The sequence below is a fragment of the Bos indicus x Bos taurus genome, chromosome 11, assembly GCF_003369695.1.
Source record: "Bos indicus x Bos taurus breed Angus x Brahman F1 hybrid chromosome 11, Bos_hybrid_MaternalHap_v2.0, whole genome shotgun sequence".
Taxonomy (NCBI): Eukaryota; Metazoa; Chordata; class Mammalia; order Artiodactyla; family Bovidae; genus Bos; species Bos indicus x Bos taurus.
This window is the reverse complement of record NC_040086.1, coordinates 1525112-1650464: the sequence shown is the minus strand read 5'-3', so window position 1 is coordinate 1650464 and position 125353 is coordinate 1525112. Positions and strand designations below refer to the sequence as shown.

General features: G+C 45.9%; 3 protein-coding genes and 1 non-coding gene across 5 annotated transcripts; 2 read left to right on the top strand and 2 right to left on the bottom strand.

The window, feature by feature from the left end:
- Nucleotides 1-3952: 3952 nt before the first annotated feature.
- On the bottom strand, nucleotides 3953-22494 carry MTLN (mitoregulin). The gene is made up of 3 exons (XM_027554369.1): nucleotides 22409-22494; nucleotides 4652-5083; nucleotides 3953-4056 (listed from the first exon to the last, which is right to left on the bottom strand). The coding sequence occupies exons 1-2, from the start codon at nucleotides 22492-22494 to the stop codon at nucleotides 4789-4791; spliced, it is 381 nt and encodes a 126-aa protein (XP_027410170.1). The 3' UTR covers nucleotides 3953-4056; nucleotides 4652-4788.
- LOC113900903 (two pore calcium channel protein 2-like) lies at nucleotides 22340-77374 on the top strand. The gene is made up of 19 exons (XM_027554532.1): nucleotides 22340-22594; nucleotides 32105-32193; nucleotides 33197-33311; nucleotides 36139-36267; nucleotides 42768-42884; nucleotides 43518-43636; nucleotides 43841-43942; nucleotides 45931-46057; nucleotides 52127-52328; nucleotides 59623-59767; nucleotides 61791-61976; nucleotides 63271-63332; nucleotides 64753-64840; nucleotides 66920-66989; nucleotides 68237-68456; nucleotides 68664-68754; nucleotides 72208-72321; nucleotides 72548-72672; nucleotides 76739-77374. Exons 1-19 carry the CDS (start codon nucleotides 22520-22522, stop codon nucleotides 76867-76869), a joined length of 2307 nt encoding a protein of 768 aa, XP_027410333.1. The 5' UTR covers nucleotides 22340-22519; the 3' UTR covers nucleotides 76870-77374.
- On the top strand, nucleotides 71515-71621 carry LOC113901941. The gene has a single exon (XR_003513601.1). It is a non-coding gene; the product is annotated as a U6 spliceosomal RNA (small nuclear RNA).
- A 2545-nt stretch (nucleotides 77375-79919) lies between the features above and the next one.
- On the bottom strand, nucleotides 79920-113070 carry BUB1 (BUB1 mitotic checkpoint serine/threonine kinase). 2 transcript variants are annotated; one of them, XM_027554530.1, is made up of 25 exons: nucleotides 112959-113070; nucleotides 109493-109552; nucleotides 109276-109414; nucleotides 108004-108200; nucleotides 107012-107055; nucleotides 106243-106343; nucleotides 104760-104812; nucleotides 104484-104668; nucleotides 103130-103281; nucleotides 100678-100934; nucleotides 98617-98675; nucleotides 97043-97171; nucleotides 96840-96944; nucleotides 96025-96124; nucleotides 95056-95137; nucleotides 94254-94428; nucleotides 91214-91301; nucleotides 89558-89793; nucleotides 88044-88187; nucleotides 85323-85438; nucleotides 82799-82960; nucleotides 82471-82628; nucleotides 82193-82367; nucleotides 80884-80990; nucleotides 79920-80537 (listed from the first exon to the last, which is right to left on the bottom strand). In XM_027554530.1, exons 1-25 carry the CDS (start codon nucleotides 112982-112984, stop codon nucleotides 80342-80344), a joined length of 3246 nt encoding a protein of 1081 aa, XP_027410331.1. In that variant the 5' UTR covers nucleotides 112985-113070; the 3' UTR covers nucleotides 79920-80341. The 2 variants fall into 2 exon arrangements, with proteins under 2 accessions (XP_027410331.1, XP_027410332.1); XM_027554531.1 differs by having other exon boundaries at nucleotides 104769-104812.
- Between the last annotated feature and the right edge of the window lie 12283 nt (nucleotides 113071-125353).

The following is a 125353-nucleotide window of genomic DNA, read 5'->3' as shown; positions in this document are numbered from 1 at the left end:
TCCAGATCTTACCCACCCAGGGATCAAACCCAGGTCTCCTGCATTGCAAGCGGACTCTTTGCTGTCTGAGCTACCAGGGTACTTGAAGCTTCTTAATGTCTTAAATGAACAGTACAGATAGTTTTGTTACATGGCTTATACGGGATACGTGCTGCTGCATACTCTCACTTCACAAAGGCAGTATTTAATTCTTTGCTATTTGGTATACTGCTGGAGTATCACTTAATTGCAGTTTTTGCATCCTGAGTTCTATGGTCTAGGGATGTTCATTCTACAGGAAGTCTATAAACCGTGATTATGCGCTGCATTTTACATCTCTCAGGGAGGTTGTAATAACATTCCCCCAAGTGGGACTCATTCCTATAAATCCAATTCCCAAACTCTTCCCACTACACAGAAGCTCACTTTTTAAAAGATGAACCACATTGATACAGGTTTACAAGTTAATCCCACAGGCCAAGAGCCATGCTATTTGCATTCTTTCTTCAACAGAAAAGTGATAAGAACCACCTAATTTTCACGTTGAACACAGCTCCATGTAACATCAACCAGATTTGGATACTGATGGTATCCAACGTCCTAATAGTGTTCCCTTTTTCTCTAGTCCTCACCCACCTCCACTCCTACACTAAAAGTAAACTCTACCCCAACTTCTAACTGTAAAAATTTGTCTTCCTTTTGAACAAATAACGGATTCACACAGCGTCCTGGCATCTTGTCAGGCTTCTTTCACTTAACCTGTTTGTGCAATGCATCTGTATCATCATGTAGGTTGTTCCCTCTCATTGCTCTCTGACATTTCATTGTATGGCATACTCTAGTAGACTCAACTATCCTACTGTTGCTCTGCTTTATTTATAGCTCCTGTCTTTATTTTGAATTAACTTCTTCATGATGGCTCATGATACTTGAAATTCACTTAAATAGCCAGTTTTTCCATTAAAAATCCAACAACTGAGGTAGTGTTATAAAGTATTTTCAGATGGACTGACAAATCAGTACTTCTAATGATCTTGTAAGAGGTAAGAAGAAAGAAAAAAAACTGCACTAAAAACAATCTGTCATTTAGGAAATCCTTATTTTACATACATGTCTCTAAATAAATTAGGACAACTTTCTGTTTTATAGGGAGCTCCATATTTAAAATGAAAAATTACAGGGTCATTTCTGCTTCTGCTAAGTCGCTTCAGTCGTGTCCGACTCTGTGCAACCCCATAGATGGCAGCCCACCAGGCTCCCCCATCCCTGGGATTCTCCAGGCAAGAACAATGGAGTGGGTTGCCATTTCCTTCTCCAATGCATGAAAGTGAAGTGAAGTCGCTCAGTCATGTCCGACTCTTCTCGACCCCATGGACTTCAGCCTACCAGGCTCCTCCATCCATGGGATTTTCCAGGCAAGAGTACTGGAGTGGGGTGCCATCACCTTCTCCGCTTACGTCTACAAGGCTCTTGAAAAGCCAGGTCCTTTGAGATGGTACAATTCTATGTTGGTAAAAATAAACAAATAAACAGCTTACATATGTGTACATGTATGGGGAATGAGGAAGGATGAAAAAAAGTTTATTACTGTTGTTTACCTCCACTGGAAAGATGACAGATTTTATACACTTTTGTACCCTATTCAGAGTGACAAGCATTTCCTATGAGTCTCGGATTGGCATCATCACCACCTGTAAGTCTGTTAGAAACGCCTCTTCTCAGGCCTCAGCCCAGAACTACAAGATCAGAATGTGTACTGTAATAATACTCCATGGCTTATGCACATATTCAAGTTTGAGAAATACCACTTCAGTATTCACCATGCTGTAAGGAATACGATTACTCAGCTATGTTCTTTTTTAACTTACATTGTTTTACTTGTAACCCTCAGCAGTCACTTTAATGCTAGTCATTGCTTCTCCATTGTCATCCCTTAATGCCCTTATGAAAACCAAGAGTAACGTAAGATGAGACAGTTCTGAAGCAGCCAAAACCAAAGCAAACCACAGCCACTGTTTCTCCTGAGAACAATCTATTTCATAAAACTCATTATGATTTTCTTCCATCAGAGTGTTACAGTGAACATCGACCTTGTATGGCTTCCTCATAGGAGCTACTGAAAAAGAATTTAACAGCTTTGGGAGAGGCTTGTAGTGGAGAACTAGTCCACTACGAGTCTCTGAAACTGTTAAAACTTAACATTTTACATCTCTCATGGAGGTTTGTAGTAACATTTCCCCATGTGGGGGTCATTCCTATAAATGCAATTCCCAAACTGTTCCCCCTACACCAATGATCTGAGCTCACTTTTAAAAAGATGAAAAAGAATTTAACAGCTTCAGAGAGACTCATAGTGAAGAACTAGTGGCTAACACGGAGAAGGCAATGGCACCCCACTCCAGTACTCTTGCCTGGAAAATCCCGTGGACGGAGGAGCCTGGTAGGCTGAAGTCCATGGGGTCGCTAAGAGTCAGACACGACTGAGCAACTTCACTTTCTGTTTTTACCCTCATGCATTGGAGAAGGAAATGGCAACTCACTCCAGTGTTCGTGCCTGGAGAATCCCAGGATGGCCTGGTGGGCTGCCGTCTATGGGGTTGCACAGAGTTAGACACGACTGAAGCGACTTAGAAGCAGCAGCAGCGGTGGCTAATGGGAAAAAGCAACATCTCCAAGTAACGTAGTATTTTCAAGGGAAAAAAAAAACAAACACATTTAAGTAGGGCAAGGGGTAGATATAGAGGAGAAACAGTGAGAGGCAATGTCAGAGGTAGCCGTCCACCACAGGGATGGGAACACCTGGGCACGGGGTAAAGCTGCAGCAGGCAGAAAACAAGGGGCAGATGAGGAGCACTGTGGGGCGGCTGAAAAGCCACGTGAGGACAAGGCGAAACTCGGGGCTGAACAGCACAGCCACGGGGACAGACACTGAGGTGAGACAGGAGAGGGAGACCAGTGTGTCCAGGTGCTGCATGTTAAGTACTAGAAAAGGAGTCAACACTGGAAAGACCAGGTGCACCAGGAACCTGGCACAAGAACAGCTCCAGAGAGAATCAGTCATAACCCTGATGCTTAACTGGGCACATGCTAATAGCCTGGAGGCACCACCAGTTTCCAGCTGGCGCTAATGGTAAAGAACCCGCCTGCCAGTGCAGGAGACGTCAGAGAGCTGGGTTCTATCCTTGGGTCGGGAAGATCCCCTGGAGGAGGAAATGGCAACCCACTCCAGTGTTTTTGCCTGGAGAATCCCATGGACAGAAGACCCTAGTGGGCTACAGTCCATAGGGTCGCAAAGAGTCAGACACGACTGAAGCGACTTGGCACACAGGGACCTGGTCACTCACTCCTGATTTTTAGACACAGCTGGCCCTTGGTACCATTGGAGGACTGGTTCCAGGAGCTGCCACGGATACCAAAATCTAAGGATGCTCAAGTGGCATAGTTGATCATTGCTGTCCATGTTTCCACATGCATGGACTCAACCAACCATGGATAGTGGTTCACTTACATGTAGATTTACTGAAAAAGAAATCTACATGTAAGTGGATCTCTGCAATTCAAACCCATGTTGTTCAAGGGTCAACTGTATTTGGGATTTATCACTAAGCTCTATTCAATGAGTTTTCTCCTTTACATGTATGTTCTGTTAACGATACAAAAGAAATTTCTGTCAATAAAAATTTATACTTTGTGCTTGGAGTATGCTGTCACCCTCAGAAGCGTAAAGGTCTTACATATATTCCCTTACCTCAGGTATTTTTACACAGTTGTTTGGTTTCCAGAATGGCTCCAGCAAATCTGCTGAGCAAAGGGACTGGTAATGGTTCCTAGACCAACTTTGCTTTGCAGTTGTACCAACGAACTAGCACAGATTCCTTAGAAAACAAGGTATGTGATCAAAAACAGTAATTATCAGTTTTGAGGCTCCAGCTCTCTTTATGCAAGGATACTGATACTCCTTTCCCTTTTAATAAAAGGTTCAAATACGTTTACATTTTTTATTTTAAAAATAAAATTGATTCATAAAGTGCAAGGAGAATTATTTCTCTCCAGTTCTCCATATCCATCTTCAGTGAGCTGTTGGAAACATAAAAGAAAAATAAAAATTAGAAATACGTAATGGATAACTTCCAATTATTTTTACTGTTTAAACCATGACCAACAAGATCTGGTGTTACAGATAAGAAAACTGAGACCCTGAAAGTTTGCAGAGCTCTAATGAAAAAGCCAAGACTAGGTTCAAAGCTCCTGACTTACAAGCCACTGTTCTTTCCACTTTCCCAGCCTGCCAAAAAGCTAAGAATTTAGACTGGAGATGACAAAGCATGAATGCAAAGATGTACTATGATGCTATCAAAGATATTTTTAAATATAAACTGATCAGGGAGAGAAAAGGATGGTAAGAACACCTCCACGGTCCGTCTTCTTTCTTTCTATTCTTTCGAGTGTTTTCCATTTTGAAGCTTAATGTTGTCAAGGTGCAATGACTTTGCACGTGGTTAAGGCAGTCCCGTTAAACACGCGCAGGGAACTGAACTATGGAACGAAAGTGTGCGTTACCACGGAAAATAGAACTTTCTCCTCTTTCTGGGGCCCTTGAAACCCTCTTGCCGCAAGATATTGGTCTATCCCCAAAATCTCCCCTTAAAGCGCTGCTATAAATACTGCTCACCAACTCCAAGACAAGCCTGGCACTGCGGGCGCAGGGCGTGAGACGGGCCTAGCTATGGCCGAGGCCCTGCACGGGACAGGCTAGATGCCCTCGAGGTGGTCGCGCGGGAGTCGGCGGGGACCAACAGGGCGGGGATCTCAGGCCAGATCCAGCTTCTTCTGCGTCGCCGCTAGCTTATCTTGCAGCCTCTTCTTCCTCCAGTCCAGGTAGCGCCGCCGCAGCCGGTTTGCCTGCCAGCCCACGAGCACTCCGGAGGCGAATGCCACCAGTACAGACAACTGCAGTGTCCTCTCGGACACGTCCGCCATCGCGAACCCGGGCCGTGCAGCGCGGCTACGGCGGGGCGGCGGGGTCAAAAGACCCAACGCGTTCAGGGGCGGGGCACATCCTGCGGTGCGTCTCTTGAATCTCGCGGATTGGTAGAGAATACGCCTGCAATGCAAGAGACCCGAGTTCGATCCCGGGGTCGGCAAGATCCCCTGGAGAAAGAAATGGCAACCCACTCCAGTATTTTTGCCTGGGAAAGCCCACTGACAGAGGAGCCTGGTGGGCTACAGTCCATGGAGTCGCAAGAGTCAGACAGAGACGTAGCGACTAAACCACCACCACCGGTTGAAGACTTGGTTGGCTCTCCTACATCCCCATCTTTCCCTTCTCAGAGCCCTTACTGCAAATGTTGTTTGGCGTTCATCAGATATTTCCTTGCATTATTAACTAACTTCAGTGGTGCCTCTTTCTAACCCCATGGGCAGTTCAACCTCTTTATATTTTCTCGAAGCAGTAGAATGTGAACCAAGTATGTGACTTTAAATTTTCTGAAAAAAAAAAATTTTTAAAATTTTCTGGTAACTTATTAAAAATGCAAACAGATGAAATTGTTGTTAATAATGTATTTTATTTAGTTTACATTTGTTGCTGCGTCGCTTCAGTCGTGTCCGACTCTGTGCAACCCCATAGACGGCAGACCACCAGGCTCCCCCGTCCCTGGGATTCTCCAGGCAAGAACACTGGAGTGGGTTGCCATTTCCTTCTCCAGTGCATGAAAGTGGAAAGTGAAAGTGAAGTCGCTCAGTGGTGTCTGACTCTTAGCGACCCCATGGACTGCAGCCTACCAGGCTCTTCCGTTCATGGGATTTTCCAGGCAAGAGTACTGGAGTGGGTTGCCATTGCCTTCTCCTTTAGTTTACATACAGAAGTTATTATGAAGTTTTTAAATTCTTTTTTATATTGAAAGTCTATGAAATCTGGTGTAGATGTTATAATTAAACGAACATCTCAATTTGAACAGTAAATTTTTAGTGCAGATATTTGATCAGTTTCTAGAATTTGTAGAAGTTAGTTGAAAAGTTAGATTCATATACCCACATTGTTCCAAAGACGTGTAAAAATTTCTGCAATGACTGAGTTGAATATTGGTTTTTATATTAAAATTCATTAAATTGTTTTTATAGATTTATTTTATTTGGCTGCAGCAGGTCTGGGTTGCAGCACACAGGATCTTTTCAGGTGTGGCATGGGAGCCTTTGGCCTTTCCTGGTAGCTCAGCTGGTAAAGAATCCACCTGCAATGCAGGAGGCCCTGCTCTGCATTGGCAGGGTCTCTGGCCTGGAGAATTACGTGGACCGTATAGTCCATGGGTTGCAAAGAGTCAGACACCACTGAGTGACTTTCACTTTCACCTGTGAGGTTTTAGGTGTGGCATTTGAGCTCTTAATTGCAGCGTGTGCGATCTAGTTCCCTGACCAGGTATCAGACTTGGGTTCCCTGCCCTGGGAGTTTGGAATCTTAGCCCCTGGACCACCAGGGAAGTCCCTAAATTGTTTTAAAAAATTCAAAACTGGTTCTTCAGTCACGCTAATCACATAGGCGGCTTTGTTGTTGAGTCGCTGGTTGTGTCTGACGCTCTGGGACCCCGTGGACCACAGCACTCCGGTGTCCTTCCCTGTTTCCCAGAGCTTGCTCAAACTCACGTCCACTGAGTCAGTCAGTAACCATCTCGTCTTCTGTCGTCCCCTTCTCCTGCCCTCAGTCTTTCCCAGCATCAGGGTCTTTTCCTGTGAGTCAGCTCTTCACATCAGGTGGCCAAAGTATTGGAACTGCAGCTCCAGCATCAGTCCTTCCAATGGGTATTCAGGGTTGATTTCCTTTCTGATTGACTGCTTTGATCTCCTTGCAGTGCAAGGGTCTGAGAAAACCGTAATTCAAGCAGACATATGCTCACTGTTTACTGAGCTCACTAGGCAGGGTGCTGCCTGAGAACGTTTCCAGGTGCAGTCTTCCTGCTTGGTATACTTTCCCCCTAGACACCTTCAGGACTGACTCCTTCACTGCCTTTAGGTTTTGTCAACTGCCACTTTCTCAGTGGGACCTATTTAAAAGTCACAAGCCCAACAAATCCCCGCTCTCTGGTACTTCTGCTCTCTGTTTTCCTGCTTTGTTCCCCTACTCCATCCTTACCGCCCTCTACATCCTGTAGAATTTATTGGGCTGGCAAAAAAATTCATCCAGGGTTTCCATAATATGTTCCCAAAAATCCAAACAAACATTTTGGCCAACCCAATACTTATCGAATACAAAAACTGTTTATCTCCAGCTCCCCTGCTTCTATGTAAGCTACTTGAGGGTGGATTTTCTTTTTGTTTTGTTTGTTTGTTTCAGTTGTATATTGATGAGTCCCAAGTGCCTACAATAATGGCTGGTACATGGTGTTAGTTGCTCATTCATGTCTGACTCTGTGTGACCCATAGGCTGTAGCCCGCCAGGCTCCTCCATCCATGGGATTCTTCAGGCAAGTATACTGGAGTGGGTAGTCATTCTCTTCTCCAGGAGATCTTCCTGATCCAGGGATCAAACCTGGGTCTCTGTCATTGCCAGTGGATTTTTTAGCCTCTGAGGTTTGCACAGTAGCAGACACTCAGTAAACATTTGGTGTTGAGTGACAGGCGGGGAGTGGTTACAAGAGGCTTATTTGTGGGTGACTGAACTAAATCTTAAGTGGAATAGATAAGTAGGATAATCCAAAGAAAAAACTTCATTTCCCTGAATCTTCGTTTTCTCAGTTGTAGAATGAGGAGTTTGGTATCGTTCAATAGCTCTGAGGCATGTTTAAAAGCCAGTTTTGGCAGCCTGACGTGGTGTGCTTGGGTCACTGCTGATATTGCAATTTGCACTTCACGTGGAATCCATGTCTCATCCCTAAGTGGCCCTTGGGTTAAAAATAAGCCAGATCATGTACACGGGAGCCTTGAATATGGGAGAACCTTAGACACATAGACCTGGCAGAAACCATAGAAAATTGCCCTTGTTTTATTTTCATTTTAAAAAATATTTATTTTTTTTTATTTGGCCGTGCAGGGTTTTAGTGTGGCACGTGGGATCCTTGGTCTTCATTGAGGCATGTGGAATCTCAGTTACAGCACGTGGGGTTTAGTTCCCTGACCAGGCTCCCTGCATTGGGAATGCAGAGTCTTAGCCACTGGACCACTAGGGAAGTCCCCAAATCCTCTTGTTTTAGCAGGAGGTAACTCGGGCCAGAAGGATGAATAGAGCTGATGGGAAGGAGTTCAGAGGTATAAGATTTAAATCCCTCTTAAAAAGCTAGTGTGCCCCTGACTTGAGATTTTGTATTTTTCTCCTGGGTACATTGTTTCAGTGGGGCACTTTAGTAGACTTGATAATGGTCAACTGGCTTTGAGGTGATGATTACTGGGGATTTACAGGCTGAATAGTCAAGTGTAATGAGTTAAATGATTACAAGAGTGTCTTTTGAATGATACATTAACTACCACTGTTGAGTTTGCATTTCGAAGTGCTTGCCAAGCAAAAGATATTGCCATTTACAGTATTAGACTTACATTTGTTGTAAGTTCATTTAATGTATGTATGCAAATAGAACTGGTTTCCTCTACAACTCTTTTTGTTGTTACCTGTGCGTTCGGTATCATACCAAGAAATCATTGCAAATCCCATGTCATGAAAGTGTTTCCCTGTGTTTTCCTCTAAGAATTGTATAGTTTTAGCTCTTACATTCAGGTCTTTGATTCATTTTCGAGTTACTTTTTGTATATTGTATAAGGTAAAGTTTCAACCTCATTCATGTGGATGTTCAGTTGTCCCAACATCATCTGTTGAGGAGACTTGTCTTTTCCCCATTGAATGGCCTTGCCATCCTTGCTGAAAATCAATTGATGGTATATGTTAGGGTTTATTTCTAGGCCGTCTATTCTATTCCATTGATCTATGTGTCTGTTCTTATGCCAGCACCACACTGTTTCATTACTGTGGTTTTGTAGTAAGTTTAGTAATCAGAAGTGTGAGTCCTCCAACTTTGTTCTTTGCTATTTTTTTAAATTTTGTTTTATCACAAACATTCTCATGTGAAGTAGTGGTTTAGTTGCTAAGTTATGCCTGACTCTTCCGACCCCATGGAATGTAGCTGCCGTGCTCCTGCGCTGCAGGCAGATTCTTTATCAACACAGCCACCAGGGAAGCCCCATGTGAAGTGGTGTGTCACTGTGATTTTCAAATTGCTTTTTCCTAATGATGAGTGATGTTGAATATCTTTTCATGTGTTTACTTGTCCCTAGTATGTCTTCTTTGGAGAAGTGTCATTTCCCCACTTTATAACTGGGTCGCTTTGTGCCCTGGTTCAGTTCAGTTCAGTTCAGTTCAGTCACTCAGTCATGTCCGACACTTTGCGACCCCATGAATTGCAGCACGCCAGGCCTCCCTGTCCACCACCAACTCCTGGAGTTCACCCAAACTCTTGTCCATTGAGTCGGTGATGCCATCCAGCAATCTCATCCTCTGTCGTCCCCTTCTCCTCCTGCCCCCAATCCCTCCCAGCATCAGAGTCTTTTCCAATGAGTCAACTCTTCACATGAGATGGCCAAAGTATTGGAGTTTCAGCTTTAGCATCAGTCCTTCTAAAGAACACCAAGGACTGATCTCCTTTAGAATAGACTGGTTGGATCTCCTTGCAGTCCAAGGGACTCTCAAGAGTCTTCTTCAATACCACAGTTCAAAAGCATCAATTCTTTGGTGCTCAGCTTTCTTCACAGTCCATACATGACCACTGGAAAAACCATAGCCTTGACTAGACAGACCTTTGTTGGCAAAGTAATGTCTCTGCTTTTGAATGTGCTGTCTAGGTTGGTCATAACTTTCCTTCCAAGGAGTAAGCGTCTTTTAATTTCATGGCTGCAATCACCATCTGCAGTGATTTTGGAGCCCAAAAAAATAAAGTCTGACACTGTTTCCACTGTTTCCCCATCTATTTCCCATGAAGTGATGGGACCAGATGCCATGATCTTAGTTTTCTGAATGTTGAGCTTTTTTTTCCGCTCTCCTCTTTCACTTTCATCAAGAGGATTTTTAGTTCCTCTTCACTTTCTGCCATAAGGGTGGTGTCATCTGCATATCTGAGGTTATTGATATTTCTCCCGGCAATCTTGATTCCAGCTTGTGCTTCTTCCAGCCCAGCGTTTCTCATGATGTACTCTGCATATAAATTAAATAAGCAGGGTGACAATATACAGCCTTGAAGTACTCCTTTTCCTATTTGGAACCAGTCTGTTGTTCCATGTCCAGTTCTGTTGCTTCCTGACTGTATGTAAGTTTCTCAAGAGGCAGGTCAGGTGGTCTGGCATTCCCATCTCTTTCAGAATTTTCCACAGTTTATTGTGATCCACACAGTCAAAGGCTTTGGCATAGTCATTAAAGCAGAAATAGATATTTTTCTGGAACTCTCTTGCTTTTTCCATGATCCAGTGGATATTGGCAATTTGATCTCTGGTTCCTCTGCCTTTTCTAAATCCAGCTTGAACATCTGGAAGTTCACGGTTCACATATTGCTGAAGCCTGGCTTGGAGAATTTTGAGCATTTTACTAGCGTGTGAGATGAGTGCAATTGTCCAGTAGTTTGAGCATTCTTTGGTGTTGCCTTTCTTTGGGATTGGAATGAAAACTGACCTTTTCCAGTCCTGTGGCCACTGCTGAGTTTTCCGAATTTGCTGGCATATTGAGTGCAGCATTTTCACAGCATCATCTTTCAGGTTTGAAATAGCTCAGCTGGAATTCCATCACCTCCACTAGCTTTGTTCATAGTCCTGGTTACTTTTATGTAAATTCTCTGTATATATTTTAATCCTACAAACAGTTATTATTGTTGTTTTACACAGCCAATAATCATTAAGATTCACCCACATGTTTATTGGGTGAATAAGTTGCTTTTTATTGCTCTTCATACCTCCTCGTGTCTCTGTGCTTCCATGTAGAATTATTTTCCTTCTACCTAAAAAATCCACTTAATATATTCTGTAGCAAGTCTGCTGCTAAAGAAATTTCTCCATTGTAATTTGCCTAATTATCCTTATTTCACTTTTGCTTTGGAAGGATAATTTTCAGGGTATAGAATTCTAGGTTATCAGTTATTTTTCTTTGTTGCTTTGAAGGTATCATTACCTTTTCTTTGGGCTGAGAAGTCAATCATAAGCTTTGCTTTTGTGTCTTTCATGGTAGCATGAATTTATACCTTTCTTCTGGCCAGTTTTAGCATTTTCTCCTTTAAGTTTTGGTAATTTGATGTGCGGTTTTTAAGTGAGTTTTTGTTTGTATTGATCCATCTTGTGTTCATAGTTTCTTGGATCTGTGACTTGTCTTTTGTCTTGTTCTGGCAGTACCACACAGCTTACAGGATCATAGTTCCCTACTAGGGATTGAACCAGGACTCCTGGCAATGAAAGCACTGAGTCCTAACCCCTGCACCACCAGGGAATTCCCTAAAAGAAATTCTTGATAATTTGAATCTTTGGACAATATCGTAATCCAGAGAGAATTTATCTTGCTTCCAGGGCAGAACTTATTATTCCCTTTTCTGTCTTTATTAGTTCATTAATTATGCATTCTTTTACTTTTGATATTTTCCCTAGACCTTACGACATTCATCTTTGACTTACTAGAGACTAACATAACTGTGTCCCATTAGGGACTGAGTGAATTAGAAGGTAGGCTTCAGTCCTTATAAAGGTGGATCTACTTCTACTTCATACTTCGTTATAGACTGTATACCTTCAGGGTCCATCCTGAAAGCCTGAGGTGTTCTTCGTTTGGTCCTGAACCCGAGTGTTTGTTGGTGCACATGTTCTTAGTCGCCTCAGTCGTGTCCGACTCTTTGTGACCCCAGGGACTGTAGTCTGCCAGGCCCTCTGTCCATGGGATTCTCCAGGCAAGAATACTGGAGTGGGTTGCCATGCCCTGCTCCAGGCGATCTTCCCAATCCAGGGATCAAACCCTTGTCTCTTACGTCTCCTGCATTGGCAGGCGGGTTCTTTACCACCAGCGCCACCTGGGAAGCCCCCGAGTGTTTGTCCTCCCAGCTCTGACACATCACCAGCTCTCCCTTCAGCATGTCAGCATCTCATCTGCTGCTCTTGGCTCAGCCTGTCAGTCCCCACTTGCCAACTGGCAAATGCCTTGAAAGGAGAATCAAGCCAAGTTCAAGCTCAAGTTCAAGCTCACTCTCTAGGTTCCTTTTTGCCAGGATGCTGGCTCCCTGAGGTTCCCTGCAGCTCCTTGCTGCCTTAGATTTAAAAAAAAATTTTTTTTTGCCAGGATTTTCTAGTTATTCTCAGTGGGAAGTCTGCCTGAAACAAACTATGGCCAGAAGCAAAGTGACATATTAAAATTTGACATATTAAAATCAAATTACGATACCAATCCCTCTCTCAGAGGGATTCATTGGAATTCAAATACTACCATCTATCATCCATTCAAAAACTATGTGAACAAGCCCTTTGGTAACAGTGTCTTCCCAGATTTTATCTTATTCCAATATGTATTTTTATGCTTATACGTAATTTGTTCCTATGTCCCCCATAAATGGGGCTTCCCTGGTGATTCTGTAGCCCACCTGCCAATGCAGAAGACACGTGTTCAATCCCTGGATTGAGAAGATCCCCTGGAGGAAATGGCAACCCACTCCAGTATTCTTGCCTGGAGAATCCCATGGACAGAGGAGCCTGGTGGACTACAGTCTATGGGGTCGAAAAGAGTCAGATACAGCTTAGGGATTGAACAGCAGCAGCAGGTGCTGCTGCATGATAGGTGAATACATTTAATTTCCTGTAATAAATGTATTCTAACAAATATAATTTTCAAAAAATTTTCAGTATATTCTAACAAATATGTATTTCCAAATATAATTTCCAAACTCACTTCCAGAATGAGTTATATGTACTCATTCTGTAAATTATATTTGTTAGCATAGAACAAATAATATATATATTATATTGTATATATATGTATTATATTTTGCTCAGTCACCCACCAGACTGCTCTGTCCCTGGCATTTTTCAGGCAAGAATACTGGAGTGGGTTGGTATTCTCTTCTCCAGGGGATCTTCCTGACCCAGGGATTGAACTCACATCTACTGCATCGGCAGGCGGATTCTTTACCACTGCGCCACCTTGGAAGCTTAGCATACACCTATTTGCTTGCCATCAGCCTAGATCAGTTTAACGCAATCTCAGATCTCCTGTTACTTTATCCATCAACATTTTGGTATAAGGACTCTGAAAAATAATCTAAACACCATTGTCACATCTAAAAATTTAATAATGCCTTTATATTACTAAATATATAGTCAGTTCAAATTTCTTTTTCAATGTATTTGTTAAAGAAATCAGGTGATTTATGGAAATATCCTGATATTAATACAGAAATATTAATAAAATCAGAATTTTATTAGTCACATCCCTTTGGTGTCATTAAACACATTCCTTAGTTCTTTATGCAGGCATAATGTGTTTTATTGTATTTCGCTTTATTTTGCTTTGCAGAAATTGCATTTTTTACAAGTTGAAGGTTTGTGGCAACCCTGCATTGACAGATGATGGTTGGTATTTTTTTTAGCAATATCACATTTTAAAATGAAGGTATGTACATTTTTTAAAGAAATAGTGCTATTGCACACTTAATAGACTACAGTATAAACATAACTGAGAAACCAAAAAATTCATGTGACTTGCTTTGTTGCAATATTCACTTTATTGAGGGGTCTGGAACCAAACCTGCAGTATCGAACTATGCCTGTAGTCCTCAAAACTGATCGTTTGATCTAGAGTTTTGATCATATTAGGTTCCAGTTTGGGGCAAGAGTATGCCAAAGGCAGGGGTATGTTCTCCTATAAGGATGCAAAAGACATCTCTTCTCTCTCTCTCTTTACATTAGAAGTCATGGATAATCATTGCCTGAATTCATTGACTCATCATGGATTGCAAATGGTCATATTTTAATTCCACAGTTCTTCATTATTCAGCTGGAACACTTCAATAAAGAGAAACTTCCCATCAGCCACTCTTTAAAAAAATTTATTTTTGGTTGTGTGGGTCTTTGTTGCTGCATGTGGGCTCTCTCTAGTTGTGGTGCGAGGGCTTCTCGTTGCGGTGGCTTCTCTTGTGGAGCAGGGCTTCTAGGCACGCAAACTTCAGCAGCTGTGGCACACAGGCTTAGCTGTTCCACAGCATGTGGAATCTTCCTGGGCCAGGGATTGAACCTGCATCCCCTGCATCGGCAGGCAGATTCTTAACCACTGGACCACCAGGGAAGTCCCTGTCATTCACTCTTAATTACTCTGAGTATCATTTAATGGAGAAAGGTGAGACAGGTGCTCGCACCTTCCCCTCTGTTTACCAGTTTTCCAAATAACGATTTAGTTTCCTAGCATTCTGTAGCTATCTTTTAAAAGGATCATTAGAAACGCAGAGATTTTAACACACATAATATGTTTCTATCTATTGCATTGTATTCCTCATTAGTGTTCAGATCATTCCATTGTCGGCCAGTGGAAACTCTTGAGTCATCTGTGCTCACTGCCACGCGTCACAGCCAGGAGGCCACTGTCCAGGACTCCAGCAGATCAGATGACTGGAAGGAAGCTCTGTGTTGCAGAGCACTCTATTCCATGGACTCTGTCCTATGCACTCTGCCCTTGGCTGGTTTTCATTTGTATCCTTCCTTGTAATAAACCTCAGCTATGAGCATAACAGCTTTCAATGAGTTCTGTGAGTCTTTACAGCAAATTATTGGTGGCCTTGGGAACGCCCCAAATTTGTGATTGATGTCGGAAGTGATGGCAGTCTTCTGGGGACTGCTTCCTAGACTTGGCAATTTGGCTCACTTCTCATACCAAGAAACTAAGGCGAGAACTCCTTTTTTTTTTTAATATAAAGAAGTTGTTCTTTGTTGCTTTTCTTTTTTACAATTTATTTATTTATTGTGGCCATGCGGCATGTGGGATCATAGTTCCCTGGCCAGAGATTAAACCCACGCCCCACCCGCAGTGGAAGCTCAGAGTCTTAACTGCTGGACCACCAGGGAAGCCCTTAGAGAACTGCTTTTTTCAAAAGCAGAGACTTCACAAAAGAAGAAATGACTCCAACAAAATAGAACTATAAACAGCTTTTATGTGAAATCATCCACAGTGATGCTTCATTTCATCCTTTGCTTTAATAACTCAGTTTTGTTTATAAAATTTTCAACTTGGAATAGATCAGCACTTTAGGCTGAGAACTATTTTTGGACTCTCATGTGGCTTCAAAGAATACCTAGGTAGTTCAGATTGGAGTTCTGGCCCTGAGCCTTCAGCCAGGGGCAGGGGAGGGGGAAACAAGCCATCACCCCCAGTGAGAACACAGGCAAGATGCCAAACGTAGCTGTGGGTTCCCACGGGGCACGGGGGAGGGGGCCAGGGAGCCCTGAGAAAACTGTGTCCTCTGGGAACCGAAAGCACAGAATAACCTCCTACATCCTCTTTTCTGTGGTTAATTGGAAGGTCTTCATGGAAGCCATTCCACACTACTTCCAGAAATTTCCACTCAACACACACTTACCGAAAACCTTTTATTTTCCAGATACTGTATCAGATGCTTTGAGAACTGTCTGTGGACAAGATCAAGATTTCTACCCTTGTGGACAGTACATCATTATCTATGGATAATAAACAATAAACGTGAGATGAGAAATTGTAGGGTTGAAGGTGATAAGGGCAATGCAAGAAAGTAAGAGACGAGGAGAGGGGTCAGAAGGATGGGAGTGGGCAGGAGAATCAAGTGGGACAGTCAGGGCCCCCGAGAAGGTGGGGGCTGAGCAAACACTGGAGGGGCAGGGAGCTGGGCAGCTGGGTGCGGGGGAACCAGCCATCTGGGCTGAAGGCGTGGCTGGAGCAAAGACCCTGAGGAGTGTTGGAGAAACGGAATGGAAGCCAGCGAGGCTGGAGCAGAGCGTGTGAGAAGGGGGCGCTGGATGGAGTCAAAGACAGCAGGATGGCAGTTGAGTTGTGCTGCCAGAGAAATACGTTTGAGAAGGGTTTTTGTTGTTGTTGTTCTTTTACAATGTATTTATTCACTTTGGATGCATAGCACGTGGAACATTAGTTCCCAGGACCAGGGATCGAACACACAGCCCCTGCATTGGAAGTGCAAAGTCTCAGCCACTGGACCAGCAGGGGAGTCCTGTTTGAGGTTTGCCCCTTACCGTCCCTCGTGGCTCAGTCAGTAAAGAATCCACCTGCCAATGCAGGAGACGTGGGTTGGATCCCTGATCGGGGAGATCCCCTGGAGAAGAAAATGGCAACCCACTCCAGTATTCTTGCCTGGAAGTCCCAAGGACAGAGAAGCCTGGTGGGCTACAGTCCCTGGGGTCGCAAAGAGTTGGATACGACTTAGCAGCTAAACCACCACCACCTGTCTATCACCCATGACCACCTGTCAACCATGTGTCCTAACTGGCTGCCTTGCAGTGTTCAAAATACTTCTACAAATCTCATGGGATTGTTAGGCAGAATTAGGCAGACTTCTTTGGTAAAATATGAACTTTTTTCATTTTCTCAACTGAAAGTCCCCAGGAGCTCTTTCTGGACAGAGCAGAGTGAGTGGAGTGGAAATTCCACAATGCCCGTAGCTCTGGGTTTGTAATCCTGGTGCTACACTTCCAAGCTGTGTGACCTAGGACAGCTTGATTCTCCTCTCTGAGCTTCTTTTTTCTTAATTCTAAAGTGGGGTGCCGGCATGCTTGGTCGCTTGGTTGTGTCCAACTCTCTGTGATCCCATGGACTGCAGCCCGCCAGGCTCCTCTTTCCATGGGATTCTCCAGGTAAGAATACAGGAGTGGGTTGGTATTCTCTTCTCCACGGGGTCTTCCTGACCAAGGGATCAAACTCACGTCTTGTGCATTGGCAGGTGAATTCTTTACCACTGAGCCACCAGGGAAGTGTAACCAACATCTGTATGGGCCTAATTATGTCCTCCACCACTCCAAATTCATGTACTGAAGAGCTAACCCCCCAGCACCTCAAAATGTGAAGTTTATTTTTTTGCCACATTATCTTTTGTGGCATATGAACTTCTCTCTAGTTGAGGCACACAGGCTTAGTTGCCCTACAGCATATGAGATCTTAGTTCTCTAACCTGGGGTGGAACTCACATCTGCTGCATTTGGAGGCAGATTCTTAACCACTAATCCACCAGGGAAGTTTCAGAGTTAGGGTTGTTTTTGTTTTTTACAAAGGTAATTAAGTTAAAATGAAATCATTTTGGGTGGATATTTGCCAAGCTTCTCATACAGTGTCTGAAAAATAAAAGGTTTTCAGTAAGTATTTGTTGAATGGAAATATCTGGAAGTGGGGTGGGGTGGTTTCCATCAACAGCTTGCAAGTAATCATTGTTCTTATAAGAGAGGGAAATTTGGGCATGGACGGGCAGAGCGGGAACCCATGTCAAGACACAAGGAGGAGAAGATGGCCATCTACAAGCCAAAGGGAGAAGCCTCAGAAGAGACCAACCTGCCAACACCTTGAACTTGAAGTTCTAGCCTCTAGGACAGTGGGAAAACAAATTTCTATTGTTGAAGTCCCTCACCTCCCCAGTCTGCGGCACTTCTATGGTCACTCTGGTAAACCAATTTAGTACTCCAAAAGGCTGTAACACGGTGAATGCTTTGTTTCAGCTGGCCTCTAAAAGCAGTGCTTTCTAAACTGAATTCCTTCTTACCCTGCAAATGTATATTCTCCCTACTAGCAGAGATGCTGCCAGGAACAGGCATTTTCAGACATAATCATCAATGTTAATCTTTTCCATTACAGAAAATATTCTTTCATTAAACATCCAAAATTGCCACTTAAGTTCCATCCCTCATCCTTGTGAAGTTTATGATGTGCAAACACGTGATAGTAATAGAGTGAAAATGAAACCTTACTGAAAAGTATAAAATGAGAGGAAAAAAAGTTCTTCTCACTTCATGTTTCTATTTTCCCTGTTGTTTCAGTTTTGTGCTCAAAGGCAAACCGATTACAGTTTCCTGATGTATCCTTTCAGGAAAATACTTTATGCATTTATCAGAAAATAGAGGTATATGCATCCTTTTAAAATTGTATACAAAAGAGATCAAACTCCTTGCAGGATACTACCACCCTTAACTATCTTGCTTCCACCGCCCCCCCCCCGCCCCACCCCGCCACATCAGCCATAGAGGTCTACCACATTTTGTCTCCTGGGTCCTATGATACAGCTCACATAATTCTCAGGGCCTGGGCTTCCCTGGTGGCCCAGTTGGTAAAGAATCTGCCTGCAGTTCAGGAGAAAGACCCACGTTCGACCTCTGGGTCAGGAAGATCCCCTGGAGAAGGGAATGGCAACCCGCTCCAGTATTCTTGCCTGGAGAATCCCATGGACAGAGGAGCCTGGCGGGATACAGTCCATGGGTCACAAAGAGTTGGACACGACTGAGCAACTAACACACACACACCATTCTAAGGGCAAAGCTTATATTAGGGGAGGCACACTGACGGAAACTGCCCACCCTGGCCAGGCACCATAGTAACCATTGCATGCGTTTTATGACAGGAGGTCCTGGTAAGGAACACGGGACTAATAAGCCACCATCAACCGGAAGAGTTCAGGAAAGTTCAAAAGAGGACACCACATGTCAGACCACCTCCCAGAATCCTCTCTGGCATCCATCTTGGCTGAACAAGGTGTGCACCACCAGGAAGGACTCTGAGTCAGATAACTGGCTAAAGACAACCCGGAAACTAATCCCATCACCATAAAACCCGAGACTGCGAGCCACGCGGCAGAGCAGTCCTCCTGGGTTCCCTTTCCCTACTGCCCTCCACCCAGGTGCCCTTTCCCAATAAAATCTCTTGCTTTGTCAGCACATGCGTCTCCTCGGACAATGCATTTCCGAGTGTTAGACAAGAGCCCAGTTTCGGGCCCTGGAAGGGGTCCCCCTTCCTACAACAGTTAGACAGTTGTAAGGAGGGAGGTACCAAAAAGCAGTCTCTCCACAAGGTCCTCAGAGACCTGGATGCCTGTATATATCTCTCTGCTCTACCATCCACAGCATCATCCTTACCCAAGGCTGGCTGGAAGACGGTTGTCAGTGGCCATTAGGAAAATGTGTTTCTTGAGTTTTAAAAATTTACATTTATAGAAAGGGAGGGAAGAGAGAGAAAAAGTCTTTGCTCTCAAGCCAATAGCTTTTTTAAAAGTATTTTCAGGCTGTGTGTGGGGTTCTTCATTGCTGAGAGTGGGCTTTCTCTAGGTGTGGCGAGCAGAGGCTTCTCTCCAGTTTTGGTGCTTCTCTTGCGGTGGAGCATGGGATCTCAGGTGGGCAGGCTCCTGAAGCTGTGACTCCTGAGCTCCGGAGCACAGGCTCAGCAGTTGTGGCACACGAGCTTAGCTGCTTGGCAGCATGTGAGATTTTCCCAGACCAGGGATCAAACCAGTGTCCCCTGCATTGGGAGGCGGGTTCTTAACCACCAGGGAAGCCCAGCCCATGCCTTTTTAAAAATGGGTTGAGCTACCTTAAGTTACATTCTTCCCTTGGTAACTGTTGGCAGGAAACACCTTGTATAGATTAGCCTGTATAGATTCTCTTAGTGAGAATCCTCATTAAGGATTCTCCTCTAGTGAGGGTAGAAGTCTGGCCTGATTCTGGGTTCCTGGGTAGGAAGGATGTAGATAGAAGATCAACAGCATCTTCAGGGTAGAATATAATCTCATGTACACAGAACTGCATACATGTATGTTTGTGTGCACACATAGAGAGATGCGGAGAAGGCTGCTCGCCGAAATGCACTAACCATGGTTATCTTTGATGAGTTGTTTTTACTTTAAAAGGGCTTCCCTGGTGGCTCAGACAGTAAAGCGTCTGCCCGCAAAGCAGGAGACCCGGGTTCAATTGCTGGGTCGGGAAGATCCCCTGGAGAAGGAAATGGCAACCCACTCCAGTATTCTTGCCTGGAAAATCCCATGGACAGAAGAGCCTGGTAGGTTACGGTCCACGGGGTCACAAAGAGTCGGACACGACTGAGAGAGCTCACTTTCACTCTTCTGCTTTACAATGCGCACATTTACACTGTATTGATGAAAAGCCATTTTAAAAGACCCCACCATAAAACAACCATTCCATACGTCATGATTTTGGATAGAAATAGAATCACTGTCTTTTCTCAAGAGCATGTAGAGAGTTTTAGGGTAATCCACACAATAAACAGTGACAAGAACTCATTATTGCAGACACCCTGTAAACAAGAACCACCGGCCACAAGCTGCTATGAATTCCGTTTTTGCATTTCACTTACCTGCCACGTGCCTGCTCTGTGCCAGGCACTGGAGATTCAGACATCACGGTTCCCAGTCCCTCCTCCACCAGGTGCTGGTGGCCCGGTGGTGTGTGACAACATATACAAATAGAAGAACTGAGGTACCACATGGCTGTTTTCATGAAGAGCATGGGACCACAGAGAGGAAGTGATCCACTGCTGGGAGAAGTTGAGGAAGGGCCTCCCAGAGGGTGTAAAGCTTGAATTGAGGGGGGGAAAACCAGAAGAGGTGGATGGTGGCAAATGCAGTGCCCAGCATGCCTACTAAGGATCTGGGGCCACCTGCCCTTCTCACTGCAGGCCAGCCTCACCGAAAGAATTTGACTCTGGCATTGAAAAGCAGTCTAGGGTCCTATATTCATTTTCTCTTGCATGTAACCAAGTGCCACAAACTCAGGGGCTTAAATGAACATCGATGTATTAGCGCGGTCTGTGGTCAGAAGTCCAGGAAGGTATGGCTGGATTCTACGCTCTGAGTCTCAAGCCACTGAAACAAAGTTGGTGTGTTCTTTCCTGGAGATTCTGGGGAGAATTCCCATTCAGGCTCATTTAAGTTGATGGCAGATTCGGTTCCTTGTAGCTCCCCTTCATCTTCAGGACAGCAGCATTCCCATCAGGCACACCGAGTCCTTCCAGGACCACCATCTCTCACCTCTCGTTCTGCGTTCCTCCTCTGTTTCTAAGGGCTCCTGTGATTGCACTGAGTGACTTTAGATAATCCAGGACAATCTGTGTTTTAAGATCAACTGATTAGTAACAGTACTGTGAAGTCTTTTTAGAGCATTTGTCCTCAAACTTTTTGGCACCAAGGACCAATTTCATGGAAGACAACTTTTCCACAGATGGGGTGGTGGGATGGTGTGGGGACACATTTATTGCGACTTCATTTCTATTATTATTACATCAACTCCATTTCAGATCATCAGGCATGAGATCTGGAAGGTTGGGGACTCCTGCTTTAGAGGAGTAAAGTGACAGATTCGCAGTCCTAGGCATTAGGATCTGGAATCTTGGGGTGGGTGGGTGATAATTCTGCCCACCACAGTACCCTACCTGGACCTTGGCATCCATCAGTACCAAGCACAGAGTAGTCCTGATGAGCCCAGAGGAACACTGTGCCTCTTGCTAGGTGACCAGGGTCAGTCCCTGCCCTGCCAGGCTTCTTCCTCCTTTGAGAAGTATTAGTGAATTTCTTGGGCTTTCCTGGTGGCTCAGTGGTAAAGAATCCACCTGCCAACGCAGGAGAGAGGGATTTGATCACTGGTCCGGGAAGAGTCCCCTGGAGAAGGAAATGGCAACCCACTCCAGTATTCTTGGAGAACCCCATAGACAGAGGAGCCTGGCAGGCTACAGTCCATGGGGTCACAAAGAGTCAGACAGGACTGAGCAACTAACACTTTCACTTTTCAGTGAAGTTCACTGGTGCAGGAGCCCAGCACTGCCTGCCCTACAAGCAAAAAAAAAAAAAAAAAAAAAAAAACCCATGTAAACATTTATTATTATTATTTTAAAATTCATCCCAACATTAAAAAAAATCAGGAATAGTCTCATGAAAATCTAATCTGCTTTCTTTCCAAATTCAGAGGCTCTGGTAACCCCAAGTTCCTGGCCAGGCTGACACTGGGGTGCACCAGGGAAGGGAGGAAGGTTAGCACACCCCTTCTCTGAGGTATCTGCCCCAGGAGGCCCTTCTCTGGGTCCACACCCAGCTCTCCAGGGGGTTCCACTCGGAAGGAAACATAATTTACCGGGCAGCTGCCAGTGGCAGCAACTGAATACAGTAACTCCTTTAATTCTCGCAACAACCCTGGGAGGAAGGTCTTGTTCCTATTTTATTGATACAGAAAGCTAAGCGCAGTCACACGCCCAGGGCGCACGGCTGGGACCCTTCGCCAGCTTAGCCTCTAACCCCGCACTGCCCCTCGGATCCGCTCAGCCCCTAGCGTCCCGCCCCCACCGCCCCCGCCCCGGACGAGACCGCGTCCCCGCCCCCGGCTCCAGCACTACTCCGGGGGCAGGGCGGGAAGGGGCCAGAGCCGGGGACCCGCCGCGCCCGCCGCCAATCCTCCACCCTTGGGGCTCCGCCGCAGTCACGCGAAGGGCCGTGCGGAGCGCGCCAAGCCCGTGCCTCCAGCAGCCCGAGGGCTGAGTCCGCTGCCCGGGACCCCGTTCTGCCCCATCCCCGCCCCGCGCGTCGCCGCCGCGATGCCCGGGAACAGCCGAGCCGCGGGGACCCATCACTCGCGCCCGTCGTCCTCCGAGAAGCCGCCCGACCTGGAGGTAAGGGTGCCCCGAGGGCTGGTGGCTGCGCGCGGACGGCAGCGCCTCCAGCCCCGCGTCCGCGGTCCTCGGGACTCCTGGATGGAGAGCGACCCCGAGCCCAGCCAGTACCAGCCGCTGGGAAAGAGGGCCCCGGGATGGAGATGCGGCTGCAGAGCCCCTCCGCCCCCGGGCTTCTTCGGTCCTCTGGGTCCTCTGGGTGCTCGGGTGCGGGAGGCGCACCGCCGCTGGAGCGCAGAGGCGCCGTGCCCCTGGCCTCAGCCCCGCGCATTCGGGTCGTTACTGGAGCTGTCAAGCCCGTACCCGGAGGCCGGGGCCAAGCTGGGATCGGCGCTCCGGCTGCGTGTTGGGGATCCTGTCTCCGTGTGGCGCGCCCCCGGGTCTGGGTGGCCCGTGCCCGCAGCACGGAGTTCCATGTCGGCAGGAAGCCAAGCGAGGGTCCCGCCGCAAGGGGAAAGCCTGGGAGGCTGGAGGATGTGAGGCGGGGAGCGCTGCTGTCGCCCTGGCTCTTCGGATCCCTGCGGCCGGGAAGACGCGCTGCGCAGTCGCTCAGCTCTGCTTTCACCCAGACCGCCTGAGCTTGGGAAGACTGGGAACTGGAAAGAGTTCTTCTCGGGCTGTTTCCTTTCCCTGAACAAGAACTCAGTGGAGAGGCAGGCAGGGCGCCAATGGAAAGAGCCTCGGCTCTGAGTCAGGAAATTTTAGATGTGAATGACAAGACGCTGGAAGTCTCTGGTTTCCCACTTTGTAAGGCTGGCGGTGATAAATCACACCCGTCTCGAGAAGACGGTGTCGGTGAGGCCCAGGGCGCCTTGCTTGGCACACGGAGGCGTGTCCTTTACTCCTGCAGGTGTGTGGGAGGTGATAGGCGTTTTAGTCCTTTGTCTCCTTGAGTGTATGGAGAAGTCTTCCCCTTCCTCCCCGCTTCAGCTATGTGGCCCCTGCAGCCTGCTCAGGATGGTCCAAGGGGCAGGCTTCTGGGTGGGGTTAAATGCCCTGTTCCCCCAGTGCTCCCTGGCCTACTGGCCTCTCAAAGGGGCTTGGCAACTTCCAACAGGCAGATTCTACCATGTCCCCTGTCCCTTAAAGAATTAAGCAGAGAAAAGCAAGTCAAGAAGGAAGAGAAGGAAAAGGATTCTTGGTCCCTGGCTCCGACCCAACCCAGGTCTTGCTCCCCTCATTCCGCAAACTGATGACGCTGACGGTGAGCACCAGTCTTCTGCAACAGGAAAATCTTTTGAGACTGTTGTCAAAATTAAAGAATGCAAAAAAGTAACTGCAGGCCTCTAGAAATGCCAGGAGGGCTGAAAACAGCCCAGAGTCCCGGCTGAGTCCTGAGTGAGACATAAGCTTAATGCATGCCTGCAGGGGTCAGCCTGGAGCAGGCAGAGCGGATGAAGAGCCTGGTACCAACAGGTCACTGTCAGCAGAACCCTAGTTTCTGAGATAACAGTATCGACTAAGTCATTAAACTGCAGCTCAGACCTCAGACACTAGGTACCAGTCTGACCTGGTTAACCTTTTTAAAAGTTAGTTTGGGGTCACTTAATAAGAAACTGCCTAGTCACCTGAAATGCATTTCTGTCCTCTCCTTTGAAGCAGTTTTTTAGAACCCTTTTCTGCCTGGTGTTGCTTTTGGCTGCCAAGCCAGGCTTCAGCAATATGTGAACTGTGAACTTCCAGATGTTCAAGCTGATTTTAGAAAAGGCAGAGGAACCAGAGATCAAATTGCCAACATCTGCTGGATCACTGAAAAAGCAAGAGAGTTCCAGAAAAACATCTATGTCTGCTTTATTGACTATGCCAAAGCCTTTGACTGTGTGGATCACGATAAACTGTGGAAAATTCTTCAAGAGATGGTAATACCAGACCACCTGACCTGCCTCTTGAGAAACCTATATACAGGTCAGGAAGCAACAGTTAGAACTGGACATGGAACAACAGACTGGTTCCAAATAGGAAAAGGAGTACTTCAAGGCTGTATATCGTCACCCTGCTTATTTAACTTACATGCAGAGTACATCATGAGAAACGCTGGGCTGGAAGAAGCACAAGCTGGAATCAAGATTGCCGGGAGAAATATCAATAACCTCAGATATGCAGATGACACCACCCTTATGGCAGAAAGTGAAGAGGAACTAAAAAGCCTCTTGATGAAAGTGAAAGAGGAGAGTGAAAAAGTTGGCTTAAAGCTCAACATTCAGAAAACGAAGATCATGGCATCTGGTCCCATCACTTCATGGGAAATAGATGGGGAAACAGTGGAAATAGTGTCAGACTTTCTTTTGGGGGGCTCCAAAATCACTGCAGATGGTGATTGCAGCCATGAAATTAAAAGACGCTTGGAAGGAAAGTTATCTATGACCAACCTAGATAGCATATTCAAAAGCAGAGACATTACTTTGCCAACAAAGGTCCATCTAGTCAAGGCTATGGTTTTTCCAGTGGTCATGTATGGATGTGAGAGTTGGACTATGAAGAAAGCTGAGCGCTGAAGAATTGATGCTTTTGAACTGTGGTGTTGCAGAAGACTCTTGAGAGTCCCTTGGACTGCAAGGAGATCCAACCAGTCCATTCTGAAGGAGATCAGTCCTGGGTGTTCATTGGAAGGACTGATGCTAAAGCTGAATCTCCAATACTTTGGCCACCTCATGCGAAGATTTGACTCATTGGAAAAGACCCTGATGCTGGGAGGGATTGGGGGCAGGAGGAGAAGGGGACGACAGAGGATGAGATGGCCGGATGGCATCACCGATGACACATAAATTTGAGTGAAATCCGGGAGTTGGTGATGGACAGGGAGGCCTGGCTTGCTGCGATTCACGGGGTCACAAAGAGTCGGACATGACTGAGCGACCGAACTGAGATGGCAAGCCATTCTGGTGCTTTGACCAATACTTTCAGTTTTGAAACAGAAATAATCTGATGCTAGTGATTCTCAGCCTTACTGTTGGGCAGAATTACCCGGGGAGTTTTTAGAAACGTATCTCGGTTTGGTGGGAGATGGGAGGGAGGTTCAAGGGGTAGGGGACATATGTATACCTATGCCTGATTCGTGTAGATAGATGACAGAAACCAACACAATATTGTAAAGCAATCACCCTCCAATTAAAAATTAATTAATTAATTAAAAAAGGAAATTATCTGGGTTTAAACTCTACCTTGAGATTCTGATTTAATTGACCTGGGTGTGGCCTGGGCAATAGTAATTTTTTCTCCTGATTTTGGCTGCACCTTGCAGAATGCAGGATCTTCCCAACCAGGGATCAAACCCACACCCTGTGTATTGGAAGCCTGGAGTCTTAACCAGTGGACCACCAGAGAAGTCCCAGCAACAGTAATTTTAAAGCTACTAAGTATCGAAAGGGCAGCCAAGGCTGAGAACAGTCCTAGGCTGTTTCCTTGTGCCTCTGTGTGATTACCTCTTGATACTTCGTGTGCTTCTTTTTTTAATGTTCTTCTTAAACCTGTTCATCCCAACTCTTAGCTCACCCTGTCTGGGGGCTCTTGGTTCACTGGTGTTCCCTTATAGCAATTTTCAGAGAGGTTCCTTGCAAGAGGAAAGGGCAGTGACCAGGAGGGCTTGGGAAGGTGTTCATTAAATCAGGTAGAGATCAACTCATGCATGTGTCTGCAGTCCTGTCTCGTTCTGCACGACCCCACGGGCTGCAGCCCGCCAGGCTCCTCTGTCCATGGGATTCTCCAAGCAAGAACACTGGAGAGGGTTGCCATTTCCTCCTCCAGGGGAACTTCCCAACCCAAGGACTGAATGTGCATTTCTTGGGTCCTGAACTGGCAGGCAGATTTTTTACCACTGCATCCCCTGGGAAACCCTACATCAGGTGTGGTCACGAGCTGAAATGTCCACAGGGCCCAGGGAGCAACATAAAAGGAGTGACCTGGACGGGAACAATCCAGCTGGGGAGGGGACTGGGGCTTGTGACCCGGAGGGCACGTCCTCTGGACAGTGAGGACCACAGCTCCCCACGTCCAGTTGGTTGTGCCACGTGGGCTATCAATTGCAGAAATGGCCACACACTCCATCTTGGATCTATTCCCCCTCTGCAATGGGCCTTTGCAACCCCTCACATCAGGAGGTGGAGTCTGTTTCTCCAACCCTTGAGACCACTGGCCATGAAACTTGCTCTGGCCAGTGGGAGGTTGGCAGATGTGACGCAAGCAGAGGTATGAAAATTACTTGAGCGTTGGTGTGTGTTCTCCAGATGCTTCTGGGACCCAGCGACCACGTAGGAAAGGGCCCTGGCCAGCCTGCTGCGCGGTGCACACAGCCGAGATGTGTGAGCGCAGCTGGTTCCAGACCATCTAGCCCCAGATGACCACAGAGACCAGCCAAGTTGGTCCTGACTAGAAGGACTGCCTGGCTAACCCACAAAATTGGGGAAAATACTAAGCGTTCCTTCAGGTGACCGAGTATCAGGGCGGGTTGCAAAAACTTATTGCAGTACAACCCAACATGGCCGGATGTTATGATCCTTTGAAGAGAAACCAGAAGTTCACATTTTTGTGTTGGCTCCGGTTTTGTAAAAAATTTGAATCAGTAGCCAGCATCCAGAAAGCACTCTCTAGGCCAAACAAAACATATCTTCAGGCTGCCCTTGGCCCTTAGGCTGTTGCTTTCTGCACGGAGGCACACGATTTGTTTATACCCACACCAAGTGGTCACTGATATTCTCGCCTTTCCTGCCCAGGCTGCTGTGCCTAGGTTAGCCTCAGAAGCCATTTCTTTGTATGGAACACTCACCATACACTTCGAAAGCATCCCTTGGCTGTCTTCCCACATGGAAATGGAAGCTGCTGGTGTTGGCAGTCCTCAAGGAGAAAGTGAAATTTGAGATGGGTCCCCATGGAGGAGGGTGGAAAGGATATTCCTGGCTTTAGGCATGCAAGGGATCAGGCGTGGGTGTGGAGCTGGGAGTGGGACAGTCAGTCCATCAGTTTGGGCCAGAGAAGGGGATTCCTGTAGGGAAAGTGAGGGAGCCAAGGCAGAAGGGAGAGGCCCTAAGGGCTAAGCCAGGGAGTTGACGTTTGATTCTGTGGGCACACCAGGCAGTGTTGTTGACTGAAGGTTTGAGTGAGGTGCATAGGGAAGCAATGATCTGCTGTATTCTGGACATCAGAGTGCCCTATGGAAGGAGAGAAGGAAGGCAGAGAGAGAGACAGAGAGAGGGGATAGTGTTTCTAATGACACGGGAAAACAGACAAGGAGAAGCACTTTGCTTGAAATTTATGGTAACTTCTCTTTACCTTAAGTTTTATAAATTTTCTAATATATCTAAATAAGACATATTGGCTTTGTTCTCTCTTTGAATTTTTTTTTTTTTTTTTGATGTGAACCATTTTTAAAGTCTTTATTGAACTTGTTGGGGCTTCCCTGGTGGCTCAGTGGTAAACCACCCACCTGCCATTGCAGGAGACTGGGTTTGCTCTCTTGTCAGGAATATCCTCTGGAGAAGGAAATGGCAACCTGCTCCATTATTCTTGCCTGGGAAATCCCATGGACAGAGAAGTCTGGTGGGCTACAGTCCTTGGGGTCACAAAAGAGTCAGACTCCTGACTTAGATTTAGCAACTGAACAACAGCATTTAACTTGTTACAATATTGTTTCTGCTTCTATGTTTTGTTTTCTTTGGCTGTGAGGCATGTGGGATCCTAGCTCCCCAAGAAGGAATCAAACCTGCAACCCCTGCATTTGAAGGTGAAGTCTCAGCCAATAGACTGCCAGGAAGATCGCTTGGCATTTCTCAAAGCACGTTTATCAACAGCTTCGGTTTTATCAGGGTTTCTGAACTTAAAGGTATCTGGAGCTTCTAGTTGTTCATTCCACTGGAATTTCTGGACTCCATCTCCCCCTCCCTCCTGGACACCCTCCTCCCTCTTGCCCTGAGGGATTTAAATTATTCACCTTCCTCAGAACGGAGGCTTACAAAGTGGGGAGGGTAGGAGGAGAAAATGTAAAACTCTTACACATGTTTTTAAATCTTGGGGAGTGGAAAGGAAATGTCATGGCTTTGAGAAAAGGGAAGAAAAAAAAAATCAGAAGTCAATTATTGTCCAAGTGCCATGAAAATACAAAACCTATGAGAAACAGTAGTAAAATGGCCATATTTAGACCAGTGATGTTTTGATCTTGACTGCACATTGGAATCCCCTGGCCGCTTTAAAAGTTCAGTGCTGGGTCCCACCTCCCAGAGAACGATGTAATTGGTCTGGGCTGGAAGATCTTTACAAGCAAACTTTCTGAAGGTGATTGTATTGTGCCTGGGAGGTGAGATCTATTGTCCAGGCAGTCAGCGGTGTCTCCCCTAGACTGGGGCTACTGTTTTGAGATATGAAGCCACTTTTCAGCTTGTCTGGAGGAATGCCTGATATCCAGTCTTCGCCATTTTCACAGTAGACATGGGCACGCATACGTGCTAAGTTGGCTCAATTGTTTCCAACTCTTTGCAACCCTATGGACTCTAGTCCACTAGGCTCCTCTGTCCATGGGATTCTCCAGGCAGGAATACTGAAGTGGGTTTCCATGCCCTCCTGCAGGAGATCTTCCCGACCCAGGGGTTGAACCAACATCTCTTATGTCTCCTGCATTGGCAGGTGGGTTCTTTACCATGAATGCCACCTGGGTAGTGATTCCCATGTAAACTTGAAAAATATATGCAGTTTTGGAATGGGATATCTAACATAAGCCACATTCTTGGGTTGGATGAAAAGTCATTCATTTTACAAGGAGGATATAAATGGGCTTAATACAGGTGAGAATGTTCACGTACCGTAACTCTGCCTGTTAAGAGTACTTCGTCCCAAGCACAAATGGGCAGAAGTCATATACACATGGGATGGAGGGAAGGAAGACAAGAAAAACCAGAGGACAGAGCAGATGGAATCCTAAGAAGAGACAGGTGTCAGAAACAGAATAGCCGTTAAGAATGGGAAAATTTTGGAACATTAATGTAAGTTAGCTGTTATGAAAGTGTAAGCATATTTAAAAATGACAGGCATGAGTCTGGCTGGCAAGGGGTCATTTGGATGGGGTGCCACGATGCTTACATATTCATTGCAGGGAGTCTGGGTAGGGTCTGAGGGAGGTAGGCCCAGGGCCCAATTGCCTGAGAAATTACTTTGGCCACCTGATATGAAGAGCCAACTCATTAGAAAAGACCCTGATGCTGGGAAGAATTGAGGGCAGGAGAAGAAGGGGACGTCAGAGGACAAGATAGTTGGATGGCATCACCGACTCAATGGACATGAGTTTGCACAAACTCCAGGAGGTGGTGAAGGACAGGGAAGCCTGGCCTGCTGCAGTCCATGGGGTTGCAGAGTGTTGGACAGACTGAGCGACTTAACAGCAACAATGTTTTTTTTTTTTCCATTCTCCACCTGGAGGCTGTATGGATGATTGCCCTCAAATTAGTAGCTGTCAAACTGTTTATATTTGTGGACAAAGGGTTGCCCTGGGACTGGAAAGATTTTCTTGTATGTGTGTGTGTGGCCGAGTCGTGTGGCATGTGGGATCTTAGTTCCCTGACCAGTGATCACTAGAGAACTAACCTGAACAGTGAAAGTGTAGTCTTAACACTGGGCCACCAGGGAGTTCCCTCATCGTTTTTAAAAAAATTAATTAATTAATTAATTTGCAATGGGTCTGAGTTGTGGCACGCAGGATCTTTAGTTGTGACATGCAAACTCTTAGTTGCTACATGTAGAATCTAGTTCCCTGACCAGGGATCAACCCTGGTCTCCTGCATTGGGAGCACATGGTCTTAGCCACTGGTCCATCAGGGAAGTCCCTCCCTCATCATCTTTAAAAATCTCTTAATGTCTTTAAGAGATTTCACTTTAAATATTTTCTTTAAAAAATCTTTGGTATCAGAATTCTTTGCTGTCCCAGTGTGATCTTTTAGGAGCTTAATGGAATTTTCTTAAAATTAATGTGTTCATTAAAAACCAACGTTTGCTGATGCCAGCTATTTTATAACTAAAATATTATAGCTGTCTAAGCATGTCGTGGGGAACTCTAGTATTCCTGAAGGTTCAAGATATTCCACAGAACAATAATTGATATTAGGTTTTCTGCTGCTGCTGCTGCTGCTAAGTCGCTTCAGTCGTGTTCGACTCTGTGCGACCCCATAGACAGAAACCCACCAGGCTCCCCTGTCCCTGGGATTCTCCAGGCAAGAACACTGGAGTGGGTTGCCATTTCCTTCTCCAATGCATGAAAGTGAAAAGTGAAAGTGAAGTCGCTCAGTAAGTGTCCCACTCTTCGTGACCCCATGGACTACAGCCTACCAGGCTCCTCCATTGATGGGATTTTCCAGGCAAGAGTACTGGAGTGGGTTGCCATTGCCTTCTCCGAGGTTTTCTACTAAAATATTTTTTAACTGCATAAAAGAAAATATGTAGTAATTGTTTAACACATTTATATGATGTTTCTTAGGCTTTAATGACCTGTCTTTAAGACCCCTGAGACCCCTGAGAATGCATGTGAATCAGTAGATGTTATATTCTTATAGCAGTTAATTCACTTGTGAGATTATTGTTCCACATCAAATTTTAATCCAAATGTTTTTTGTTGTTATTATTGTTGAAGGGGGGAGGGCAATTTTTAACAACTTCATTGAACTATAATTAATATGCACCAAACCATACATATTTAAAGTCTATAGTTTGAGTCTTGGTGTATGAATGTGTTCAGACGCTGTCATGTCCAACTCTTTGTGAATCCATATTCCGCAGCCGCCAGACTCCTCCGTCCATGGGAGTCTCCAGGCAAGAATACTGGAGTGGGTTGCCATGCTCTCCTCCAGGGGATCTTCCTGACCCAGGGACTGAACCTTCATCTCTTAGGTCTCTTGCATTGGCAGGCGGGTTCTTTATTACTAGGGCCACCTGGGAAGCCCAATATGAACGTAGAAATATACCATTTAAGCACATTTATTAATAGATCTATGCGGCTTCCCTGGTGGCTCAGACAGTAAAGAATCTGCTGTATTACCCAGGTGGTTTTCATCTCCTCCTCTGAGAGCCTGTATTTGAATTCCCGAACGCTAAGCAGGCTTCTCACTGCCCAGAAAGCACCTGGAGGCGACCAAGCGGCAGCGTTAATGCTGGCTCCTCCCTGCGGGAGTGGGGTTATTAATGCTGGCTCCTCCCTGTGGGAGGTGGGCGCAGCGTAGGGGTGGGGGCATTAATGGTGGTTCCTCCCTGCGATTGTGGGGGTATTAATGTTGGCTCCTCCCTGCGGGGGTGGGCGCAGCATTCGGGGTGGGGATATTAATACTGGCTCCTCCCTGTGGGGGGGGTGCGGGCATTAATGCTGGCTCCTCCCTGCGGGGGTGGGGCATTAATGCTAGCTCCTCCCTGCGTGGGTGGGGGCAGCGTGGGGGTGGGGGAGAGGAGAAGAGGGCTTTCCTCTCGCGCCCAGTACTTACAAACAGAAAAGCCCAGTGTCCCTTCTGGCTCTGACTTGTTCTCCCCTTTCTTTCTCCCTCTGAGGACCAGGAGCTTCTCCTGGCAGCTGCCTATGTCTCCGATGCCCAGTACAACAGAAACGTTCCGTTTGAGACATCCCCTCAGGCCATCAGGTAATTCAGGTGTTCAACTGTCACTGAAACACTGAAACAGTGTTAAACCTAGAGTCGCCTGTCCTTTAGCACTTCATATTCTTGAAGTTGAACCCAAACTAAAGTCACTGTATCAACTAATATTTGGAGCAATATTTGGGGTATGGCGCGCAGCGTCGGGCAAACCCCAGTGGTGGTGTTCTTCCACGTTTTAAGAGCGCGGTCCTCACAGGTCGGGAAGCGCTCAGCACACATGCCAAGGTCAGATAACCGAGTGAGTGACACCCGGAACAGGGAGAAGACATCCGCGTGGGAAACATGGCGTCCTTCTCGCTCGCTTAGAGCTTCCCACGTGATAAGAAGACTTGTTCTTTTACTTTCTATCGCCTTTTGATGGAACTCATATGTTGGTTCTTTTCATGACAATTCAGCTTTTTCTCCCTAACTCCCTAAAGGTCGAACTAAAACCAAAGATTCATCTCAGAATAAGACAAAAAAAAATCTTACCGCCAGGACTGAGGTGTCAGTACCTCCAAAGGCAGCAGCGGATGCCTCATGCCTGGATGCCGTCTGGCAGTTTGGGGGATACCCCCTACAGAAGAGAACCGTGTGCCCGGGATCTCTCTGGGTCCACCATGCCGAGATGGGCTGATAGACATTATAAATCAGTTAGGCCCCTGCGCCATGTAATATTAATAACAGGTCACTCTGACTGAGGGCTTGCTCTGTGTCAGCCCTCCAAAAGGACATTTCAGGGTCTCCAACACCCCACCAGGAGGGTATTCATCCTAGCTTGAGACTGTTAAGAGAATGCACTTTGACAGCTGGTGACTTTTTTCGTTGTGAACATTTTGTAGTGCGCACTCAGTCAAACGCTACCCCTCACTCCTTAGGATTGAAAGGAGAGTGGTCAGAGCCTGGACTTTGTAGTTTATCTCCTATTCCTCCTCTTCGAATGGGGCTCGGGGTAGCCGTTTAACTTCTGCTTCTCGCTTGTAACTTCCTCTGTTCTTCTCCGCTCCAGACTTTACCACTTCTATAACCACTGGACGATGCGGGCAGCCACCTACTTCTTCATTTGGGTCAACCTTGCGCTTGCCCTCTTTGAGGAACCAGCCGTGTTCCCGCTCCCTTTCTTGGTAAGCTCTCAGCACAGAACGACTAATCAGACTTTGTCACAGATGAATTCAGTCGCATTCTTCCCCTCAGATTTTCAGTACCTATGAATTTGGTTTCCTTTTCTTTCTGGGGGAGGGGTTGGAAGAATTCTGCAGAGCTGATGCTTTTCCTCACTAGACAGTGGAAACAAAGTGGCAGTTTTGGGTCTTCTATATGTTCAGTGCAGTTCAGTCGCTCAGTTGTGTGGGACTCTTTGCAACCCCATGAATCGCAGCACGCCAGGCCTCCCTGTCCATCACCAACTCCCGGAGTTCACTCAGACTCACGTCCATCGAGTTGGTGATGCCATCCAGCCATCTCATCCTCTGTCGTCCCCTTCTCCTCCTGCCCCCAATCCCTCCCAGCATCAGAGTCTTTTCCAATGAGTCAACTCTTCGCATGAGGTGGCCAAAGTACTGGAGTTTTCAGCTTTAGCATCGTTCCTCCAAAGAAATCCCAGGGCTGATCTCCTTTAGAATGCGTACAAGGGCACATTGCACAGACAAGTGATGTTTGAAGGCATGTTTACTTAATGTTGAGTAGACAATGTGAGCATATAGTGTAATATGTGTCTTGTACTTGCCACACTTCCAGCTCTTTTCATAGTAATAAGTCATTATTTATAGGTGCTTTGAAGTAAAGCATCAGATTACCGAGCTACTGCAGATGGGTTCCAAGTAATAAATTGATGACCTGCCCACATTAATTCCCGACTCACACTGCTCTCGCCTCTCTGTGTACATGTGACAGAGACTGTATGACTTGCAAAGCCTAAAATATTTACTGTCTGGTCCTTTGACAGACAAAGTTCATTTGACCCTTGCTTTAAAGAACAAGGTTTTCCTGCCTCCCATGAGTCTGCGGGTGACTGGCTCAACTGGGCAGATTTTTCTCTTGGCTGGGGTAGTGCGTCTGGTGGGCAGCTGGGGGCTCACGGGGCTGGAGTGCCCCTGCTCTCTGCTCTGCTCTCTCTCGGCCTCTCCCCGTGGCTCAGGCTTCTCCCTGTGGATGGGGGTCTAAGAAGGAGCTGCATCCTAACATGCAAGCACCGTCAACCTCTGCTCACACCATACTTGCCAAAGCCCAGGTGCCCAGAGCCCATCACATGCCCAAGCCCTAAGTCAGCAGGGGAGGACCCTGCACAGGGAGGTAAAAAATCAGAGTTGTGTTTGTTGGGTGCCATCAAAGTTGGCAGTCTTCCATGGGTGCTTCCACGGTTGGTGGTATCCGTTTGATGAGGATGTCACAATTAATGACGTCTCTGGGCAGAAAACTTTTAGCCCAGTGTCTGTCAAAACAAACACCAAACCTGAAGAAGCAGAGCTGTGCGTTCACAGACCCGAACAGAGCTGGTCCCCGGCCCCCGCCGCCCGGCACTGGATGAGGTGCGCTCCCAAGGATCTCTTCTCAGCCCCTTAGCTCTCTTCTGTGTCCCCACCCTGCTGTTTATTATTGCTCACACACAGTTTGGGCTTGGCTATCTGTTCAGCCAGTGTTTGCACTTCACATCTCTAAAGTCAGATTACGGGGGATGGGTGGGGAGGAGGGGACGACAGAGGATGAGATGGCTGGATGGCATCACTGATTCGATGGACAGGAGTTAGAGCAAACTCTGGATATAGTGAAGGACAGGGAAGCCTGGCATGCTGCAGTCTGTGGGGTCACAACTTAGTGACTGAACAACAGCAGCATTACCAAGAAAATCTCATCTTGAGCCAGGGTGTCCTGGAATGCCCCAGGCCCTTTTGTAAGCCTGGTCTTGACAGTAAGTCTCTATAGCCCCTCAAGGATGAACAGGCTGAGAGCTAGAAAGTTTGAAGGGGCTGCAGCCCCTATCTGAGCCCAGGGCTCATGAGGGCTGGGGTCAGGGGTGGAGAAATTGTGCCACCTGCTGCTTTCAGGGCCCAGAGCCAGCCCCCTTCCTCCTTCCCTTGAGAAGTTCATTTCCTCCACCCTCACTGAGCTCTTCTCTCCCCACTGATGGAGAGAAGTACTCCTGTTAGGGAGGATTTACTGTCTCTTGGCAACCGCAGGCAAAGTATTAATATGAGTTGCACTCGCAGACTGCAAAGCTAGCTGCCTGTGGGAGTTTGGAATTGATACCTGTAGCTCAAGGAGGAGATGGTCAGGACATCGAGGTGGGTCTGGTAGCATCCAGCCAAATCCGGGCAGCAGGCTGGGAGGGCAGCGATCTAAGGAATGATCTGGCATTTCAAAACACATCTCTGGAGCGTTATTATTAGAGACACTGAACTTCTAGATGTCTATTCTGAGTATGAACACGGGGAATTTGAGAGCATAGCAGATGCCCGTTTCTGCCAATCCCTGAGCCCCACTTTTCTGAGGAATGCCTTCTGGGGGTCCTCTGCATGCTGATTTACGCCCCTCCCCGCCCCTTCCAGGAAACCCTGTCAGCTGGGTCATGGGATTTGTGGTTGAGAGGCAGGTTTCGTTTTAAGAGAAAAAACATTCCAACCAGCTAAGAATTTTGCTGTAACTTTCAGTAATATTAAGCCAAGTGTTAGTTGCTCAGTTGTGTCCAGCTCTTTGTGACCCATGAACTGTACCCTCCAGGCTCCTTGTCTGTGGAGTTCTTCAGGCAAGAGTACTGGAGTGGGTTGCCCCTGCCTCCGCCAGGGGGCCTTCCTGACCCAGGGATTGAACCTGCATCTTCTGCATTGCAGGCAGATTCTTTACCATCTGAGCCACCAGGGAAGCCCAAGTAAAACTGAGGGACATTGCTCAGCTCACAGGGTGGTGTCAGGGAGTAAGAGAGAATTAAGCCATAGCTCTGTTTTTTTGCCACAGGTTACCTCGATAGCAGAAGTGCTCTGTCTGACTGCCTTCTTTGGGAGACTGGTTCACTTTGCGAAGGTCACTCCTCAGAAGGTCTTCTGGAAGGATACAAAAAACATCTGCGTCATGGTAACCATAGTGGTGAGTGCTCGTTACAGTGCCTTCCAGAGGCTGTGGTCAAAGGCAAAAGGTATGAAAAGACTGGGTAGGTTTGAGTGGGTTCAGGAAAATGACGGATGCTGGGAGAGCAAGCACCAGCGGCACAACTGCCAGAAAACCACAAGGGAAGCGCAAATTGGGCAAAATGTGATGATGTGAGAGCTTTAATGTCTCAAGGGCACTTCCAAATTAAAGGAAAAAGAAACAGAAACCACAGTTTTAAAAAATGTGCTGCAGGGCAGCCTCAGAACAGAGTGCCTGTTCCAAGTCCGGCATATATCCTTCCATTCCTTTTTCCCTGAATTGCATTTACACATATGAACATGATCGTTTTGTTCCCTGCTGTATATTCATACTTAAGTTCAGGAACATAGTACCTGTATTATATATACCTATATATAGTATATCTGTATGAATGCTGCTCAGTCATTGCGATTAAAAGATTAATGTATTATTTGACTATTTCTTAGCTTTTTCATAGTTCAGTATAGCATAAAGACCAAACAGATGTTTTGATTTTTTTTTAAATAAAAATGCTCAACTTTTCTATGAAAAATATGTGCTGAAAACTGGTGATGGCATCTCCTGAAAGAGGAAGTAAATACTAGCAGATAAGAAAAAATGTTTAACTTGACTAATTAAGAAATACATGTGGGAGGGCATGGTTCTTGAGGGGCTAGCCTACTGTGTTCCCCCTTTTCCTGGAAAAGAGATAAAGCCACTCTTTATACCACCCCCCATAAAAGAACTATACATGAAAGCAACAATAAAAGACCGTGCATTTGCCTGTAAAACAATCATAGCAAGATTGAAAACATTTCAGTCCTTTCATCCCTTCAATCTTGTCATCCTTTACTCGAGGGAAGAATCAGTTGTTTTTTCTGGAAGGCTGGTTAGCTATTCCTTTGGAAAAGCCTTTTGTGTGCAAGTGCTTGCTCCCATATTTCCATTCCTGGGATTTGATCTTTAGGGAAGAAGGATGTGTTCAAAGATTCATCCACAAGATTAGTCATGGCTGAGCTGTTCTTAGTATTGAAAAATTGGAAACAACTGGATTTCCTGACAGTCGGTTCAGTTCAGTTCACTCGGGTGTGTCTGATTCTTTTTGACCCCACGGACTGCAGCACGCCAGGCCTCCCTGTCCATCACCAACTCCTCAAACTCATGTCCATCGAGTCAATGATGCCGTCCAACCATCTCATCCTCTGTTGGCTTCTTTTCTTCCTGCCTTCAATCTTTCCCAGCATCAGGGTCTTTTCTAAGGAGTCAGTTCTTTGCATCAGGTGGCCAAAGTATGGGAGCTTCAGCATCAGTCCTTTCATTGAATATTCAGGGTTGATTTCCTTTAAGATTAAGTCATTTGATCTCCTTGCAGTCCAAGGGACTCTCAAGAATCTTCTCCAACACCACGGTTCAAAGGCATCAATTCTTCGGCGCTCATCTTTGTTTATGGTCCAACTCTCACATCCATACATGACTACTGGAAAGACCATAGCTTTAACTTGATGGACCTTTGTTGGTAAAGTAATGTTTCTGCTTTTTAATATGCTGTCTAGGTTTATGACAAACCCAGGAGCAAGTGTCTTTTAATTTCATGGCTGCAGTCACCATCTGCAGTGATTTTGGAGCCTAAGAAAATAAAGTCTGTCACTGTTTCCATTGTTTCCCCATCTTTTTCCCATGAAGTGATGGGACCAGATGCCATGATCTTAGTTTTTTGAATGTTGAGTTTTAAGCCAACTTTTTCACTCTCCTCTTTCACTTTCATCAAGAGGCTTTTCAGTTCCTCTTCACTTTCTGCCATAAGGGTGGTATCATCTGCATATCTGAGGTTATTGATATTTCTCTCTGCAGTCTTGGTTCCAACTTGTGCTTCATCCAGCCTGGCATTTCACATGAGGTACTCTGCATATAAGTTAAATAACCAGGGTGACAATATACAGCCTTGACATACTCCTTTCCCAATTTGGAACCAGTCCATTGGTTCTAACTGTTGCTTCTTGACCTGCATACAGATTTCTCAGAAGGCAGGTAAGGTGGTCTGGTATGAAGCAGAAATAGGTGTTTTTCTGGAACTCTCTTGCTTTTTTGATGAGCCAACGGATGTTGGCAATTTGATCTCTGGTTCCTCTGCCTTTTCTAAATCCAGCTTGAACATCTGGAAGTTCCCGATTCATGTTCTGTTGGAGCCTGGGTTGGAGAATTTTCAGCATTACTTTGATCACATGTGAGATCAGTGCAATTGTGCAGTAGTTTGAGCATTCTTTGGCATTGCCTTTCTTTGGGATTGGAATGAAAACTGACCTTTTCCAGTCCTGTGGCCACTGCTGAGTTTTCCAAGTTTGCTGGCACATTGAGTGCAGCACTCTTACAGCATCATCTTTCAGGATTTGAAATAGCTCAACTGGAATTTCATCACCTCCAGTAGCTTTGTTCAGAATAATGCTTCCTCAGGCCCCCTTGACTTCGCAGTTCAGTCTGGCTCTAGGTGAGTGATCACACTGTTGTGGTTATCTGGGTCATTAAGATCTTTTTTGTATAATTCTTCTGTGTATTCTGCCACCTCTTCTTAATATTTTCTGCTTCTATTAGGTCCATCCATACAGTTTCTGTCCTTTATTGTGCCCTTCTTTGCATGAAATGTTCCCTTGGTATCCTTAATTTTCTTGACGAGATCTCTAGTCTTTCCCATTCTGTTGTTTTACTTTATTTCTTTGCATTGTTCACTGAGGAAGGCTTTCTTATCTCTCCTTGCTATTCTTTGGAACTCTTCATTCAGATGGATATATCTTTCCTTTTCTCCTTTGCCTTTCGCTTCTCTTCTTCTCCTGACAATAGGAGATAAATAAAATACGGTACATCCACATCTGTTAAAATGGCCTTATATGCACTTATGTGTCTGTGATCAAGGAGAGATTGCTTCTTATTTATTAGGTCAAAAGAGCAGGTTACAGTATAGTTGGAACACATCTTTGTTAAAGGAAAAGAAGAAAGAGTGATAGAGCTTCACAGCATAATCTGGAAGGACCCTAGCTAAGGGGTTATGCCAAGTGAGGCAGGGTGACATATTCTGAAATGCTGCTGTGATGAGAGTGGTCCCTGGCGGTGATTAGCTGAGGGCACTTTATAATTAGCATCTCAGTACAGCAGCCAGCCGGCCTCAACCTAGAGCGTCCACTATCTTTTCTCACCCTTCCTCAATTTGTTTTGACTTCCTTCATACACGTGCTGAACTCCCGAAATACACAGAGTTATCTCTCTGGTCTCATTTTTTTAGAAATATCTTCACTTCCTATTATTAACAAATGAATACAGTGAGTCCGCTACCTACGAACCTGCAGCTTGCAGACTTTCAAAGATATGAGCCTGTGTTCACACGTACGATCGTGTGAGTGAGGTCATGTGTCTGGTGTATGTGGTCATGTGCGGGCACCTTCTACAAGTCGCTGTGCTTTTGTGTACTTTTCTGTACGGGACTGTATAGAGTACGTTTGTACGTATCTTTAGTTCAATCCCAAGATGTCCATGAGCAACCGTAAAGGCAGCAGGGATGTAACTGGAACTGCTGTACTTTTCAAGGTACTGTACTCTAAGATTAAAAAGGTTTTTTTTTTTTTAATTTTTTGTGTTTTATGTAAAATGTATTTTATGTGAAAAGTATTATAAACCTTTACAACAGTAAAGCTGTTGTTCTTTAGTCACTAAGTTGTGTCTGACTCGTTTTTGACTCCATGGGCTATAAGCCCACCAGGCTCCTCTGTCCATGGAATTCTCCAGGCAAGAATACTGGAGTAGGGTGCCATTTCCTTCTCCAGGGGATCTTCCCAACCCAGGGATGGAACCTGCATCTCCTGCATTGCAGGCAGATTCTTTACCTCTGAGCCACCAAAGAAGCCCCATTACAGTAAAATAAAGTACTATATCGGAGAAGGCAATGGCACCCCACTCCAGTACTCTTACCTGGAAAATCCCACTCATGGAGGAGCCTGGTGGGCTGTAGTCCATGGGGTTGCTAAGAGTCAGACACGACTGAACGACTTCACTTTGACTTTTCACTTTCATGCATTGGAGAAGGAAATGGCAACCCACTCCACTGTTCTTGCCTGGAGAATCCCAGGGACGGCGGAGCCTGGCGGGCTGCCGTCTATGGGGTTGCACAGAGTTGGACACAACTGAAGTGACTTAGCAGCAGCAGCAAAGTACTATATAGTAAAGTACTGTGTATAATTGGGTACCTAGGCTAACTTTGTTGGACTTACAAATGCGCTCTTGGGACAGAACATATTCATATATGAGTGTCTTACTGTACAAGAACCCTCGATCTGAGATGGGACTTGTGACGACATCTTCAGTTCAGTCCATAACACAGTATTGCCTGACACAGGAAGGTGGAGGATGAGATGGCTGGGAAAACTTAAAAAAAAAAAAAAAGAAAAGAGTTGGAAAGCATGTACGTCTTTCAAGGCTGTGTTTGCTGCATGACCCCCTCCTGGGACAGGGTCGGAAGTCCATCCTCATCTCCTAAGACTTCCAGCACAGAGCCTTGACTATGATGGACACGTGGGCACTTTTCAAGCCCAAGTCCGACCCAGTCACCATGCTCCCTTCTTTAGAGCATCCCGAATCCCACCAAGAAAAGCCAAAGTCGGTGTCGGAGGCTCTGTGTCCCTCCCACCGGAGGTCCTCCTGTCCTAGACCTGCACGGCCATCCCTCCTACGCCACCTCCTCAGAGCCCCAACCCACACACCCTCAGCCCCTGTCTCATCCAGGTTTCCTCCAGAGAGCTCTGAGTGCTTTCTCTCTCTAGAGCTAGAACAATGCCTTGCATGAAGAGGCACTCCGCAGAGGTGTATGGAGTGAACTGGATGAGGGTGCAGAGTGCCCCGTCCAGGTCTGTCCTGCATCTGTAAGCAAAAGGGTCGCACTCCTTCACCTCCATCCCCCTTATTTGAAAGACTTTCTGGGCTCCCCAGGCTCTGGGAATAAGACTTATCTTTGTAGCCTGATCCTCAAATTCACCTGCCTTCGGTCTGAGGGCTTGTCACTTCCTGCTCCCCTCTGCCCCCACTGCCAGGAATCCCTGCTTCCTGAGCGTCCCTTTGCTGTGTCTGCCTGCCACAGCTCTTGACTGCTCAGAGTTGTGTGCTTTTAAAGCTTTTATTTGCTTTAAGATTACATCAAAGGGGACTTCCCTGATGGTCCAGTGGTTAAGAATCTGCCTGCCAATGCAGGGGACCCAGGTTCGATCACTGGTCCGGGAAGATTCCACACAAGGTGGGGCAACTAAATCCACGTGCTGCAGCTACTGAAGCCTGCACGCCCTAGAGCCTGTGCTCTGCAACTAGAGAAGCCACTGCAGTGAGAAGCCCCTGCACCACGATTAGAGAGTAGCCCTTGCTCGCTGCAACTAGAGAAAGCCTGAGCACGGCAACGAAGACCCTGTGCAGCCAAAATTTAAAAATTAATTAACAACAGCAGCAAAAGATTGCATCAGGGAGTGCTTCCTCCAGGAAGCCTCCACAGATACCGTGACCCTTGGTGAGCTGTCCGGCCACCCCTGCTGCCCTGGAATAACCCCTCTGACTCCCTCCAGGTGGCGCCCCGTGCAGCGGCCAGCACCAGCCTCTTTCTGAGTCTGTATTTTCTCTCCCACTGTGATTGAGCTTTCTCAGTCCTCAGTGCCTTGCCTCCAAAGGGACTGATCTAACATTTCTGATGATGGTAGATTATTCTTTTTTAACTTACATTTTTCTAAACTGCTCTGGGTCCTTCTTCCTTTGTCCATCCTCAGGATCACAGACTGACCTTAATAAGGATTGATAAGAATTTTCTGTAATCTGCATATTTCTATCCCGTTGTGTGTGTGCATGCTCCGTCTTGTCCAGTTCTTTGCGACCCCATGGACTGTAGACCAGTAGACTGCAGATTCTCCAGGCAAAGTTACTGGAGCGGGTTGCCATTTCTTACTCCAGGGGATCTTCCCAACCCAGGGATCGAACCTGCGTCTCTTGCATCTCCTGCATCGGCAGGCAGGTTCTTTACCACTGGTGCCACCTGGGAACTAGGCTAGAAACCTGCCTCATATATGGAACCGAAGAAAAGTACCACATGGTGGTAGGTAGTGCTGGTAACTGCCGAGGCTCTGTTACCAAGCCTCCTGGGTCCAGTCCCAGGCCTGCCCCTCTTGCTGGCTGTGTGACTGGGGCCTCATGATCTCCCTCTCTGTATGTCAAACATTTCCATCCAGGAGTGGTACCCTCTGCAGGGGGCGTGGAATAGTCTATGGAAAGCTTATAGAGGCCATGGCACATAGTGAACTCTCGGATGACAGCCGCTGTTAATGTTCTGTTTTTATGCTATGAATGTGGTTCTTTTCCCATGATATATCATGACCTTCCTCCTGGGTCAGTGAACATGCGTCTGTATGGCACTTCCTCAGTCCTCTAGCAGTATTGACATCTCCGCCCCATGTCTGTCACAGCTGACCTTGATTGATCTGGTCATCTATGGGTCCCTGGAAGCTGTTAACATCCGCGGAGTTCGATGGTCAAGGGCCTTGAGGCCAGTCTTCCTCATCAACTTCCCTGAAAGTCGTCAGGTAAGGATATGATTTAGGATACATAAGGGGGTGTTTAAAAAAATTTTTTTTACTGAAGTGTAGTTGAATTACAGAGTTGTGTTAATTGTTGCTGTACAATAAAGTGACTCAGTTATACATTTGTATGTACATTCTTTTTCATGTTCTTTTCCATCATGGGTAGGGTGTGAGCGCAGTTATCGTGGGGTATTGAGTACAGTTCCCTATGCTATACAGTAGGACCTTGTTGTTTACCCATTCTCTGCACACACACCAGTTTGGCTTCCCTGGTGGCTCAGTGGTAAAGAATCCTCCTGCCAATGCAGGAGACATGGGTTAGATCCCTGGTTTGGGTAAATCCCTTGGAAAAGGAAATGGCAAGCCACTCCAACATTCTTGCCTGGCAAATCCCTTGAACAGAGGAGCCTGGCGGGCTACTGTCCATGGGGTTGCAAAAGAGTCAGATAGGACGAAGCAAATAAAACAACGTATCCCAGTCTGCATCTCCTAAGGAAGCGGGGTTTTTGTTTTAGCAGAGAATTAGCTGATTGTGTGTAAATGATCCCAGTCTGCATCTGCTAAGGAAGTGGGGGTTTTGTTTTAGCAGAGAATTAGCTGATTGTGTGTAAATGAAACGAAATTTTGTTGTCACAGATCCGAAGGACTTTCCGAAGCATCCGGAACACTCTGCCCGACATCCTCTACGTGTTCCTCTTGTTCCTCTTCAGTATGATGATTTTCTCCCTCATGGCCTTGAAGCTTTTCGGGGATAGGTGAGCAGGCTGCTCTGGAGGTTTCTGCCGGAGAACTCTCCCATGTGTGTGTTCAGCCTGCCGGTGGCAGAGTTGGTCACCAGTGGCTGTCTTCCCCGTTCAGACACTCCAGGAGGGCTCCACAAGGGGAAAAGGGTGTCAGAAACCACAGCTTCATTTATGTCTGTGGGTTTTTTTCACTCTGTGTCGCTGATTCCTCTTTAGGGATCTTAGGACTGTGGAAGGGTCACCGTACTTCACCAACATCCTGGACATAGCGTTTGAGCTCTACGTGCTGGTCACCACTGCAAACAGCCCTGACGTCATGTACGTGAGTCACCAGTTCACATCCACTGACATCTGTTCTATAACAGAATCCACTTTCTTAAAAACAACTGTAAGAGAAAAAAATAGCGATTTTCTGTTTATTCATATTTGTTGTAAAATTTTTGTTGTTGTTGTTGTAAAATTTTTATACAGTTTTTTTTTTTTTTTTTTGCCACACCATGAGGCATGCAGAGTCTTAGTTCTCCCACCAGGGCTCCCTTACTCTCAGGAATAGAAGCTCAAAGTCTTAACCACTGGACTGCCCGGGAAGTCCCTATGTAAACTTAGATTTAAATAGAGAGGGTAGGCTAGTGCCAACACTTTGCACTCTTCAAAAATTTTATGAGGGACTTCCCCGGCAGTCCACTGGTTAAGACTCTGAGCCTCCATTGCAGGAGGCACTGGTTTGATCCCTGGTTGGGGAACTGAGATCCTGCATGCTGAACAACATGGCCAAAAAGAAAAAAAATAGGTTAAATTAAAACTAAATTTAGATGACCTTTTAAAAAAAACCAAAAGCAACAGGAGACATATCTGGAGACATAACTTAGATATTTGAACTCAATTCTGTTCTGGAAGGTTCTTTGAGTCTTGAGTTGAAACACCTAAGCCATTTTTGTAAAGGAAGCACAGCTTTTCTCCTAAGCATTGATGTGGTTTTCTGGCTAAATGAAACAGGAAAGAAATGTAAAGGTTAGGAGTTGTCCCCTCCCCCTGTCCCCCAGTGCCAATTCTCCACACACGTGGACATTATTTAGGAGAAAAACATCAGGCTCTTTTTTCCCCCTAATATCCTGTGTATTATGGATTTGCCTTGTTTGTGGAGGTAAGATTATTCAACAGTGCCCCCTGAACAGATGACTCTTGGGTCCTAGAGTGTGGCTGGAGCTCTAACTGCGAATGTCTGCCCCGTCTCCTCCCATAACTCGCTGTGGGGGAAGGGCGGGCTTCCTGTTGTCCAGTTGTGTGTAGGACCCTCGTGTCAACTTGTCCCGGGTTCCTGCTCGCTCCGAGGCCTGTCTCTAGCAAAAAGTGAGCGAGGGAAGCTCCTGGCCCCCCTGTTTTTTCTTGGCTCTTTCCCTCTGCTGACTCCCTCAGCGTCCCCTGCTGTACAAAACCGTTTCCATGAACGGGGGTATGAGCATGCATCCTGATTGGTGCCTTTTGTCCCGGCACCGTTATTTTTTAACATTATTTTTAATTTGTTTTTGGTTATACTGGGTCTCTGTTGCTGCACTGGGGCTTTCTCTAGTTGTGGCGAGTGGGGTCCGCTCTTCGTTGTGGGACCTGGGCTGCTTCTCATCGTGGTGATTTCTCTTGTTGCGGAGCACTGGCTCTAGGCTCACGGCTTCCATAGTTGCAGGACATGGCCTCAATTATTGTCGTCCACAGGATTAGTTGTTCTGTAGCATATGGAATCTTCCTGGGCCAGGGATCGAACCCATGTCCCCTGCATTGCCAGGCGGATTCCTATCCATTGTACTCCCAGGGAAGGCCCCAGTGCCATTGTTAATGGTACTTCTTTCATTCTCATAGTCCGAATGTGGATACAAAATTATCTGCCTTCCCTGCATCCTGGCAAGGCATTCTGGTGTCCCTGAAAAGCCTTGAGTGTAAACCCAGCTCACAGTTCAGATTCTTCCTGTGATTCTGGGCAAGTGAATCTCCTTTCTGGGCTTTTGATTTTCTCACTGGGAAGGGAGGGAGTGGGATGGGGGCATCTCCCAGATCTTGCCTGCTCTGGAAGTTGGCACCTCTCTAAGGCACGAAGGACTTCAGAAGGCAGGTCTGGAGTGAGCCATTTAGCATGAAGCATGGTGATGGCTTTGAGGCCCCGTCGCACTGTCTGGGGGAGACGTAGACGGAGTAAAGGTTTTCCTTGCCCCACGCACGTGGACTGTCCACGTGGGATGTCCCCTGTGGTCAGCCTTCTATGCACTGTGGACCTAGGGCATGGAAAACCGTGACACGTAGTTATTTCCTTCTAGGATGCCTGCCTACGAGCTCAACTGGTGGTATTCTCTGTACTTTATAACCTACATCATCATCAACACCTACATCTTCATGTCTGTCTTTCTGGCTGTTATCTACAACAACTACAGGAAGCACTTGAAGGTAACACGCCTGAGCGGGGGGCCCAGCGGGGTCTGGCACCCAGCCGGGGTGGGAGCAGGGAGGCCAGGGAGCGCTTGAAGGTAACACGCCTGAGCAGGGGGCCCAGCGGGGTCTGGCACCCGGCCGGGGTGGGAGCAGGGAGGCCAGGGAGCGCTTGAAGGTAACACGCCTGAGCTGGGGCTCCAGCGGGGGTCCGGCACCCGGCCGGGGTGGGAGCAGGGAGGCCAGGGAGCACTTGAAGGTAACACGCCTGAGCGGGGGGCCCAGCGGGGTCTGGCACCCGGCCGGGGTGGGAGCAGGGAGGCCAGGGAGCACTTGAAGGTAACACGCCTGAGCTGGGGGCCCAGCGGGGATCCGGCACCTGACTGGGTGGGAGCAGGGAGGCCAGGGAGCACTTGAAGGTAACACGCCTGAGCGGGGGGCTCCAGCGGGGTCTGGCACCCAGCCGGGGTGGGAGCAGGGAGGCCAGGGAGCACTTGAAGGTAACACGCCTGAGCGGGGGGCCCAGCGGGGTCTGGCACCCGGCTGGGGTGGGAGCAGGGAGGCCAGGGAGCACTTGAAGGTAACACGCCTGAGCTGGGGGCCCAGCGGGGTCTGGCACCCGGCCGGGGTGGGAGCAGGGAGGCCAGGGAGCACTTGAAGGTAACACGCCTGAGCTGGGGGCCCAGCGGGGTCCGGCACCCGGCCGGGGTGGGAGCAGGGAGGCCAGGGAGCACTTGAAGGTAACACGCCTGAGCGGGGGGCCCAGCGGGGTCTGGCACCCGGCCGGGGTGGGAGCAGGGAGGCCAGGGAGCACTTGAAGGTAACACGCCTGAGCTGGGGCTCCAGCGGGGGTCCGGCACCCGGCCGGGGTGGGAGCAGGGAGGCCAGGGAGCACTTGAAGGTAACACGCCTGAGCGGGGGGCCCAGCGGGGTCTGGCACCCGGCCGGGGTGGGAGCAGGGAGGCCAGGGAGCACTTGAAGGTAACACGCCTGAGCTGGGGCTCCAGCGGGGGTCCGGCACCCGGCCGGGGTGGGAGCAGGGAGGCCAGGGAGCACTTGAAGGTAACACGCCTGAGCGGGGGGCCCAGCGGGGTCTGGCACCCGGCCGGGGTGGGAGCAGGGAGGCCAGGGAGCACTTGAAGGTAACACGCCTGAGCTGGGGGCCCAGCGGGGATCCGGCACCTGACTGGGTGGGAGCAGGGAGGCCAGGGAGCACTTGAAGGTAACACGCCTGAGCGGGGGGCTCCAGCGGGGTCTGGCACCCAGCCGGGGTGGGAGCAGGGAGGCCAGGGAGCACTTGAAGGTAACACGCCTGAGCTGGGGCTCCAGCGGGGGGTCCGGCACCTGGCTGGGTGGGAGCAGGGAGGCTTGCCTGTGCACTTGCTAAATGTTTGAACACGCTCATTTTCCTTTCGCTTTGATGAATCTGAAGATTCACTTGCCTTGCTGAATGCTGCTAGGCCAGGTGGCTCTTTGTCAGTCTGGCGTGGGTCTGACAGTGTGTCCCAGCTTCAGGGCAGATCCCGGATTTTCTCCTCAGTCTTTTTCTTTTTTTTTCTCTTTTTGACCGGGCCACTTGGCATGTGAGATCCTGGTTCCCGACCAGGGACTCAACCTATAGTGGAAGTGCAGGGTCTTAACCACCCGACCACCAGGGAGGTCCCTTGTCCCTCACTCTTAATGCATCTGATTGTTCATGGCTCCTTGAAGTCTTTTATTCTTTATTTTAGTGCTTTTATTTACTTATTTTTAAATTTTTATTGAGTATTAAAATAAAGTCTTTATTTTAGTGTTTTATTTTTAAATTTTTAGTTGATTTACAATGTTGTCTTAGTTTCAGGTATACAGCAAAGTGATTGAGTTGTACACATACATATATCCACTCTTTTTACATTCTTTTCCATATAGGCCATTACAGAGTATTGAGTAGAGTTCCCTGTGCTATACCGAAGGCCTATTTCAGTATCTATTTTATATATAGTAGTGGGTATATGTTAATCCCAATCTTCCAATTCATCCCTCCCTGGCATTCCTCCCTGGTAACCATTAGATTGTCTTCTATATCTGTGACTCTATTTCTGTTTTGTAAATACGTTCATTTTTACTATTTTTTTTTTTAGATTCCACATATAAGCAATATCATACGATATTTGTCCTTTTCTGTCTGACTTAGCTTCATACAAAGTATGAAGGAGCCAAAGCTGATGAAGACATAGCTGCACCCATTAAGAATTTAAGGTCTTTAAATAATAAATACTAGAGAGGGTGTGGAGAAAGGGGAGCCCTCCTGCATGCTGATGGGGATGTAAACTGGTGTAGCCACTATGGAAAACAGTGTGGAGGTTCCTTAAAAAACTAAAAATAGAGTTACCTTATGATCCAGCAATCCCCCTCCTGGGTGTATGTTCAGAAAAAACTCTTAATTCAGAGAGATAGCTGGACTCCCATGTGCACTGCAGCAGTATTCACAACAGCCAAGTCATGGGAGCAACCTAATGTCCACCAGTAGATGAGTGAACAAAGCAAAAGCGGTGCATGTCTACAGTGGAGCATACAGAGGAGGAAACATGCCATTCACAGCCACAAAAGAGAGTGAAATAATGCCATTCGCAGCAACACGGATGCAGCTAGAGATGATCACACTAAGTGAAGTAAGCCAGAAAGAGAAAGACAAGCATCATATGATATCACAGATACGTGGAATCTAAGATATTATACCAATTAACTCATTTACAAAAAAGAAATAGACTCAGACATAGAAAACAGACTTGTGATCACTAAAGGGGAAAAGCAGGGAGGGATCTGTTCAGTTCAGTTCAGTTCAGTTGCTCAGTCGTGTCCGACTCTTTGCGACCCCATGGACTGCAGCACGCCAGGCCTCCCTGTCCATCACCAACTCCCAGAGCTTCCTCAAACTCATATCCATCGAGTCGGTGATGCCATCCAGCCATCTCATCCTCTGTCATCCCCTTCTCCTCCTGCCCCCAATCCCTCCCAGCATCAGGGTCTTTTCCAATGAGTCAGCTCTTCACATGAGGTGGCCAAAGTATTGGAGTTTCAGCTTTAGCATCAATCCTTCCAATGAACACCCAGGACTGATCTCTTTTAGGATGGGCTGGTTGGACCTCCTTGGAATCCAAGGGACTCTCAAGAGTCTTTTCCAACACCACAGTTCAAAAGCATCAATTCTTCAGCGCTCAGCTTTCTTTATAGTCCAACTCTCATGTCCATACATGACCACTAGAAAAACCATAGCCTTGACTAAATGGACCTTTGTTGACAAAGTAATGTCTCTGCTTCTGAATATGCTGTCTAGGTTGGTCATAACTTTCCTTCTAAGGAGTAAGCGTCTTTTAATTTCATGGCTGCAGTCACCATCTGCAGTGATTTTGGAGCCCCAAAACTAAAGTCTGTCAGTGTTTCCCTTTTTTCCCCATCTATTTGCCATGAAGTGATGGGACCAGACACCATGATCTTAGTTTTTTGAATGTTGAGCTTTAAGCCAACTTTTTCACTCTTTCTTTCACTTTCATCAAGAGGCTCTTAAGTTCTTCTTTGCTTTCTGCCATAAGGGTGGTGTCATCTGCATATCTGAGGTTATTGATATTTCTCCCTGCAATCTTGATTCCAGCTTGTGCTTCATCCAGCCCAGAGTTTCTCATGATGCACTCTGCATATAAGTTAAATAAGCAGGGTGACAATATATAGCCTTGACATACTCCTTTTCCTACTTGGAACCAGTCTGTTGTTCCATGTCCAGTTCTAACTGTTTCTTCCTGATCTGCATATAGGTTTCTCAGGAGGCAGATCAGGTGGTCTGGTATTACCATCTCTTGAAGAATTTTCCACAGTTTATTGTGATCCACACTGTCAAAGGCTTTGGCATAGTCAATAAAGCAGAAGTAGATGTTTTCCTGGAACTCTCTTGCTTTTTCGATGATCCAGCAGATGTTGGCAATTTGATCTCTGGTTCCTCTGCCTTTTCTAAAACCAGCTTGAACATCTGGAAGTTCACGGTTCACATCCTGTTGAAGCCTGGCTTAGAGAATTTTCAGCATTATTTTGCTAGTGTGTGAGATGAGTGCAATTCTATGAGAGTTCTTTGGCATTGCCTTTCTTTGGATTGGAATGAAAACTGACCTTTTCCAGTCCTGTGGCCACTGCTGAGTTTTCCAAATTTGCTGGCATATTGACTGCAGCACTTTCACAGCATCATCTTTCAGGATTTGAAATAGCTCAACTGGAATTCCATCACCTCCTCCACTAGCTTTGTTCGTAGTGATGCTTCCTAAGGCCCACTTGACTTCACATTCCAAGGTGTCTGGCTCTAGGTGAGTGATCACACCATCATGATTATCTGGGTCATGAAGATCTCTTGTATAGTTCTTCTGTGTATTCTTGCCACCTCTTCTTAATATCTTCTGCTTTTGTTAGGTCCATACCATTTCTGTCCTTTATGAGCCCATCTTTGCTTGAAATGTTCCCTTGGTATCTCTAATTTTCTTGAAGAGGTCTCTAGTCTTTCCCATTCTATTGTTTTCCTTTATTTCTTTGCATTGATCACTGAGGAAGGCTTCTTATCTCCTCTTGCTATTCTTTGGAACTCTGCATTCAGATGTTTATATCTTTTTGTCCTTTGCCTTTTGCTTCTCTTCTTTTCATAGTTGTTTGTAAGGCCTCCTCAGACAACCATTTTGCCTTTTTGCATTTCTTTTTCTTGGGGGTGGTCTTGATCACTGCCTCCTGTACAGTGTCATGAACCTCCATCCATAGTTCTTCATGCACTCTGTCAGTCAGATCTAATCCCTTGAATCTGTCACTTCTACTGTATAGTCATAAGGGATTTGATGTAGGTCATACCTGAATGCTCTAGTGTTTTTCCCTACTTTGTTCAATTTAAGTCTGAATTTTGCAATAAGGAGTTCATGATTTGAGCCATATATATATACATACATATATATATGTATGTGTGTGTGTGTGTATATATATACATATATGCAACTGTGTGTGCTGAGTTGCTTCAGATTAACTCTGTGTGACCCTATGCATTGTAGCCCCCCAGGCTCCTCTGTTCATGGGGATTCTCCAGTCAAGAATACTGGAGTGGCTTCCCATGCCCTCCTTCAGGGGATCTTCCCAACCCAGGGATCAAACCTGCATCTCTTGTCTCCTGTATTAGCAGGCAGATTCTTTACCACTAGCGCCACCGGGGAAGTCTTATCTATCTATCTGCCCTATCTATCTATATATAATTAAATCGCTTTGCCGTATACCTGAAACAAAGACAACATTGTAAATCAACTCTGCTCAATTTGAGAAAGAGAATTTCTGGTCTAACTATGTTATCAGCTTACAGGGAGCAGTCGGGATGGGCATCCACATGGCCCATTATAACATGAAGAGGGGTTCTCCTCTTCTGGAAAATTCTCTGTGCACAGTCAGGCTTCATGGCAGCCCTGGACCCCTTCCTTCCAGGCCACTTCTAGCCTCGTTTCACTCCCCTGCTTTCCCCCCTCTCTTCTCTCTGTCTTCATCGACTTAATGGCAGGTCTGTCTTCTCCCTCCGAGCGGCTCCCTCTGTCTCAGCAGCGCGCCTCATCTCCGTCCTTTCTGGCATCTGCCTGCTCCTGGGCACAGCGGAGTGTGGGCCTGTCTGCTTCCTGCTACTTTGTCTCTCAGCGTTCTGATTATCCTTCCTGGGTTCACTCACTTGCACGCGGTAAGTGGAGTTCTGTTTTCTTCAGACACTACATAGTTAGCCATCTCTGGAGCGGGGGAGGGATTTTGTACCTTGCGAATTAACAGACTTATCAGTGACTTCTCCCTGCGATTCCTCCTGTGGCATGAGTTCCTGAGTTGCTATTTTTGTAAACCCAGGAGCAGGAAGTATTAGGAGTCCTCGTTAGGCATGGAGAGACCTTTACACTCGAGCATCTCCTGCTCATCCAGAAAGGATACACGTGGTCCCCAGGACGCATTCATCTCAACTCTTCCATTACCTTGAAATATTTAAAGCCGAGAAATGAGGCTTCCTTGAATCTTCCTCTTAAAAAAAAATGCACACACTTCTTTTTTTTTTTTTTCAAGAATGAGATTCACACACTGGCATACCTGAAACATCACAAAATGACGGAAGCTTTCAACATCCTGAAAGTCAAGGTGGGCACAGAGTTTGTGGTGAAGGAGGCCCAGTGGAGGCGGCTGGTCAAGGTGGTGGCACCAGACGTCAGCAGTTCCCACCTGGAGCTCCTGTTGAGGATCTCCGACGAGGGACAGAAGGGGCACGTGGGTAAGAAGCCTCAATGGGAAGTGGGGGGATTGGATTTTTTTTCATTTTCTTTTTAAAAAAGCTATGTATGTATTTGACTGAGTCCCATCTTAGTTGGGACACATGGGTTTCTCTCTAGCTGTGGTGTGTGGGCTTAGTCACCTGTGGGATCTTAGTTCCCTGATCGGGGATCAAACCCTCAACCCCTGCAATGGAAGGCAAGCTCCTAACCACTGGGCCACCAGAGAAGTCCCTCACTTTCTCACGTTTGCAAATAGAGATGTGTATTGGCTGGCAGTGTTACAGTGGAATTAGGGTCCTGAGCTGTGACTAAGCGACTTCACTTTCACTTTTCACTTTCCTGTATTGGAGAAGGACATGGCAACCCACTCCAGTGTTCTTGCCTGGAGAGTCCCAGGGACAGGGGAGCCTGGTGGGCTGCCGTCTATGGGGTCGCACAGAGTCGGACACGGCTGCAGTGACCTGGCGGCAGCAGCAGCAGCTGTGTTCTGACTAGGGTGCGTGTTGTCAGCATGTGATGAGCCTTCCAGATGCCCTTTACCTTGTAACACGGTCATTCCCTGTCTGGGATTCTGCTTTAAGGAGCACATCTAAAACATGGAAAATGGCTGTCTGAAGTGCATTTAGCATTTACAAGCGAGAAGTTGAAAGTAACCGATATATTCATGTATACGTGGTTGATGCGATTATCAGTAACGCTTAATACTGGTAGCCTGCTTGCTGTGTGTGCCACTGTTGTGACTGTTGTGTGTGATCTTCCCCAAACTCAGGGGAAGCGGGGTGGGGGTCTTGTTATCCGCTTTTGTCAGTATGGGAACTGAGACTCAGGAAGGTCAAGTCATTTGCCAGGGCCACACAGCTGCAGTATGGTACAGGCTAGACTCCAAGGCCCCTGCCTTTTATCATTATTCTAAACTGCCCCCAATTCTAAGGATCGCTTAACAGGAAATGTTGGTGACATCAAAAATGATCATGAAGGGACTTCCGTGGTGGGCCAGTGGCTATGACTCCACGCTTCCAAGGCAAGGGCCATGGGTTTAATCCCTGGTTGGGGAACTAACATCCCACATGCTGTGCAGTGTGGTCACATAAATAAATACACTTTAAAAGATGCTTTTAAAAATGACCATAAAGATGAGGTAGCAATGGGGAAAGATATACAATGACTGCAATACACCCCGACTTCACTTCACCAGTTCCAAGAAGAGTCTAGAGGGAGACGCATCCAAATGGAGAGGTAAGTCTGAGAGGATGTAAATTCACATGAGACAAGGAGTCTCAAACCAGTCCAGCAGAGCCAGGGCTTTATTAGGACTCATGGCCTGTGTGAGAAGAAGGAAACAGTGACAGTGATCCTCTGGAACTTATGAGAGTGTCCCGGGAAAAGAGGGAACTGTGTGGCAAGACGCTGTTAAACGGGGAGTGCCAGCATCCTCCAGGAGGCAAGGTCAGCAGGGTTTGAAGGCATCTTCGCTGAGCCGTGGGCATGTGCCTTCAGCCACCCAACTCGATGGCTCAGAAGCCAGGCTTCTCAGACCCTGAAGAACCGGCTTTGGCGGCCCTGTTAGGGATTGGCAGTGATACACCGTGGGTCCTCATGCCAGACTTAAGGTTCTGCTAATGATGGGGGGAGAGTGGCTGGGAAGCCCCTGAGCACCAAACTTTTCAAGTTCTTTGGAAAGTGCATGAAGCTTTTAAATTTCTAGCCCTCCGTGGATCTGTATACTTGGGTAAAATACAGCAAAGATGAATGACTAGAAAGGTGGAATTAAAAAAAAAACGTAAAATTCAAGTCCCAATTTTTCATTATTAAATTTTCCTTCCTGGGTGGATATTTTTTTTTTTTAAGTTTTTTTGTCCACACTCTGCTGCATGTGGGATCTTAGTTCCCCGACCTGGGATCGAACCTGCATCTTCTGCATTGCAAGATAGATTCTTAACCACTGGACTGCCAGGGAAGTCCCTCCTCTTCTTATTAAGGGCACCAGTCATATGAGATCAGGGCCCACCCTAATGATCTCCTTTCTGCCTAATTGCCTCGTCAGAGGCTCCATCTCCAAAATACAGGCACACTCGGAGGTGCTGGGAGCTAAGCCTTCAGCATGTTAAATCTCAGGGGACACAGATCAGCCCATAACTCCTGTTTGGCTGGTTCCGGCCTTAGACTGTTGCCTTCTCTAGAACTTTCTTCTGTCTCTGGTTCACCATCTCCCATGCCCTAGCACTGCTAATCTTCGAAAGCTTGTGTCAGATTTATAGCCTTAGGTTATCAAAACCTCAAACTTGAACATTTACTCAAAGCATAGCACCGCTGCGGTTCTGCTTCATCCGCGGCTTTCCCCCTCACATGATGTGAGTCCACCTGGTCTGAGGCTGCAAAGCTGCAGCATGACGACAGCTCCAGACCTCACCCAGGCAGTGCCCTGACTTTCTGATGCCCTGGGGACGTTCAGCAAAGGATATTGCACGGCCTTATGAGCAGGTGAGAGGGGGCAAAGGAGGTCAGCAGATGCCCTTGAGACATACATACCCATGACCTTGGCTGCCATTGGTTGGTTCATGGCTGGAGTCAGCAGGCCTCGGTCCTCAGCTCTGAGCCCTGCTCAATTTTTTGTTTTTAAACTTTTTATTTTGTATTGGGGTATAGCTGATTAACCATGTTGTGACAGTCTCAAGTGGACAGCAAAGGGACTCAGCCATCCATAAACATGTATCCATTCTCCTCCAAACTCCCCTCCCGTCCAGGTTGCCACATAACATCAAGCAGAGTTCCTGTCCTTATTGACTATGCATTTTAATTATAGCAATGTGTACATGTCTATCCCAAACTCCCTAACTATCCCTTCCCACCCATCTTTCCCTGCAGCAACGTTTGTTCCGTAAGTCTGTGAGTCTCTTTCTGTTTTATAAGTTGATTTGTATCATTTCTTTTTAGATTCCCCAGGTAAGGGGTGCCATATAATATTTCTTGCTCTCTGACTTACTTCACTCAGTATGACACTCTCTAGGTCCTCCCATGTTGCTGCAGATAGCATTGTTTCATTCTTCTTAATGGCTAAAGCAATGGCACCCCACTCCAGTACTCTCGCCTGGAAAATCCCATGGACGGAGGAGCCTGGTAGGCTGCAGTCCATGGGGTCGCTAAGAGTAGACACGACTGAGCGACTTCACTTTTACTTTCATGCATCGGAGAAGGAAATGGCAACCCACTCCAGTGTTCTTGCCTGGAGAATCCCAGGGACGGGGGAGCCTGGTGGGCTGCTGTCTGTGGGGTCGCACAGAGTCGGACACGACTGAAGCAACATAGCAGCAGCAGCAGCAGCAGTGGCTAAGTAATATTCCGTTGTATACATGCACCACATCGTCTTTATCCATTCTTCGTCCATGTACATTTAGGTTGCTTCCATGTCTTAGCTGTTGTAAACAATGCTGCAATGAGCACTGGGGTGCAGGTATCCTTTTGGATCACGCCCAGGAAGCCCTGCTCAGTTTTGCCACCTGAGTCATGATCCTGTTTGTAAATTAAATGAGACCAGGACTCATCTAGTTTGAAAAAAGGAGTCCGTCCAAGTCCCAGATTTTATGAGCGCTCCGTGGAAGTGGCAGGAGGGTGCCCATAGACTCACAGCTTAGCAGACTTCCCCGGTATTTTGCCTTTCACAAAACAGGGATGTCAATTTAAATACTGTTACCAGGGCAAACATGTCCTCAAGGAAGACAGCCAATTAGATTTGTTAACTTCTAGGGATCGTAGGTTATCTTTTAAGGGAGATAGTAGTTATATCTGAGGGTGTGCAAAGACTCCTTTCGTTAACCAACGTTTCCTTTTTTTTTAAATTTTTAAAGGTTTTTTTGATGTGGACCCTTTTTCTAAGTCTTCATAGAACTTGTTACAGTATTGCTTCTGTTTGATGTTTGGCCTCAAGGCATGTGGGATCTTAGGCCCCCTCCAGGGATGGAACCCCAACTCCCTGCATTAAAAGGTGAAGTCTTAACCACTGGACCACCAGGGAAGTCCCTAACCAACACTTTCAAAGACAGTTTTAATAACAGAAAGACAAACAGAATTTCGCACGTCACTGTAGTCTCCACTCAGTACGAGCGGGGAGACCACTGGCTCTGTGAGGCATGCTCGCTTTCTCCCTTGATCTATAACTATGGGCTTGTGTGGTTTCCAAGGTTAAAGGCTGGAATTCCGTTAGTGCCAAAAGTGTTAGACTTAAATCTGGTGTTATACTGAGAAAGATGAAACTTACAGACGTGGAAAGAAAAGAGCCGAATAGAATTGTTAACAGAGAGTACAGAGAATAATGTGTCTACAACAAGAGTTGGTAGACTGTGATCCACAGGCTATATATGGTCACTGCCTGTTTTTATAAACACATTTTACTGGAACACAGCCAGGCTCACTCATCTGTGTTTTGTTTATGGCTGCTTTCATGCTAAAGTGGCAGAATTGAAAAGTTGAAACAGGGATCAATTGGTCCACAAAACTTAACGTATTTACTCTTTGCAGAAAAGAATTGCTGACCCCTAATCTCCAACATATAGTACCAGATGGGCACAAATTTCTTGACACAAAATTACCATAATTTGGATTCTCTTTGTCCTTTCTTGTTCTTTTTTTTTTTTTTTAATGTTTATTTATTTGGCTCTGCTGGGTCTGCAGCATGTGGAATCTTTAGTTGCAGCACATGGGATCTAGTTCCCTGACCTGGGATCAAACCCTGGCCCCCTGCATCGGGAGCACGGAGTCTTAGCCAGTGGACCACCAGGGAAGTCCTGTCCTTTCTTGTTCTACAGAATCTTCTGGATGAAAAGATGTGAGCCCAGTGATACTGATAGAGTCCCTGTTGGTTGAGGTTATTTGACGACTGAGGTTTTGGGTGGATTCTGTGTACACACACACAGACACACCCATACATACATACACACACACACACACACACAAAGTTTCATTTATTTATTTGACTTGTCAGGTCTGAGTTGCAGTACATGGAGTCTTTAGTTGTGGCATTTGAACTCTTAGTTGCAGCGTGGGCTCGAGCTCCTTGACCAGAGACTGAACCCCAGGCCCCGGCCCTGGGACCTCAGAGTCTTAGCCACTGAACCACCAGGGAAGTCTCTTGGCTGGATTCTTAACAGTAGGTTCCCCTGAACCCTATTTGTGGCTGTCATGTCAGTGTCTTCCTGCCCTCTGATGGTGGAGTTCACATAGCCCAAGTGTCTGAACTCAAGTTATCACATCATCTAATTTTCCCAGGCTGCCCTTCCCCCTGAGTGGGTACTACATGCTTTGGCTATTAAGACAAATATATGTGTTTTGGTTCTAACTCTAAAGACCCAGAATCGAATCTACGAATAAGATATTCTTAGATATCCTAAGATATCTAAGAATGCTTTCATCCAAGTTGATGTTTTTAGGATCATTGAGTGTGCAGTGTTAATCTCTTAGTCATGTCCTAGTCATGTCCGATTCTTTGCAACCCCATGGACTATGGCCCACCAGGCTCCTCTGTCCATGGGATTCTCCAGGCAAGAACACTGAAATGGGTTGCTATTTCCTTCTCCAGGGGGTCTTCCCAACCCAGGGATCGAACCTGGATCTTCCGCATGCAGGCAGCTTCTTTACTGTGGCACTCCTAGAGAATATAAGCAACATGACTGTTGAATATCACTCAGTGTTTTGTCTAATTCAGGCTCCTCGCTCGGATGAGGCCCCACTTTGAACATGGCTGGGGCTTTCTCTTTGCCTGGGTGTCTGTTGACAGCAGTTCACTGTCATCTTTCTCAAATTAATTATTATGGTGACATCTGTAGAACCATGACTGGTTGTTTACTTCTGAAACCTTGGAGACCTGGCCATCGTCTAGGCCTCTAACTGCGAAGCATTCTAGAATTTAAAAACTCTATCCCGGGACTTCCCTGGTGGTCCAGTGGCTAAGACTGTGTGCTCCCAAGGCTGGGGGCCTGCGTTCTATCCCTGGTCAGGCAACTAGATCCCGTATGTCGCGACTGAGAGCTTGCATGCCACAAGTAAAGGTCCCACATGCCACAACGAAGATAAAAGACCCCGAGGGCCGCAGTTAAGACCCAGCACAGCCAAATAAATAAATATTTTTTAAAATAATTCTTCTAAAAAATTTAAAAAAAAATCCACCCCACTCTTTAACAACTATCTCAGCTATACCTGAATCTGTACCTGCAATTTACAACTTTCTTTAAAGCTTAACAAAGCCTTCAACTTGGTTTTCAAAGAAGCAGCAACACTCTGTGTACAATCTGATTTCATCCATCGATGTGATGTTTCTTGAAGTTGTATGTAACAGGAAGTTCATACATGAACAGTGGACTCTTGGTCAGTACCCCACAAGCCTGGTCGGGGAGAGGTGCATGAGGTGATGTAGAATAGTCTGCTTGCCCTGGGCATTCAGCAGGTCCTGAGTGCATTGGCTCAGCAGCTGGGTGGGTCCAGGCTAGTCAGGAGAGTGATCACTGTGGACTTCCCTGGTGGTCCAGTGGTTAAGAGTCCACCTGACAATGCAGGGGACACAGGTTCTATTCCTGGTCTGGGAAGATTCCAAGACCCATGCCAAGGGATACCTAAGCCCGTGTGCCACAGCTACTGAGCCCGTGCTCTGGAATCCATACTCTGCAACAGGAGAAGCCACTGCAGTGAGAAGCCCGCATACTGCAGCTAGAGAGTGGCCCCTGCTCGGGCAACTAGAGAGAGCCCGCACAGCAGTGAAGGCCCAGCGCAGCCAAGCATTAATTACCTAATTATTTTTAAAAAGAAAGTGATCACCGTACTGTGGCCTGGGATGACGCGCCAGTGTGTTGTGGAGGCTGTGGGTTTGACTGAGTCCCTGAGAAGGGGCAGAGAGGAGGGTGGGCCGAGAAAAGGGTGGAGGTTGAAGGGTAAGGGTTATGCCTACCTTGGAGGTTTTGAGGGGCAGACAGGGACGTGGGATTGAGGCTGGAAACGCAGGTCAGGCAGACGCGGGAGGCAGCGACTGTCCTCACTGAGGAGGAAAGTGAGGTGGGAGGCAGGGAGGGAGGCAGTGGCATCTGTGAACCAGCAAAGTCGCATGCTTGGTTTGGCTGCTTTAGGCTGGCGCAGGGTCTGCGTGAGGACAGGCGGGAGGCGGGGCCACTCGTTGGCCCCTTGGCCTTGGCCTTTGCGGCTTCAGATCTTCATCTGTGAAATGCAGATCCAAGAGCGCGGTCTTGGTGTCACTCTCTGGACCTTAGTGTCACAGTGGCCCCATATTGGGGGGTCGTCTTTTCATTGCAGACAAAGTGAACTTTCTACGCTTGGCTGACCTCCTCAACATCCGGGTAGTCGCCATCAACATCAAGAAACACCCACTGGAAACTTGGATGCCTCGGGTATACCAGTCATCCGCAAGCCTCTTGGTCCAGAAGATGGTTCAACATAGGCAAGTGACATGGAGTCGGTTTTCTCTCAAGTTGCTTTCAAAGTTGTGCAATCAGTTAGTGCTGTCTGGACTGAATACATTTCACCATTGAAGCTATAAGTCACTCCCTGTTCTGTGCGTTTTTGTTTTTTCAGGGAGGCATGGAAAGGGTTTTGGACAAGCTGTGTTTAACCTTAGCCAGAGGCCAGGCTTTTAGATGACGCTTCCTTCTTTGATTTTTTTTTTTTTTAATGCTCAAGAGCCACAGACTGGCTGTGCTTTCTGAGTCAGGGAAGCGAATCACTCTCTGATTTCAGAAAGTTCCAGTCCTGTCAGAGTTATTAGGAAGTTGATGGCAAGTGTGGTATTTTGACTCTGTAAAATGTGGTAGGAAGATGTGAGTTAGCATCACGGGAATGACTGTTAAGAATGTCAATTGAATCTTTTATTCTCAAGTAGATGGACTTGGTGAAAAGTGACTGATTGGAAAAGACCCTGATGCTGGGAAAGACTGAGGGCAGGAGGAGAATGGGGGGCAGACCAATGGTTGGATAGTGTCATCAATACAGTGGACGTGAGTTGAGTAAACTCTGGGACATGGTGAAGCACAGGGAAGCCTGGAGTGTTGCAGTTCATGGGGTCGCAAAGAGTCAGACGTGATGAACAACACGATGGACTCCAGCAAGAGCCCTTTATCCTGGTTGGAGACCTTATTTTTGCTACACATTGCCTGGAATACTCCTATCAGCAGAGATTTCCCCTCTTGCTGTCTTTGAATTTATTGTCTCATAAAAGTGAATGATGGGACGTCTCTGAGGGTCCAGTGGTTAAGACTCCACACTCACAGTGCAAGGGACCCAAGTTCTGCCCCTGGTGGGAACTAGATCCCACATGCCATGACTAAAGATCCCGAATGCCGCAACAAAGATCTGAGATCCCACGTGCCACAGCTAAGACCTGTTGCAAATAAATAGTTTTTTAAAAAGTAAATGGTTCAGAAGTCCTTGAAAGTAGCCCAGCCTATGATGTTGATAAATATCCCTTTCAGTGCCCATATTTTATATTAACCAAAACCGTTTATGTAAAAGGTCCTTTCCATTCATCTCAACATTGAGCTACAGATGTGTTTCACTTGGTGGATGTTTGTGTGTCCACATGTGGCCTCCAGGGCTGGCCCCTGCAGTCTGAAGCTTCCCCAGAACAGTGGGCTAGGACTCTGTCTTCCTGCGGCCACGTCCAGGATTCGCCCAGGAGCACAGCACGCAGATGCCTGCTTGGGGCAACCCGCTCTGTCATTGAAAAGTTGATCCTGAGCCCAAATATCACGTTTTTTTCATCCCTTTTCACCCCTGACTTGGTGAGAAAATAGGACATGTTGACTCCCTGGAAGTCTCGTGTGTGTGTAAAGCGACTATATTCCAATTTAAAAAAAAGACACACACACACACACGCCGGATTTCAAAGACTTCATACCAAAAAAGGATGCCAAATATCTCATTTATAATTTTTATGATTATTATGTGTTAGGCAGATAGTAGTTTGGATGTGCTGTGTTAAATAGAAAATATTGGTAAAATAATCTTAACCTGTTTAGAAAAGTAAAAGAGAATTTGGTTTTTTTTTTTAAAAAGAAGTTTTCAGGAGCTTTCTTAGCAAAGGATTCCAGTTTTCCAGGGACAAGCAGTGGAGATACAGTGGTCCCTTCTCCTTGCCCCCGATTCTACTGAACCTTTCCTCTGACCCAGCCGCTGTGCCGGAAAGGTGAACTTGGTAACACTGGGCCTTCTCCCTCATGCTGTCTTCATTTTCTTCTGGTAGGAAAGCCTGGGAGGCAGGTGAATTTCAGGGCCCTGACCATGGTGGAACCTTTCTTTCCATGAGGGGTGAATGTGTGTTTGTGTGTGTTGGTGGAGTGGGAGGTGGTGAGTATATCACATTCATCCCATTGACAGGAAACACATCTGTCCCTGTAGGGCTCTAAACCTGCTTTTTTCTCTTTTAACTGCAATATATGACAGAATCTCTTCTTTTTCTCTCCTGCCAGGATTTTTGTCTGGGTTTACGATGTCATCATTCTAATAAATGCCATATTCATTGCTTTGGATGAGAAGGACTCCTTAATTTCCTACGCAGAATGGCTTTTCCTTTCTCTGTATATCATTGAGATTCTCCTGAAATTGTACACGTATGAACCCAGCGCTTATTTTGGAAGGAAGCAGTTCTGGAACTGGTGAGTCTGTGTGTTTTTTTGTGGGTAGTGGGGGAACTGTGGGTGAAGACAGGGCTTCCTGTCACACTGTGGGAACACAGCTCCGTCTGCCTAGTTTTGAGGTTTCTTTTTTGTTGCTCTTTGCTCATTAGTCTTGTTTTGTTTTTTTGACCATGCTGCAGAGCATGAGGGATCTTGGTTCTTGGTCCTCCCAGGAGTCGAACCTGCGCCCCCTGCAGTGAAAGTGTGGCATCTTGACCACTGGACTTCAGGGAAGTCCCCAGGCTTCTTAGAATGAAGTCTTGAGGACATGGGAACATCTGGTTGTCAGAGCTGTGATTTATGATGTCAGTTCGAATGACTGGCTAAAATTAGAATCACATCTTGAATTTGAAAAGGAATCTTAGGACACAGGCCCAGTGAGACAGTTCCCTCCAGAACTGCTGGGCCCCACACTCATCTAGTCTTATTATCAGAAAACATGGCCTGCATGGCTGGATGATGAGGACCTTAGTGAGCTCTTTCCTGGGCTGGATGTGTCTCTGTGACCTTCTCTTCTCCAGGCTGTGTACCTCCTGGCCTCAAACCATCGCCTGCATGCTGCACACCATCTCGGGTGCCACTGAGTGTCAGGCATCATGGAACACAAACTTTAGGAGGACACAGTTTGGAAAGTTGGATCTCTGTGGTCACTGCTTTCAGTGCCAAGAAACTCACTAGAGTTCTTGTGTGGCCCAACAGGAGGGACCTGACCAGTGTTGTCCAGGACCATGGCACCTTTGTCAGAAAGAAAAGTAATGGCATGATGAAGTTCATCTTTAATTAGAAAGTTGCAGAACCTCCCTGGTGGTCCAGTGGTTAAGACTCCATGCTTCCAATGCAGGGGATGTGGGTTTGATCCCTGGTCAGGGAACTAAGATCCCACACGTTGCTCAGTGTGGCCAAAACACAAAAAGAAAAAAAAAATTTAAGTTGCAATGCATTTAGTAAAATTAATGCCAAAAAAAATTATACTGTGTATTCTGAAAATGTGTCAAAGTGTTCTTGCAAGTATGTAGCTATGTTGGAAGGCAGAGTGATATGAATTAGTTGATTTCTACAGATTTCCCAGAATGGTTAATTGGAGCAGCCAGTCAGTGATTAAACACAGTGTTTCTTTTTGTATCTGCTATCCTAAAAATCATGGAAATGAGTCTGATGGCTGGATCTTGGCTTTCCCTAGGAGATGGGATTCCGCATTTTCTTAGGATTCACTGTCCTGAGCTTGACAGACCTTTCTCTTGATTCCTTACTGATGCTGCTTCTTCACTGTTAGGTTCGACACGCTGATCATCATCGCAGCCCTGCTGGCCACTGTGGCCAACACCACCATTCAAGGTCAGTGTCATCACCCACTCCCAGCTTCTCTGCTTCCTGGATCATGTGTTCAATCAGTGATCTTTGTAGAACATCTACGGTGCACTCTTAGGGTGTTTGGAGCAACGCAGAGGGGATGAAAGAGAATCGGTAACAGTGTTCCGTGTTCTGGAGAGGGATGCTAGCTTTGTCTGTGTTTAGCTCTGTGGTTGTTGTTCAGTCGCTCATTCGTGTCCAGCTCTTTGCGACCCTATGGACCACAGCATGCCAGGCTTCCCTGTCCTTCACCATCTCCCAGAATTTGCTCAAACTCATGTCCATCCAGTCGGTGATGCCATCCAACCATCTCATCCTCTGCATCAGGGTCTTTTCTAGTGAGTCAGTTCTTCACATCAGGTGGCCAAAGTATTGGAGCTTCAGCTTCAGCATCAGTCCTTCTAATGAATATTCAGGGTTGATTTCCTTTAGGATTGACTGCTTTGATCTCCTTGCAGTCCAAGGGACTCTCAAGAGTCTTCTCCAGCACTACAGTTCAAAAGCATCAAGTCTTCGGTGCTCAGCTTCTTTATGTAGAGATTCATGTATAGGCATCATCATACCAACCACTCACCTGGTTATTTCTCCAAAACTGCCCTTGGTCTCAGGGCTCATCCTTGACCTTCTGCCCATGCTGACCCCTGACCCCGGATCCAGCTGTAGCATCAGCCTCTGCCCACCATCCTCCCACCCTCTTCCTTCTACCCTCTTCTGGCTTCCCCACTTGTGCCCTCACCACCTTGCACACTCCTTCCTGTAGAAGGCAGAGAAGATTATTTACAGATAAAGCAGGTTCTCTCTCTCTTTTTTTTTTCCAAATGTTTATTTCTTTATATTTTTGGCTGTGCTGGGTCTTCATTGCTGCGCGTGGCTTTTCTCTAGTTGCAGTGCACAGGCTCATGGGTTCTCATTGCACCGGCTTTTCTTGTTTCAGAGCACGGGCTCTGGAGCACAGACTCAGTAGTTGTGGCATGGGCTTAGTCACCCTGAGGCACGTGGGATCTTCCCAGACCAGGGATTGAACCCATGTCCCCTGCATTGGTAGTTGGATTCTTAACCACTGGATCACCAGGGAATTCCAGACAGAGTAGCTTCTTAACCTGAATGCTGGGGGAGAAGGGCTTGCTGAAATGTGTTCCATAGAACGGGACTCACAGTCCCTTCTTGATGATGGTCTGAAGTCTGGTCCTGCACTTATGAGTCTTTGCTCTAGGGCTGGCAGGGCTGCTCAGCTCAGCTCTGATCAGCTTGCAGAACCCTCCCTTCCTTATTGCATGGAGCCATCACCCTGTTCTTGAAGTGCGTATTTCCCCAGGACCCACAGAGTCTCAGGCGTTGTTGAATTATGGGACAAGCTGGAGGTGCTCAGAAAGAACAATGAGAGTTGACTGTGCTCTTTTTCCAGCGAGAAAATACAACAGTCAGCAGGTACTGGATATTGTCTTGATTTTGAGAATACTCCGGCTCCTTCGGGTCATCGTCAGCATCCAGAGGTAAGGATGAAACCATGGGGAACCGTTGCACCTGGGTGGTTTCCCCTCTCTGGGGCTCGACAGAGACCATCCTGCCTGGGAGCTAGAAACACGCCCAACTGTGTCCCCAGGGTGGAACTTGTATAGAGGACCTGGGTTCTCTGGGGGCAGTGGGCGGGGGCAGTGGGCAGCGGCAGGGACCCTGTGAAGATGGTGAAGGGGACCCGTGGCAGCTCCCTGAGGGCAGGAAATCAGTCCATCACTTTCATCCCTGTGACCTGGTCCCTCAACTGTGCTTGCGAGTCTTGACGGCAGCTAATGCTGGCCCTGGTGGCTCAGACGGTAAAGCGTCTGCGTACAATGCGGGAGACCCAGGTTCGATCCCTGGGTCAGGAAGATCCCCTGGAGAAGGAAATGGCAACCTACTCCAGTACTCTTGCCTGGAAAATCCCATGGACTGAGGAGCCTGGTAGGCTACAGTCCGTGGGGTTGCAAAGAGTCAGACACAACTGAGCGACTTCACTTCGCTTCACTTAACTTCAATGCTAACAGTGTGATAACCATCGTCTTATTGTTGTTCAGCCCCTGAGTCGGGTCTGGCTCTTTGTGACCCTCTAGGCTCCCCTGTCCTTCATTGTCATGTCCATTGAGTTGATGCCATCCAGCCATCTCATCCTCTGTCACCCCTTCTCCCCCTGCCCTCAATCTTTCCTAGAATCAGGGTCTTTCCCAGTGAGCCAGCTCTTTGCATCAGGTGGCCAAAGTATTCAGTTCAGTTCAGTTCAGTCGCTCAGTCGTGTCCGACTCTTTGCGACCCCATGAATCGCAGCACGCCAGGCCTCCCTGTCCATCACCAACTCCCAGAGTTCACTCAAAATCATGTCCATCGAGTCAGTGATGCCATCCAGCCATCTCATCCTCTGCTGTCCCCTTCTCCTCCTGCCCCAATCCCTCCCAGCATCAGAGTCTTTTCCAATGAGTCAACTCTTCGCATCAGGTGGCCAAAGTACTGGAGTTTCAGCTTTAGCATCATTCCTTCCAAAGAAATCCCAGGGCTTATCTCCTTTAGGACGGACTGGTTGGATCTCCTTGCAGTCCAAGGAGATCTTCTCCAACACCACAGTTCAAAAGCATCAATTCTTCGGCGCTCAGCTTTCTTCACAGTCCAAGTCTCACATCCATACATGACCACAGGAAAAACCATAGCCTTGACTAGACGGACCTTTGCTTGTTAAGTCCTTCCAACAACACTTGATGTAGAGGCTTTAATGATCCTGAGTTCATGGGTCATGACACTGAAGCTCAGCGAGAGCGAGAGGTTTCCCCTGATGCACAGCGAGAAAGAGACAGACGTAGGGCACAACCCGGGAGTCTGATCCCCAAACCTGGAAAAGCCCACTCTGCTTGGGATAGGCTAGGTTCCTTTCCAGGAGCATAGCGGGATGCCTCCATTCGAGGACTGGCCTGCTACCCCACAGGGTACTCACTCTTTCAACCTAAGTCTCCAAGGAAGCTTTAATACAGACTGGATTTTTGATGAAGAAAAAAGTGGAGGAAAAAATCCGATGAGACTGTATCGTTTTTCTTTTTTTACAAGTTTTTTGTTGTTCTTGTGGACCATCTTTAAAGTCTTTATTGAATTTATTACAGTATTATTTCTGTTTTATGTTTTGTTTTTTTGGCCGCAAGGCACGTGGGATCTTAGCTTCCCAATCAGGGATCGAACCCTCACCCACCTGCATTGAAGGGTAACGTTTTAACCGCTGGTCCACCAGGGAAGTCCCAGGCTGGATGGGTTTTCAGCCTCAATACCCACCTTTGTCTTACTGGTGAAACTGATGACCTTTCTTTCTCTCTCTCTTTTTTTTTTAACTGCCTTGCTTTGCTGTAGGGGAAATACAGGTTAACCACCTGCTGCCCCTCCCACCCAGTTCAGTAGATGGACTGACACCGACAAAATTGTAAAGGCAGATTCCCAGAGGCATTTAGAGGACAGATCCAGGGCAGGAGGGAGAGGCATTAGACCCAAGGTGCTAGGATGGTGTCAGTTTTATTCTTACCTGCCCTTTTCCTTGTGTCAGAAACTTCATTTTATCCCAGGTTTCGGGTGATCGTGACCACCTTAATTAACATTGGCCCCACAATGCTGACATTCGGCGGCCTGGTCTTGGTGAGTGTTTTCTTTCTGATCCACGTGAAGCAAGTGGTAAAATGTTCATTTTTTAAAAATTACTTACTCATTTCTGGCTGCACTGGGTCTTCGTTGCTTTGCATGGGCTTTCTCTAGTTATGCCAAGCAGCGGCTGCTGTCCGTTGCAGTGGGTGGGCTCTTCACAGTGGAGCTTCTCTTGTTGCAGAGCGCAGATTCTAGGGCTTTAGTGGTTGCAGCACCTGGGCTCATTGGTTGTGGCACATGGGCTTTAGTTGCCCAAGGCATATGGAATCTTCCCGGACCAGGGATCAAACTGTGTCCTCTGCTTTGACAGGCAGATTCTTAGCCACCGTACCACCAGGGAAGTCTTAAGAAATTCATTCTTAGCAGCTCTCTCTGAGCCTTATTTTAAGTGAGGGAAAGAAAGAGATGTGAAATCAATGAGTTCAGTGGTTTCTAGGAGTCATTTTTAGAAATATCAAATGTGTATAAACATCAGGCATTTATACCTGCAAACAGTTCAGGTACACTGGCTGCTGTAATGAACACCCCAGCCTCAGCGGGTTAATCGCGTTACAGTTTTTCTCACCCGCAGTCCAGGGGGTATTCCTAGCCCTAACCACCAGGTGGTTCTCAGGGATTTAAGCTCTTCCAGTGCATGGCTCTTGTATCTGGGTTGTTTTTTAAACTCTACTGGGAAATCGCTATACGATATGACAAATATGCACAATATGACCAATATTCGAAATCTAATGATTTCTAACTTTCCTGGTGGCTCAGCAATAAAGAATCCACCTGCCAATTTAGGAGATGTGGGTTAGATCCCTGGGTCAGAAAAACCCTCTGGAGAAGGAAATGGCAACCCACTCCAGTATGCTTGCCTGGACAATCCCATGGACAGAGGAGCCAGGTGGGCTGCATTCCATGGGGTCACAAAGAGTCAGACAGGAGTGAACAACAGTAGTGAATTTAACCCCCTGACTTGTTAGCAGCATCACTTTGACTTTGTAAATGGAGACTCTGGGAGAGGGCAAGGTGTGGTCCAGCTGGGGTGTCTCCTATCCCTGAACAACCCAGTGTTCGGTGGGCAAAGCCCAGCCACGCTTTTTCCTGATGTTGCTGGAACTCATGGCTGGGGGCAGCCATTCCTGGAATGAGGGTAGCAGCCTTCCCTGCTGGCTGTTGTCACCTGGCCCGCCTGTGTCCATGTCCTCCTGCCTCCCCTCACCCCGCGTGCCACCCCGTGACCCTGCCGCCCACCCTAGGTGGTCTACTACGCATTTGCCATCATTGGGATGGAAGTGTTCCACGGCAAAATCCACTTCCTGGACCCCGGTTCTGGCAGTCCTGATGCCCTGGTGTGTGGGAACCCAGCCTTAAAAGACTCAGCATTTGCCCAAGGCAGGTACTGCAAGAACAACTTCAACGACCTGGCATCCTCACTCATCCTGCTGACGGAGCTCACCGTGGTTAACCAGTGGCACAATATCCTTTCTGAGGAGGCGGCGTGGTGGGGGATGCTCAGAGCAGCTCCTGGGAGGAGGAGGAAATGGGAACCCGCTCCAGTATTCTTGCCTGGGAAGTCCCGTGGACAGAGGAGCCTGGCGGGCTATAGTCCAGGGGTCGAAAAGAGTGGGACACGACTGAGCGACTAAACAACGACCTGGCAGGTTTGGTGCCTTAGCTTCGCACTCCTCGCGGACGGCTTTGCCCTCGTGACACACCAGGCAGCAAAGCTGTATTTCATCGGCTTCCACGTGGTGGTCGTCATTCTCATTGTGAAGTGAGTTTGCTCCTGCCAGTGGGCCTTTCCAGACCTGCCCCCCCCCACCACCCTCAGACCTACAGCCGCTTGCACCTCCCTCCTCCCTGGCTCCACCCTGGACTTCCCTGTGGATGGGTCCCATCTCCCTTGCTAGATGCCCAGGACACCGGAAGGGAGGCGTCTAACTTCTGTTCACACTCGTGTTCTTCAGTGTCAGCCAGCCGTGCATGTCAGTATGTCATATAAATATCATAGCCTCACAAGTTGTTTGGGTCAGAAGGGCTCTGGGGTCCTGGTGGGTCTCCCTACCCTTCCCCACTGGGATGAACATCCTTGTGAATTGCATCCACCCTCTGCTGAAATCTGCCCAGCTCCTGGGATTCCTTAGAACCTAAATGAGTTAGTTTCCTTGTTGGCCAGCTCTGGTCCTCCCCTGTCCTTGCACAGGGAGAATGGAAAGGTGCCACTGGTTACTTCTCTGCATTGGTTCCAGTTCTGTCCTGATCCGTCTTCCGGGGGTGGGGGAACTCAGCCACTTTTTGAGAGCAGTTATGACATCTCAGTGCTTCAGAGGGCTTTCCTCCCAGCTTGCCGATCTCTGATTCTAGTCCCATTGTTCCTTGTGGGAATCTGAGTTCCCTTGATCACAGGTTTTCGTTTCTTTAATAATTTTGGTTATTTATTTATGCATTGGCTGTGCTGGGTCTTCCTTGCTGCTCAGGCTTTTCTCTAGTTGCAGCAAGTGGGCACTACTCTCATGGTGTGTGGGCTTCTCCTCATTGCAGTGGCTTCTCTTTTTGCAGTGTGCAGGCTCTAGGGTGCCTGGACTTCAGTACTCATGGCCCATGGGCTCTAGAGCACAGGCTCAGTAGTTGCTCTGCAGCATGTAGGATCTTCCCAGATCAGGGATCAAACCTGTGTTCCCTGCATTGGCAAATGGATTCTGTACCACTGAGCCACCATGGAAGCCCTTGATCGCTGAGTTTTTTTCCCAGAGATGTTTTCTGGCTGTTGTACCCTTCTCAGTGCCCAGGGCACGCAGCTCTTGGCGTGGCAGCCCAGCCCCGGGCCTTGTTACCTCAAGGTTGCTTTGGCCACCAACCTGCTGGTTTTGGCTGAAGAACGTCCCAGTAGAGGGAGGGGAAGGGAAGAACCGCTCAGCGCTGCTGGTCCTGCACAGTCTGGACAGAACATGCAACAGGAACAAGAGAAGAACGCCTCCAAGTGGCTCTAAGAGCGATTTTTAGAATGCTGGGGTGGGCTGGGGGATCGTGAAAAGCTGTAGGGGCTCCTCCCCAAGGTTCGTGGAGGCGGTGACAGCGGGGCTCCAACAGCACTGAGTGAAGGCAAGGTGGTGAGGGGCTGGGACTCCCTACTCTCTAGTCGACGGGTCACTGTGCATGCGCGTCACGTGTATGTAATGACAGAGCGAGACACCGAGGGTCCAAGACAGAGCTTACGGAAGCTGCAGCCAGAGCAATACTTGGGTCTGCTCCCTGAGCCCTAATCCCCACTAAGCAGCGAGATGAGGGCCAGCTGGATGGGCTAGATTGTAGAACCAGAAATTCAAACTGAGGAAACTCTAATCTGTGTATCTGGGAAGACCTGCTTATCCTCCCCTCTGGAGAGAGAGAGAGAAAGAGAAATACCTTATTTTAAAATCTTTTTTCCTTGTATTGGCGTATAGCCAGTTAACAGTGTGATAGTTAAGTAAACAGGGGAGGGACTCAGCCGTACATATGCACGTGTCCATTCTCCCCCAAGCTCTGCTGTCCTCCAGGCTGCCGGGTGACATGCAGCAGAGTTCCCTGTGCTAGATGTGTGGGTCTCTGTTGGTTTTCTGTTTTATTTTATTTTTTAAATTTAATATATTTATTTTAAATGACATAATAGATACAATTATTGATAAATGGTACAATTTGATAATGATTGAAGGTACAATTCCTTGATAATGATAAATGGTACAATTCCCAAAGAAGATAGACATCATAAACTGTTAAACACCTTAACAGCAAAGAAACAAAGATACATAAAGCAAAATCAGAAGAAATAAAGGGAAAAGAAAAAACACATAATCATAGTGAGACATATTAACATTTCTCTGAGAATATTTTATCAAGTGCAGAAAAAAGAATAGGAAAAGAATAGGAGCATCTTGAATGATGTCATTAATAATTTAAATATAATAGATTTATATTTAATTTATGTTAATCATATCCTACACAAACATATTAAAAATTTTGTATCTCATATGTTGTTATTAGATGTCCAGGGCACATTTAGAAAAACTGGCAAAAAGATAAACATTACTAAATTTCAAAAAGTTTATCTGTTTTAAATACAGCAGTGTGTACATGTCCATCCCAGACTCCCTAACTGTCCCTTCCCCCCATTCTTCCTCTCTGGCAAGCGTAAGTTCATTCTTTAAGTCTGTGAGTCTGTTTCTATTTTGTAAGTAAGTTCAAGAAAGACCATATTTTTACTTTTGAATGCAAGCAGGTCTCTGGGGAGGAGAGGTCTTTGCTAGCCACAGTGATCTCTGGGGAGGGGGCAGCGCCAAGCTTTACTACCATGGGACATCTCCAGAGGCTATGTACTGATTGGGTTGGTCAAAAAGTTCAGGTTTTCCATAGTGAATTTTTTTACAGTTAGTACATCCCTAAATTGACTCCCAGTGCCTTTGCTCCAGGATCTAGACTGTGCAGAAACATGAGACATTCGTGGAGAGTTTTCTATCAACCATCATTTGGCCTAAGCTTCCCCTTAAACTGTATTTTTGTGCTTGGTCTGGCAACCCATGTAATAAAATTGGAACCATATACAAAGAAGATTCACATTGCCCCTGCACAAGGATGACACAAATTGGTGAATCAGTTGATACTTTTGCAGTATGGGGGTAGGGGATTCAGAGGTACAAACTGTTACATATAAAATAAGATGCAAGGACGGGCTTCCCAGGTGGCACTAGGAGTAAGAACCTGCCTACCAGTGTAGGAGACAGGAGAGACTCAGGTTCGATCCCTGGGTCAGGAAGATCCACTGAAGAAGGGCATGGCAGCCCACTCCAGTATTCTTGCTTTGAGAATCCTGGTGGCCTACAGTCCTTAGATTCTCAAAGACTTGGACATGACTGAAGTGACTTGTCATCAGCTACAACACAGGGAATATGGCCAGTGTTTTATAATTACTATAACTGGACTATAACCTTTAAAAATTGTGAATTAAAAAACCCTCTATTTTCTTAATAGTCATTGTTTAAATAGGATGTAGAGGAAGACTGATTTTCCAGATGAAAGAAAGTTGTGCCCAATGCTTGAAAGACACGTTGTCATTTCTTCATGTTATGTTTTCTTTGCAAAGATGGGCAGCCTTTTTCTCATTTGGGCTTGAAAACTGTTTGGCATTACGGTTTCCCATCACTTAGACCATGGCTGACTCAACATAACATCCTCTTCTTTTATTCTTTCTCAGTATTTTCATAGCGTTCATCTTGGAGGCGTTTTTTGTGGCATATTCGTTAGAAAAGAGTGAAGTGGAAACTGCCATTGAGAAGAAGATTCAGGAGCTTGGAGTGGGGGTCCAAGAGTGAGTAGCAGTTCCTGACACGGCTCGTGGACTTTGGAGGTGGGGTGTTCTTGGCAGGGTCCTGACCACCTTTAACTCCCGAGTCCCATGGCAGCCAGCTGGCTCCTGGGTGCCAGTCCTGAGACCCTCACCGGCTGCACGGGTGGCGTGGGGCCACGGCTGGGAGGACAGAGAGGGGCTCAGCTGAGGGACTCGGCCGTGTTCACACATGTCTTCCTCCCTGAAGGGAAGAGGTGCAGGACGGGGGGCTCATTGACAACATGGACGCCAAGGACAGTGGCTTCAGTGCGGACGAAGGAGACAACAAAAAGAAGGACTTGAAAGGACTGTACTTCAGAATTGCATCAAAAAGTAAGTTTTAACCCAACCTGAAACTGCCTCTGATCCATCCTTCTCATAGCAGCTGGTGTGATGTTTCCAGAATGCAAACCTGACCTTCAGGGGCTTTCTGTGGGTCAAGGGTAAAGACCTGCCATGGGCTTGGGGGCCCCATATCTGGTTCCCTTGAGTATCTCAGCCCAGGACCCCCTATGCCTTTGCCCTTCAGCCCTGCTGGCCCTACTTCCTTGGCTCCCCTGCTCCATCCTGCACAGGCCCTTTGCACATGCTGCTCTCTCCCCATGCCCTCATCCCACTCCACCTTGCCTAATCAAGGCCTCTCCACCTACAGGTCTCTGCTCAGGTAGTATTTCCTCGGGGAAGCACCCTGGGCTCCCCAAGAAGTCAGGTGGTCCTGTGAGCTCCCCCAGCTCTCCTCCCCACCTTTTAGCACAGGTCAGCGGCACATTCATTGCTGAGTGACTGCCTGGTCACCATCTGTCTTCTCTGCAGACTCAGAGCTCCACAGGTGCAGGGCTGTATCTTTTTTGCTCTCCATTGTGTCCCCAGGAGATCAGTGGAGAAATAACTCTAGAAAGAATGAAGAGGTGGAGCCAAAGCAAAAACAGTACTCAGTTGTGGATATGACTGGTGATGGAAGTAAAGTGCAATGCTGTAAAGAGCAATATTGCATAGGAAGCTGGAATATTACATCCATGAATCAAGGCAAATTGGAAGTGGTCAAGCAGGAGATGGCAAGAGTGAACATCGACATTTTAGGAAGCAGCGAACTGAAATGGACTGGAATGGGTGAATTTAACTCAGATGACAATTATATCTACTACTGTGGGCAAAAATCTCTTGGAAGAAATGGAGTAGCCATCGTGGTCAACAAAAGAGTCCAAAATGCAGTACTTGGATGCAATCTCAAAAATGACAGAATGATATTTATTCGTTTCCAAGGCATACCATTCAGTATCAGAGTAAATCAAGTCTATCCCCTGACCAGCAATGCTGAAGAAGCTGAAGTTGAACAGTTCTGTGAAGACCTATAAGACCTCCTAGCACTAACACCCCCAAAAGATGTCCTTTTCATTATAGGGGAATGGAATGCAAAAGTAGGAAGTCAAGAAATACCTGGAGTAGCAGGCAAATTTGGCCTTGGAGTACAGAACGAAGCAGGGCAAAGGCTAATAGAGTTTTGCCAAGAGAATGCACTGGTCATAGCAAATACCCTCTTCCTACAACACAGGAGAAGACTCTACACATGGACATCACCAGATGGTCAATACCAAAATCAGATTGATTATATTCTTTGCAGCCGAAGATGGAGAAACTCTATACAGTCAGCAAAAACAAGACCAGGAGCTGACTGTGGCTCAGATCATGAACTCCTTATTGCCAAATTCAGACTTAAATTGAAGAAAGTAGGGAAAACCACTAGACCATTCAGGTATGACCTAAGTCAAATCCCTTATGATTATACAGTGGAAGTGACATTAGATTCAAGGGATTAGATCTGATAGAGTCCCTGAAGAACTATGGATGGAGGTTCATGACATTGTACAGGAGGCAGTGATCAAGACCATCCCCAAGAAAAACAAATGCAAAAAGGCAAAATGGTTGTCTGAGGAGGCCTTACAAATAACTGAAAAGAAGAGAAGTGAAATGCAAAGGAGAAAAGGAAAGATATACCCATTTGAATGCAGAGTTCCAAGGAATAGCAAGAGGAGATAAGAAGCCTTCCTCAGTGATCAATGCAAAGAAATAAAGGAAAACAATAGAATGGGAAAGACTAGAGATGTTTTCAAGAAAATTAGAGATACCAAGGGAACATTTCAAGCCAAGATGGGCACAATAAAGGACAGAGATGGTATGGACCTAACAGAAGCAGAAGATACTAAGAAGAGGTGGCAAGAATACACAGAAGAAATATACAAAAGAGATCTTCACGACCCAGATAACCATGATGGTGTGATCACTCACCAAGAACCAGACATCCTGGAGTGCAATGTCAAATGGGCCTTAGGAAGCATGAATAAAGCTAGTGGAGGTGATGAAATTCCAGTTGAGCTATTTTAAATCCTAAAAGATGATGCTGTGAAGGTGCTGCACTCAATATGCCAGCAAATTTGGAAAACTCAGCAGTGGCCACAGGACTGGAAAAGGTCAGTTTTCATTCCAGTCCCGAAAAAAGGCAATGCCAAAGAATGCTCAAACTACCGCCCACTTGCACTCATCTCACATGCTAGTAATGCTCAAAATTCTCCAAGTGAGGCTTCAACAGGATGTGAACTGTGAACTTCCAGATGTTCAAGATGGTTTTAGAAAAGGCAGAGGAACCAGGGATCAAATTGCCAACATATGTTGGATCATTGAAAAAGCAAGAGTTCTAGAAAAGTATCTGTTTCTGGCTTATTGAATATGCCAAAGCCTTTGACTGTGGATCACAACAAACTGGAAAATTCTTCAAGAGATAGGAATACCAGACCACCTGACCTGCCTCCTGAGAAATCTGTATGCAGGCCAAGAAGCAATAGTTAGAACTGGACATGCAACAAAAGACTGGTTCCAAATCAGGAAAGGAGTACATCAAGGCTGTATATTGTTACCCTGCTTATTTAACTTATATGCGGAGTACATCATGAGAAATGCTGGGCTGGATGAAGCACAAGCTGGAATCAAGATTGCTGGGAGAAATATCAATAACCTCAAATATGCAGCTGACACCACCCTTATGGCAGAAAGTGAAGAAGAACTATAGAGCCTCTTGATGAAAGTGAAAGAAGAGAGTGAAAAAGTTGGCTTAAAACTCAACATTCAGAAAACTAAGATCATGGCATCTGGTCCCATCACTTCATGGCAAATAGATGGGGAAACGATGGAAACAGTGAGAGACTTTATTTTCTTGGGCTCCAAAATCACTGCAGATGGTGACTGCAGCCATGAAATGAAAACATGCTTACTCCTTGGAAGGAAAGTTATGACCAACCTAGACAGCTTATTAAATGCAGAGACATTACTTTGACAACAAAGGTCCATCTAGTCAAAGCTATGGTTTTTCCAGTAGTCATGTATGGATATGAGAGTTGGACTATAAAGAAAGCCAAGCACTGAAGAATGAGGCTTTTGAACTGTGGTGTTAGAGAAGACTCTTGAGAATCCCCTGGACAGCAAGGAGATCCAACTAGTCAATCCTAAAGGAAATCAGTCCTTAATATTGGAAGGCCTGATGCTGAAGTTGAAACTCCAATACTTTGGCCACCTGATGCGAAGAACTGACTCATTTGAAAAGACCCTGATGCTGGGAAAGATTGAAGGTGGGAGGAGGATGAGATGGTTGGATGGCATCACCTACTCAATGGACATGAGTTTAAGCAAGCTCCGGTAGTTGCTGATGGACAGGGAGGCCTGGTGTGCTGCATTCCATGGGGTTGCAGAGTCAGACACGACTGAGAGACTGAACTGAACTGAACTGTATTCCCAGGGCCTCACAATGTGCCTGGGACACGGGGTCATTAACATAAGCTGTTTAATTACTTTACTGATTTGCAGTGAATTATGGAATGACGGAGTAAACCCAAGGGGGCTTCCCTGGTGGCTCAGTGGTGAAGAACCTGCCTGCCAGTGCAAGAGATTTGGGTTTGATCCCTGGGTTGGGAAGATCCCCCTGGAGAAGAAAATGACAACCTGCTCCAGTATTCTTGCCTGGGAAATCCCATGGACAGAGGAGCCTGATGGGCTACAGTTCATGAGGTCACACAGAGTTGATAATACTTGGCAACTAAAGGACAAAATCGAGTGAATGCAAATCTGTCTGAATTCCAGCCAGGGCTTTGGTGGGGACACGGTACCTTGCAATTAGACACAGCACAGCATAGATGCAGGGAGGAGTGGGGCGGGCACGCCACCCCAGAGGTGGTCCTCCTGCCTTCTTCAAGGAGGACCTTCTCCTTGCTCTGCAGAGCCTCCGTGGGGGTTGGGAGCTCCGTGGGAGGGGCTCCAAGGTCCTCCTTTGGGAAAGCCCAGCTCTGAGGGGCCGGGTGCGCCCCTCCTCCCCCACAGTCCGGTTCCATGCGCCCTTTCTCCTTTCTCCCAGAGTACAAGACGGTGGACACTTTGTTACAGCAGATGTTTGAGTCTGAAATAGCTCCAGAGGGTAAAGACCCTTCCTTGAAGGAGATTCTCAGCTTCTCACCCAAGAAGGTCAATTTTGATAACAGCGCCTGATCCCGAGCCTGGAATTGTGCACGACCGGAAACCAAGATAAGCTATCGTCACTGTTCGCGTTTCCTACCTAGAGGTTACTTTCTCAGCCCAGGCTCCCATCTGTGTTTTGATAAGACTGTGAATCGCCCTGCCCGTCCTGAGTTGCCGGCTCTGTGTGGTCATGCTTAGAGCTGATCATAGAAGTAAGGAGAGGAAAATCTATAAGGAGTTTATGGAGGGCATTGCTCATACATTTAAGTCCTTTTGATGGATATAGAAAAGATTTCCTTTATTTTTATATGATACTTTGCTGTTTTACTAAATGAATACTGTGCTGTGGTGTTACTGAATGAATTTAAAATACCGAAATATGCTAAAGGAACACGTCCTAGTATGGTAGCTTTTAGATGCGGTGTTTATTCGAAATGAACAACAATATGAACGTGAAGATCAAATTCTGTCACAATTGCTTCTTTTCAAGGGAGGCTCTCAAAGTTTGTTGAATTAAATTATAGCAAGATTTTGAGTCAGTTGCTCCCTGAGGCCACTTTCCCATTTCAAATCTGTCAATACATCAACCTACTCCTTCTGGGAAATTAAAGGGATTTATTTTATTTAAAGGGCTTCCCTGGTGGCTCGGATGGTAAGGAATCTGCCTGCCAAGCAGGAGACTTGAGTTTGATCCCTGGGTTGGCAAGATCCCCTGGAGGAGGAAATGGCAACCCACTCCAGTATTCTTGCCCAGAGAATCCCGTGGACAGAGGAGCCTGGTGGGCTGCAGATAGAGTTGGAAAAAGTCAGACACGACCGAACGACTAACATTTTTCATTTTATTTAAAACATTTTTAATTGTGGTAAAAAAGACAACGTGAAATTTACCATCATAACCATTTCTAAGCGTACAGTTCAGTTGGTTAAGTGCTAGTTGCTCAGTCGTGCCTGACTCTTTGTGACCCCATGGCCTGCAGCCCATCAGGCTCCTCTGCCCATGAGATGTTCCAGGCAAGGATACTGAGTGGGTTGCCATTTCCTTTTCCAGGGGATCTTCCCAACCCAGGGATTGAACCTGGGTCTCCTGCACTGCAGATTCTTTACCGACTGAGCTACAAGGGAAGCCCAAGTAGATATTAAATCTGAACCTTGGTGAATCCAGCCCATACCTGGGCACTTAGGATGAGCTGGGCCCTTGCTCAGCTCGAGACAGGGGGTAAATGGAACCCAGCTCTGTCCCCAGGGAACTCCAGTCTCCATCGGTCTCCGTCGGTGAGTTGGAGGTTTCTTTGCCCCCAACACTGCTGTTTGTGGCATCCATCTGTTACCCCCCACCCCCTTTAAGATTTTTTTGTAAGGACCATTTTTAAAGTCTTTATTGTATTTGTTACAGTGTTACTTCTGTTTTGTATGTGTTGATTTTTTTGGCCCCCAGGCCTGTGGGATTGGAGAAGGAAATGGCACCCCACTCCAGTGTTCTTGCCTGGAGAATCCCAGGGACTGGGGAGCCTGGTGGGCTGCTGTCTATGGGCTCACACCGAGTCGGACACGACTGAAGCGACTTACCAGCAGCAGCAGCAGGCCTGTGGGATCTTAGCCCCCTGCACTGGGAGGTGAGATAACCACTGGACCACCAGGGAGGTCCCTCAGTTGCCCTTTGGATGCAGAGTTTTTGTCCTTGTGCAGATGAACCATGTATGTGGTCCAGACAACTAATTTATAATGAAATGAAGAGAACTGCTACAGTTTGTACCATGGAGAAAAACCAAAAACCAAAAACCCATCACTACCACCACCACCAAAAACGATCTACTTTCCTAGTGTGTGTTTAATAAAATGACTTCTTTATTTCGATGGAGCCTTCCTCCCTGGGGACAAGGCTGCAGCTAGGAAAGCTGACTGTGCAGGTGGTGAGTGGAGTCCTTGGCACAGACTGGGCACCAGATGGGTGGCAGCAACGCCGAGATGACACTGGTCAGGTTGAGGTTGCTGGTGTGAAGGACACAGAGGGTGTCTTGGGTGTGATGGGGCTGAAGATTCAGTAACAGCAAATGGGCTGGCAGGGAGGCAGGACATGTTGACAGGGGCTGGAAGCAGAGGCCAAGGGTCCTCCCTGCCCGAGACAAGAAGGCGCCACAGCTGTTTTCCACAGACGGACTCATTTAGCTCTGAGTTTAGTACAACAGGGGGCTTCCCTGGTGGCTCAGACGGTAAAGAATCTGCCTGCAGTGCAGGAGACCTGGTTTCCATCCCTGGGTCAGGACAATACCTTCGAGAAGGGAATGGCAACCCAGTCCAGTATTCTTGTCTGGAGGATCTCATGGACAGAGGAGCCTGGTAGGCTCCATGTGGTTGCCGAGTTGGACATGACTAACTGACACTTTCACTTTAGTAAAACAGCACCCTTATCTGTTTTAGTCTTGTTTCCACTGCAAACATTTTCAAGAGGAAAGAAAAAAATCCCACAAATGTCTTTATCAGTGCTCAGTTGTTTTGACACTGTGAGTAAATCTAATGTTGTTTTCCTTCTAATTTGAGGATATGTTTAATCAGTCATGTAGGTTATATTATTTTTAAAATAAAAACATATTTGCACGACTTGCCTGGTGGTCCAGTGGTTGAGACTTCACCTCCTAATGCAGGGGCTGGTCAATGAATGATGTTGGCTGCTGTTATTTCAGAGCTAATTAATGATGTATGGGGTTTATATGACTATTTTCAAGATCTGGCATAGTCTTTTTCATGGTACTTTTAAAAAACAAGACGCTTAAGATTTATCCCTGCATTATTTCCCATGGATAGCAATGAAGAACAGGTACGACAAAGGGCATGTATGCGTGCTAATCACTTCAGTTGTGTCCCATTCTGCGTGACCCCATGGACTGGAGCCGCCAGGCTCCTCTGTCCATGGGATTCTCCAGGCAAGAGTACTGGAGTGGGGCGCCATGCCCTCCTCCAGGGGATCTTCCCGACCCAGGGTTTGAGGCCATCTCTTATGTCTCCTGCACTGGCAGGTGGGTTCTTTACCACTAGCGCCACTTGGGGAGCGATACATACATATACATACACACACACAGTTATATATATAAAGGACATGCATATTTTATTCATAAAAACATGAAGTCCGCTGGATACATTTGGGGAAATTTTGCTTATTTTACGCAAATATAAACCTTTAAATTTGGGTGAAAAAAACCTGACGTGGCTCTTTTCTGGCTTAAAGTGAACAGGTCAGTGTTTTAAGCGCTTTCAGAGCACATCCTTGTGCAGACTGTCCTCATAAATGCTCGCATCCACCCCAAAAGCCGTGAAATCAGCTGCTCGGCAGGGACCTTATCCTGTTGTGTATTTTATTGAAATATCTGTAACAACTATGTCACATGGATATACTTTGTGGGCTTTTATTTTTAAGAAACATTTACAATAATAGTAAATGTAGACATCGAGGTACTGAGTGAACGGGCAAGTATTTACAAGGTGATCTCCAGGGAGTGTCCATATTTTATTTCCGAGAACGCTTATATTCTAAGAGCAGTACAATTAGCCTGTTACACAGGGTCTTGATCTTGCTGGTATAGTGTTCTTGAAATGTTTTCTTTAGCTTCTGCCTTAACAAATCCAAAGATGGAAGATGATGACAATCGGGTATATTCAACATTATGTGAAAAAATTCATTCCACATGTCCAAGTGAGGAAGCCTGATGAGACAAAGCCATAAAAGAAGGATGAAGTGTAGCCTTCAACACACATGGCAACCCCACTCTTGCATCTGACTTCACTCTCACCTAAAGCCAACTTAATACATCAAGAATGGAAATGTTGGCTCTATTATAACTAAGAGAAAGTAGAGATTCAATTAACTGTCTACACACTTGTTGAACAAAAGTTACGAATGGAGAAACAGAACCGCTTAACTCTCAGTGCTCAGAGGGTCAGGACTATGCTATGTCACCCTGCTTCCCAAGGCATGGATGTTCGTGGCAAAGGTCCATCTTCCACCAGACAGAAGGCAACATCCACTGGAGCACCAACACTAATACCCACCTTCTGAAAAGACCTTCAGGCTTCCAGATGCCCCCTTCATTTTTCACTTTCATGTAGGTGCCAAAAAGCATGCAGTATATGGTTGCAGCAACTCCAAAGTAATCAATCTATAAAGGAAATACGGGTGTCAACAGGGACCTCCTGTGCAGCACAGGGAGCTCTGCTCAGTGTCGTGGGCAGCGTGATGGCTGGGGCGTCTGGGGAGAAAGGACACACGTGTATGACCTCCCGTGCAGCACAGGGAGCTCTGCTCAGTGTCGTGGGCAGCCTGATGGCTGGGGCGTCTGGGGAGAAAGGACACACGTGTATGACCTCCCATGCAGCACAGGGAACTCTGCTCAGTGTCGTGGGCAGCCTGATGCGTGGGGCGTCTGAGGGAGAAAGGACACACGTGTATGTATGGCTGAGTGTCTTCACTGTCCACCTGGAACTATCACCATGTTATTAATTGGCTATACTCCCATATAAAATAAAGTTTTTTAATAAAAGAAAATGAAAATATGGGTATGTATCAATGATTAAAATAGTAATTTACACATGAGTAAATTATCATGTCTGTCCAAGTTATGCAGCAAATACAATAAATCATAGGAAACAGTAATAGGATTTCAGTTTTAAAGAATTTTGGAAGCCACGTGTCAGCCCTCACACTGACATGCCCTATGAGTGGCCATCTAGCCTTTGCTGGAGGCTTCCACAGACGGCAGGTCACCCCCTCCGCACCCCGACGGAACATCTCAGAAGTTCTGTTCTTCTTGGGCCACTGTGTCGTTCACTCTGTCATGAGGCCAGAGCAGTGTTAACCCCGTGGATGCTCCTCTCCTCCCCAGGGGCTAGCTGTCGTTTCTGAGCTGCACCCCAAGCCCCACGAAGTGTGGCGTGCCTACGACTGAAAACAGCTCTGCAGTGTGGTCTGTCTCCAGGGCTAGAAGAGGACTGCTGCTGCTAAGTCGCTTCAGTCGTGTCCGACTCTGTGCGACCCCACGGACAGCAGCCCACCAGGCTCCCCCGTCCCTGGGATTCTCCAGGCAAGAACACTGGAGTGGGTTGCCATTTCCTTCTCCATTGCATGAAAGTGAAAAGTGAAAGTGAAGTCGCTCAGTCATGTCTGACCCTCAGCAACCCCATAGACTGCAGCCTCCCAGGCTCCTCCGTCCAAGGGGTTTTCCAGGCAGGAGTACTGAAGTGGGGTGCCATTGCCTTCTCCAAGAAGAGGACTACACCAGCTCAAACTACCTGGATGCCCAAATTCACGTTGAGACTGCAGTGAACGTAATACAGGAAAGGTTCCACATCTCTAGTTCTCTACCTGGTAGTTCCATGGCTTGTTACTGAGCATCTCAATACACTGGAAACCAGAAGTTTCACACTTTCCTGTAAATGCAGTTCCTTTGGGAAAAAGTTTCATGTCTATACTCTGACCCAGGTCAATCAGGACCAAGCCGTTAGATAAGTCATCATCTTTGTTGTCTTGTTCCAAAAATCTGTGTTAAACACAAACAAGCACCAGGCTGTGTAAGCACAGAAAATAAAAGGCTGCTGGGGGGAGATGGTCAGAGAAGTACCCGTTCAAAGTGCAACACTTGCCTGTTTCCGAGTATGAAATTGTCTGGCTTGATGTCTCCGTGGATGATTTCACAGTCATGGACTTGCTGGATCATGCAGAGCATTCTGATAGCAAAAGCGAGGACTAGTGCCTGAGGCATCACTTTTTCAGGGGTATTTTTATAGAGATTAATGGCATTCTAGAAACAATGGACAGTGGAATGTCCTGAGTTGGCTGCCCATGATTAATGAAATTTCAAACCAAGAGCTTTGCCCCACCCACCACTCCAATAAAAGCTTCAAGTGCAAAAAGGGATGTGCAAAGCAAAAAAGGTACTTCATGCTTGTGTCATCAAAGCATCACACTTACTAATAATGTGCCATAACTGTAGAGGTCTCCTACTAACACGCTGCCATTCTGGAACAGGTGGGCTGAATAAAATTTGATAAACATGTGTTGCATACTTGGCTTTAGTCTTTCCATCAGCTGGGTCCCAATGTAGAATTCCCAGAGGTTGGGAGGCTTCTGGACCTGCAAAACAGGTAATGTAACATTCACATCCAGCTCATCATGTTCTGTAAAATGACTGCAAGAAAGCAACTTCATCCAAAAAAAAGGGGGGGGGGGATGGAGTAGAAAGGTATGACAAGCTATGAATTGCTGCTGCAGTATGGGGATTGCTCCAAGATAATTTTAGCGGCAAGGCAGTTCTGAATCCCTGTGGGATAGTTTTGTTTCCTAAGTGCGGACAACATATCTAAATGAAACCATTACTATCTTTTTTTAAAAGACAATTTCTTTTAATATTTATTTGGCTATGCTGGGTCTTAGATTCAGCATGCAGAGTCTTAGTTGTGGCATGTGGGGTCCAGTTCCCTGACCAGGGCTTGAATGCAGGTACCCTGATTGCAATTTGATTTCAAAAAAGTAAAGATTCATCCATTTGAATGCAGAGTTTTAAACAATAGCAAGGAGAGATAAGAAAGCCCTCCTCAGGGATCAATGCAAAGAAACAGGAAAACAACAGAATGGGTAAGACTAGAGATTGCTTCAAGAAAATTAGAGATACCAAGGGAACATTTCATGCAAAGATGTGCACAATAAAGGACAGAAATGGTATGGACCTAAGAGAAGCATTAGATATTAAGAAGAGGTGGCAAGAATACACAGAAGAACTATACAGAAAAGATCTCCACAACCCAGATGACCACGATGGTGTGATCACTCACCTAGAAACAGACATCCTGGAGTGCAATGTCAAGTGAGCCTTAAGAAGTATCACGACGAACAAAGCTAGTGAGGTGATGGAATTCCAGTTGAGCTATTTCAAATGCTAAAAGATGATGCTGTAAAGGTGCTGCACTCAATACGCCAGGATATTTGGAAAACTCAGCAGTGGCCACAGGACTGGAAAAGGTCACTTTTCATTCCAATCCAAAGAAAGGCAGTGCCAAAAATGTTCAAACTACCGCACAATTGCACTCATCTCACACGCTAGCAAAGTAATGCTCAAAATTCTCCAAGCCAGGCTTCAACACGACATGAACCAAGAATTTCCAGATATTCAAGCTGGGTTTAGAAAAGGCAGAGGAACCAGAGATCAAATTGCCAACATCTGCTGGATCACTGAAAAAGCAAGAGAGTTCCAGAAAAACATCTACTTCTGCTTTATTGACTACACCAAAGCCTTTGACTGTGTGGATCACAACAAACTGGAAAATTCTGAAAGAGATGGGAATACCAGACCACCTGACCTGCCTCCTGAGAAATCTGTATGCAGGTCAAGAAGCAACAATTAGAACTGGATATGGAACAACAGACTGGTTCCAAATTGGGAAAGGAGTATGTCAAGGCTGTATATTGTGACCCTGCTTATTTAACTTACATGCAGAGTACATCATGTGAAATGCCAGATTGGATGAAACACAAGCTGGAATCAAGACTGCTGGGAGAAATATCCATAACCTCAGATATACTGATGACACCACTCTTACGGCAGAAAGTGAAGACGAACGAACTAAAGAGCCTCTTGATGAAAGTGAAAGTGGAGAATGAAAAAGTTGGCTTAAAGCTCAACATTCAGAAAACTAAGATCTTGGCATCTGGTCCCATCACTTCATAGCAAATAGATGGGGAAACAATGTTAACAGTGACAGACTTTATTTTCTTGGGCTCCAAAATCACTGCAGATGGTGACTGCAGCCATGAATTTAAAAGACACTTGCTCCTTGGAAAAATAACTATGAATAACTATGACCAACGTAGACAGTGTATTAATAAGCAGAGACATTACTTTACTGACAAAGGTCCGTCTAGTCAAAGCTATGGTTTTTCCAGTAGTCATATATGGATGTGTTTGACCATAAAGAATGCTGAAGACCAAAGAATTGATGCTTTCGTACTGTGGTGTTGGAGAAGACTCTTGAGAGTCCCTTGCACTGCAAGGAGATCAAACCAATCGATCCTAAAGGAAATCAGTTCTGCAATATTCATTGAAAGGACTGATGCTGAAGCTGAAGCTCCAATAATTTGGCCACTTGATGTGAAGAGCTGACTCACTGGAAAAGAACTGATGCTGGGAAAGATTGAAGCCGGGAGGAGAAGGGGACGAGAGAGGATGAGATGGTTGGGATGGCATCACTGACTCGATGGACATGAGTTTGAGTAAGCTTCAGGAGTTGGTGATGGACAGAGAGGCCTAGCGTGCTGTACTCCATGGGGTTGCAAAAAGTTGGACACGACTGAGTGACTGAACTGGAATTGGAACTGTGTTGGGAGTGGGGAATTTTAGCGTCTGAACCATCAGGGAAGTCCGTGAAACCACCACTGTCTTAAAAAGAGAATGGCAATCTCAAGTTCTAAAATTCATTTCTATATTGTTCAGATCATTTACCTTCAAAGCAAATTTCTCCTTATTTTTGCTGTTGTTCACATCTCCATGGGTAACTTCATAGACTTGGGCGAAAGCCCCTTGTCCAATAAAGTGATCAACGTAGACGAGCAAAGAACCTGAGGAGAGAGAGAAGTCAAAAACAAAGAAGCAGCTCAAAACACTAAAGACTATCAGAATAAAGTATTTGTCAATTCTTCTTGGGCTTGAGTTGCTTTAATAAATAAACGTGGGTACAGCTCCCTTAGGAAGTGTTTGGCCAGTCTTCCATGGAGTGACGGGGGAGCCAGGGCAGCATGGCCGGGGCCCAGGCCCGTCCCCGAGCAGGCGGCCTCGGGCAGCCATCCTCGTCACCCGTGCTCTCGTGTCTAAAGGGGAGATACCTGTGCTGCCTAGTTGGCAAGACTGTTGTGATATCAAAGAAGACGTAAACATCATCTGCAAAGTGCTAAACAAAGGTCTAATGTGCCTATGAAAAATGCAAGCGTTTTAACATCAGAATAAAAGGGACAGGGCATAATTGTACGGGTATTTCTAACAGGTAATTTAAAAATTTTATTGCAGTAAACCTTCTGTATTAGAACAGTTTTTTATTGATAGAAACGTTGCAAAGATAGTAGAGTTTCTGTTTGTTCTGCATCCAGTTTCCCTTTTGTTAACTTTTACATAACCAAGGTACACTGGTAACAAATAAGAACCAAGACTGGTAGGTGACTGTTACCTAGCTCCACACTTTTTTCAGATTTCACTAGTCCTCCCCTAATGTTCTAGGGCATATTCAAGTCTCCTCAGCCTCTACTAGGCTGTGACAGTTCCTGACTTTCTGTTTCTGACAGCTGTGGCAGCTCCATGGAGCACTTGTCTGATGAGCTGTAGAATGCCTCTCATCTGGATTTGTTTTGATATTTTTTAGTGACACTGGAGTTATTCGTTTTGGGAGAAAGACCACAGAGGTCAAGTTGTAATAGATTATTAAAAAAAAAAAATCACATGTTTAAAATCAAATATAAAAAAGTCGCTTTCTGGTTTCTAGCTGGCATATAAGGAGTTTGGAAGGCATCAGTGTATGAGTCAAAGAACAGAGCATCAAAATAGTGACGAAAAACACTGACAGACTTCCAAGGAGAACAGATTACTTCACTATCATAGTTGGCGATTTCTACATCCCTCTGTCAGCAACTGACAAAGCCAACAGGCAGAAAATCAGAAAGGGCATGGCTGACACGAACAGCACCACCAATCAACTGGATCTAATAGACATTTACGAAATAATCTAACAACAGCAAAATGTACATTCTTTTCAAGCTTACATGGAATAGTCACCAATAAAGATCACGTTCTGGGTCATAAAATACAATTAAAAAAAAGAAATCATACACTCATGGAATTAAACTAGTAATCAATAACAGAAGGAGAGCTGGAGAGCCCTCAAACACTTGCAGCTAAAATAACACATTCTGATACACACAGTGAAATTGTGAGATGCATGAAATGCATGCTTAGAAATTTATTGCACTGAATGTATATGTTGCTAAATCCCTTCAGTTGTGTCCAACTCTGTGCGACTCCATAGACGGTAGCCCACCAGGCTTCCCCTTCCCTGGGATTCTCCAGGCAAGAACACTGGAGTGGGTTGCCATTTCCTTCTCCAATGCATGAAATTGTGAAAAGTGAAAGTGAAGTCGCTCAGTCGTGTCCGACTCCAGTGACCCCATGGACTGCAGCCCACCAGGCTCCTCCGTCCATGGGATTCTCCAGGCAAGAGTACTGGAGTGGGGTGCCATTGCCTTCTCCGAATGTATATGTTAGAAAAGATCTAAAATCAATAATCTTAGTTTCTGCCTTAGACATCTAGAAGAAGAGCACGTTAAATCCCAAGTAGGCAGAGAAAAGAAATAATAAGAAATAGAGTAGAAATCAATGAAATTTAAAAGTAAAAATCAATATAGAAAATTAGTGAAAACAAAAGTTGATTCTGTGAAAAAAGAAGTTGGTTCTTTGAAAATATCAATAAAACGGATAAGCCTCTGCCAGCCTAAGGAAAAATAAGAAGTACACATATCACCAATTGTAGAAATGAAAGACGGGGCATCACTATAGATCCTGTGGACATTAAAAGGATAATATAGCTTCCCTGGTGGCTCAGTGGTAAAGAATCTGCCTGCCAATGCAGGAAACACAGGTTTGATTCCTGGGTTGGGGAGATCCCCTGGAGAAGGAAATGGCAACCTACTCCAGTATGCTTGCCTGGGAAATCCCATGGACAGAGGAGCCAGGTGGGCTGCAGTCCATGGGGTCGGTCGCAAAGAGTCAGACCCGACTGAGCACACACGCGCGTTCCATCACTTATTTAAGCAGTCCCTATAGCTGTCTGTGTTGCTTCCAATCTGCTGCTTTACACACATCACTTTGAAGGTATGCAATTGTTATCTGCAGGAATTCTTAAAAGTGGGTGTCTGGGTCTAAACGTGTGTGTTTTTAATTTTGACAGATAACTGCCCAATTACCCTTTACAGTCACAGTCACAGCAGCAATCAAATCCTGTAGTTACGCCTTAACAAGATGTTCTCATCTTAACGCTACAGGTGAAACTACAGATGAAACCGGTTATTGGTGGGCGGGGCGGGGCAGTGACAGGAGGAGAAACACACACACACACCAGTCAGCACCAACTTCCCGTAGCGAAAAGAGAGGTTAAAGTTTTATTACCCATATGGTGCTTACCTAATTGGAATTCAGTCTTGGGCTTGATGGCTGGAAGCTTACATGGCCATTCATAAGTATTTGGATAGGAACTCACTGGTTTAGAAAGCCCGGATAAAAGTTTGAGAATCAACTCCTCATCCCAAGGGTTCTCAACAGTGAAGTCTTGAAGGAATGGGAACAAAAAAAGGAAATGAATTCAGTAGGCAAGACTTACCAAATAAATCATAAGACAAAGCAAGTGGAGACCTTAACCTTTTAAGTCTTATCTCTAAAGAGCATTGATTCAAATAATAAATTATCATTTCAAAAGTCAAAACTGGTAGTTCTGCAGTTCATCGTCTGTCATTTTCAGATCAACAAGTTTGTGTGTTCAGTTGTGACAAAGGAAATCAAAATGAGGAGCATCTGTTCATGATTCTGCCTTTAATAGAACTGGGGGTACACATCTTAAAGGCAGACTTGGAGATTCATTACGCATGTGCTCAGCTATGTACTCTTTAAACCGCTTTTCCACTTCTATCTAGAAAACATGCTGCCTTTGAATACTTAAGAGTCTTGCTTGTCGTTCAGTCGCTAAGTCATGTCCGACCTTTTGTGACCCCACGGACTGTACCATGTGCAGTTGATCTGTATGAGACACACTTTGGATCCACAAAGAGAAACCATTTCTAAAGGGAAGAAAAAGGTTTCTGCCCAATTTAGAATGCTCTACAAAATTCTACTAGTGCAGTTATCAGTCTAAGCCAACATGACTGACATTCACCAGTGCTAAGCAGATGCAGGGCACTGTTCTGAGCCCTTCATGTTTAGTACCTCACATGGCCCTTACATAAGACTCTAAAGGAGGTACTACCACCCCCTCCACTTTACGGAAAAGAGGGCCACGGAGAAGTGAAACCATCTTGGCCAAGATCAAGGGACAGCCTGAGGGGGCTGGCTAGGATTAGAATCCAGCTAGTCTGGGGACTTCCCTGGTGGTCCAATCGTTAAGACTCCATGCTCCCAATGCAGGGGGCCCAAGTTTGATCCCTGGTGAGGGAACTAGATCCCTCATGCTGCAACTAAAGACTGAAGATCCCACGTGCCATAACTAAGATCCAGCGCAGCCAAATAAATAAAGTAGTTATGTTTAAAAAAAAAATCTAGTCTATCTTCAGAGTCTGTGCTCTTAACCACTATTCAAGACTACTTCTGTGTGTAGCCTTGGAGTAAGGACGGGGGTCCTTTGATCCTGAGCCTGTTTACTTTTCTGTAAAATGGAGACAACAGTGTCAGATTAAATGCCTGGCACATAGTGGGCCCCCCAATTCCACTTGCTTCTTCCAACAGTAGTTATTTTGATATTTTAAAATTAAAACAAAAGTATTCCTTCAAGGAGGCTACTGTTGTATGCACAGTGAGATAACCTGCAAGTTTGTGTTCTACTCAACGGCGTTCAAGTTCCTACTCTTTTGAGTTTCTTTCATGAAACAGCTTTTACCCGGCTAGTGTCCTTATTCAGGGAACAATTAAGATTGAGCATCTGTTCATACTTGGAGCGTCGACATTCCCAAGCGGGCCAGCCGGCATCAGTTCAGCCTGGAGCTCAGCACTGGCTTCTGCCGGATCCTCTGCAGTGGCAAAGTCGGGGTCTGTGACTTTACAGGCCTTGAGACCCTGCTCTGCCTCGCTCATCAGCACGGCTACAGCAGGTTGGCCCAGATGGAGCAAGGATGCCGAAGGGCCATCTGCGGGGCACACTGGGTCTGGGCTTGTCTCTTCAACTGGACTAGATATGATAAAGGGATAGAGGAAGCAAAACACGTGATTACAAGCTGACTGGGTTTGATCGCATCAAAGTCCCACAGAACAGTTTCCTTTTCATTCTATGAAGGACATTTCAAATCTGTTTCACAAATAGTTGATTAAGGCACTTTCTTCGTACAAATACATGCGAATTACATGGTTCATACAGTATGACCAGAAATAAAAAACATGGTAATATATTAGATAAATAGGTGAGGTGAGACACTGGATATTCTTTAGCAGGATATGCTGGGAGGTTTATTTCCCTGAGTTGTCCTCTAAGCATCAGTACTGTAAACGAGGTTAAATATTTAACTTTATTACAAAAATGGCTTCTTTTATGACACTGAAACAAACAGAAAATGTCAGCCGTAATTCGATAACCTAACAGCAGTACATTTACACACACATACATACACACACACACACACACACACACCAGGGACACGCACACATGGACACAGTTGACCCTCATTACTCGCGGATTCCATATTTGTGAATTCACCTACATGCAAATACTAATTCTGGAGTAATTTTAGATTTAATCATCTGTTGCAAAGATGGTAGAGAATTCCCACAAGCTCCTCGTCAATTTCCTCTAATGTTACCATCTCACGTTAAGGTGGCGCTCTCGTCAAGAGCAGTAAGCCAACCTCTGTCATGCTACCACTGACAAACTTCCAGACCTCGTTTGGATTTTGCCAGGTTTTCCACAAGATACAGTGTTTGCTCCGGGATCCACTTGTGGACACCGCGGTGCATTTAGTTGTCACCTTTCTTACTCTCTTCTCCTGTTTCTTGGTCTTTGCTGGTTCCCTAAGACCTTGTCAGTCCAGCTATTTCGTAGTCTGTCCCTTGATTTGGACCTGTCTGTTTTTATCATAATCAGACTGTCTTGGTATGGGAAGACATGCCCTTCTTCTCTCCTCCCATGATTTCACCATGCAGTTCTACTCCCCCAGTCAGCGGAAGTCAGGGATTCTCTGCTACCCCAGCCGCTTCTCTCACTCCCTGATGTATTAAAACCAAGTGTTCCGGTTAATCATTGTATTTAATTTTTTTTTATCCTTTCAAAGTATTTATTGAATTTGTTACATTATTGCTTCTGTTGTTTTATGTTCTGTTTTTTTTTTGGCTGCAAGGCATGTGGGATCTTAGTTCCCCGACCAGGGATCGAACCTTCATCCTCTGCACTGGAAGGTGAGGTCTTAAGCACTGGAAGTGCTTAGGGAAGTCCCTAATCACTGTCCTTACATCTGCAGAGTACCTGGTGACTTAAAGCTCTCAGTTAATAAAAACTCTGGCAGCCCTTAAAGACAGGAATGAGGTATTCCTTTACAGCTTAAAAAGCAACGCTACAATGAAAATGCAGAGAGACAGAACCACACACCCCCCCACAATACCTGCACTTTCTCTCTTTCAAGGGTTCCACCTTGTTTCTTTCACAAGAATCCAAAGCCACACGGGTGTGCTGGTTTGCTACCATATTTTCTGAAACACACAAGAAAGTAGAGATGGACACTATACACACACGTATGATTTTAAATGGTTATGAAGTCCGGGATTCCTTTTTTGCACTGATTTTCATTACAGTTTCAAAATAGTGTTCCATGGTAAAAAGCAGTATATTTTTTAAAATGAGGGGAAAGTCACTTGAAAAACTTCTGTTATTGTATGTGAGCTTTTCAACCTTATACATCTAATCCGTACAATCCTTTAAGAGAAAACAGTCCAGATAGGACTTCTCTGGTGGCTCAGTGGTAAAGAATCTACGTGCCAGTGCAGGAGACATGGATTTGATCCCCGCTCTGGGAAGATTCCATATGCCGAGGGGCAAAGTAAACCTGTGAACCACAACTACTGAGGCTCGCGCACCCAGAGCCCAGGAGCCACAACTACTGAGGCTCGCGCACCCAGAGCCCAGGAGCCACAACTACTGAGGCTCGCGCACCCAGAGCCTGTGCTCTGCAGCAAGAGAAGCCACTGCCACGAGAAGCCCGCACACGGCAGCCAGAGAGTAGCCCCCGCTCGCCGAGACCAGAGAGAAGCCCTCATGGCAGTGAAGACCTGCACAGCCAAAAACAAGCAAACAAATAAATAAAATTATTAAAAAAAAAATCTACAGTGAAGTAAACGAGATAGGGTAGAAATACGGAGACTACTTCTACCAAGTGATGCTAACACAGTATACAGCCAGGTGTTAACACAGGATGAAACTTTACTAGCTGTTGCCTCACTGAGCAGGTGCTAGTAATACTCTTCAGTCCTAGAACATTAGCCTCTCTTCATATGACCAAAGTGGCAAATACGCTAAGAAAGGCCAATACTGACTTTATGAAAGACGCTTGACTTAAAACAGATTAAGTTCTCCAAACTGAAATGTTTTAAATTTAAAAAAAATTAAAGTAGCAAGTCTGTGATAGCACTTGGAAATTGTCCAAGTTTCAACTAAATCCTCCTTTAAAATTCAAGTAGGAAATATATTTGGTTAGTACAGTAAGAGATTTTTATTGCTTAGTTAAAAATGTTTAGGCCTATATGCTCAGACTTCATGTTAAAATAAGTTTCCATCCTTTCATCCAGGGGAATGGAATTCTTTGGCATCTGCTTCAGTGAACAACTGCTGCTTAAACACAGAGAAAGTGCCAGCAGTGATTATTTGGCTAGTGGTCCCAGATCTTACAGCACAAGTGTGCCTCTGAGACACTGTGGGTTTGGATCCATTCCACTGCAATAAAGCAATTACACAAATTTTTTGGTTTCCCAGTGCATGCACAAGTTACGTTTACACTGTACTGAAGTCTTAAGTGTGCAACAGCATAGAAAAACAATGTGTGCATCTTAATTAAAAAAGGCTTAATTGCTAAAAAATGCAAACCATCACTTAAGCCTTCAGTGAGTCGTAATCTTTTGGCTCGTAGAGGGTTTGCCTCGATGTTGGTGGCTGCTGAATGACCAAAGTGGTGGTCGCTGAAGGCTGGGTTGGCTACAGCCATTTCTTAAAATAAGACAACCATGAAATTTGCCACGTCAATTGACTTCCTTTCATGAATGATGTCTTTGCATCCATAACTTGGCTAACTGGCTAAGAAGCCTGGCTTTCAGCCTAACTGGACTTTGACGTGCCTTCCTCACTGTGTTTAATCATTTCTGGCTTTTGATTTGAAGCGACAGACATGACATTCTTCTCTCCGCTTTAACACTTAAGAGGCCACTGTAGGTTAGTAATTGGCCTAATTTCAATATTCTCCTTTTTCAGGAAGAGAGAGGCCCGAGGAGAGTGAGAAAGGGAACAACCAGCTGGAGCAGCGAGAATACACACAATATCCATTAAGTTTACTATCTCCAATGGGCGAGGTCTGTGGCACCCAAAGACAGTTATAGTAACACCAAAGGTTACCCATCACAGGTCACCATAACAAATGTAACAGTAATGAAAAAGGTGGGAATACTGCAAGAATGACCAAATGTCAGACATGAAGTGAGTAAACACTGCTGGAAAAGTCTCGCCAGTAAGCTTGCTTGACAGGTGGTTGCCGCCAATCTTCAATTTGTAAAAAACCCAGTTTCTGCACAAGCAACCAAGTGAAGTGCCATACAGCGAGGTACAGTGCTTAGTCGCTCAGTCGTCTCTGACTCTGTGACCCCGTGGCCTGTAGCCCGCCAGGGCCCTCTGTCCATGGGATTCTCCAGGCAAGAATACTGGGGTGGGTTGCCAGGTCCTTCTCCAGGGGGTCTTCCCCACCCAGAGGTTGAACCTGCATCTTCCTGAGTCTCCTGCATTGGCAGGTGGGTTCTTTACCACTGTGCCAAAAATGAGGTATGCCTGTATGATTTTGCAGGTTTGGTATTTAAAAGGTAATAATTATCTGTATTCAATAACTATATCATTTATTAAGCTTCATTTCAAGTCTATAAAGATCTTTGATATGAGAGTGTTATGTTTGGGGAAAATAGGACTATCTGTGAGTTTTATCACACCACTAAAAAAAGTTTTAAATATGATTTTCTGAGTATAGTATTTGCTACATCTCTAAAGTAATAAAATTTGTAGATACATATCAAGGATTAAAACTTGCTATTAGTTATTCTTATCAAATTAGAAAATGTTCACTATTTTAGCATTTAAGTAATTTAATCTGTCTGTCCTGGCTATTTTATTTACTGTAAAACATGAAATAAACCTCTGTCCTGTGCAGATGGGTTGGACATTTGCCCTTCTGTAGTCTTTTCTTCTGTTCTACTTACAACCGAAGCTATTGAATTTGAAAAGGCACAGACTTTATGAGGACATTATATTTATGTAATACTACAATGAATGGATTTTAAGTTTCCTCTTTATGATTCTCCAGTGTCCCAATTAGAATTTTCAAGAAGACGACTATCGTAGTAGTAGAGCTGCAGTTGGCGGGAGATAAGACACCAGGAGAGTACAGTGCACACCTTTATCTTCTGGTGGGTGCACGCAGTCCGCGGGAAGCCTGTGGAAGGGTGTAGACGCCAGCTGCGCGGCGGACCTAAAGTCTCCTGGGCTCTTGGGGCTGGGCGCCAGGCTTTTGTTGCAGCGGACACCCCACACGGTTGAATCATCCAGAAACTCGTCAGTGTGAGGCACTTCCTACAACGAAAGATGAACTGGAAAACAGGCAGCAGGCTCCCTGTTTTGCAGATGAAATTTAACACATCGATACTTTAGATTAAAAAAAAACAGGAATTTTGATTTTTTCAAAGGAATGGATGTAACCCCCGGCTAACACGCAGCCAAGGACATCATGGGTCTGGTTCTTCTCCCTGGAACTGGGACACTTCATCTTTAACACACGCCAGTGGAATTGCATCACATGCAAGAGCCATAGTTTATTTACCAATTTTTTAAAAAAATTTGAAAAATCTGGATTTACAGAGGAATAACAAAGATATTACGGAGTTCCCATTTAGCCTTTATCAAGATTCTTAGGTCTGGGAAAAATATATATGCCCCCAGTGGCTCCTCTTGTCTCCAGGGAAGACTCTCAGAGGGCAAGGATCACATCAAACTCATTTTTCAATTTCACATCTGTCAGTATGTGTTGTGCAGACTGCAAATAATTATAGGATAATATTTTAAAAATATGATCTTCACATAATATTCTGTTTTTCCAGAACTGCTTTTTAAATACACCATCTCCTTTGAGTGGCACAATTGTTTGGTAAAAGAAAGCGAAAAGGGTTGCACCACCATTTCATGGATGAAACACAGACTCACATTTGGTTTTGCAGGAAACCTGCTCACGGAACGTTCTCCAAAGGTCCTGGCTCCTGCAGGTTTATTTTTCAGCTGTGGTAATCTAAGGAAAAATTGACAGAATTATAAACAGTAAAATACCCTAAGGAAATAAATCCTACCACTTAAGTCACAGTGTTAAAAACATTCTCCACTTATCCTATTTAATTAGTTAATATTTATATACATATTTCTTACCTTTATAGCAAATCTGAGTGCAAGTTGAACTAACCTGAGTAGGTATATACAAGAAGATCTATAGTTAATTTATGTGAGGGTGGAAAATACGGAACTTTCTATGGCACTGAGGTTTAAGTTTTAAGGACAAAAGAGTGAGGGCTGTGACCAACAGGGTGGCGTGGACGCCAGATGCTGCTTCTCTCCCCAGTGCGTGGTCCAGCTACGGAATACACGTCTCTTCCACACCAGGACACTTTAGTTCACACCTCTCTTTCATGATTTAAATTATTAACAGTGAAACTTCCTGGTGCTACCCTACTCTATCGTAATGCAGCTCAGCCTTAAAACAAATGTTCTCTGCAGTGTGAGCCAATGTAAGCCACTTCCCTTTCTACTTCATCAATCCTGCAAATACATACAGAACATGTATGGATACCTGTGTTGATGAATTCATTTACAACTGACACAATTTCAAATCTGTAGGATACCTCGGCTCTCTTATGCTTTATAACCATACTGTTTCCTTTCATAATACATGCTTTTGTCATGGGAGGACTGCTTTCTTGTAACACTGTAAATGTGGAAAGAACTTCAGCCACAGCCTCCTGGTCCTGTGGTCACAAGGCTCATCCCTGGCAGAGCTGGGGCTGAACACAGCCCGTCTGACTGGCAGGTGGTCTTCTCTCAACAGCCCCACCTGGACCCTACACCACCCGTCACTATGGCAACATGGTTTTCACTCAGAGTTATCTTAACCACACATGTCTTTACCCATAATTTTCTTTGTTTCCATCTTCAAATACAGGAAAAGCAGATGACAAAGAAGAGATGATCTTATTGACTCCCCAAGCCCCAGAAGATGGTGCATTTTCTGCAAGAGTACAAAAACTGTAGTTAATTGTTTTGTAGGACAAAAACACTACCCTTTAGTCGAAACTTTAATTACAAATAAGAAAATGGAATAAATAACTGATGTCAGCTTTGGAACTCCAGGCCATGCGGTAGTCCCTCTGCGCTGACAGGAAGGGACTGACTGCTGTTACAGGCGCTAGCACCCGGGCTTCCAGGCCTCAAGCCCCTGCCACATCTAACGCAGCGATCACCATGTTCCTAACACACAGCTGTGGTCACTGACACTGAACACAACTCTCCACGTCTTTTTCTACAATTAAGCTCTTAACTCTGTCTTCACTGTGCTCTCTCTCTGGCTTCCAGCAAAAGTCCTCTGACTTGAGACAAACAGGAGGTGGGGGGTGGGGCGAGTCCTGGTCCCCAACACTCCACCCTGAACACCCCTCTGCCCGGCAAGGCTCAAGTTCCCCTCAACCACTCAGTCCTTCCTGGCCACTCCTACCAAGGCCTATTTTGCCTTTCTTTAGCACTTACTATTTTTAAAGAAACAAACCAAGTCTATGACACACACTGAGTACGTGGCAAAACGCTTATATTTTTTACTTCGCAACATGCCCGTACCTGACAAGCTAACCAAGGGCAGGCCTACTTCTTGCATAATCCTTGCTTTTTCCGTGGGCAACTACCTGCTATGTTATCCATCTAGTAGCTATTAAATAATTTGTTATTATTACTTTGAAACTGGGCTTCGAACTCATTTTGACTTAGAGATGGCCATTCCTCTTTGTCATCAGAAATATCAGGAAGTGTAGGAGCCTGAAACATATTCATGATGAAACCTTAAAAGAACAGAAGAATAACTGTAAACATGATTGCAAAAGAGCTTTCACTAAGTCACTGTCAGACGTCACATATTCAAACAACAGGCTTTATGTACCGAGAGCCTCCTTCGTGTGCACAGTGGGTGATGGCTGCGCTTTGGATGGTGTTGCCTGAACCAGTCCCAGAGATGTGTTTGGAGTTGTGTGAAAGGAACTCGTGTTAACAACCTTCTGTGTTTCACACCCTTTTAAAGAAATGGGGACAAAATGCCATGTCAGTGGAGAAATCAGAATAATTCGGAAGACACACAATTTAAGAAACTTACTATACATTTTATTATTGGTGCCAATTCTCACTTGTTGTCTAGTCACTAGATCGTGTCCACTGACCCCATGGACTGTAGCCCGCCAGGCTCCTCTGTCCGTGGGATTTCCCAGCCAAGAGTACTGGAGTGGGTTGCCATTTCTCTCTCCAGGGGATCTTCCCAACCCAGGGCTTGAACCCGAGTCTCCTGCACTGGCAGGTGGATTCTTTACCACTGAGCCACCTGGGAAGCCAATTCTCTCTAGGAATTTCCATTACTCTAGTACTATCACGTCTCTTATTTGATCTTTATAATAGTCCCACAAGGTAGGTAAAATAAGAATTATCTGTTAACAGAAAAGGAAATAAAAGCTCAAAAGAGTTAATTAAGCGGCTTGGTCTAAAACCATATCAAATGAGCCTAGTCATCAATAGCACCCCCTGTTCCACTCTATCCCAAGAAACAGTAGCTATGCTGTAAATCTTAGGACCGGTTTTCCATCTCACTCAGCTGGAGGCCAGGTACGGCCCTGCACAGCCTGAGCCCTCCTAGCTCCGACCTCATCTTCCTCACCACCCCCACCCCCGGAGGCCACTGGCTGCTCTGCTGTGCTCAGAACACATGAGGGACATCGAGGACTCTGCCCTGCTGGTACCTCTGCCTGAAACGGGTTTTGCAAGCTGGCTCTGTCTTTACCCAAACCGCACTGTCGTTGTGAGCATCTTTCCTGGGTCCCTCTGAAGTTTCAGTCCCCTCCCTAACAGCCACACTTCCTTTGCCCCTCCGAGCGGGTGGGGATCTCTGCCCTTTCTGTTTGTGACTGCACCCGCAATCACTCAGAACAGTACTTGGCATCCGCTCGTGCTCAGTTTGGTCCTGGTTCAATGTAGGTGTCACCTGCTTTTTCAAGTAGCTCTGCTTCCACTGAACTGTCATTGGAAAGAATGTCATGGTACATGGGAGTGGGAAGTGAATGCCCAATCCATGTCCTATTTTATTTATAAAACTTACTTTTATGTAAGTACCTCTAACGAAGTAGTACAAAACAGAAATATTATACATCACTTCCAACTAACCACCGTTGCTTCCTCACAACATATTAAAGACAACTCTTGTTTTAGAGTACTCTGCTGGGAAATTTAAGAGGAAAGTTTTCACAAATCAAGTTTCCAAAGGATTCTAACTAATAATCTGTGACTAACAAGTAGATTTCCCCCTTTATTGGAAATGGCCCAGGGCTTATCTAACCCCTGCAAGAGAGAGCTGACAACCAAGTTCGTTAGGGCCTAGAGTCCCCATAAACTGTGGCCAGCTAACAGACCCCTGAGTAACTTGGATGAGTCTGGGCAGAGATCAGACACAAGTGTATTACAATTAAACATTACCTTCTTTTAACTCTGCTCCACTCTGTGGCCTGAATTCGTGAGTACTTTTGTTCACACACCTGGAAGAGAAAACTCTTGAGACACACTAACTCTCAAGAACAATAAAAAAATGTTGGCGATTACCAGCCTGTTTTTAAAATACAGATGGGGGACTTCTCTGGTAGCCCAGAGATTAAGAATCCACACTCCCAATGCAGGGGGCACAGGTTTCATCCCTGGCTGGAGAAGATCCTGCATGGCACGTGGCATGGCCACAGATGGGACTGCCTAGGTCTACAGTGTAAGCGACTTTATTTTTTATTTCATGTCCTTTTGAGGACAGTAATTATTACAGATAAAGGCCAGGTATTCATGTTTGCTTTACGTAGTGATCATAGACGTGAACACCTGATAATCATTTGCACACGTGGAAGGGAGGTTAAGGGTCTCCCTGACTCAAACGATGCCATTTGTTACACAGGCAAAGGAGCTGACCGGCAGCTCTGGGTCTGGGTGCCCAGCGTGGCTCTTCTGAGTTACGATGCGGGAAAGCGCTGGTGCCTTTGCTGTGGAGCCGTAGTGCCTTATGCTCTAGACTTCACAGTTATCTAGAATGGAAACAATGCTACGGAGGCACTTACATCACAGTCTGGTCTAAGTCCAGTGGGGACAGTGGACTTCATCTGTCTCTTTAACACTGCTTCCCTTCATGAACCCTGTGAGGATGGGAAGTAAAAAGCGCAAGGCACCCTTAATTTCACAAATCCCCATTTTTGGATTTGTGAGTTTTATAAAAACCTGAGTTTTATATGCAGTACCAGAGGAAGGTGCCTTTTCTCTGCCACAGTCAGCTGTCCAGGCCACTGAGAGTGTGAGGGGGTCCACTCGGTCCCTTGCCCGGGCCAGGGTCAGGGTCAATCCGCAGTGCTTCTGAGATCTGAATGCTCATTAGGTTAAAGAGCCTCATCCTTTTGTAAGGGATGGCTGGATGCGCATGTCTACAGGGTCCGTCACTGCTGTTGTGACTATCTTATGGTCATGAGAATTAACTATGAAGAGCTAATGAAGTCACACCCCGCACACAGCAGTTCTCTTCTTAAAAAATTTTTTTTGGCCACACCACATGGCTTGCGGGATCTTAGTTCCAAAATCAGGGATAGAACCCACACCCTCCGCACTGGAAGGGCAGTCCTAACCACTGGACTGCCAGGGAGGTCCCAGCAGTTTACGTTTTACATACATGGTTCAATATAGGACACAGGTCTGAATTAGTATCCTAAGGTGACTGCAAAAGCAGGATCATTTAAAATCTTATTTCCAAGGGAAATCATTGGTAAGGTTAACCTCAGACACCAAGGAGAACCAGTCCTTAAGAACCATAATCTGTGCTAAGGGTTTTAGCCCAAGGGAAAGATGGGAGCCTCACTTTCATTTTTCCTGGAAGAGCAAGAAAATTTTTTATATGTTTCAAAAAAGAGACAGAGCACCAAAGTGATTGAAGATAATATAAGCAGAACAAGTGATACGACAATAATTATCATCTCTGCCATCTAGGAAAACTGCCCAGAACTGGGGGGAGAAACCTCCCCAGCAGTGTATGAGACAGATTTTGGTATACTGCATAATGGGTATTAATCCCAAACTGTCCCAGGGGACGACAGAAGGAATATGAGAACACACTATCAAGTATCAAGTAAGAATCCAACAGTCAAGGAACTATCTGGACTGTAATAACCCCTACATTATGTTCCGTCAGAGTTGGTAAGCAGAGGCAATTTCAGTTTAACAGCTGCATATTCCTCAGTTACAGAAAGATTGTTAAGTTTCAGGGCATCAGAATTTTTAATTCAAGAGAGAAGTATGAAGTAGAACAAATATTCTTAAACAGAGTAAGTGAGGTTGAATGATTTGGGGCTAATGTTTTGGCAATTTGGTTTTTCCACTACATGCCCATCTAAAAATTATTTTGAGGAACAAGCCTCGCCCATCAATTGCACGCTGCTCTCACTACTGCAGGTCACACAAAGAAGCCACCGCGCACCATTGCCACCGCCACCGTCTCTAGGGCCCCCTCTGGCTCACCTGGCATCTCTGCTGCCCCCTGAAAACACGGCATCTGTCACGTGCTGGCCTGCCAAAGGAGCCGGGCAAGCTACACCCTGGTTGGCGGCTGGGGACACCAAAGCAGTGGTGGCAGCATTCGCCATACGAGGAACAGAAGATGCCTCTCTGGGTTTCTCGTCCACATTCTTCGAGGTCTGCTGAGAGATGGCTGGAAGACCCGGAGCTCTTAGTTCCTGCTGGGAGTCTGTATGCGGCTCCAAACATGCTGGGCTGACCTTTCACGGTAAGCAAACAGACAAAAAGCCACGAGGCTACCAGTTAGGTCTTACGGATTTCCAAAGACAGGCATCTGTCTTCAGTGGACGCCTGCCTCCTGAGGCAGCCTCTTAGCTCCCTAGGTATTTTGAAATGAACAGTCAACAACAACAAGGCCACACCCCATGCTGGATGCTTCGCTAGCTTACTTAACCACAGATTCAACTGGTGCTTTGTATTTCTAACCACTAAATAGCAGCCGCGACCGTGCATCAGTATTTAAGAACTGGTACATTTTTCTTTACTTAGGGAAAATACTAACAAATCAATGTCACCAAATGCTCATAATGGTGTTCTTCCCATTAAAATACCCTTGGTGACCATTTTCTCAATGAATAGGAAACATGAATATTAATGTACTAACTGCCACAAAAGCATGGCTCATCATGGGAAGGACATGGACACAGGCCTTTAACTTAATTAAAATCTCTGCTTTTCTATTCATATGTACTTAGACTGCACATGTACACTCTTATATTACCAAGTTAAAAGACAAAGAATTAATTCCTCAGCATGTAAAAGTATTCTCACAAATTGTTCAGGAAACACTGAATAGCTAGGGCAAGAACAGTTATTTCACAAACAAATGGACAAAATATAAAGTTTCTTCTCAGTAGTCATCAAAAAAGAGATAATTTAAATGACCTATACCATTTTCTTATCTACTGAATTAGTAAAGAGCAAAAATAATCATAATATTTACTTCTGAAGAAACATGTTAAAAAACAATCATCAGACCTTCCCACAGATATCAAAACACGCAACAAAGTTACAGAAAACACAACATGGAACGAGCAAGACGAAGCCTACTGACCAAAGCAGAGGTGCTCATTTCAGAAATGGTCTCTTATACATTAAAAACTCAGTCTACGATAAAGACATTTTAAGGGCTTCCCCGGTGGCTCAGCGGTAAACAATCTACCTGCAATTCAGGAGATGCACGTGTGATGCCTGGGTGGGGAAGATCTCCATTCGGAGAAGGGAAAGGCCACCCATTCCAGTATTCTTGCCTGGGAAATCCCATGGATAGAGGAGTCTGGCGGGCTACAGTCCATAGGGTTGCAAGGAGTTGGACACGACTGAAGTGACTGAGCATAATTGGGAAAAGCTGAGCTGGTGAATAAATGACTCAGGGACAACTGGAGATCTGTTTGGAAAATACATCCTCAGACTGCTCATATACAGAAATAAGTTCATTAAGAGAGGTTTCTGGTTAAAGACAGTGGCTTAAATATGTGTTTTATCATCCACATCCTCCCAAAACCTCACTAAAATGACAGTAAAGGAATCCTAACACCTCAAACAGCAGTCAGGGAGGTGATCTCCGGAGAAGCGCAGAAACTTGAACGTGTCTCAGAATGGAAGTGAAGGTAGAGCTGAAAACAGGAATGTGGCCACAGTAGGTCTATAGGAAAAGCAAGCTCTGAGACCCATTCCTGCAGGTGTTGCTGGCTTCTCAATACAAATTAATCATTATATTTGAATTTTCATTCTGTAACAGTCATTGTGCTACTGCTGCTGCTAAGTCGCTTCAGTTGTGTCCGACTCTGTGCGACCCCATAGATGGCAGCCCACCAGGCTCCCGTCCCTGGGATTCTCCAGGCAAGAACACTGGAGTGGCTTGCCATTTCCTTCTCCAATGCATGAAAGTGAAAGTGAAGTCACTCAGTCATGTCTGACTCTTATCGACCCCATGGACTGCAGCCTTCCAGGCTCCTCCGTCCATGGGATTTTCCAGGCAAGAGTACTGGAGTGGGGTGCCATTGCCTTCTCCGAACAGTTATTGTACCTCCCCTAAAAAAAAGAAAACCAGATAAAGGACTATATACACTAATGTACACACACACACACACACACACTACACACCCTGTTCTGTAACCTCGTTTCTCATCTTGCATTGTGACTGTCCTCTGGGCTGGTACTGAGAAGCCCACTGTCACTCTGACTCCTGGCTCTTTAAACGTGACTTCCATCCTTGCTGGAAGTGTGTCGGATGGTCTTTCCCCCCAGTTCTCGGTGGGGGGAGGGGGGAATAATTCGGAAAGCTAGTAACTAAACTGACATCAGAATTAACTCTAAAAATAGAGCATGGAAGGGACAAACAGCAACAGAAATCACTGCAGTGGGTGTGGGAAGCGATGGGGAGCCCACATACCTCAGATGTCCCCTGGGAAGAGGGCAGGTTCTCCTGCGACATCTCCACCACTTGGTGCAACTTCTTATGAAGCTCATCCATTTTCTGTTTTAATAGTTGTTCTTCCAAAGCATTTGCTTCTTTCCTTTTCATATAATGCCTCTCTTCATTTACTTTAGGAAAGACAAAGTATAGTTTGCAGGTGAGATTTAAACTCAGGTCAACAGAAGAATCGTGCAAAATCAGCAAAAGGTTATCTTTAAGATGGCAACTATTTTTTACTAGTCTTTTTCCAAGAGTATTAGGTTTTTAGAACTGAAACACTACTTTTCAATTATAATTTTTACCTAACCTCAGCACAGTTACTTTTAAGTTCAGGGTGCTAAGTTATAAAAATGTACATGATAAGCAACAAAAATATTTGGTAATAGCATGGTATGATACCAAGCACTTTTAACAACCACGACTGTGCAAATCATTTGAAAATGGAAGTGTTTTTAAAAGATAGAAGTTTCTCGGTGCTTCCAAAGAAATAAGAGTAAAGTGCACTGAAAGGTCAGGATGTCAAGGACACTGCTGTCGGTCCCATTACCAGCAACTGGTTAACATAACCACATCACATACCAATCAAACTGTCCAGCTCAGATTTAGCATCTGTGCAAGGCATGAAAGGGTCCTCCCCGAGTGTCACTGACTGTCCTCTCGGTTGTTAACCAAACGAGAAATAACGAATAAACAAAAATTGGCCAACACAGGGGGCACAGCACAAATAGTCAGATGGTGTCGAAGTCTTGAGAACAGAGGTTCATTTTCCTCTGAGGTCCATGTTGTTACAGCAAACACGTGCTGTAAACTGAAGAGCCAACGCTGCTGCTAACATCCAGTCTTCCCTGCAGAGTCAGGGCCCACTGTACAGCACAGCCGTGAATAGCACAGCACTTTGATCAGAGGACTCCTGAACGTCTTATTTATAACAGCTGCAGACTTTGAAAAATCTCTTCTCAACTCTAGTTCTTAATTAATCCTTTACAGTATAAATAACTGACCCAGGGGTTTAGAATTGCTAGATACAGAAGCTCAAATCCATACAGATGTTATGTGAAAGCTTAAAAGTATCTCTGCGTTGGCATGGACATCTCCTTTAGTGCTGTTTCAGCTCTAAGCTCTGCTGTCAAGACATCAGTTTAAGCTTTGGACAAACGTAGATGCTACACTAGTGTTTAACAAAAGTTTTAGGCTTCTGATGGAATGAGCTAGAGATTTTTTTTTTTGAGATTCTTTCAGTACAATGAATTATCTACTACAAATGTAATTACTCAGAGATGAGAATCATGTTAAGTGACCTAGGCTATCTCAAATTTAAGACTGCAAGTACCCCATTGTTCATGCTTTCTCCGTAGATTGTATTTCTGGGCTCTCAGCTCTTCAAAGGAAAACTCCGATTCTCCGCGAATAAGCTTCTCCTTGCAATACATGACAACCTGCTGAACATCAGCTTTGTCTGCCACAGACGGGTGTGCAGAATATTCTGATTTGGAAATCGTGATCACCCTTTGTTCCCTAAAATGGGGAAAAACACATCGGTTATGACAGTGTACTGCAATGGCTCTGGGAGGAAAATCAGTCAGATGAAGGCACCGATTGTACTTGCGTGTCCGACCCTTTATCACCAGCTGCAGGTGTTGCTCCAGAAAGTTGTGGACCCTAAGACAGAAAGAAACACAAATAATCACTTATCTGAGAAGAATCCGTCATCCAGACGACTGCAGAAAGCAATATGGAAAACACTTGAGGGGTCTCTGAGTCATCAAGTAGATTTATGTGTGCTCTTTCAAGTTACGATTAATCGCTGAAGCCTTGGTTTGCATGATCACTTTTATGACAGGTTTTACAACTAAAGTCCAATAAGAAGTGTTTGGACCTGTGGGTCTTCTTCCAATAAGAAAGACCCACAGTCTAGGGGCTGAGCCACAGGGCATAAGTGTAATGAGATTAATATTCCAAATAGCTACATTAGAAAAAAATTCTTAACATTTTCTTCTGGTACTGTTCTCTGCTCAGGAGTCCAAAGTGCTAGCATTCAGTCACTAGACAAGTATTTACTGGACATCTCATCTGTGTCATGTCAGATCCTGAGCACTGACTGTGAACAAGATCCACTTCTGCTGCCTAGACGCCTACAGCTGGGGCAACAGGAAACAAACAAGATGGCACGCATGAGTAGGATGTAAACTGGGGCAGCGTGAGTATCTGTCAAGGTTGGAATTCACAGTCTCCTTCTAAGAATGTGTTACATTAATGAAACGTAATACATGTGCACCTGGAACAGAGGCATTTCCATAGGATTTAGCTTAAAGCAGGTCCATAGCAAACTCAAAGAGCACCGGTACCCTGAGGAGGAAAGATGCTGGGAGAACGGAGAGAACGTGTACATGCAGATGAGTCACTTGGCCCCTGCCGTGGCAAGCAAGGGTCCAGTTATTTACTGGTTGGTGGAGGACATGGAGCTGTCATCTGAGCGCTTCTGCTGTCTCATTGAAAGTAAGTGTGCCAGTTCCTGACAAAGAGGTTAGATATAGTCAGGCCCCAAGTTTGAGGAGAGTAAAAAGAAGTTAAAAATTATCATTTGGCATCAGTGAATAGAAAAGGAAGCACAGGCAATGTGGAAAACATAAAGTGTGAACGGGGAAACTGGAAGCATAACTGCCAGGAAATAGAAGAGCTCTGGTTGAGGAGGCAGTTCCAGAATCAGAGCATGTGAAGTAGACTCAGGTGTCTGCAGATGGGTGTGACCTAAGCTAGAGACTCCTGGGCCAGGGAAGGGAGACCCGCAGAGCAAAGAAGGACAAAGGCTGCTGGGGGGGCAGGCGAAGGCAGGAGGTCATGCAGGGGTGTCACCAGGTCAGACAAGTACAGGAAGTTACGGTCAGACAGTGAGTGATTTTCCATTTAATACTGGAAGTGGGCAGTGGGTGATGACAGGCCCAGAAAGGCGCCACAGCACAGGTGGCTGACGTGGAGCTCAGTCCTGGGAGACAAGGTCAAAGGAACGAGGTGCCCGAGGGACACGAATGGCAGGTGGGCTGGCCGTTCAGCACCCTTCCCGGTTTCCACGCAACTACAACTGTCATTACCTGATTCTTAGAAATGCAGGCTGGGTTACTTCCTGGATTTGAGCTTGATGTTACCATTTGATTTAAAATCTGAGCATCATGCAGAGGTTCTGAGGTTCTTACTATGACACGAAATGCATGAAAGAAAAAGAAATAAGGGTGAAACCATATTAAATGAATACAATACAAATACATTCCCCTGATCTTTCAATAAGTAGCACTGAAAAATGAACTCACTCACACTATCTCAAAAACATAATTAAAACACCTTATAAATAAAAGTAATGTTGTAGAAACTATTTTCTAATCAATTCAAAATGCCCAAGGAAGTCCCTGAAAGAAATGTAAACTCTAGCTATTTTAAATAGGATAAGTAGTGCTTATTGCTGAAATGTAATCTTTATTTCTTAAAAAAAAAAGAAGAAACTCCATTTCTTTAAAAGTTGCATTAAATACATTTAATTTAATTCAGAACAGATGTACTCCAGAATAAGTATTGTCACTCAATTTGGGGTAATTTTTACTTTTTGAAAATCCTAAAACTATAATGAAATTGCCAAGCTTTTTTGGTTTTTTTTTTTTGGTGAGTTTTTCTTTTAAAGTGCTAAGACAGAGTCCCTGCTATGCAGGGCTATGAAGCAGGCATTATTATTATCAGAGGGTCTTCCCCGTTACCTAAGATAATATAATCAATAAATACTGGATGGATGTGATTTTAAGGGGAAAAAGGCAGTGCAAATCAGAGACTAAGTTACTGATACTTTGGATATTTTAGAAAGTGTTATTTTACCTTGAGTAGGCAAATGGGTTTCAGTGAGGCGTGTCTGAAACATCCTAAAAGACAACAGTAAAGGCATCAATATAGATTACAATTCACAGTTTAATATGCATTTATATTAGAGTGAAAACTAAACAGGATAGACAGCTTACTGTGATCTAATAAAGACTGAGGTTAAAACAGATTGCAAAGTTGAATTTTAGATTTGCTTCAAAATTAAGAAAAAAAAAACCTGGGCTTATTTTCACACCTAATGCACTTAATTAGAAAAATTCCTCCTTTTGCCTCATGGATGTCAGTATTTTATAAATTCACATAACAAATGTACCCTGCTCTGTGGGTATCAATATGCACATGTTACAACATGCACACATTGTAGGCTTTTGCTGGTGGCTCAGCAGTAAAGAATCCACCTGCAGTGCAGCAGACTTGGGTTCGATCCCGGGTTGAGAAGATCCCTTGAAGAAGAAAATGGCAACCCACTCCAGTATTCTTGCCTGGAAAATCCCTTGGACAGAGAAGCCCGGTGGGCTACAGTCCATGGGGTCACAAAGAGTCGGACAAGACTGAAGTAACTTAGCACGAAGCGTGTGCTGATCTTTGTGAAAAAAAAAAAAAAAAATGTTGGAAACAATGTTCCATTCTAGAACAATGAAATTATGCCACTGCTCTGGGACAGATTTCACAACCACTTTCTAAGTGGTATAAAAGTCCATAATTTCTTAAGAGCAGCACAAAGCTCAGCATATACAACAGACACACAGTGCAGTTTACTACTGTAATACAGAGACTAAGGCACACATGCAGGCACAGAAAAGACACTGGAAGGAAGTGCTCAAAAATATTAATGGTAATATTTCTGGACAGTTTTTCTTTACACTAATTCCACATTTTCCCCAATGAGAAGCATTTCCCTGTACAAATATAACAATAAAAATCTTTAAAGAGCAAACCACTACGTTTCAAGGTAGGAATCACTGTGTGGAGTCTCACTGTCAAACTACCTGTACTGTTGTTGCAGCAGCTCTCTAGGTTCGGCCTGGTTCTGAATTCCTCTCCGAAAAACGGCATTGGCGTGCTGCCGCTCCCCCTGGGCTTCCAGATGCCCGGCCCAGGCTACGTACAGAGGAGCTGCTTGGGTTCCGATACCGTGGTTGTACAGAAACTCAAAAAACTGGTGAAGGTCACTGTTGCACTTGGCCTGCAGAAATCCAAAGCAGACAGACATGAGAGAAGGGCACTTGCCAGGCGCGGTGGGGCTCCTAGTTCAAACAACACTCAGTGTTCGTCTTCAAGGAGGCAGCATGATGCACTTGGCAGGGGAAGGCCTGTGTGGTCCTCCGATGGCAAGCCTCAAAGTCAGCTCATCCCCCTCCTTGACATTCAGCGTCCCCCACTATTTCCCAAGACAGTAGGTTCTGTGCCGTAATATTAATATATAAAGTTGTACTCATTCAAATTCCACAGGGTGTGTCTAATCCTCACATTTTGAAGCTTAGTAAAGACAGATAACAAATTCCTGTTTACTTTATCTATTCCATTCATGATTTTATGACCACAACTCATGCCCCAAGCCTTATTTCAAGATTGAACAGATCCAACCTTTGAAAGACTAACCTGAGGCAGCTATCTCCTTTTAGCACTAAATTTCATTTCTGAGAGTTAATATTTTCTTAATTATTCACAATGAATTTAATTTATTTGAGGAACCCTCTTTAGCACCAGGGAATGCCTGTTTATCTACTCTTTCCTGAACACACTTCTCAGCTGACAAACCTTCTTTTCAAGGTTTCTACCTTGAAAAGTGAAAGTGTTAGTCGCTCACTTGGGTCAGTCTTTGTGACCCCATGGACTGTAGCCCATTAGGCCCCTCTGTCCATGGGATTCCCCAGGCAAGAATACTGGAGTGGGTGGCCATTTCCTTCTCCAGGAGATCTTCATGACCCAGGGGTCGAACGCAGGTCTGCTGCATTGCAGGCAGATTCTATACCACCTGAGCCACCAGGGAAGCCTGGTTTCTACCTTCTGTTGTCACATTACAGGCTTTACAGAGAAGGAGGATTTTAAAATTCAATCACTGATTCCATAAGACAGAAGCCAAAAGATTGTAAAATACAAGTCTCTGGCCACACAACTTAAAAAAAAAAAAAAAGTTATGACTTAGAAACATAAGGAATCAAATAAAAAATACCCAAAAACTGATCCTAAAATCTGGGGTAAAAAGCAAAAGTACAACATGACGAGGGATGTGATTATACCTCTGAAAGTATACTTACAAATTGTAGACAATAATTGATGAACCTTGGGTCATTGTGATATCTCTTCTTATCTAAAAATTCCTTCATTAGATGCTCTAATAAAGTTGTTAAGTATTCTTTATTCTCAGGAAAATTCTCTTCTACCCATTGCATGTAACTAGAAAAAATATGGACAGTGTTAATTTTTCAGGGCCGCATACAGTTTGTTTATAGAAAAAATAAATGAAATGCTAACCTTTCCCATTCACCAAGTGGGTCATCGCCCTTGTAGCTCTGCATATGGGCTTCAAACATTCTAGAACGAAGAAAAATAGGTACATGGGATTATTAGGAATACTTCCTAAAAGCAAAAGTTATATTTCATATTTATCATGAATATACCTTAAAATAGAAATCTTAGACATCAATTCAAATGCTATAATAAAAATGAAAACAGTATTCACTCAGAAGTCAGAAACTCAAAAGCAGCGTTGTTTTCAGAAGAAAGCAAGACGCAAGGCCCCTGAGGTGGCTCTACAGGAAGCAGCTATTAATAAAAGGTCTCCAGTTCCAATGTCACAGCCACCATGAGGGGCACCAGAACTTTGCTACTCCTCCTTCTAATGTTGGGACCCAGGTGTGGCGTTGACCCAGACCCCTCGCCTTGCTGCTTAGGAACTCAGCTGGAGATGTGAAGAGAGCTCTTGAAAGGTGCATGACAGCCCACGGCTATTCACCCAGTTATGTCTGACTCTTTGCAACCCCATAGACTGTAGCCCGCCAGCCTTCTTTGTCCATGGGGTTCTCCAGGCAAGAATACTGCAGTGGGTTGCCATTCCCTTCTCCAGGGGATCATCCCAACCCATGGATCAAACCTGGGTCTCCTGTATTGTAAGCAGATTTTTTTACTGTCTGAGTCAACAGGGAAGCGCGTGACAGCCCAGGGTCTAACAAATCGGGACTTCTAGGACACAGTTTGCTTTCTGGGCCTCAATGGGACACCAGGCTCCCGAGGGAGGCCACCCGATGACAATGCTCAGAAGTCAGTGGCTGTAGCTCCCTGAGAACTTGCCCCTACTTCTGCATACTCAGCCACAGCTTAAAAAATAAACCAGCCAAGCCAAGAAAGTTCTCCAAGAGGCCCCAGGTGCTAGCAGGATAAAGAAACCAACAAAAAGAAATCTGTAAAATAAGAACACAGAGGGGGACAACAAACACAAAAACCCAAAGGACAGAAGGGCTAAGAGTGCGACGGGGGTTACTGTTTTCAGGTAGGGCGGTCAGGGAAAGCCTGCCTCTCAGGGGGTAACGTTTGACAGGGCCAGATCCAAGCAGCTAAGTTAGGAGGAAGGTGAGGGGTGACGAGATCTAATGTGTATTTTAAAACTGTCTCTAAGTGACGAAGCGGGTGGGGGATGAGAACGGTTACGGAGCTATTGCAGAGTCCCAGCCAGTATGGGAACTGTTCAAATGCGGAACTGGGGTGTTTTGGAGAAAGAGACAATGAGACTTGCGGAAGGGACTGAACACTGGGTAAAAGAGAGAGCCAAAGTAAGGAAGACTTTCAGGTTTCTATCAAAGAAGTTCGATGATCTTTTCGAGGGGAAAAAAAAAATTTGAAAGTAATATTTTCTTCTAGCCTTCACCTCACAATACAAATAAAATCAAAGTTTCTTATGACTCAAAATCCAGAAGCCACAAAAGAAAAAGCTAGGTAAGTGGACTACTTATAAATAAAAAGCTTCTCTATGTTAAATAAACAAAACACCAAGCAGAGTTAAGAGAGAAATGCTAAACGGGGATGACGAAAGAGCTTCTAGAAATTGGGGGGGAAAAACAAACCCAATCCAATTTAAGAAATGAACAAAAGGCATTTCACAGAAAAATACTCAACCTCTCTAAGGAGAGAAATTTGCTCACTGAGATAACTTCTCATCTGCCAAACTCCAAAAATATGACAACAATGTAGACGGGAAGTAATGGAAAAAGACACACTTACAACTTGCTTGGAGGTGGGAGTGTGCTCAGTTCCTGCCAAGGGAACTGGTAATAATATCACCAGAATTACAGATAGATTTCCTTTTGATCTAGCAAACCCACTCCTAGGAATCGAGAGGACAGATACATGAAAAGCATGGTGGGTACAAGATTCTTCACCATGGCACTATCTATTATAGCAAAAGAAGGTCCGCACTCCAAGTGTCCATCAATAGGGTACTTTTTTAGGTCAATTATGGTACGTGAAATACCATGCAGTTGTAAAAAAGAATGAAAAAAGAATCTATGGAATGGCAGACTAAAATCTCCAAGGATAGCATTAAGCAAAAAAAAAAAAAAAAACGGCAGTGCATATGCTCTGCTACTTTTTATGTTTAATAAAGGCAGGGATTGTACACATACTTACATATGTACATACCTATGTTCGTGTTATTATAAATATTTACATTCTTGAAAAATAAACTAGAAAAATGGTTACATACAAGGCATTGGGAGAGCCGTCAGATAAAGATCTCAGTGAACACTTTTCCTAAATCTTTTTTAACCACATAAACGTAATACTTATTTTTAAAAGTTAAAAAATATTCCTACATCTTGAAACTCCCTCTTGTGCATCATAGGGGATAAGCTCCCACAATTTATAAGCAGTTTAAAAGTTCCTAATTTAAGTTATGAAATAACTTTCTCCTGAAACATATGTAATAGGCTGCCCAAAGTAAGATGCCCATCTGATACCAATCACACTTCCCTAGTAATACAGTCTAAATACACTGTAAAGCAATACTAAAACACTCAGCTCATTAGTGCAAATTAGCCTTTGGAAAGTCAAAATAAGGTCAGAAATATCTGGTTTCTATTTTAAAATGGGGGAAGAGGAGTCTGTAAAATTGAAATCCTTTGCAGTCTGGGCTACAGAAAAAGTCTGAAGGCAGAGTTAAGGATCTGAGTCTTTTGATCCCAGTTAATATTAGACTGGTGTTAATAAAACTAACCAGTTTTAATTTCCGTAGCACAAGATTTAACTGTTTTAAATGCATTTGAAACAGTCTGGATAAATCACCTAAGTCATAAAAAGCAAAGACATGGGAATTTTAAAAATTGTTAGCAGGTAGACATAAATGACAAACAGTGCAACATTTTTTTCCCTTAAAGTGCACATTACTCAACGGTTTTTAATAATTGTGGGATTATGTGATAGTGCAATTTTAAGTTCTTTCCCTTTCTAGAATTTTAAAATAAGTGGTTTCGAAAATTTCTCATGAAACCTACATGCAAGTGTTAATTTTTGGGGGGTTAGACATTTTACTTGCACCGAGGCGATCTGCCCAGAGGAGAATTCCTTACAGACAATCAAGGAGCTCTGGGGGCCTCAATTTCATCCAAACCGCCCCCCCACCCCACCCCCCGCCCCAAACTGCCACTCTAGAGGCAGCTCGGTCAAAGGCCCGCGGTCTCAGCGGAGAGTCCCGGCTACACTGTGCTCCCTCTCCACGACTCCCGAGTGGCCCGCAGCGCAGCCGGGGAGGGATGGGGGTAGTGAGGCTGGAAGGGTACAAACTCCAGGGCCAAGGAAAGGGGCGGGAAGGCCAAGGGAGGCAGGTCCGGGGCGGGCCAGGGACCTACAGCCCACTAGGCCCGAACTCAGGTACGCCAGCCCCCGGCGGCCTGCAGCCGGGGATCACGCCCCCGCCCACCCTTCTCCCTCCCACCAGACCCACACCTACTGAAAAACATTTTCCGGGTTATCCATGGCGAGAGGAACCAGGGCAGCAGCAGTCCCAGCTGCGCCGTCGGGTAGTAGCCGCCGCCAAGTCGAATCTCCCGCGCAGCCTCAGTCGCCGCAACGACCGTTTGCAAGGCGCCTGGCCATTGGCCTCGGCTGCAAACGAGCTGGCCAATCACCTGGGCCGTTGCCTGGAGACCAAGGTCCGCCTCCCTCTGGTGCGCCGGCAGCTCCTCCCACTTCCGGCAACCCAGTTGAATCAAAAGCGCAAGCTGAGCGGAGGGCGGGTTAGGTTTCGGGGTGCGGCGTGACGGGGACCACCTAGTTTGGCTCAGGAGTAGGGGCTGAGTTTTTTCCTTAGCCGTGCAAGCTGTAGCTGGCTTACAAAATTACGTGATTAAGGCATCACCCTGAGGAAGGCATCCTGGGAGAAAAATAGTTTCTCGAGGTTGAAAAAATTGTGCCGCTTCGACGCTTTGCTTACTTATATAAACCAGAGTCGTTATGCCTGGTTTATGGAAAGAAGAAAAATAATCCCGTTTATACCGTTCAGACTTGTTTAAGGTCGCAGAGCCCGGGAGGAATGCCTACCTCTGGCTTAGGAGAGGCTGATGGGGTGAAAAACGGAATCCTGCCCAGTGGCACACCTCTCCATTTCCCGCAAAACAAAAAACTTTGTTCCGCGTCCTCTCTGTAAGTAAAGAACCTAGATGCTGAAGTCCTTTAAATTTTGGTTCCAGATCCAAAAAAGCTGTGGCAGAGAGGGAGTGATTCATCAAAAGCCCAGGGAAAAACCTAAGTGGGTTTTAGCTTAGTGGTTACAACGTAAGGGCATCACGTCTGTAAGCGCTTAAGGGTTAGTTAATGTAAATTACACATGGCAAATAAAGCAATAGGTTGATACCCTTGGAGACCTCCAGGCTTGATTTAACTGATATGAAATGCTCTGTGGGTGCTCTATAGCGAATGAGAGCTCAAGGGACTGGGCAGTTCCTACATCCAACTGGTGATTAAAAGAACAGAAGTTTGAATAGAGTACAGAATGGCGGCAGGACAACTTTCACCATCTTCTGTGGAACTTGGGAGCTGTGGAGACCATGGATTTAGGAATTAGAAAACCAAAAACGAGATCCTTTTGCAAAGGAGCCCAGAAGTCTAAGAAGAATTATGTAATACTCTGATGCTTCCTACCTGAGACTGAATTGGAAGAGTCAACCTAACCTTGCCTAACCCCTTGATTCTACTTCTCGAGGTTCTTTCAGGAGCCACTTGACAGGGCAAGTAAAATATAAAGAGCTATTCATGTGATTACTTCCTTTTAGAGAAGTGGTGTGCATGTTTTGCTGTCTTGGGGCCCTTAAGTTAAATACCTTTTTTAAAAAAATTAGCAGCTTCTGGAAATCCTGATGCTCTCAGAGTTCAGAATTTCTTTCAGGGAAATGATTGATTTGGATTACACAAGTATCCAATTTGTAGGGTTGTTAACTCAGAGGGTGCTCACTCTGGAGTCTTTAGACAAGTTTAGGTTCTGCTGATTATCACAGGAATTAACACAATTTTGTTCTCACTAACTCAAGTTTTCAACGGGTGTCTGATTCCACCTCAGTCACCAATCAGGAAATATTGATCAGGCATCTCTCGTATACTAGGTGCTACTGGATTTAATTGTAACCTTATCTGACTCAGACAGATCTTGTCCTTAAGAAACTAGTGGTATTATCTGGAAGATGGAGATACAGACATAAAACATTGTTGTTGTTTAGTCACTAAGTCGTGTCCGACTCTTTGTGACCCCGTGGACTGTAGCCTGCCAGGCTCCTCTGTCCAAGGGAGTTTCAAGGCAAGAATACTGGAATGGATTGCCATTTCCTTCACCAGGGCTCTTCCCAACCCAAGGATTGGACCTGTGTCTCCTGCATTGGCAGGCAGATTCTTTACCACTGAGCCACCTGGGAAGCCTGTATAGACATAAATAATATTAAGTGCTAAATGAATGTTTGGGACTTCCTTGGTGGCTCAGCTACTAAAGAATCTGGCTGCCAATGCAAGATTAAGTGCTAAATTAATACACATATGATTTCTGCTAGGGGAGTCTAGAGGAGGGAGGGGACATGGGGCCTGTCTGTCAGAGAAAGCTTCCTGGGCAATGGAGGGCTTGACTTGGGCCTTGAACGTGGTGGGGTGGATCTGGGCTGGGGGGAGTCTGGGGACGTCATTCCTGGTGTAAATAAAGGTCACTGAAGGAAATAACCCTTGAGGACTTCTGTTAATGAGCAGTGGAAAGTCTTTATGAAAGACGAATTTGATAGTTTGATGTCTGATCTTACATGCTAGATTAAGGCGTTTGTACTTGATCTTGACAATAAACTGGGCCTTTGGGGAATGAGCAGCATTGTGCTCATAGGACCTCATGGTAGGTATACTTAGCTCAACCCTGTTTTCTAGAGGCCACAGAGCTTGTCTGCCCTCCTTCATTTCTACTACTAGGAGCTTCTCTCCCACCAGGCTTGTTTGTGGAGTAAAGTATTGTGAATGCCTCTTCCCACACTGCCCCTTAAAAAGGGCACACTGACCCACTGATGCCAGACACTGGGGTATATCTAGAGGTAGCAGTAATAAGTATTACAGTTATTAGCATTTATTAGAATCTTACGTGTTTCTGGAAATAATTTCCTGGCTTACTCAATGCCTTCTCTTTTTCCTTAATTACGGACATCCCTCTCTACTATTATTCTTATTCTGTAGGAAAATTGTTGGGTTGGCCAAAATTCAGGGTTTTCTATAACATGGAAAAACCTGAACAAACTTTTTGGCCAACCCAATATAATGCTCCTTCCACACACTGTGTTCATCATAATGTCCCTGTTAGGTTAATCAACCAGTTCCCAATACATCAGGATTTTAGGGGGACAGGGAGGCCAAGATCAGTAATCTGCAGACTCTAAGCTGGCGTTGGAGGCAGAGGGACTGGAAGAAGGTAAGACAGGGAATCAGATCTCAAGGAGGGAGTGTTCTCAGAACACAAAGATGTCTTTAATATGTAAGGAAAAGAAGAGAAAGGTAATTTGATGGCCTAGAAGAATTGATAGAAACAGGCCACTGGAGCTGGGGAAGGCTGCTACTTGTGTAGAGATGTGTTGAGTTGGAGGGTTTACCAGATGTTTGACCTTCCTACGTAACAGGACTAAGCACCACTGAAGGAAAGCAGAGACTGGCCTGATTCAAAGCCGTCAGGAGCTTGTTGAAGTAAGTCTCATGTGCTGTTTCCTAAGTCTAGGATGACTGTATTTTTCTAAGAGCTTCACATTATCTCTACATGTCAGGAGTAAAGGAAGAACTTCCCAAGAGTGTGATGAAAGAAACAGTTTGCTACTTTGATGAAAATCTATAAACCCCCAAATGCTGGCAATTTACATAAATCAATATAAGCAGAAAATCCTGAAGAGCTGGCAAATACGTTGCTCGTCTTTTAAAAAATTCACTAATTGGAAGTTCACACCACTGACAGCATTTCAAATTCCATCTGCTCCAACGGTTATCTTCTTTCATCTTCTCCCTTTGCCCTTTTCTCCTCAGGTTTGTGTTGAGTGTAGCGACTGCCATGGCATATCTGAAAGTTTGTTAAATAATAACGGTTGCTTCACTGATTAGCCATCCCTTTAATTTTTGGCATTGCTGTTGCCTTAGTGGGTCTGTTACCTTATCTCCCGAGACCCACCCCAGAATGTGAGTGGGGAGGCTTGTTCTGATCTGAGTGGGAGTAGTGGGTCCACATGTGTCAAGGTCTGCATTTCCTACCTCTGAGGCAGAAATGTGCAGTTACAACTCTCTCTTCCTCTAAAACTTTAAATTAGTTTATCTGCTAATTTCAATATTAAATGTCAATATTTAACTATTTCAATATTAAATATGTAAAATGACTAATAGATTCTCTAAATTGGTAAGGCATTTTTGTTCATATTTGGGCTTTCAGTGACTTGTTTGTCCAAAATAGTAATTTCCCAACTTATTGGAGATGGAAAACCAGACTGCATCAGGGAACATGAGCTCCAGACTTGACTTCCTCAAGAAGCAGATGTGCTGTGCTGTGCTCAGTTGCTAAGTGGTGTCTGACTCTATGCAACCCCATGGACTGTAACCTACCAGGCTCCTCTGTCCATGGGATTACCCTGGCAAGAATACTGGAGTAGGTTGCCATGTCCTCCTCCAGCAGATCTTCCCAACCCAGGGATCGAACCCATGTCTTCTGAGTCTCATCCTGCATTGCAGGCAGATTCTTTACCCAGTTAGCTACCTGGGAAGCCAAAGAAGCAGATAATGGGACTTAAACCCTGAATCTGGGTGTAAGTTTCCTGATCTGTAAAATGAAAACTATCTCCTTCTCTTCATAATGTTTCTCTGACTCCCAGTCTCCTATAGCCTCCACTCAATTTCTTGGGTTGTCCCATGATACCAGTCAGTGCTCTGTTAAGAAAAGGAAAATGGGGACTTACCTGGTGGTCCAGTGGTAAAGAATCCACCTCCCAATGTAGGAGACTCAGGTTCCGCCTCTGGTAGGGGAGCTAAGGTTCCATGAGCCTTGGAGCAACTAAGCCCAGGTGCCACAACTAGTGAGCCTGAACGCTGCAGAGTTTGTGCATCTCAACCAGAGGAGGCTGTGTGCAGCATAGCTGGAGAAGCCTGTTGCGGCCAAGAGCCCACATACTGCAACGAAGACCCAGCGCAGCCAAAATGTCCTTCACCATCTCCCGGAATTTGCTCAAACTCATGTCTGTTGAGTCAAAATTAAAAGAAAAGAGAAAGAAAACAATTATTCTTCTCTAGGTTCTGCCTGTTTGACACATGCAGACAATCACAAACACACATGTATCTTCCTTCCACTGGGAAATTTAAAGTAATTTATAGTAGCAGTATTAGCTGTGTTGCTGAAACATCATATAAGATTAGAGATTTATAATTCAAGTAGTGACAGAAAGCTGACAAGTGATTTCAGGGGCTACAGAACATTAAGAATAAAGTTGATATGAAGAAAGGAAAAAATATAAAGCCCTATTCTAGAAATGTTTTTCATCTGAAGGTGTTTTGTTATTTCTGAAGATCCCTTGCGTGGTCAAAACCCAGGATGGACTTTCATATCACTGCAGCCTGGAAGGAAGGATGGGAATCCCAGCTCTCTGCCGCCATCAGTCTCCACAAGAATCTCTAATTGAATGTCCAGTCCTATGTGCTATCCTGGTATTTGTATAATGGACACAAGTGATGCCCAGATGTTATTTACATGTTAGCCTGGTTCTAGAGACCAGAGACCCTATTCCTTTCTCTTTCCTATTCTTCCCTTATTAGAGGCATCTAATCTTATGAGCTCATTTTTGCATCCGGATAAATGGCTGCACTGGTACTAATGGCTGGAATCAAGATTGCCAAGAGAAATATCAACAACCTCAGATACGCAGACGATACCCACTCTAGTGGCAGAAAGTGAAGAGGAACTAAAGAGCCTCTTGACGAAGGTGAAAGAGGAGAGTGAAACATACAAAAAAACTAAGATAGTGGCATCCAGTCCCATCACTTCATGGCAAACAGAAGGGGAAAGTGGAAGCAGTGACAGACTTTATTTTCTTGGGCTCCAAAATCACTGCAGGCATTATTCAGTAGCACAACAAAGACACCAATCCCTTAAGAAATGCTCAGAGTTTTTGAAGGCTCTGTGTCAGGACCTCAGTCAAAAACCAACTAAATTTCTTTTCTTTTTTTGAAATTTATTTTGGCCGTGCCCACTGTCATGGAGGAGCTTAGTTCTCCAAGCAGAGATGCAATCCATGCACCCTGCACTGGGTGTGTAGAGTCTTAACCACTGGACTGCCAGCAAGGTCCCCAGACAAATTTCTTTTTACAGTATTATACCTGCATCTCTGAGCATTAGTTCAAATTTTCTCTAGCATTTATAGCCTCTCTACCTTATAACAATGTTATAAGGCAAGGGCTAGGTAAACCTGAGCTAGTATCATTACTGGGATTCTCAAAGTACTGGGGGGTACTGGGAAGCATTGTTGTTTTCAGTCTCTCAGTTGTGTCCAACTCTGCAACCCCATAAGCTGCAGCACACCAGGCTTCCCTGTCCTTCACTATCTCCCGGAATTTGCTCAAACTCATGTCTGTTGAGTCAGTGATGCCATCCTATCATCTCTCCCTCAGTTGCCCCCTTCGCCTCCTGTCATCAGTCTTTCCCAGCATTAAGGTCTTTTCCAATAAGTCAACTCTTCACATGAGGTGACCAAAGTATTGGAGCTTCAGCTTCAGCATCAGTCCTTCCAGTGAATATTCAGGGCTGATTTCCTTTAGGATTGACTGGTTTGATCTCCTTGCTGTCCAAGGGACTCTCAAGAGTCCCAGCACCCCAATTTGAAAGTAAGTTTTTCGGCACTCAGCCTTTTTTACGGTTCAACTCTCACATCCATACACAAGGAACAGTATAGTTTCCTAAGTTGCCCCATTTGCCTCCTGAAACCTAGCGCAGTGGTCAGATGGAGCCATTAGAGGCCATGCCCTCCAGAGTTCTCATCTGAAAAGAAAGGACTGACTGAAAATACTCCAGGGTGCTCCCTGCTCTATTTTCTGGTTCTCTGATTTCTACAGACACACCAAAGTTCCCTGAGAACAGTCTGTGCCTCACCACGGAACCCTAAGCCCTGGGCTGTAGTGTTTGTGCCCCAGGCCCTCATGAAAGCTGCCTCCAGAAAGGTCACCGAGGCCCCCAGGCCAGTCCCGCAGGGGAGTGTGATGTGGTGTGGGTCCTCTAGGGCCTGAGTCCTCTGCCTTGGAGAGCCAGGAGCCCTTGGGCAAGTCATTAACGTTCCTGGTCACTCATCTATGGAAGGAGCTTAAAGGATTCTTGCCTGCCACCATCCACGCAGGAGAACACTCTCTCAATGTCCAAGCCAAGGGCCTGCCTCTCTTACAAGGACCGAGGGGCTGGGGTAGTGCAAAATGAAGCCAGCAGCCATTACAGCCTCCCTCTTCTATGGAAAGCCCAGGGCTACAGGATGGCCCTTGAGCACAAACCTGGATGCCATGCCTGGTCCATTGTGGGTCACTGGACACCCTTCTCAGAGGCCTGGGCTGCTGGATTCCTGCATTTCCCTTATGAGGTCCTGCTGTAGGTACTCTGGTTCTGAGCCCAGCCTTTTTCTCCAGGACATACCTAACTCCTCTAGCAGGCATCTTGTTGGGGAAGGTTTTCTGATGCTGGCTCAGAGGTAACTGGCACATCTAGCCTGTGCTCTCTGACTTCTCTAAGTGGCTCAGACAGTAAAGAATCTGTCCCGTGTGCAGGAGAGCCAGGTTTGATCCCTGGATTGGGAAGATTCCCCCAGAGAAGGGAATGGCTACTCACTCCTGTATCCTTGCCTGGAGAATCCCATGGCCAGAGGAGCCTGGTGGGCTACAGTCCAAAGGGTCTTAAAGAGTCAGACATGGTTGAAGTGACTTAGCACATATGCACATACTGGATTGAAAGTTCATGTAACCTTATTGGTTAATGGAAACCTAATTGGAAAAATGGGTTTATGCAGATGTAATCAGGTTAAGATGAGGTCAGAGTGGAGTAGGATGGAGCCCAACCCATTGATTGGTGTCCTTATAAGGAGAGGGAGGTTTTCATTTTTTTTTTTTGAGAAATCTACAATGAATATTCTATTCAGATTTTCTGCAGTCATTGTGGAATATGTCCACAATTTAAATAATCCCATCGAACATCCCACTGACCATCAGAGAGCACCTAATATGAGGCAAACATTATGTATACATAATTATAGTCTTTAAAAAAATGTAGATCATATTAGCCACAAGTTTCAAATGAAGAAATTGAAACTAAGAGAGATGAAGATTCTTATCTAAAGTCACAAGATCAGTCACAGACAAATTTGGGGTAAGTCAGGCTCCAGGGCAGGCCTTTGGGCAGAAGCAGGTTCACAGGAAGGGCTTGTGTGCAACTGGGGGTGCCCCTCCTGACAACACCCTCACAACAAACCAACCCTCACAACAAACATAGGCTCAGGTGCCCTGGAAGGGAGAGACCATCAGCTAAAGCAGAGCTGTGGCTCCAGGCAGGCCCCAGGGATTGCCCAGGCTCCAGAATCCTCAGGAGAAGAGAGGCACGGGGGCTCTATGCCTCAGAACAGTCCTTGGCTCACACAGCACCATGAAAATACAGAGCTAAAATCCTCCTGGACAGCAAGGAGATCAAGCCAGTCCATCCTAAAGGAAATCAACCCTGAATCACTGGAAGGACTGATGCTGAAGCTGAAGCTCCAATACTTTGGCCACCTGATGTGAAGACCTGACTCCTTGGAAAAGACCTCAATGCTGGGAAAGATTAAGGGCAGGAGGAGAAGGGGATGACAGAGGATGAGATGGTTGGATGGCATCACCGACTCAACGAACATGAGTTGGAGCAAACTCCAGGAGATAGTGAAGGACAGGGAAGCCTGGCGAGCTGCAGCCAATGGGGTTGGAAAGAGTGGGACAAGGCTTAGGACTGAGCAACAAGAAGGAAACTAATACAGATGATATTCGTTAACCTAATGACAGCAGACAGAGACCCAAGGGCCAGCTACAGCACACTCCCCAACAGTCATCTCCCCAGCCCACTGGTCTTTGAAAGGAAACAACTAACATTCCCTTTCCACTTAAATGGAGACTCAGTCAAGTAAATGAGACTTAGAGGAAAGGAATGAATGTCACTTGTTAGAACAACAGAAGGAGGATTCTGGGAGATGAGTTGGTGTTTGTTCATCGTTTGTTCTTTCTGCATCTCCCAGCTACCCTGTAGCCCCAGGCCACCCCCCAGATTACGGTAATATTAAAGTTCGCTGGAATGCCAAGCTGCAGCTGACCTGGGGCCAGAGCATGGGCCAGGCCATCTTGGATCTTGGGCGCAGAGAGGCTGCTGACACAGGACGTCCGCTCCGTGAGGTGCCTCAGCTCTGAGCAACCAGGCACCGGTGTCTACAGACCAACTTCCCCTCTAGGGTTCTAATACCAGGGCTCTTGTGGGCCACCGACTGGAGGGACAACTGAGCCGAGGGCACAGGCAGCAGGAACTCAAGCCCCGGGGCAAGGCGGGGAGGAAGACCATTGTAAAATTCCTTGGACCTTTCTTTCTTCACTGGGTGCCCAGGCAGCAGCGTCGGGGTAGGGCCAGCGCGCGGGAGGGCGGGGCAAGCGGCGGAGGAGGGAGGAGACTGGCCAGCGGCGTGGAGCCGAGAGGGAGTGCGCTCCGGGCCACATGCGGGAGGAGGCGCGCGGGGCAGCGGCCCCAGAGACGCGCCAGAGGCCCGACAGCACCATGGAGCCGGCGGACCTGGGGCTCGGGGACTCATCCTTGCACCGTTACCTGGACGGCGAGTTCTGGAGCCTCAAAAACGAGCTGCGCGAGCTCCTGGGCGGCTGTCCGCTCTTCCGGCCCAGGTAACGCGTCCCCAAGGGCACCCCGCGGTGCACCCCGGGCAGGGCAAGCTGGCGTGTGTGTGCTGCGCCCGAAAACAGGTCCCTCCCGACCTGACAGAAGATGGACTGCCCGCCCCAGTCCTGTGGACGCCGCAGAGCCGCGACTTCGTGGCCCTCAGGAGGCGTCCTCTGCCCACCGCCCGCCCTCCTACACGGAGAGCAGGGACGAACGGGCGCGCCCCGCAGCGGCGGACGGGATGCTCGGCCCAGAGTGGTAGCTTCTAAACCTGTTTCCTAACCTGTTTCTTGAGTCCCCGCTTTTGGGTGCCACCCTTTGCCGGGAGAGGGGGCAGAAAACCGGGTTGGAGCGGGCGTGGAGCGCCCCCAGGGCCACCGTGTCGCCTGGTCCGGAACAGAAGCGCGGAAAGTGGGGCAAAACAGCGTTATCCCGGGTCGTCCCTGCAGAGAAGTGAGGGCATTTTCCCGGCACACGGATGGACTGGCTGTGCCCGGGGTCGTATCTGGTTGCTGGCATGCTGCGGACTCCCAGGGGCCTCGCGGAGTCCAGGTGTGCGCAGGGGCGGCCGAACAGCGGCTGGGGTGCTTGGGTTGTAAGGTGGATTCAGGCCCAGAAGTCATTTGATGGCAGCACAGCCCAGAAAAGTGGACAGAGGGCTTGGTGCAAGCTAAGTTTGCAGACGGAGAAAATAACCCAAGAACCAGCCCTTGTGTCTCATTGAGGACTTTCTCCTGTGCTCTGCTGGGTGGCTCACCCCATCTCAGGTCGTCTGATAAGCCCATTTTTAGAATCAGGCTTTGGAGTTTTAATTTAAGAAAGCCCCAGTTAAAAAACACCAGTATGTTCTGAAGGAAGATTAACCAGTTAGCACATGTTTCTGTCTCAAGGATGAGCCAGGCTGAAGGAGGAGATGTTTGGAATAAAAGCAGGTCATCCTTGGGGAGGAAGCTGTGGTTTCAGCACTGGAGGTGGGGGGAGCGGGGCTTAGGGGAGGTGACAGGTGAGATGGTGGGTGGGCCCTTGTCTCCCCAATTTGTCCTTTCCCTCTCTCTCTCACACCGTCTTCTTTATGTTATCTTTCTCAAAGCATGGTCCAGGGACTCCTGGGGGTACCCAAGACTTTTCCAGGAGCTTCACAAGTTAGAAATTATTTTAGTGATAATATGAAGCAGTTACTGAGCCTTTCATCCTCATTTTCTCATGAAGGTACAGTGGTAGTTCCCAGAAACTATAGGATGCATAATTTCCCAACATATCTGCAGAAGCAGAGAGCAGCATCCAGTTATTTCAAGGCAGACGTTAACCAGACTTGTAAAGACGCAGAACAATGCCACTTTTCTAATTAAAAGTGTAGTTCTTTTTGTAAACATTTAATGAGTTTATTATTGTTACATTCAAATGATATAAATATTTAAACATTTTTTTATTTTATAATTTCTGACATGATAAATACCCATAGACATTTGCGGACCCCAATAATTTTTTAAAAGACAATTTTAAAGAGCAGTGTTAGGTTTATAACAAAATTGAGAGGAAGGTACAGAAATTTCCTATATATTAATACCTCCTGTCCCCACACAGGCATAACCTCTTCTATTATCAACATCACTCACCAGAATGGACTTTTTTTTTTTTTTTTTTTTGCCAAAGATGAATCTACATGGGTACATCATAGTCACTCAGAGACCACAGTTTACGGTGTTGTACATTCTGTGGGTCTAGACAAATGTTTAATGACACGTGCCCATCATTATAGGGGCTTCCCAGGTGGCTCCGTGCTAAAGAATCCACCTGCCAATGCAGAAGATGTGGGTTCAGTCCCTGGGTTGGGAAGATCCCCTGGAGGAGGAAATGGCAACCCACTCCAGTATTCTTGACTGGAAAATTCCATGGACAGAGGAGCCTGGCGGGCTCCAGTGCACGGGGTTGCAAAAGAGCCGGGCCGACTGAGCGCAGCGCGGCTCCCGTCACTACGGCGTCATCCAGTGTTTTCACCCCCGAAACACGGTCAGCACTCTGTGTTTCTCTCCTCACCACCCACCCCGACAACCACTGATCTTTTCACTGTTTCCATAGTTTTGCCTTTTTAGAATCATATAGTTGCGATCATACAGTAGGTAGCCTTTTCAGATTGCCTTATTTCACTTAGTAATATGTGTTTAAGCTTTCTCCATGTCTTTTCATGGCCCGAGAGCTCATTTGTTTTTTGTGCTGAATGCTGCTCTATTGTCTGGATGAACCAGTTTATTTATCCAGTCACCTACTGAAGTCCACCTTGGATGGTTCCATGTTTTGGAAGTTATGCGTAAAGCTACTATAAACATCCATGTACAGGTTTTTGTGTGGAGGCCTCAAGAATTTTTAAGAGGGCAAGGAGGTCCTGCTGCCCTAAGGTTCTGTCACATCCCTTTAAACAGGGGTCCCCAGCCTCCAGGATCTAATGCCTGATGATCCGAGGTGGAGCTGATGTAGTAATAATAGAGATAAAGCGCACAAGAAACGTAATGCCCTTGAATCATCTCAAAACCATCCCCCTCCTCGGTGTCTGGAAAAATTACCTTCCATGAAATCGGTGCCCAAAAGCTTGGGGACCACTGCCCTTACACACGTCCCTTTGCCTGTCTTCCTGTGTCTTTTCAGTTTAGTTCCTGGGCTGTCGTCTCTTTGTCTTTTCTTATTAGATAACTGCAGTTTAAATGATGGAATGCTAACATCTAAACCGCTGATTTGGACCAAATAGAAGGTTCTTTGCTGTGAATTGTGCAGTCTGCTTTGGGACAGAGGGAAAGGCAGGCTGGAGTTGGAAAGCCAACCAGCAGCCAGCAGCACATTACCTGTGTGATTGTCATCAAGTGAGATGTTACCTTCCTGAGCTTCCATCTGCAGAAAGGGGATAACATCTGTGCTGCTGGTTTAAATGAGAAACTATT

What these genes read in the sequence shown, in the direction of transcription:
- LOC113900903 (XM_027554532.1), top strand. Translation starts at nt 22,520, where the DNA reads ATGCCCGGGAACAGCCGAGCCGCGGGGACCCATCACTCGCGCCCGTCG. An exon ending in ACATCCCCTCAGGCCATCAG is followed by an intron (nt 32,194 to 33,196) that starts GTAATTCAGGTG and finishes TCTCCGCTCCAG; the next exon opens with ACTTTACCACTTCTATAACC. An exon ending in CATTCGGCGGCCTGGTCTTG is followed by an intron (nt 66,990 to 68,236) that starts GTGAGTGTTTTC and finishes CGCCCACCCTAG; the next exon opens with GTGGTCTACTACGCATTTGC.
- BUB1 (XM_027554530.1), bottom strand. Translation starts at nt 112,984, where the DNA reads ATGGATAACCCGGAAAATGTTTTTCA. An exon ending in GTTCGAAGCCCAGTTTCAAA is followed by an intron (nt 96,125 to 96,839) that starts GTAATAATAACA and finishes GTACTCTTGCAG; the next exon opens with AAAATGCACCATCTTCTGGG. An exon ending in ACAGTTATGGCACATTATTA is followed by an intron (nt 82,629 to 82,798) that starts GTAAGTGTGATG and finishes CATTGTTTCTAG; the next exon opens with AATGCCATTAATCTCTATAA.
- MTLN (XM_027554369.1), bottom strand. Translation starts at nt 22,494, where the DNA reads ATGGGGCAGAACGGGGTCCCGGGCAGCGGACTCAGCCCTCGGGCTGCT. An exon ending in CGCTCCGCACGGCCCTTCGC is followed by an intron (nt 5,084 to 22,408) that starts GTGACTGCGGCG and finishes CTTGCATTGCAG; the next exon opens with GCGTATTCTCTACCAATCCG.